Consider the following 121,179-nt stretch of genomic DNA (forward strand, 5'->3'; position numbering starts at 1 on the left):
ATTTGCTGGCCAGGAGGTAGGGACCAGAGGTCTGTTCCCTCCTGATCTAGGAAGTGGCCATAAGCCACACCTGAGTGGGGACTTGTAACTTATATCACCCACAGGGTTAAGAGGGTGAGTCCTGCTCACCGAGCAGGCTGATGGAAGGCTGAAGGAGGCAGCCCCAGGGACCATCAGTGACCTGCCACGCCCTACTTGTCACTGTTCCACCCCAGAAGCATCTCCCACTGGGGCAGTGACGTCACTCTGGACTGGCCTATCTCTGGATTGAACATGTGGCTCCTGGAAATTCCTGATTGCAGGGCTTCCCCTCCTAATCCATCGTGGTGACTTGTATTCCTGGAGGCCTTAGTCCATTTCTGCGGTCTGGGTTCCCGATGCATCCACAGTTGAACCTTCGCACTCCGTGCTTTGTCTCACTTTCAGAGTTTGGGGTTGGCTGATGGGTTTGGTTTTTGTTTTCCTTCTCTCCTGTCTTGTTTTGGATTGACTGGTGGGTTGTGGTGTTGTGGTTGTAGTGATTTTTCATACTCAGTCCACTTCTCCCAAAGAACTAGAAGAGGAAACATCTGAATTCACAATTCTATTTGGAAGATTCCAGTATTTTCTCAAATTGATAAAACAAATTAGGGTAGAAGCAAAAATTGTGAACAAGCTGAACCAAATTCAGTTCCTGAATGTAAACACACTGCCATGGGACTGCTGTTTGCACACACTCAGAACAGTATGGAAATTAGCCTAGTTGACTAAGCCTTAGCGCAAGTTTAAACAAATTGAAATTATGTGAAATTTGTATTTTGAGCACACTTTACCTTCTGAGCTAGAGTTAAATAGCAAATCCCAGACATTTTTATATACTCCAAAAATAATGATTATACTATCAAAACTAACTCAAGGGACTGTGTTAAATACCAATGCAAAAAGAAAACACAAGTAACCAGTCTCAGGAATGAAAAAGGACATTACCGTAGATGCAATAGGCTGTAAAAGATAACAAGATAATACAAAGAACTTTTTGCTAAGACCTTGAAAATTAAATCATAAACACAGTTCAAACATTGAAAAAGATAGAAAATCTGAGTAATTTTATACCACTAAAAAAGTTGTTAAACATCTTCCTACTGAAGAAATCAAGTGCCTCCTGGGTTAACCAAGGAGTAGGAATAAGCAAAATATTCCAGAGAAGTAGCACTTTGGGCTCCAGCTCAGTATGAGACTACCTCACCTTGCTCACAATCCAAGGGAAGGGCATCACTACCAGCCTCAGAGTCCATGGAAACTGAAATCCATATCAGAGCACCAGCAACCAGTCACACATTAGAAGGACAAGGTCACAATTACATTGGATCTGACTGAGAGATCCCAAACTGATCTTAACATCTGAAAATCACCAGTGGCAACGCACCACCATCACAGACTAAAGGAAGAAAACATGATTAGTAGCTACAGAAAGGATGCGTGGGGCAAGTCACCGTGCCACAGAACTGGTAAGGCTGAGCAGACCCGAGTCCCAGGGAATCTCAGAACTGAGAACAGAACAGCAGGCATGGGGCCAGCTCCTCACCAACCTGCCTGATCTGGAGCATGCCCCTCCGCACTCAGAGCCAAACTGGATTCCAGCCCTGGCCCCAGACTCTGCCTTTCCCTTCCTGCCTGGCACAGAACTGCCCTGAGGGGAGGCATGGATCTTCAGATCCTATTCCCAACTCCCAGTCACCCCTGCGGCTTCTGAGTACACAGGAGACAGAACTGCAGGAACCACAGCATCTGTCCCAGCCTGCGTTCTTTCTCGCCCTGGGAAACATGAGATGGGACCCCTATTATGGACAGTGTTCTGCCTCCTCCACTGCTCTGGCAGTGCTCGGGCATGCCAGCAGCTAGTCACACAACTGCACAAAGATGGTCACTTCAAGCTGGCGTGCTAATGCGTACCTCAAGACTCAGCACTTGGAAGTCATGAATTCTAAGCCAACCTGGTCTAGAACACAGTGAGTTCTACACTGGCCAGGGTTACACAGTGAAACCCTGTCTCAAAACCTAAAAGGAAAGGCGGGGAAACACCCCTTTAGAAACTGTTGCCTTTATTCATTTGTTCCACGGAAACTTTCCCTAAATGTAAATGTCCCCTCAGTTATGACCTTCCTGGCCACTCTATTAAGAACTGTAATGTGAGTGAATCATGAGCTCAACTGCTCTTCCGAAGGTTGTGAGCTCAAATCTCAGCAACCACATGGTGGCTCACACCATTGGTAATGAGGTCTGATGCCCTCTTCTGGATTGTGTGAAGACAGCAACATATAATATAATTAATGCACATATAAATAAATAAATAAATAAATAAATAAATAAATATAATGCACATATAATAAATAACTGTAATGTGGCCACCAGCCCTCCTTACCCCTCCTCAGCTGTATTTTCCTTGGAAGCATCAGCTGACAAGCTGCTATTGTATTTACTCCTGTTATTCTCTGTGTTCCCTGTGTGCAACTTTGTCTACTACCACTCTGTCAGCTGCCGCTTCCACAGTGTGGCTCACAACTGGGGCACGGTAAATATTTGACTTATTTTTACGTATATGTGCCTGTGTGAGTGTATGTGCACCAGGTGCATGCAGGGGTCCTCAGAGTCTAGAGGGTCTTGGATCCCTTGGAAGCTGAGTTACTGCATTAGCTGCTTAATGTGAGTAGACATCAAATTCAGTCTTCTGCAAGAGCAATAAGTGTTTTTAATTGCTGAGTCATCTGTTGCACCCCAACAATAAACACTTAAAATAAACCCAATGCATCTAAATAAGAAAGAGTAAACCCATTAAGCAAATCCCTTTTTCTACTAAAAAGAGAGAGAGAAATAAAAAGAGAGAGGGGGGAAGGAAGGAAGGAAGGAAGGAAGGAAGGAAGGAAGGAAGGAAGGAAGGAAGGAAGGAAGGAAGAAAAGAAACAAAAATGGAAACATCTCAGTGGTTAAGAATATTTATTGTTATTATAGAGAACTTAGGTTTGATTCCCAGCACACACATAGCAGATTACAACCATCTATAACTCCGGTTCCAGAGGATTCAACACCCTTTTCTAGCCCCATAAGACTTGCATGTGGTGCACAGACATACATACAGGCACACACTCAAACACATAAAAAGTTAAAAATGATAAAAAAGAAAAGAGACGCTGGGCATAATGACACATTGCTGTAAACCCTGTACTTCTGAGGTGAAACGAGAGGTCAGGAGTTCAAGACCAACCTCAGTTACACAGAAAGTTCAAGGCTAACCTAGGCTATATGAGACCTCATGTCAGGAAGGAAGGAAGGAAGGAAGGAAGGAAGGAAGGAAGGAAGGAAGGAAGGAAGGAAGGAAGGAAGGAAGGAAGGAAAGAAGGATGGAGAAAAAAAAGGTGCAGCACCACCAATTCTTTGAAGAATTGAAGATCTTAAGGATCTGGCCACAGAAGCCAGTAGGGAAATCAGAATGTATTAATTAGGAATGGAATATTCTGAGCATGGAAGGGGAAACGTAAATCAGCTGGAACTCATGACTTCTTGATGAAGACACTTTTATTGAATCTGTGAAGGATGCAAACTGAAACCAAGGATGTCCAGCCTTTCCAAGAGACCTTTGTTCTTCTGCAGCTATGGTGACCCAAGGACATTGCAGGGTGTCCGGAGGGAACTCACAGGAGGCCTCTAAGTGAATTCATACAAGCTAAGTGTCCCAGCTATCAGGTGCTATCATCCAGAAGACTGCTATACTCATTTCCATACCTACCCCACCCCACACCTCCACCCTACCCTACCCCAACACCCAGAAAATGAGAAAAAATTTGGACAAAAGTCCCTCTTCCATGAAAAGTGAGATTTAAATTTCTATCTTCAGACAGGGTTTTCACTATATAGCTTCAATTGGCCTCAAACTTGTTAATCTCCTGCCTCAGCTTCCTGGGAGCCAGGATTACAGACATGCAGTGTTGTAACTTAACACATTTAATGTTCTGCAGCATCTTGGGAATACCCCATTGTGGGACCCAGCTCAGCTCAGCTCAGTACCATGTGCTTGCTATACCAGTGCCCAAGATAGCCTTCGCGATGCTGCGCTAGGTCCTGTGAGTCTAGAGGCACCCAAGGTCCTCATGTGTGCTGGCTGCTCTCCAGTAAGTCTGCTTGCCGCTCTGGTCAAAGCCTCTCCCTGAGAGCTTTGCCAGCTTGATTACATCTGACATAGTTAAAGGTGGGACTCCTCGGGGACTCAGACTCCATGCTCGTGCTGCTTCCTGGGAACAGAGACGGGCCTAATCAAACTTCTATTCCCAATGCCTAAGCTGCTCCAAGACATGAGAACTGCCCATCAGGCTGCTCTCCACTAGCTCCTCTCAAAAGTGATGTCACCGAAACATGGGCATGCCTCTGACAGCACTTTTCCTCCTGCCTCTTGATTCTCTTCGCACAGGACTTCCCTCATTGGGCCTAGCCATCTTTGCTGTGGCTTTTCTTTCTTTCTTTCTTTCTTTCTTTCTTTCTTTCTTTCTTTCTTTCTTTCTTTCTTTCTTTCTTTCTTTCTTCTTTTATTTGTAGTTGTTGTTTGGTTTGGTTTTTTTTGGGTTTTGTTTGTTTGTTTGTTTGTTTTGGGTAGGATAGGATATTATTCTGTAGACCTGCCCTAGAACCAGAACTCCCCATGAAAACTAGATGGCCTCAAACCACAGAGATGACTTGCCAAATGCTGGAATTAGAAGCCTGGCCCACCATGCCCATCTGCAGTGACTATTTTATACTCAGAAGTTTCAATAGGTACAAGAGAATAGTCATAGGGAAGGCATTTCCTCTGTTCTGCTCTGCTCCACAACATTGAAGGAGATGCCTGTGAGCTTGTATTTAAGACAAACAGGTACACTGATGCTAAAGTTCGCACACATGACAAGTTAATTCTGTATCCATCTGATCTTTGGTTAGTCATGTGGACATGTCCTTCACACACACACACACACACACACACTCACATACATACACATTCTGTTACACTCATTAATCTTCCTATGTGCATTAGTTATTTTTCTGTTGCTTTGGTAAAACACCATCAAAACCAGTATCAGTAAATCTGACTGCCCCCTGCCCCCAGCTAAGCAAATGATGTACCCATCTCATCTTCAGTTTACACCATGACCAAGGTAACCTGTAGAACACAGAGTTTATTTGAGCTTACGGTTCCAAAACAGTAAGAATTCATCATTATGGGGAGGCCTGGCACCAAGGAACAGGCATGAAAACAGGAAGCTGAAAGCTCACATCCTCAATGGCAAGCAGGCTGTTGAAGCAGAGGGAGGGCTAACTGGAAGTGGAAGGAGGATTTGAACTCTCAAAGTCAGCATCCAGTGACTTCTTCCAACAAAACCACACCTCCAAAACCTCCCCAAACAGCGCCACCAGCTGGAGACCAAGTGTTCAAACATCAAACCACCGAGGAACATTCTCGTTCAAACCACTACACCATGCATACACTAAAGTGCACACTCTTAGAGTTTCGTAGGTATCAGCTAGTGTTGTTTTAAGAATGGATAGTGGACCACTGAGTCAGGTAAGTGACCAGTCACTGCAAAGCAGAAGTGCAAACGATACTTCAAAAGTCATGTGAGAGTCAAAGGGCTGCTACTGAAAGATGCACTAAGTTTGCTACAAGAGTTTTAGAATATAGTGTTGTCTGAAAGTCATTCTTTTTGAGTTGTGACAGGAAGAGGAAAGGACATCGAATAAGCAGCAGGTAGCAGCATAGCTTTCTGGACTTGCTGAGACATATGTTAAATGTATTTGTGATTATGCTTGGCCATCCCAGACTCACATAGCATTATTTCAAATCATAACATCTCTTGTAGGACTGGAGAGCTGGCTCAGTGGTTAAGAGCACTGACTGCTCTTCCAAAGATCCCGAGTTCAAATCCTAGCAACCATATGGTGGCTACAACCATCTGTAATGAGATCTGATGCCCTCTTTGGGTACGTCTGAAGACAGCTACAGTGTATTTACATATAATAAATGAATAAATCTTTAAAAAAAAAAAACATCTCTTGTAGTACATTGACCAAGTTCTGCCTGAAAGGATGCCTCAAACTCAAAGATGAGGCTTTGTGACCTATGGCACGTGAATCCCAACAAGCCCCTGAGCACTTAAAGCCTCGGTCACTTTGCCAAGATAGGTAGGCTCGCAGAAGTGCACCGTACAGAGAGACCACACAACAAATACGTGACCGTGAGAGGAATGCTAAGGCGTTTTCATTTTCTTCTTTATCCTTTCCTTTCCCACATGTTTCCCAAAGAATGTGTGCATGTGCATCTGTGTGTCTGCCTGTCTGTCTGTCTATCTGCCTGCCTGCCTGCCTGCCTGTTCCCTTGCAGGTTCCCTTGGAGGACAGAAGAGGACATCAGGTCTCCTGAAGCTAGAGTTACAGATATTTAATGCAAAATGGTGATAATGCAGCCAAGACCATAAAACATTCTAGGTGTATGTCAGCAGATTTCATTCCCTTTGGGCTGCAGGACCGAGGGGAAAGGGCCCAGCTTTTGAATAGCTCCGCTAAAAAGCCATTCTCGGGCCTAGCTAGGAGAGCACCCAGGTTCTCTGCCACAGGCTCGTAAGCACAGCACTCGCTTATCAGGCCTGCAGAGAGAAGCTTTGCCTGGCACAGTAGCCCTGCATCACATGGCGTGTGGTGACCTTCATCGGCACTGTCAGAACTATTGCTTAGAGGCCAAGTCGCAGACATGCTCACACCCAAGAGGGGTGTGTATGTGTGTGCAAGGGTGCACTTACCTGTATATGCACATGTGGAAGGCCAGAGGCCAACAATAAGATGCCTGTTTTTACTGTTTTCTACTTTAATTTTTGAGGCATAGTCTCTCACTAACTCTGGAGCTCACCACTTTGGATAGTCTGACTGGCCCGCCAGCTCCTAGGATCCGTGCACTTCTGGCTCACCCCAGCACCGGGGTCACAAATGACACTGCCACAACCTGGCTTTTACATGAGTGCTGCGAATCTGAACTCTGGTTTGCATGCTTCCAGAGCAAGCACACTGCTCACTGAGCCATCTCACCCATCCTACTGATCAAGGCCTACTATGTGCTAGCCTCAATAGGGGTGTTTGATAAGGACTTGCATTGAAGATGTGAGATGTGGGACTAGCTCTTTATTTGGTGAAATAACATTTAGTGGTTTTATTGTCTGATTTTTTATATTAAATTTAGCTAACAAATACATCCATAATGTTCTGTGCCCTCTGTTATATTATCTCATCATTTTGCATTATTTTATTTCATTATAGTGCCAACTCAATAATGTGTTTTTATCTTTATTATTTGGAGAAGAAATTGAAACTGCTTAGCCTGGGGACAGTCAGATTTACTAACATGAAACCATAGGTTGTTACTTCAGAGGTTGCTTCAATAGGAGAGTCAGAGCAGGGGTTCGACTGTAAGTGGTTTAGTGGCAAATGGGAATAAGGAAGTGGAGACAAGATGTGTTGACTAGATATGCATTTTTATTTCTCTTTTTGAGATAAGGTATCGCTGTGTGTCCCTGGCTGACCTGGAGCTCACTATATAGACCAGGGGTCTCAAACTCATGAAGACTTACCTGCCTCTACCTCTGAAGTGCTGGGATTCGAGGCATGAACCACCATTCCCGTACTAGATATGGAATATTTACTTGCCCAGTGGCGCTCTTCTTCCTCAGGAAAAAGAAGCTCTTTATTCTTGCTGCTTCGTCAGCCTGGCCAATAGCGCTCATGTTCCTGTGTGGCTCTGCCCCTGGCATCTGCTGAGTGGTCCAAAAGGGAGTACCCGGGCCATGTGTTGGTGGCACACACCTTTAATCGAAGCACTCAGGAGGCAGAAGTAGGTGGATCTTTGTGAATTTGAGGCCAGCCTGGTCTACAGAGTGAGTTCCAAGACTGCCAGGGCTACAAATAGACAAAGAGACCCTATCTCAAAGAGAGAGAGAGAGAGAGAGACAGAGAGAGAGAGAGAGAGAGAGAGAGAGAGAGACAGAGACAGAGACAGAGACAGAGAGACAGAGAGACAGAGAGAGACAGAGACAGAGACAGAGAAACAGAGACAGCGAGCAGCTAAAATACCTTCTTCAAGGTCAGGAAGTTTAAATCACGGAGTATGTGCATTACTCTCTTAGTTAAGCAAAAGCCATAAACAACAAACCCTGACAGCTGCTGTTACTGGCCCTATTTTTTTATCACGTGGAGAAGCTGGTCTTCAGTGAGAACTGACCCAAGACTAAAGTGGGAAGAGAAATGGAGGGAATCTTGGAATTAAATGAAGCAACCACAGATTCTTGGTATTCCCAAGGCTAAGTCAGAGTTCTACATTCCTGTGGGAATTGGAGATGTCACCCTTGAATTTCTCGTCTAAACCCAGTGCTGCTCTGTTCAAGAAAGCAGTGACTGATTGTCTGCAGTCACTGGTCTTCATTCAGTGAAGACCTCAGCTTATCAGCCAGGCCATGCTCTTCCTAGGAAGCACCAGTCCTATCTGAGCATGACAGAGTACTAGGCTTAGTGCTCCATGACAGAGTACTAGGCTTGGTGCTCCCGCGGTGGATTCATCTGACAAGACATCTTTCCCTCAGAACTCCCTGCTGAGACTTTATGCATAGAGGTGTGAGGCCCCACCTATGTGACTCTGCTCTTCTGACCCCTCTTACTTCTCAGGGGGTCACTGTGTGGCTCAGATGCTTTTCCTTTCCTTTCCTTTCCTTTCCTTTCCTTTCCTTTCCTTTCCTTTCCTTTCCTTTCCTTTCCTTTCCTTTCCTTTCCTTTCCTTTCCTGCTTGCTTGCTTGTTCTCCCATGGGAACTACCTCATAAACCTCTCATTCTGCCCTGCTTTGCCAAATAAGCCTTCCCATGGATTTATTGAATCAACATTTGCATTTTTGTCTTTGCTAGTTAAGTTGAGTTGCTGTGACAATCAACATTTTATATAAATTTAACTGGGCTAAGGGATGTTCAGTCTACAGAACCATGAGCCAAATACATTTGCATTTATTATAAATTGCTCAGACCCAGGTATACTTTTATAGCAATTCAAAATGAGGAAGTCAATCATTTGTGGTATCTCAGCTAGACAGAAAGTGAAGAGCAGGCATCAGAAGACATGTTTCCTCATCAGAGAACAGTAGAACTTCATGTGTTTTCGTGCCAGGAAAGAGTCAGAACTCATCAGAGCCTCTTAGAACATATAAGGTAAGTATTCCAACAGCATCCAGATACACCAAGGTCCCTTGCCAGGTGAAAAAATAAGTCAGTCAAATGAGATATTTCTTTCTCCTTTCATAACCCCTGTCCTTTAATAGGGAGACCATGTGTCCTGGTGGAGAAGAAGCAGAAAGGAAGAGGAGACCATGGGAACCTGGCCCTCTTCTGTCACTGAGCAGCCTCAGGGGTATCAGGCTAAGCTGGTGAGAAGGAATCTTTAGCTAAGACTGAACTTGGCGATAGCTGAAAGAGGAACTACTCAAGCACACACACTTTATTAGGACCCATCTAACATATGTTCCAGTAGTGGATACAGGAGTGTCAACCAAGATGGCTGGCAACTTGATATGGGCAAGAGAATATGGCAGAAGTGACATTGCATGAGGTCTGGGGTAAAGGCTGCAGCTACTGCTCTCTTTGTTTCAGAGCTATCATGTTGGGAAACACAGACAAACTTCCTGACCATGGGGACATCTTGGATCACCCAGGTCTGGAGTTCTAAGAGCCTGAAGGTGATTACAGTTATATGTGGCCTTCCAAGATCAGACACATTCAGGGTGGTGTGGCCATAGACAAGGGTGGCTATGAGGTCTTCCAAATAAGACCAGTCAAAGCCACTCAGTAGAGCCCCCTCACCAACTGCTGCCCAGGTGTGGTATTACTATTCATTGACTGGATTTAGAATAACATTGGAGCCACATCTTTGGGTACCACTGTGTATTTGGAGTGATGTTTAACTGAGGAGGGAAAGTCCACCTTGAATATGGGCATTCCATGAATTGGAGTCCTGGACTGAATAAGGGGAAAGGAAAAATGTTTGAACATCAGCATTTAACTCTCTGCTCCCCGACTGATGTCACTAGCTGCTCAGACTCCCACTACCATGATTTACCTGCCACAGCCGACTGTGTCTACCTTAAATCATGCACCAAAACTATCATAAGAACATGTTTTTGTTTTAATCCCAGGCATGAGATATGGGGCTGCTTCAGATTATCCTCAGCAGCTGACTATGATTTGCCTCGTGCTCTAGAAGAGGCAAGTTTTTGCCAGTTGTAGATAGTTTCTGCAATTATATGATGTTTGGAATTCTGGGAACTTTTCAGAGAGTATATAAATGCTAGGGCCCCGAGAAATGTAGTAGGCTGTTAGTGGGTTGTTGCTTGTTGTTCTTTGTTGTTGATTGTGGTTTGTTAAGTAGTTCCGAGTACAAAGAAGAAATTAAATATCCTGACCATGAAGATCAAAATTGCCCCAAGGAACTTGACACTCCTAATCAACAGGAAGTAGTCTGCCAATAATGTTGCCTCCTTTCTCACCCCTGACTTTATTAAGGGATCTTCTTCCCTTCCTCTCTATCCCTTTTTCTTTCTTATCTAAGGTTGGGGATTTAAAGGGCAGAAGAAAAGGGGTGGAGAAGCATGGAAGAAAGAAGAACCCACAAAGTAGCAAGTGACTGGATACAGGTTTGCTGTTTCCCACTTAATTTGGGATTGATGTGTTTTCCAGCTATAGAAAACTGATAAGGTTGAAAAGAGAGATACAACAGAATAAGTTTGAAATTAGTAATGATAGAAATGTTTATTTCCTGCTTGCCACCTGCTAAGTACAATTTATCTAGTTACATGATCAAAGAGATGCTATACAGAGTCTAGATTCACTCCCTCCCAGTATTCTCTGCTGCTTAAATACCTACCTGATTGTTCTAGTGACTGTTCTCCACCCAGTCAGCACTGCTTCCCTTGGGGCATCACCCACAAAACCTGTACAGCTTCCAGCTGTGACCTGGGCTAGAAATAGAAGTGGAGATGAGGATGAGGTTTAAAAGGCTCAGGAACAAAACAAATCTCACAAGCTCCTGAAACTTACAACATTTACAAGCCTTCCTTCTCAAGGTCATATAGGCAGCCACAATTGCTAGACAGAGGAGAATGACTTACCTGCTGATAGTTTAAAGGTGCATGGGATGTGCCTTTCCTCAGTTGGCACTCGGTCTGGGTAGGCTTTTCAGTGATACAACTGCCTTTGAGTCACACGTGCTCCTTATACGTAGCCCCTCACACGTTCTCACGCCATGGTATCAGTGTGGGGACCCATGGAGCACTCATGGGAGACACTTCTCCTTCCAGCATCTAACATCCAGGGACCTAACTCTGGTCATCAGGCTTGGCAGCAAACACCTTTACCCACCCAGCCACCTCACTAGCTTGTGCACACTTCTCGCTGTGAGCTCAGTTCAGCCCAGCCCTGCCAGCTTGTGTTTCATTCCCTGCCTTCCCCTGCCTCCTAAAGAGGAAGGGAGATACAGAGACAGGGGTGCTCCTTGTGCACACCCACCTGTTCCGGAATTCCTTTTAGGCTCTGTTGTGGTAGGCACGGGCCACACTGGGAGCCAGAAACCTGTAGGCAGGGCCTGCCCTACAACACTATGGGTTCATCCTTCCCTTCCTCCCACCTGCAGCCCTGTGGAACCATCTCGCCTTCTCTTAGCTCAAATTGTCTTGTGTATAGGATGAGAACAGAGATTCTTTCAACAGCCCTCAGAACCCACGGATACGATTAAGAGTGGGTCATGGGTTCTGAATTTATGTGCAAACTTATTTCCACACACGTTATTTTGAGAGAAGCGTTCATGTTTATCATGGCACCATATTAAAAAAAAAAAAAAGCCTGGGTGCCCACTGACTGAATCATGGATAAGGAACATGTAGTCTGTGTACTCAGGGAATATTGTTCAGCCCTAAGGAGAAGCAACTGGAAGTCGCTGAGTGAAAGGAACAGAGACAAGAGGGCAACGCCACACGTTTTCTCTCAGGTGAGGAAGCTGAGCTCCACAGGACTGGATGCAGAGCAGTGGCCCACAGAGCCGGAAGGAGCGTGGGCGTGCGTAGACAAAGGTGTACACTGCACTCCTGTGTGAACGTCTCACACATACACCAACAGTAGGTACAATTATTATGCATTCATTGTAATTAATGAATAATAATAAACATTTAAAAATATTTAGCGGTACACAAAAATTTAGAGACCCATGTTCTAGAACATTCCCAGGCCTCTATAACACAAGTCTGACTGAGGTGACAGCATTGGGAGTACAAGTGTGAGGGTTCGGAGGCAACTGAGTGGGCCTGTGGGATGTTCTGCAGAGGAAAGAATCCTCAGAATGGAGTTGGCCTCATCTGTCTAAAATCCACATCCTGTGGGACGACCCTGAAGACCACAGGAAGTGAGTCCTGGACAGAAGTCCTGGTAGAGAAAGAGGGCTCAGCCCCCAGGGCCTGTCTGCAGGGTTGGAAGGGATCCCTGGTTTGACTTCCGCAGAGCATCGGGTAGAATGCAGTGTGTGGTGCCTCTAATGACATTACAGACTGGTGTTACATAAACCTGTTACATAAACCAGTGTCCTGTGGTTGACCAGGAAGGTCCCCTGCCCCGAGGCTGACCTAATCCCAAACCTAAACGCTCTATCTTCAGTTGGGTGGTTGGTTTAATCTGCTCCCCTGTCTCCTGTCAGCCTGTACAGACCTAGCAGCTCGAATCTTCAGCATCCTGGGACCTCCCCCTGCTACATCTACCCTCTAGCTCTCCCCAGGGGGTCTCCCACAGCTCTTCCAGCCCCTCCCACAATGGCTGCTCCAGAAAAGCACAAGATACTGTTGATCCACAGAAGAGGGTAACCATCTCCAGTCCTGCTTTGTCTCCAGCTAAGTCCCAAGGGTCAATAAGTAAGTAAAAATAAATGAATTCCCATGAAGAACAGAGGAAGAGTCTGCCTGAGGCCCCTGGGGTTCATAAATGTGTCAGCAAAGGCTAGATATGGTGGCACACGCCTTTGGTTCCACTCAGAAATTGGTGGAATTGATTAGTTTTATTACCTTTGCAAAGACACAATTTCCAGATACATGGCCTCAGAGCTGTAGGAGAGCCTGAAATGAAGTCTCTCCCAGATGAAGGCAGAGGCAGGTGGATCTTTCTGAGATTGAAGACAGCCTGGTCTACATAGTGAGTTCTGGGCAAACCAGGGCTACATAGTGAGACCCTGTCTCGAAAACAAAGTAAGCAAAATAACTTGTGCAGACAAAAATGTTGTTCTGTCCTGCTTCAGCAATTCCCAGTGACGTGAGCCCCAGAGCCAGCCCCCAGCCTCCAGGCACCTGGAGCCTTCATTTCAGGCTCTCCTACAGCTCTGAGGCCATGGATCTGGAAACTGTGCCTTTGCAAAGGTAATCAAATTAAGATGAAGTCATTAGATTGGGTCTAATCCAATAGGATCTGTGTCCTTAAGATAAGACACAGAAGCCCACAGAATGATGGCCTGGGAAGTCAGATGAGGTCAGAAGGGGAGATGGAGAAGCGTCCACCAGAGAAGGGGCAGCTGGGACAGAGGCAGAGACCAACATCTCCATCCTTCACTCCAAGCAGAGTTAAGGTTCTGCCAGCACCCGGGCCTCAGCCTTACAACCTCCAATCCAACAAGAAGACAGGAGCCGCTTTGTCATTTAGAGCCTCCCAGACCCTGGTACTCTAGTAAGAAGACTCCAGGAAAGGAATATGGCGCCTTTGGTGAAGGGTTCTAGGCACAGACTATCCTCCGATTTGTGTGAAGGGTGGACAGTAGGGGCAGAAGAAGACAACATTAAAAGACTGGAAAATTCCCAAGCTGCTATCAGATACCAGGCTAGGTGTGAGGCAGGGCCTGGATGGTGTCACCTGTCTGTGATGCCAAGCATGCTGGGGGTCTTCCCCAACCCTCACATACTCTCTAAGTCCTGCCTGTCACACAGCTGGCCTGCCCTTGGGTCATCTGCTGGGACACTTGTTTCCCATCCAAAGTGCCTTTATTCAGCATGTTCCTCAATACTCTTTCCATGAAAACTTGGCTTTACCCAGCTTGTTCATTTCCAGATGACTTAAATTGCGTCTTCCACACTTCGTCACAGACTGCATGTCTCTGAAACTGAAAGTGGCTCCGGGAACGTTTGTAACTGAGACCCAGATGCAGTATGCATTCCTCGCTGTGACAGTTGTCATAGTCTTGGGCAGAGGGGAGGATGCCCTCGTCTTCTTTCCCTGGAGACAGACAGTGAATGCCCTGGGTGTGTGGAGCCATGCTGCCTGGATGGCCAGAGGCCCAGACCGCAACTCTGATAATCCTGTCAACTTGATTCATCTTCTCAGAGATGCCTGCTGACCATCCAGGCAGAATCCTCCTTTTTATTCTTTTCCCCAGACGCCTCACACATAGTTGTCTTACGTAGTCAGCTGCTGGGTCCATCTATGATTCCACATTTACAGAGCCCAGGAATATGAGGATGCTCTCTGCAACGGGCTACAGCATCATTCACAAGAGCCACTGGGTAGAAACAACCTGTATCACTGAGATGAATAGAGAAACAAAAACTGTAGACACACAAGTGGGATATTATTTAGCCTTTAAAAGGAAGAAAAGTGTGTTCAAAGTCATATTAAAAGACTAAAATAAAAATAAAGGAATGTTGTGCCTATAAGATGGTCTAATGGGTTCAGGTACTTACTACATGATACCCAAGACCCACATGGTGGAAGGAGAGAACAGATTCCCTCAAGTTGTCCTCTGATCTCCACATGCATACTGTGGTAAGTGTGTCTGTCTCACCGCTGGGATGCCAGAGCGCCACCAGCATGTTCCTCAGGTAAGACAGAATGCAGTCCAAGATAGGGGCTTCCAATCCGCGTCTCTCCAGGTGAGAAACAGCAGGGGCTGGGACGGATGCTGTGGTCTCAGTCTCCTGTGTACCCAGACGCCTGGAGACCACCAGTAGAGAAGGGTGGTTCCCAGCCTCTATGTGCCCAGACAGCTCTGGGGGCTGAGAGGAGCTAGGAACAGGTCTGAGGATCTGCCCTTTCCCTGTGCACCTGACAGGGAATCCAGTCTGGCTTCAAGTGAACGCTGAAAGTACGAAGGGGCTTAAGAGAGGCCTTCTCCAGGGGATTAGGCGTGGCTCTTTAGGACTCGGACCCTCCTCCTTCCCTTGGGGATCCTTGATGAAGAAGAGGGTCCTTGCTTGTCCAAACTGCTTTCTTGCCATGGAGGATGTGGATGCATACTTCTTATTCAGGGTGAACCAGGGATTAAGTGCCTTTTGCAGGAGTGTACTGGCTGGTTTTGTGTGTCAACTTGACACAGGCTGGAGTTATCACAGAGAAAGGAGCTTCAGTTGGGGAAGTGCCTCCATGAGATCCAGCTATGGAACATTTTCTCAATTAGTGATCAAGTGGGGAGGGCCCCTTGTGGGTGGTTCCACCTTTGGGCTGGTATCCTTGGGTTCTATAAGAGAGCAGGCTGAGCAAGGCAGGGGAAGCAAGCCAGTAAGAAACATCCCCTCCACAGCCTTCGCATCAGCTCCTGCATCCTGACCTGCTTGAGTTCCAGTCCTGACTTCCTTTAGTGATGAACTGCAACGTGGAAGTGTAAGCAGAATAAACCCTTTCCTCCTCAACTTACTTCTTGGTCATGATGTTTGTGCAGGAATAGAAACCCTGAGTAAGACAAGGAGGATGCCCAGGAAGGGAAGCTCATTGGCTAAACACTTGAAGCCACCTCGTTAGCATGGAGAACTCTAGGTTTTTATGCTGCATGACCTCAACTGCTGTCATGGCTCTCTCAATGGTGTGTTCTAGGATAGATAGACCCTGGCCAGGAGCTGGTTCTCATGCCTGCCATTTTCAATTATAAGACTTTCCAGGGTTTTGAACTTGCTTCAACCTTACCAGGTCTTCTGTCTGATGAAGCATGGTTCACTTGCCCCACAGTGGTATGTATACAATGCATTTAACTTTATAAGAAAATAAATTTATAAAGAAAATTCTGGTATGTGCTACCCATATGTATGAACCTTGAATTTTTTTCTTTTTACTAAGTGAAATAAGCCAAACAAATATTATACAATCCAACTTATGGAAGAGTCCTAATGGCCAAATTCATGGAGAACATAGAACATTGGTTATGGAAGCTGCTAGATGGGGGGACTACGGAGTCATTGCGCCATAGCAAAGTTTCAGTTTTCTCAATTGACACCAGTGACCGCATGTATGTGGGGTATGGTATGACGTTTATATAATGACGAATGGTTAGTGATTTAGTGATCAGTGGGGGAAGGCCCAGCCCAATGTGGGTGCCATGCCTGCACAGGTGGCCTTGGGTTCTGTAAGAAAGCAGGCTGAGCAGGCCATGGAGAGCAAGCCAGCAAGCAGCTCCTGCCATGGCCTCTGCATCAGCCCCTGCCTCCAGGTTCCTGCCCTGTTTGAGTTCCTGTCCTGGCTTCTTTTAATGATAAACAGTAAACCAAATAAAAAGCCAAATAAACCCTTTTCTCTCGGAACTCGCTGTGGTCATGGTGTTTCATCACATCAATAGAGACCTAACTAAGGCGATATCCATCAGCTAAAACATCAGTCGATTCAGCAGAGGTGGGATTTCTCTGAACTTACCCCGAGAGGGATAGGTTCTCAGCACTGCCTTAGAGTTACATAAAACTGGTTTCCGGTGGCCTCCCCTCCCCCCCCCCAGCCCCCTACAATGAATGGCCTTTGTTTTGATCCTAAGTCCTCTGCCTCCTGCTTGCAGTCCTAGGCCTCTTCTTGGGCCAGGGCACACTGCTCTCCTGAAGCACCTGACTTCTTCAGCCTGCACCCTGCCCTTCCTCTGCCCTTTGGTCATGACTAGGTTGCAATACAGGTGCCTGCCCAGTGATGGGCATGTTGTGACGCTCCCACTTCTCTCTCGGCTCAGGTTCTAGTTTGTGAGTCTGGGACAGTGACTCGTATTTCTTTCCCATCTCCCAGAACACTCAGCATTAAGGGCCATCCACAGGACAAACTTTGCCTTACTTGTGAAGAATCGAATTCAGGAGATCAAGGGCTTGTGCCCTGCCTCCTGCAATGTTTGCACAGGGCTGGGTGGATTTGCAAGCTCAAAGGATTAAAATGCCAGAGTCTCTACCTGCTTGTCTGAGCTGGTCAGACACACCTAGAGACTCTCTGACTTGAGATGTGCAGCATGTTTGGCAGGTCCCTCTGACCAGCAGCTCTCAGTGTCTACCCCTGCAGACAGAGGGAGAAGACACCACAGGCTCCGCAACCAGCAAGATTCCTGTGTCATGGGTCACATGATTGGCAGATTTCACTAGAGCCTGGCTTAACTGCTGCTAAAGTCCACTCACTCTGCTCTGCCCTTGCCAAATAGTCTCTTGATCAGTGATTGTTCCCAAGCAAGGCAACATGTAGAAGAAAATGAGAAAAGAACGGGTTAAGAGCAGCATTCTGGGCATCTGAACAGCCGTCATGGGTAAGCAAGGCAAGGGCTGGGAGTTTTGTTGAAAACACACCAGATCCTCCCTCCCCTGACTCCTCCTCCTCCAGACGAAGCAGCAACAGCAAGAGCACACACAGCCGTACTCCTCTGTCTGTGGGCATTCATGTTTCATCTCCAACCAGACTCCAGTTCTTCACAGGCAGGCAGCGTGAGCTATACATGTCTGTATTAGGTCCTGGGACTACAGACTGCCTGCTTCATACCTGTTTACTACAGACAATCCTTCTGTGGAACAAAATTTGGAGGAAAACTAAATACATTTTGGCTAATTAATGAAATATCTCATCATCAACGAAACATTCATACCTAAATCAATACATATAATCTGCATTTTACTTCTTTTTTTTACATACCACTACTGGGGATGACTCACAACTCGGGTCCCATCTGGAGAAACACAGGAGTGTGTATTGATTTATTATTATTATTATTGGTTTTTTGGATTTGGGTTTTTGGAGACAGGGTTTCTTTGTATAGCCCTGGCTGTCCTGGAACTCACTCTGTAGACCAGGCTGGCCTCGAACTCAGAAATCTGCCTGCCTCTGCCTCCAGAGTGCTGGGATTACAGGCATGCGCCACCTCTGCCCAGCTGTGTATTGATTTTAATAAGAACACCTCTGACTGAATCTAAGCTCCTCCTTGTAGCAGTCTTCAGAAGCCCCTGCCTTTCATTCAGAGGAGGGACAAGAATTGAACACAAAGCCTTGCATAGACAGACAAGTAAGTGCCTATCACCCAAAACTTTCCCTTTCAAAACTCTTTTTATTTATTCAGTATGTGCACACACATGCACATACCACAACAAATGTGTGGCGGTCAGGGGACAACCTGTAGGAGTCAATTCACTCCTTCCACCACGTGGCTCAGAGCAGGCGCTGAGTCATCTTGCTGGTACCCTCTCACCCCCATCCTGCCTCAGTGTCTCACTGGGTTCTCCAGGGTAGCCTTGAACTCACTCTGTAGCCCACGTGAGCTTTGCCCTTTCCTTCTCTCGCCTCAGCCTCCAGAGCGGCTGGGATGACAGCTGGTCAGTCTTGCTCACTTGGTTTTGAACATTTGTCATTTGTTTTGACCGCCAGGCTTGACACTAAATGGCTTTCAACTATTTTGCAAACAAGCTCAGAGGACAAAGATTTGCCACGTGGTGAATCTTCAAGAGAATGCGAATTCCCAGAAATGTCTGGTATGTGGCAGTGCCCATCAAACCCGCTGACGGATCAAAAAACTGTTGTACACAAGAATTCCAGAATGTTCGGAGAAGGGAAGTAGTGGGCTAATGTCATGTGTGTGAGCCAAACAGTCCTGGCCACAGCTTCACCGGGTCCTTAAGCTCAGTGTCCCCAAGGCCTGGTGGGCAGCTTCAGAGACGCTGAGCTGCAATTTGGAGCAGCAGAGTGGGGTCCCAATGGCTAGGCAGCAGGAGGAGTGCATCTCACAGCCCCACCCACAGTAGTCAACAGTCACCCACTCATAGCCCTGAAACAAACCGTGCACACATTCACGCCCTTGCCTTACAGTGAAAGAGGCTTCCCACCGGCCCTCCCCTCACCGGCCCTCCCCTCACCCGCGTCGTCTCACTCTGGCTCATTCCTGCTCCCAGCTTTGCTTTTTGTGATTCACCTTTGCAACTGGAACTCACCCAACCACTCAGATGCTGCATACCATGGCCTTGGCAGGAGACACGATCCTGGGTTCATGTACTCCCCCCCTCCTTCAGCTGCTTCTTTCTTCCTGAAAGTGTTACCCAGGCGTCCCTGTCACCTCCTCTCAGGGTCTTCCTTCTATTCGCTGGTATCCCCAGTCTTTGCAGCTTTCTCTCAGAGTCCTTCCCTCATTGCTGGTGCTCCACACCAGCGTTTGGTCCAAGGCCTCCCTCCCTCACTCCGTGCTCACTTCTTTGGAGGGTGGGCACCTAATACCTAATAGCTTCTGGAACGCAGATAGTTTTCGGACCACCCGTCTCCAGTTTCCCTGCTCCTGAAGTCTGTACCAAGATGGGCTACTTTCTATAAGTCAGCCTCAGCCGGTACAAAAGACTGCTCTCCCAGCATAACTATTCTCCCGACCCTGTGGACACTTCTCAGGGGAAGGCCGCTGTCGGCAAGCCAGCTAAGCAGAAGTCAGGCCCCAGTGGTTCCACCATGCTCCTTAGCAAGTCCTGCACCATCAAACGTGTTTTTTGACTTCAACACTTCTCCATCTCCTCTGACACGTCCATAGTCCAAAGTCCTCGCCACGTGACTGATGGCGACTGATGCACAGGGCTCCAGCCAGCCTTTCTAAAGGGCTAAAGTATAAAGAGGGCCGTGCTTCCACCGTCATCCGCGCTGTCCCCACTCTCCGGATGCAACGGGAAACACTGCACAGTGCGGCTCCCACGGCCTTTCTGGCTCCCATGCCGGTCCCAGCCTCGCTCCACCCTTGGGCCGAGGACGCAGCTCTCTGGATCTTGGATGGGACCCAGTCTGGGTCTCCTACTTCCATTGAGCCTCCCACCCATGCTTCCCATGCCGTTTCTTCAGGCGTGGCTTCAGAAGTGCCAGCCTGTCAGCCTCCCTTGGCTATTCTTGTTCTTGTGGGTCCCTACTCTGCCCTCAAGGAATCCACTGTGTGGGCTAGGTTTTGGTTTTATTTGTTTTGTTGCCAACTTGACAAAGCTAGAGTCATCTGGGAAGAAGGACCCTCAGTTGCCACAGTCCATCAGCCTGGCCTGTGGGGCATTTTCTCATTAGTGGTTGATGTGGGAGGGGCTCCTCTGTGGGCAGTGCCACCCCTAGGCAGGTGGTCCCTGGTTGTTAAGGAAGCAAACTGAACAGCTCATGAGAACAAGCCAATAGGAGCGTTCCTCCTGACTTGAAAGAATAAAACAGCAGCCCTCCCCTGCTCCCGGTCAGCGGTTTATCCCAGCAACAGTGTGTGACCCTTCCCAGTGCTTAGCACCCAGGAGACAGCTGCCTTGGGTATTCTTGTTGTTAGTAATCTGGTAACGGGATAGAGCGGACTCTCGGCTCTCACCAGCACCAGCTCGCGTCTGAATGAGAAACTGAAGTTCCAGGAGAGTAAAGGATTTCCTCCAAGTCTCCAATGAGGTCCGATCCAAAATAGTTCTCTCTAAACCCACCCTCTTCCCCCACTGCTCCCCACTATCAGGCAGCCCCTCTGCTCCTGTCAAGCACTCCTCACAAGAAGGTGATGTTGAAACCCTTATGGCCTGTTCAAGGCTGCCTCCTCAGTACCTCCGAGGCAGGTGCTGGTAAGGGTGCCTCTGGGAAGCTCTTGAAGGGCTGCAAACAGGAGGTCTGTAGCACCAAGAGTAACAATGCTGGTCCCCTGGGGGCCGCCTAAGAGCTCCCGTCCGGTCCTCACCTACTCCCTCCAAGCCAAATTTCTCTCTCTCTCTCTCTCTCTCACACACACACATGCACACACACACACACACACACACACACACACATACACACACACACGCACGGGACCATGGTAGTTGTTCGGCATATGTGCACATTGGTTGGGAAGACCCAGCTAGCTAAGTTTACTTCCCTGGTCTTTTTCCTGTGGATGGGAAGTGGCAGTGAGAAGAGTCAGACTCGCTCAGATATTGGCCCCAGAACCTCAGACCTGAACTTTAATGAACTTCAAGTACATAAATAACTATTCTTTCCCTCTATTTAGAGGTCTCTTGTTCAGTCAGTTTCCCCTTGACCTGGTTGAGCCCCAGATATATCTGGTTCTCAGTATGGTATCAGCAAGGATAGTCTCTGTGTGTTGTCATAACTGTCAAGAACTAAGTATGTTTTTCGGACTTCTCAACTAACATTAAAGAAAGGGCAATGACTCAAGTGACCTGGTGCTTTGGCAGCAACCTTGGTGTGAATGTTGAAAACCCACTAAGTCTCCAGGCATGAGTCTCCCACATCTGTCGGGAAAGGCAGGATGTGGGTCAGAACTCCCGCTTAGAAAAAGATTGGAGGTGGTACCACCTCGGAGGGATTGGACCAGGCTGGCGCAGAGAGGTTCGAGGCTGGGGCTGGGAGGGCCGCTTCCCCGTGGATGCGTTGGTGTCGCACCAGATGGGTCTTGCGGCTGAAGCTCTTGCTGCACTGAGGGCAGGAAAAGGGTCGGGAACCTGTATGGATCGCCTGGTGGCGGACCAGGTTGGTTTTGGAGCTGAAGCAGCGGGCGCAGACCGAGCAAGCGTGAGGGCGGCTGCCAGTGTGCACTGCCTGGTGGCGGCCCAGGTGAGATTTGCGACTAAAGCGGCGGCCACACTGCGCACAAGCAAAAGGTCTGGCGCCGCTGTGGGCCCGGGAGTGGGCGACTAGATTGGGTCGTGAGCCGAAGCGTCGGCCACACTGTGCACAGGCAAATGGCCGTTCGCCTGTGTGCACCCGCCGGTGCCGGGCCAGGTGCTGCCCGTGGGCAAAGCCGCGCCCGCAGTCGGGGCAGAAGAAGGAGCGCTCGCTGGAGGTGGTGCGCTGGGGTGCCGCGGGCCCCGAACCCGGACCACAGTCAGGCGCGTGGGGAGTGCAGACCGGGGGCTCTGCAGCGGCGGCGGGATCCACATTGGTGCCGAGTGCACACTCATCGCACCCAAAAGGACGGCCCTCGGTAAGATGGAGACTCTGGTGCGTAGCGAGGTTCTTTTTCCAGCCAAAGCTCTGCCCGCAGTGGGAACAAGCGAAAGGCTTGGGCCCGGGAGGGGCCAGGGTAAGAGACGCGGTGGCAGAGTGGAGGGTAGCAGGAATGTCGGGAGAGGACCGGGTGCGGTTAGCAGCATCGTGCACCCTCTGGTGCCGCACCAGGTGTTGCTTGTGTGTGAAGCTGCGCGTGCACTGGGTGCACTGGTAAGGCCTCTCGCCCGTGTGGATCCGCTGGTGGCGGATCAGGTGTGTCTTCTTGCGGAAACGCTTCTCGCATTCGGTGCAGGGGAAGGGCCGCTCTCCGGTGTGGGTCTTCTGGTGCGAGCCTAGGTGAATCTTCTGGCTGAAGCGTTTGCCGCACTCAGCGCACGGGTAGGGTCGCTCTCCAGTGTGCGTGCGCAGGTGGCGGGTCAGGTGGGCCTTCTTGCTGAAGCGCTTATCGCACTCGGAGCACGGGAAGGGACGCTCTCCGCGGTGGCTGCGTTGGTGCAGGAGCATATGAGCGCGCTGCGTGAAGCTGCGGCCACAGTCCGGGCAGGCACAAGGACCCTCACCCCGGTGCAACCTCTGGTGCAGCCGCAGAGTTAGCTGATCCCGGAAACGCCGCTCGCATTCCTCGCAGCCGTAAGGCTTTTCAGGGATGGGGGCCCACCCCGACAGCGCGATTCCGCCTAGTGCCCCCGGGGTCCCTGGCTCCAGTTTGTATGCAACAGCCAACTGACCCAAGTCAGGAGTGGGAAAAGGACTGGGAAGGAAGGAGAGATGCTGGGGCCATTCCACCTCCTCCTCTGCCTCCTGCTCCTCATCCTCTACCTTCACCTTCCGAATCATCCATTCCTCCCCTGAGCAGTCAAAAAAAAAAAAAAAAAAAAAAAAAAAAAAGGGAGTTGTGTGAAAGCCCATCTCCGGGTACATCCATTGTCACCAGGCTCCTCACGCTCCTTTTGTGTCCCACTCAAAGCTTCCTGGGAATCAGTAAACCCCAAAGTCCTGTCATCCTCTTTCTGTTCCCTCTGCAGCCAAAGCACTGGCAAGCATGGCCCCTCCTGGGTCTTTTCTTCCCCGCTGGCCAGCTCCTCCACCCCATCCCTCCCTTGAATCCTTAGAAGAAACCCTTCCCCCTTCCCCCTGCCCCCTCCAAGAACAGAACTGCTGCTTACTTCTGAGCTTCCATCCTTGGGGAAGAGGCCCGCTATCACCCTGGCCCTTCTCTCGTGTCCTTCAACCTGGCTATAGTGTCAACAAACGCCTGGCCTCCCCTGCCCCCATTCCCAGCCGACTTTAACCATTGGAGGCAGGATGGCCTGGGAACCTTGGTGCCTCTCCCTCTGCTTCCCCCAAGCACCAGAGCACCCCGGTGCTCCATCCTGCCTTCTCAGATGCTCCCTCTGCTGCCCCACCCCCCTTGGAACCACTTTTGAGCTCCCTTTCTTCTGCTCTACAGGACCCGGAAGGGCCATTAAGAAAGAAGTTGCACTTGGGAGGCAGAGGCAGATGAGTTCCAGGCCAGCCTTCTCTACAGAATAAGTTCTAGGACAGCCAAGGCTATACAGAGACACCCCACCACCACCACCATCCCCACAAAGAGGGAAGCTGGAGTTGGCAGGATCAAAGGAAGAGTTAAGGGAGAGAAGACAAGACTGGAGTTTGCAGGCTGGGGTGGGGGTGATGTGGGGCAGGGAGATGGATGAATGTTCAGCCAGTGGGAGAAGCAGGGTGAGGTCTCAAGGGGGGCCTCAGCCCAAGGGCAGATTCAAGCCCCTAGGGAATCCTCGCAAAATGCATCCCTGCATGCAGAGGAATCTGTTCTCTTCCTTTAAAGCCCCCTCCCCCACCCCCAGTGAATCCCTCTGAGAACATTTGAGCCACATGATCTGAGTGCCGCCTGGCCCTGAAAGGCTGTCATTGCCTGAGCCTTGATCATGTTACACAGACTACATTCACTCCCCGTTTCTAACTCACTGGTTCCATAGCACTGTCTGCTCAGCCTCTGATGTCACTTCCCTGTTCTGCATGCCACTCCTCGTCGAGAACCCGTAACAGCTTCTGGTTTCACACAGCCCCTCACACCCCCCACCCCCACATTCCTAGCCCGGCTTCCTTTTCATGCAGGTGTGAAGCTTTGTCCCTCACTGTGCCTGTGCCGCTCTTCAACCTGTCACAGATCACCTTTCCTGCTTCCTGCCTGAAGTCCTTTCTCAGCCAAGAATGTCTTACCCTCCCCCACCCCACTTACCACTGCTGAAATCCAGGCTTCTCTCACCAAGCAACATTAACATGTCTAGCACATAAAGATCCTTCACCATAAACACCATAGCAATTGGCGTTAATATTAGCTTCTGTGAACCTGTGGCTATGTATTGTTGGTTTAATTATTTGTCTTGCCTCATAGTCACAGCAGCTCAGCGATGGATGGCAGACATCTTGAATCCTAAAGTCAGCTCTATGACCATTTACTTGAGGCCAACTAGGGACTAGTGTGCACGTGCCATCACAGAGCTTCACACGAGCCATGATGTTTCGCTCACCCTGATGACAGGTGAACAAACCACCCCTGGAGGGAACACAGCATCCCGCCCCAAGAACATTCAGCAGGACTGTGCGAACAAGGGTTCAACTCAAGCCTGTGCAGCTAGACGCCCTGTCGTTCCTTACCATACTCAACACCTGTGTGCACCAAATAAACCTTTGTTGAGTCAGTGTTGTCATGTAAGCAAGTGCTAATGAAATGGAAGAAGTGTATCTCTGTGAGTGTGTGCGCACGCACACATGTGCAGGAACGTGTCTGCGTGTGTGCTACAGACAGGGGGCCCTTGGTATCATGAAGATCAGCAGAGATTTGCGAAAAGGAGCATGTGGGGTAGAGGCAGTGAACATACTAATGAACACTCTGTATCTTCACGGCAATTATAATCTGAGAGAACAGCAGCACGTGTGAGTGGGGGAGGGGATGATGAGGGAAGTTGGGACTTCCAGAAGTGAGACGCACTTCTCTGGTACCTTCCTCTCCCAGTCCACTGTCCACAGATGTAAACTCCTTTGGAGCTCTGAAGTACTACAGAGGGAAAGAGAGAGGGCCTGAAGCACAGCTATCTCCTCAGAGAGAAGCCGTGGTCCCTGTTCCCTTGGCCTGACCCTCCTAGGAAGACTCACCTGGGACAGAGCCTGCAGGCTCGGCCTTCTGTGGGGTGCAGGCCTGGCTACCCATACAAGGAGCTTCAGCTTCTTCTGTGTGGATGCCTTCTCTCTGGCCAGGGGTCTCGTGCCCTAAAAGAGAAGAGGATGCCCCAAGGACTCCAAAAACATCACAGATGGAAGGCAAACCCCACTGGTACTAGGAAGCAAGCTGGGACTTCCCAGAGATCTGTGTCCCACATCCTGCTAAGCCAAGTTCCCAGTAGGCAAAGCAGGTGCTAAGGGTGGCCAGGAGCCACAACTGTGAGGAATTTCTGGACGGTGTTATAAGTTCTAAGGCAAAACATGTGAGGAAGACAATGGGAAGGAGCCAGGCTAGATCTTGCCTTAAGGATCCCTGCCCACCTGCGGCCACTGGGTCCCTCTCACTGCACGTCATCACCCCTATAGCACGTCATCACCCCTATGGCACGTCATCACCCCTACAGCACGTCATCACCCCTACAGCACGTCATCACCCCTACAGCACTTACTGTCTTCTAAGGTGACTCACAACTTTTACCATGCTTACGTTTCTTGTTGGCGGACTGCGGCCCATTCTAAGATTAAGTTCCACAAAGGGAGGGCCCTAGGTCTGTTCAGTGCCTAAGGTATTGCAAATGTCCAGAATAGCTTCCTGCAGAGTGGGTGCTTAACAGATGGCTCGTGGAAGAAGGGATATGCTCTCCAGAGCCACCCTCCATGGGACCCACTCACCTGAGTGCAGTGTGCTCTCTTCTCTAGAAGATGACAGCTTCTCCTGGGCATTACTGAACCCATCCCTGGGCTCACTTTGGGGAGCCATCTCGGGCTGTCCCACTGAGAATCCTGTTATAGGCAGAGGGATGAGTTCAAATGAAGCTTCTAGTATTGAACTGGTATCAGAGATGGGGCATTTTCCCAGCTGGTTAGAGAAGAAAGGTATCTCTTGTCTGCATGGATAAAGGACTGCCCAAGTTCCCCCAGCAGTCTGGCCAGGTATTAAGCTCAGCTCTTTTAATTGAGGCAAGAAAAAAGAAAGAAAAGAAATTGAATAGTTTGAAATAGAAAAAAAAATGAATTCCACTGCTGGGCAGGGGAAATGGCTCAGTGGGTAATGATGGTTCAGTGCCTAATGATCTGCATTTGGTTCAAAACCCACATAGTAGGAGATAACTCAGAAAATTTTCCTCTCACCTCCACACACCAGGTACACTTAATAAACCCAATAAACAAATATGTAAGTGCAGTAAGTTTTTTGTCTCTTTGTTTTTAGCTTCCAGTTCTCTGGGGATCCCATGCACACATACAATCTAGCACCCTGGTTGGTCACTGAGACGCATAATGGTGACCTAAAAAGATATCTGCCTCTCCAGGCTGCTTCTCCATGGGTTGGGGTTCAGGGTTGTAAGCTCCTGTGGATGACACTGCTACACTTCAGATGCCTGGGGACTCCCACCCTCCTGGTTCCTTTGTCCCCACTCACCCAAGGAGTTCAGGGCCTCCAGGGTCTCTCTCATGGCCACCAGGAGTGGCTCTCCTAGGTGATCAGGCCACAGACCCTAAAAAGACAGGCCTGTTCAGATTGCTCCTGTCAGCCTCCACCTAGATCTCCCAAGAACACTAAAGTGATGTCCCAGGCACAGGTGAGGGAACTTGGGAAACTGGATTTGGAACAGAGGCCTCTGAAGATGGGGACCCAGTCACATGGAACCTTCTGCTTGGCTGTGGATATCAGCCTCTATCTCCACCTGTCAAGTCTTTAAAACCATCCCCAAGCCACCAGCAGTCACTACGGAGTCTTTGCCAGGGGAAGTACAGGGACCACCTAATTCTCTGGACCAAGATGGGGAATGGGGAACTACGCGTGGGCCCTTCAGCCCCCAGGGCAGGAGCTAAGAAGTAAGAGGCAGCCCTGGGGGACCAGTAACACTTTAGGGATCCTGGGGTGGGGGAGGTGAACAGGGCTCTGGCAGAGGTAGTAAACGACTCTGACTTCCTCTCCCTAACCCCCCACCTCAAAGACTCACAACCCCCACAGGACTAACCGGCGAGGACAACCCCCACACCAGGCCGGTACACTCCCCGACTTTTGCACTTCCCTGCTCCTCTTCCAACCGGTTCTCTGCCCCTCCTTCAGCAGACTCCCCTCCCCCTCCCTGGCAGCCTTCCCTCTGCCCCTCCCCTCTCTCGCAGCCTTCCGCCCTCTCTCCCCACCAAATCTGGCAGCCTTTTGGGGCTCCTCCTCCTCCTGCCCCGCCCCCTTGGCTCCTCCCTTGCGCGCACCCGTCGGGTCAACCCCCAGGGGCCCCCTTCGAGTCGGCCCTCCGCAGCTACGGCCTCCCCGACCCTCCCCTTCCAGCAGTCTTGGGCAGCGCTCCCCTCCCCCTTCCTCCTGTGCCCGCCCGCCTAGTTCTCCGCACGCCACCCCCTCCCCGGGCTGCACACTCCCTCCCTTCCTTCCCCCTCCTCTTTTCCTTCCTCCCCTACAACTCCCGCCCTCCCCTTCTCAGCTGCTCTCCCCCATCCGCTTGCCCCTCCCCTCTCCTCCCCCACTCGGGTTTCTTTTCCTTCTTTCCTCTCCTCGGTTCCCTCCCCCTCCCCCACACCATCCTCCCCACTGCTTCCCTCCCTCCCGCTGCTCTCCTTCCCCCTCAGCGGCCCCTGCCTCCCTTCCCCCTCTGCCTACCCTGCAAGCTCGGGCTCCGCTTCTCTCCCCCTCCCGGTCCCCAGCCTTGTTCTTCCCCTCCCCCTCCTAGTCCGCTCCCGGGCTTCCAGGTCTCACGCCCCCCACCTGGGGGAATCCGAGCTAACCCCGCAGCCTCTGGACCAAGTCCCCAGCTCTGCCCCTCCCCACCCCTCTTTCTTCCCAACACGCCTCCCTCTCAGCAGCCCCCTTGCCCATCTCTGCTCCCCACTGACTTCACGCCCTCTCCGGAGTTTTCCTTCTGACTAGACTACCCCCAATCCCCGCCCCTGTTAGAGCTCCGGAGTCAGTCCGGGTCCCGGCCCCCTGCCCTGCTCTAGGCTCACCTGTCAGCGTCCTTCGCCCCCGACCAGCCCCATCCCAGAACCCGTTTACCGCCCTTGGGCGCTGGACCCTTCCTGTGTCCCGAGGAGCCCACTCCTGCCCCTCGGGATCCTCCGCAGGCCCCTCCCGCCCTCTTCCCACCTGCTCCCACCCGGCCTCTCCTAGTCCTCGCCCTCCCTCCAGTCCCCTAGTCTCCCTCTGCGCCAGGACCCTCCCTCCGGACTCCCTTCCCTCCCTCTTCTGGCCCCCACCCCTCCCCCACACTCGCGTCTGCGCGCCCCTTCCCTCGGGGTTGTCACCTGCCGCGGGCCGGCCGAGCTCGTAAAGCTCCGTTTGGGTGGCGGGCGGGGACGCCTGCCCCGGAGCCTCGGGTGTCCTTACCTGGCGGGCTCCTGCGGCTACGCGCCGCGGCCCGCTTCGGGGACCCAGGCGCTCGGGCCTCCGGTCCCGGGCGGCCGTTTGCACAATGGCGCCGGCTGCCTGCTGCTTGGGTGCGGGCTGCCCGAAAGACTCCGGGACTGACAGCCCTGAAACTTCGCGGGGAGGGGAAGGAAAGACGCGGAGGGAGAGGGTGCGGGGCAGCGTTGCGGGTGATGGGGGAGGAACCCGGGAAGCGGGAACACTGCTCCCGGGTACAGGCTAAGGCGGAGGGTCTTCCAGAGACCCGTCGCGGGAGGGTGCACTAATGGGCTTCGGTGCAGGTGACGGGCTGAAGGCAAGATGCCCGGAGTGTGGAGATGGAAAGTGGGAGCTTAGGACCGAGGAAGGGCAGAGGGGAGAGGAAGGAGAAGAGGCTAGGGAGGAAGGGCACTCGGGCTAGAAGGGAGGGTGCTCACAGCCTAGGAGGGAGGAGCTGGGGAAAGGTGGAGCGCGGAACCGGGTGGTGGTGGTAGTAGTGAAGAGTTGGGGGGAGCAGGGAGAGGAGGGGGCGTGTTTGGGGAGGAGAGCAGTGTGTGCATGGCTGTCTTTAAAATCGCCAGTGGCAGCCGAGTATGTGGTAGCGCCGCGGTCCCACGGGAGACTGTCTGGCCAGCAGAGATTGGGAGAATCGGTCAAAATAAAAAATAAACAAACAAAAAACTCTCCACCAGGATTCACCGAGACCGGAGAACGCGATCCAAGTCCCACTGCGGGGGTTGAGGATTAAGAACCAAGCTGAGAGGGCTCTCAAAGTAGAAAATGGGGAGAAATAGAACCAAGTCCCCGACTGAGACGGCTGGATAAGCTTGGAGGCTGCTGGGGGTGAGGCGGGGCGGGGCTGGGCCGGGGCGGGGGAGTGTTGTCCTCGGGTAAGAAAACCTCCTGGCGTTAGGTGTGGATCTCCACCGTTTCTGCTCATTAGTGCAGGTACTCCTAGACCTTACCCATCCACCTCTGTTCCTCAGACACCCTCTCCCAGTCCTGGAACTAAAATCTAGGCTGGATATTCCATGTCCTGTGATTTTTCTTAAACTCCCTTGGGCTCCCATTTCCGCTGGTCTGCCCCTGTAGGGTAAAGGGCAGCTCCAATTTACATTTCTCCCCCAATCCTTGCTTCCCTTGTCAGCCAAGTTGCAAAACAGAGCTGGGAGAGAGTCTGGGAAGAGGAGGCCAGTAAATGGCCCTCCTGAGTAGGACAAGGTCCCTGGCAATGGCTCCCAGACACAAGGGTAGGGACCCAAGGCTAACCTTATAAGATGGAGCAGGACTGCCTCAACATGTACAGATAGTTAGAGCGAGGCCTGGAGCAAGGGAGACCTGAAGGATCAGGAGGTCTGAGACTCAAGATGCAAAAGGCTCTTCTAATACCTGGGTGCTTCACTGACTGAAGGTGGGCTAGGAGCAGAGTGTGTGTCCCTCTCTGTGTGTGAAAACTGCAATCCGCGTGTGTAGGATATGCAGGAACAGTGACCGGGTGAGAGTACGAGAGAAATTAGAAGGACATGTGCCCACAACAGATGCTGGCCCTTTCCAGGACTCTGCTCAACTCCGAGACACCAGCCCTAGCTATCTGGACGCTAACTGGGGAGCCTCATACTAGCCCTATTTTGGTCCCAGACCCAATAGTAGGCCAGCTGTGGTGTGCCAGGTGGGGTGACCATGCAGGATGCCCAGTGGGACCTCATTTCATTATGAAATAAAAGGGTTCAGAGTTTCAGGGACAGCTGCATCCCAGCCCAGTAGCCCTGAAGGTCTACTGGTGACCAGGATGGAACCAGGATTTATCTGCCTGTGGTGCCTGCAGCTGCCTCCTCTGAGCCGGACGCTGGGATTATTCCATCCGGTTTAGGTCTGCTCCATCCAGGGCCAGGGGAACACGCTCCCTCCCGGGCTCCTTCCACCCCTCCCTCCTTCCTGAATCTTCCTGGATCCTTTCAGTGTTTGGATGCTTTGGGACATTCAGAGACACCACAGGTGACCAAATGGCCCCAACCACCTCATACAAATACCCTCAAAAGACTGACCTCACCGAGGAAAGGATTTACATTTCCATGTTGTCTCCACGTGTTTGGGTGCTCTCTCTTCTTGTGCACCTGGGCTGAGGGAGAGGAGAGAGCAGAGAGAACACCATAGTAAAGGCAATGGTTTATTTCATGTATGTTTGCTACATGTGTGCCTGATGCTGCTAAAGTCAGAAGGCTTTGGATCCCCCGGAACTGGAGTTACGGGTGGTTGTGAGCTAGAGTGGGTGCTGAGAACCAAATCTGGGTGTGCTGAGAGTTCTAAACCACGGAGCTGCCTCCTCTCTAGCACTGCAGTTTTGGGAGAGTGGGGAGACCCCCCCTCCCATATCTGAAGTTTCAAAAAGCTTATTGAGTCCCATCTGTGTAGCCTTGGGAAATCCCTAAAGTTTTTACTGCTAAGGAAACAGACGCCCAGAAAGGGAGGGTGCCTTGACCACACTCATACATTAGTTTGTGGTAGTGCCTGACGGTGTAGAAAAGCCAGGGGCTCAAAGTGTCCAGCCATAGTCCCATCACACACACACACACACACACACACACACACACACACACGCTCCTGGAGGGATGGGGTGGAGCCTGTTTCCAGGGAGAATTGGCCTCTGAAGGGACGCTGGATGTAGGTCCAATCTGGTTTTGAACAGCTGGTACCCAGTGTCTAGGATAAAATCTACGCTTGTGAGGAGCCTTGGACAGTCTGACCTCCAGATTAATTCAGACCTCAGTGTGGGACAGTGCTCCCAGCAGCATTGCCCAAGTCAAGCCTCAGGTCCTCCCAAAGGCGACTGTGGTGGAGCACTATGCTGCTTCTTGCCCTTCTCTTTGGGACGCTATGGGCTCTGACTGATGGGTAAGCAGCTATTGACCCTTAACCTCTCCCTTCTTTCAGATACTTCTCCCAGCAGTCCTTGGGGGCTTGGATTCACAGTACAGAGCTTCTTGGTGACAGAGGGGACAATACTGGTATCTGTGCTCTCCTATCCCTGGACAGGCACTGGTGTGAGCAGATAGAGACTGTCCATGTGGAAGAGGAAGTCAGTCCTCGTCAGGAGGACCTGGTACCCTGCACCAGCTTGTACCATTATGGCCGCCTAGGCTGGCAGCTGGACCTGTCCTGGGGTGGCCGTGTGGGGCTCCCCAGGCCCCCAGCACCCGGGCTCTGTGCAATCTACAAGTGAGTGAGGGTCAGAACCTGGGCTGTGTGCAGGACAGGAAAGGAAAGAGTGACCGCAGGATATCCTGAGAGTGGGGGAGGACCCAGGGGAAACTAGTGCAGCAGGCATTTGGGAAACAGGTTCTAGCTGGATTCAAGGAAGGGTGGAGAGAGGTGATGAGGGTGGATGAGAGGGCGCTCTGTGGGCGGTATGGCTGGGGAAGAGAGGTGTGACACTTCCCCCTGCTGCCCCAGGCTCTTTTCCTGCCTTCATTCTTGCTTTGCATTTGAAAGTAAGGCGTGGAGGAGGGGGATTACTTGAGAGGACCCCCTCAGAGTTGTTGACCAGAACTAACTCACCAAGTACTTGACTAGACTAAGACCTGCCTTGCCTCACGGTGGGTCTTGGCTGAATATTAACCTCTCCCTGCTTCTCTCGGTGCGATGGGGGCAGACCCCCGGAAACCCGGCCTGCTGCTCGGAACCGGACAGTGAGGGCTTGTTGTCCAGGATGGGGGGGTACTCACTGTACCGACGGTAAGTACCCTAGAGGGATGGTTAGGCAGTACCTTTTGGGGTGGCGGCTGTGGAAGGGACCCCATCTGTGTGGTAGCAGAGGTGACAGACTGCCCGAGGACACGACTGTCTGGCTGGTGATCCAAGCCATCCACATAATGACAGACTGGGTGTGCCCCATTCTTTTCCTCCACAGCCCTTGCTGAAGCCAGCCCTAAAGGTCATTGCTTTGTCACATGGCATTGCCAGCCTCTAGCAGGCTCAGCTAACTCTTCAGCAGGAAGCCTGGAGGAATGCTGTGCCCAGCCCTGGGGACACAGCTGGTGGAACATCAGCTCCCAGATGTGCCTCAGCTGTCCTGGTCAGCACCGCCCAGGTGCGTCTGTAGTCTCCATTCTGGAGACAGGCTTATCCAGACCCTCATCCTCACCTCATCATCAAGAGTGCTAGGCCTTTCCACCAGGTCCTGCCTTCTCCTCTGGTCTCTCCGAGGGACCATGCCCTGATCTCACCCTCCTCCTGTGCCAGGAACTGTGTCCTCACCTCTGTTCCCGCAGTTCGAGGCTCACAGGTGATGTATCTTACTCAGGCAATGCTGCCTCTGAAGGCCTCCTGCAGCCTCTGGCAGGGGCTGTAGGCCAGCTCTGGAGCCAGCGCCAGCGTCTCTCAGCCACCTGTGCCACCTGGTCTGGCTTCCACTACCAAACCTTTGACGGACGTCACTACCACTTCCTGGGCCAGTGTACCTACTTGCTAGCTGGTGCTGTGGATTCCACCTGGGCTGTCCACCTCAGGCCCAGTGTCCCCTGTCCCCAGCCTAGGCACTGCTGGCTGGTAAGGGAGAGAGATGACCCCAGGGAAGGTCTGCACATGGTGGGGGTAGGAGAGGAGAGTTGCGCACCTGGTCCACTGCTCTCTCTCAGGTTCAAGTGATGATGGGCCCCGAGGAGGTATTGATCCAAGATGGAGAGGTCTCCGTGAAGGGCCAGCCAGTGCCTGCTGGGGAGCCTCGGCTGCTCCATGGTGAGGGCCTCTTCACTCCTCTGGGGTGGTCTGCCTGCTCCTGAGGGCAGGGTGGCGGGCAGAGGCAGAGCTGCTGACCCCTCTGAGTGCTGTTAGGAAGCTCTTGAAAATTAGGGGACAGGAAGACGTAAGCCTGCCTTACCCGCTCCCTACTGCCCTCAACTGTGGCTTGGGCAGGCCACTCTGCTTACCTGCTTTGAGCCTCATGAGAGAGAGTATCATCATGGCTGGGACAGGAGGTTGGGGCTAAGTGCATATGTGTCTATTTGGTATGGGTGGGCGGATGGAGTGTATGTAGTGTGTCTGTATATTGCCTGTGTGTGTATAGTGTATATGTGGTATGTGTATAGTATATGTGTGGTGTGTGTGTATAGTGTATTGTATGTGTGGTGTGTGTATAATGTATATGTGGTATGTGTATAGTATATGTGTGGTGTGTGTGTATAGTGTATTGTATGTGTGGTATGTGTATGTGTGGTGTGTGTATAGCGTATGTGTGGTGTGTATATAGCGCATGTGTATGTGTGGTGTGTGTATGGCGTATGTGTGGTGTGTGTATAGCGTATGTGTGGTGTGTGTAGAGTGTATGTGTGGTATGTGTATAGTATATGTGTGGTGTGTGTATAGCGTATGTGTGGTGTGTGTAGAGTGCATGTGTATGTGTGGTGAGTGTATAGTGCATGTGTATGTGTGGTGTGTGTATAGCGTACGTGTGGTGTGTGTATAGTATATATGTAGTGTGTGTATAGCGTACGTGTGGTGTGTGTATAGTGCATGTGTATGTGTGGTGTGTGTATAGTGCATGTGTATGTGTGGTGTGTGTATAGTGTATGTGTGGTATGTATATAGTGCATGTGTTTGTGTGGTGTGTGTATAGTGTATGTGTGGTATGTGTATAGTATATGTGTGGTGTGTGTATGGCGTGTGTGTGGTATGTGTATAGTGCATGTGTATGTGTGGTGTGTGTGTATATAGCGTATGTGTGGTGTGTGTATAGTGTATGTGTGGTGTGTGTATAGTGTATGTGTGGTGTGTGTATAGCGTATGTGTGGTATGTGTATAGTGTATGTGTGGTGTGTGTATAGTGCATGTGTGGTGTGTGTATAGTGTATGTATGGTGTGTGTATAGTACATGTGTATGTGTGGTGTGTGTATAGTGTATGTGTGGTATGTGTATAGTGTATGTGTGGTATGTGTATAGTGTATGTGTGGTGTGTGTATAGTACATGTGTATGTGTGGTGTGTGTATAGTGTATGTGTGGTATGTGTATAGCATATGTGTGGTGTGTGTATAGCGTATGTGTGGTGTGTGTATAGTGTATGTGTGGTGTGTGTATAGTGCATGTGTGGTGTGTGTATAGTGTATGTGTGGTGTGTGTATAGCGTATGTGTGGTATGTGTATAGTGTATGTGTGGTGTGTGTATAGTGCATGTGTGGTGTGTGTATAGTGTATGTGTGGTGTGTGTATAGTACATGTGTATGTGTGGTGTGTGTATAGTGTATGTGTGGTATGTGTATAGTGTATGTGTGGTGTGTGTATAGTACATGTGTATGTGTGGTGTGTGTATAGTGTATGTGTGGTATGTGTATAGTGTATGTGTGGTATGTGTATAGTACATGTGTATGTGTGGTGTGTGTATAGTACATGTGTATGTGTGGTGTGTGTATAGTACATGTGTATGTGTGGTGTGTGTATAGTACATGTGTATGTGTGGTGTGTGTATAGCGTATGTGTGGTGTGTGTATAGTACATGTGTATGTGTGGTGTGTGTATAGTGTATGTGTGGTGTGTGTATAGTACATGTGTATGTGTGGTGTGTGTATAGTGTATGTGTGGTGTGTGTATAGCATATGTGTGGTGTGTGTATAGTGTATGTGTGGTGTGTGTATAGTGTATGTGTGGTATGTGTATAGCGTATGTGTGGTGTGTGTATAGTATATGTGTGGTGTGTGTATAGTGTATGTGTGGTGTGTGTATAGTGTATGTGTAGTGTGTGTATAGTGTATGTGTGGTGTGTGTATAGCACATGTGCTGTAGTTTGCTCTCTCAAGATAGCAGCCACAGCAGGAAAATCACAGTGTAGAGCTTGGAAACTTGTGTGAGTTCTTTCCCGACGCAGTCTAGACCCTCCTGCTGGTGAGATGGGTGGGACTGTGGCCCTTGAGACTGAATGAGCCCATCTTCTTTACAGGGATGAGCCTGCAGTGGCAGGGAGATTGGCTCATGCTCTCTGGGGGCCTGGGAGTGGTTGTGAGACTGGACAGGTCCAGTTCCATCTCCGTCTCCGTGGACCATGAGTTCTGGGGACGGACACGGGGCCTTTGTGGGCTTTACAATGGCAGACCAGAGGGTATGTGAGGTGTAGTTTGGTGTGCCTGGACGAGGAAGGGAGGGAGGGAGGGATGGAAGGAGAGAGGGAGAAGAGACTCAGGACTCCAGGTCTAGCATTGGCTTCAACTTTCCTCAGATGATTTTGTGGAGCCGGGAGGGGCATTGGCTGCGCTAGCTGCTACCTTTGGGAATTCATGGAAGCTCCCTGGCTCTGAGGTGAGACTGTCTCCGGCCTGCCTACTGTTTTCCTGGGGTCTTCATGGAGTACACACAGGTTCCAGGCCCCACAGGGAGCCTGGCAACTACTGTGTAATGACAATCCTGGGTCCTCCCCCGTTGTGACCGCTGAGCTGTGTGTGGGCTCCCTGTGGCCCTGGCTCCTCTTCTCTGGGCTTATCACTCTGCTGCCCTCAGCCCTGGCCTAGAGGGCATGAGGGCTGGCTCTGGAGGCGACTATGAGGATGGCAATCACTTTCCTGTTTCCCTGGCCGATGCCCCTCATCTCTGCTTCCTGGCCTGTCTCTGCCCTCAGCCTGGGTGTGTGGATGCAGTGGAAGTGGCCCGGGGCTGTGAGGGCCTCCTAGAAGGTACATTAACTGCCTTGGAAGCCGGCAAGCTTCGAGCTCAAGCCCAGGACGTGTGCCACCAAATGCTGGAGGATCCATTCTGGCAGTGCCATGGACGGGTATGGGTGCTGTAGAGGTGGTGAGCAGCTCTAGAGGGGAGAGGCTTCGCAGAGACTAGAGGATGCTTAACAGATGCCAGTTGGGTGATCTGGTCCTGTCATTGAGTGCCCTTTCCCTGTCTTTGGTTTTACCTTTGAGAACACCATGGCTGCTCTTGTGACTCTTGAGGTCCCTCCTAGCACTTACCATGTTTAGTTTCAAGTTGAGATGCAAAGGAGGAGAGACAGGAGATGGTGGGGAAAGGCATTTGCTGGCTGAAGACGTCCCTTCCCCACAGGTTCCCCCGCATGAGTACCATGAGACCTGCCTCTTTGCCTACTGTGTTGGAGCCACGGCAGGCGGTGTCCCAGAGGGGCAACCGGAGGCCGTGTGTGCCACCTTTGCCAACTATGCCCAGGCCTGTGCCAGGCAGCACATCTATGTGCACTGGAGGAAGCCTGGCTTCTGTGGTATGCTGGGTCTGCCTGTCCCAGACGGACCAAGATCCTTGAGTGACCCTAAGGGCTTCCTGGCTGTCCCCCATGGCCCCATGGATTTGAAGGCAACCCCTCATGGGCCAATCTTTTGTTCCCACAGAACGTTTGTGTCCAGGGGGGCAGCTCTACTCTGACTGTGTCTCATCCTGTCCACCCAGCTGTTCAGCAGTAGCCCAGGGCGAGGAGGGCTCTTGTGGGACAGAGTGTGTGAGTGGCTGTGAGTGTCCGGCTGGCCTCTTCTGGGACGGTGCTCGCTGTGTGCCTGCTGCCCATTGCCCCTGCTACCACCGGCGCCAGCGCTTCGCCCCTGGTGACACTGTGAACCAGCAGTGCAACCCTTGGTGGGTCTTCGGGCCATGTTCTGATACTTTTCTTTGTGCTGTCTCTGAGATCTGCCCCTCCTAATAAGCAGCCCATTCTGGGGTCTCCCACCCAGTGACCTGTGGCCTTCTCTGGCATGCCTGATGACTTAGCCACTGCTGGTGCTGGTGGGTGTGCCAGGGGAGAGAAAGAATCAATACCCTGTGATGGAGCTGATGCCACAGTGCACTGTCCTACCCCCTCTATGCCTTTAGTGTGTGCCAGGATGGCCGCTGGCACTGTGCCCAGGCCCTGTGCCCTGCTGAGTGTGCAGTGGGTGGTGACGGGCATTACTTCACCTTTGATGGGCGGAGCTTCTCCTTCAGGGGCAATCCCGGCTGCCACTACAGCCTGGTGCAGGTGAGCAGACAGCCTATTTCAGGAGGGGATTTTGTTAGAGTGGGGGCCTCACAAGGGAGTCCTGAGGGGAGATGACTGAACATGTAAGTCACTGAAGTGATAGGTGAACATATAGCTCCTTGCAGGAAATGCTGGCGGGAGAATGGCTGCCAGCACCCCGCCCCATCCCACCCCCCACCACCATCCTTTCTAGTCCCCACCTCTAACTGGACATCCTACTCTAGAGCCGCAGAACTAAGCCTATCTTCATAGACCCTTGTACAGATATAACACACTGGACTTGTCACAGGCAGGAGAAAGACGGGACCCTCCTCAGTAATGCTGAGGCTTCCCAGGTTCAGCACACATCATTTTTTTCCATCCTTCTGCGGACTGATCAATGATTTCTCAATTTTAGTGTTGGACCACTGTAGTCTCTTAACTTGCCCCTCCTTGCCTGGTGACAGCGGGGTGAGGAAATCAGGAGAGAGCAGGGCCAGCAGGCTGGTGTGTTATCCAGGGCAGCTCTCTCCCAAAGAGACATGAGATATGCACACACAGAGGGAGGCTACATGCCAGCACACAGACCACGCACACACACACACACACACACACACACACACACACACAGAGTCATGTTGTGTATGCAGATTCAATAAAAGTGTACGCATATATCAATATGTATACATATAGGAACACTCATGGGTTGGAAGAGGAGTATGGGTGTGTATGAGCACACACACTGTCACATACACACACGTCACACAAATCTCACCATATACACTCATGTCCACTCACTTGAGTCAGTCCTTGGTGAGGTAAGCATATCTTGTGTCACAGAATCTGTCTGGCTAGCACCTGTGTGGTGTAGGAGCTGAAGTTACCTGAGGCCTCCCCATGGATCCTTCACAGCCCTACCATCCTGTCTACCGCAGGACTCTGTGAAAGGCCAGCTGCTGGTTGTGTTGGAGCATGGGGCCTGTGACACTGGGAGCTGCCTCCACGCCCTCTCTGTCTTCCTGGGGAGCACCCACATTCAGCTCAGAGACTCAGGTAGCCCCAGCTCTGCCTCCCTGTCTACTTTTATTCTCTGGAGAGTAGACAACTCTGCAGTCTGCTTCTTTGGGGTACCACTGGGCCTGTTGTCCGTTGTCCTTACTCTGCACTCAGGCCTCCCCCATGCCTGCCCTCCACACACCCCTCTTTGCATCCAATCACTTCCCTTCTAGATTCCTGCACCTGCACTTACTACCCGGATCGCCTCATGGCCCCATCCCTGAGGCAGACAGTGATAAGAGTTGGCAAGGCCTTGGGCATGAGCAGAAGGCTAAGCCCCGTCACCAACTCTCACTCCAACTCTGCCAAGCCCAGGCCTGCGGCCGGCTCTCTTTACCCAACTCCTCCCACATACTGACCACACAAGCGGATATACAAAAATGCAGGTGATGTGGTTCTTAAGTTACCGAAGGGTGGGCTCTGGTAGGACAGGTGTCCTCCAGGGATCACGCCAGCTGCCCCCTCATCCCACACTGACACACATCCTCCCATTTTCTTGCCAGGTCCCTCTTGCAGCCCCTCCCTCCACAGACTCCTCGTTACATGGTCAGGCCTCTCTTCCAGGAGCCGTGTTGGTTGACGGGGAAGATGTAGACCTGCCCTGGATTGGTGCTGAGGGCGTCAACGTTTCCCGTGCCTCGTCTACGTTCTTGCTATTGCGCTGGCCTGGGGCCTGGGTTCTCTGGGGAGTGGCTGACCCTGCAGCATACATCACTCTGGACCCCCGTCATGCCTACCAGGTATGCCAGGAGGCCAGTGAATGTCTGGGCTAGGCTAGGCAAGATGGTATTTCACTTTTCTGTGGCTTCTGTGGCTCAGGTGCAAGGTCTGTGTGGCACCTTTACCTGGAAGCAGCAGGATGACTTTCTGACACCGGCTGGAGACATGGAGACTAGTGTCCCTGCCTTTGCTAGCAAGTTCCAAGTGTCAGAGGGTGGAAGGTGCCCCTCGGTGGGCCACAGCCCACTCATCTCCTGCAGTACTTACTCTCAACGCCTCACGTTTGCAGAGGCAGCCTGTGCCATCCTGCATGGACACGCCTTTCAGGTACTAAGGCGTCCTCTGCCCATAAGATCGAGGACCCAAAATTCTAGAAAGAGTTTAAGGGCACTGGGAGGCAGCAGTGGGATCCCAAGGGAATGAGATCCACCAAGAAAGAACTAACTGCCCCTTTTCTCTTTGCCGCAAGGAGTGTCATGGGCTGATAGACAGGGAGCCATTTCGATTGCGGTGCTTGGAGGCCGTGTGTGGCTGTGCCCCTGGCAGGGACTGCCTGTGCCCTGTGCTCTCTGCATATGCCCGCCGCTGTGCCCAGGATGGCGTCCTGCTGCAATGGAGGAATGAGACCCTGTGTCGTGAGTTTCTCTGCCCAGTCAACCCTAACCTAGGCCCCTCACCTTTCCCTTCCCAGAGCCACCATCAGGAGGAGCTGGAGGGGGCAGGAATTCCTTCCTTACCGCACTATTGCTAGGCTCTTTCTCTTGTAGCGGGGCGGGGACTGGAGGTCCAGACACTGTGGCTAGGCTTCTGATTTGCATGTATTCCTGCGTCCAGCTGTCCTGTGTCCTGGTGGCCAGGTGTACCAGGAGTGTGCCCCAGTGTGTGGTCACCATTGTGGGGAGCCAGAGGAGTGTAAAGAGCTTGACAGCTGTGTGGCTGGTTGTAATTGTCCCCCGGGACTACTGTGGGACCTTGAGGGCCAGTGTGTGCCTCCCGGCATGTGCCACTGTCAACTCGGAGGCCAAAGTTACGCCTTTAACACCACCGTTACTGTGAAAGACTGCAGCTACTGGTAAGACCTGCCACCCTTGGGCAAAGAGAAAAGGGAGAGAGAGAGAGACAGAGACAGAGAGACAGAGACTGGGAGACAGACAGACAGAGAGAATGAACAGCTGGGCGTGCTGCCGCATGGTCCCGGCAGTTGCCTTGCCGGGGTGGAGGGCAGGGTGCTAATGCGGACTCAGTGCTGTGGCCCTGTAAGCTTCAGGAAGCTTTCGTGCTCACTACATGTTGTGTTGGTTTTACCTCCTAACTATAGCCTAATAAAGCATGGGAGGTGAAAAACCATTCCTACTCGGTAGATGAGGAAAGAGAGGCTCAGCTGGGCAGACCACTTGTTACTGAGAAGGCAAGATGACGTCTGGACCTAAGGAGGTGGGGGCAGGCTCTAGGGCCCCTCTCCTGCTTTGGACAGTGGCAAATGTCTTAGTCACTTTTCTTGCTTCTGATACTTTGATTTTTTGAAACCTGATAAGAAGCAGCTCATGAGAGAAAGTGCTTGTTTTAGCTCCTGGTGTAAGGAAATACAGCCCATGAGGGAGGGGAAGGTGCAGAGGCAGGGGGTAACTGGTCATACGGCATCCTTAGCAAGCAGGGAGAGACAACGAAGACTGGAATTTGGCTCACTTACTTTATTACCTCAGACCTCAGCCCAACAGTCAGGGTGGGTCTTCACACCTTAGCTAATTCAATTATGAAAATCCTTCATGGGCAGGCCCAGAGATTAGTCTCCTAGGTGATTCTAGATCTCATCAAATTGGCAGTCAGGATTAGTCATCACATTAGGGGAGCTGTAGAGTTCTAAGAGTAACCCTACTAGGGCCAGACAGAAGAGGGACTGTGGATCCCAGCCAGGCATGTGGGCTTCCCAAACAGTATGCTGGGGCTGGGGAGTTGGAAGTAGAACTGTTTCAGTCTCTAGCGTTGGGGCTAGGTTCCTAGTATTAGTAGGACCAGATGCCTGCAGAGGTCCTCAGCACCTTGTTGTGTCTGACTAGGGGATAGGAGAGCCAGATGAGCCAGATGGGCCTGGCGCTCCCTCCTTCCCTTCCTCTACAGCATCTGCCAGGAGAGGGGCCTCTGGAGCTGCACAGCCCACCACTGCCCCCAACAGCGGGCACTCTGCCCCTGGGAGCTCATCTATGTCCCTGGTGCCTGCCTTCTCACCTGTGACAGCCCCAGTGCCAACCATTCCTGTCTGGCTGGGAGCACTGATGGCTGTGTCTGTCCGCCTGGCACTGTCTTACTGGTGAGGCTGGAAAGGGGACCCATGGGGCAGCAAAGTGCCTCTCCCTACACAAGGATACTGCCCTGCTCCCTAGATGTCCAAAACAAAGTTTTTACCCTTTACGCAGGACAAGCACTGCGTGTCTCCTGATCTTTGTCCCTGTCGTCACAATGGGCAATGGTACCCACCCAATGCCACCATCCAGGAAGACTGCAACATTTGGTATGCCCAATCCCCGTCACCCGGTACCATGTGACCTTGTGACCCCTGACTCCCCAGGCATCATGCCTCTTTTCACTGAGAGGGGTTAACATGGTAGACGGGGCAGCACATCTGGACTACTGCTGATGGCTCTGTCCTGTCTCTTGCCCACAGTGTGTGCCAGGGCCAGCGCTGGCACTGCACAGGTCAGCGGTGCAGTGGATGGTGCCAGGCATCTGGTGCCCCCCACTATGTGACATTCGACGGGCTGGTCTTTACCTTTCTTGGGGCCTGCGAGTACCTGCTGGTGAGAGAGGCTGGTGGCCGCTTCAGTGTCTCCATCCAGAACTTGCCATGTGGGGCTAGTGGCCTCACGTGTACCAAGGCATTGGCTGTGCGTCTGGACAGCACCGTTGTGCACATGCTCCGAGGTGGCCGTGACCTATCAGTAATGGCTAGATACTGGCAGAGGGTGTGGGGCAAAGCGGTGTAGCATCATGGCTCCTCAGTTTGGCCAGGGCCCAGGGTCCTACCCAGCTCCCTTCTGGGTTTGGTTGTCCTATGGTGGGGTTGGAGCCAGAACTCTAGAAGGCTGTGAAGTCAAGGCCCAGAGCAGACTCATGACCCACTCAAGGTCACCTAGGAAATTAAACAAAAGAACATTTGGCAGAGTGGCTGGGTGGATCTCTTGGGGACCAAACTAAGTTCAACACTCTCCCTTCTTCTTCAGGCCAGGCAGTAACAGTGAATGGTGTGAGCATAAACCTCCCCAAGGTCTACACAGGCCCTGGCCTCAGCCTGCACCGTGCTGGCCTCTTCCTGCTGCTGATGACACGCTTGGGTCTCACCCTGCTCTGGGATGGAGGTCAGACTCTGCCCTTAGTCCCCTAGCTCACACTAGGCCTTCACACTGGCAGTTGGATCCCCCAAATCCTTCTTCCCAGTGCCTGCCAAGCTCTGAGGTAGAGGCGAACCCCTGATAGCCCTCTCAGGACCGATTTCCAGTGTGACAGCCAGGCCAAGACATCTGCTGTCTCCTACCTTCCCGCCCTCTGCCCAGTGCCCCTCACCCAGTGGTCACCCATGTCTTACCTTTGAAAATGGTTGGAGCTTCCATATTATATTTTCATAACTGCGTTTTTCTTCATCTTACAAGCATGACCGCCCCACCAAAGAAACATTTAGAAAACACCAAGTTTGAGGAAGAAGTGAAAATAGACCTGCTGATATCGCACTACCCAAACATAAGCAGTTGGCGTTTTAGAAATATAACTGTTAGTGGAGAACTGAGGGAAACCAAAATAACCCTGCGTGGATTTGATCCTCTCGGCTTGGCCAGCCTGGAGTTGCTTGCCACAGAAGAGTCTCTCGGCCCACGCAGAAGCCAGTTCCCGCCTGAATCTGGCCTGGAGGGGAGATTTTGCTGTCTTTCAACCTAGAGTTAGTTAGGAAACTGGCTTCCTAGTTGGCTCCTAGACGTTGCTCTTCAGTTGTGAGTAGGGGAGCCAGTGCAGGAGCCTCTGGACCCACGTGTCTTTCTGCCCCAGGCTGCTGAGGGCCCTGGAAGTCACTTTTTTAATGCCACCAGGCACCCGGGTCCTGGTGCAACTGTCCCCCCACTTCCATGGTCGTGTGGCTGGGCTGTGTGGAAACTTTGATGGTGATGCCAGTAATGACCTGCGGAGTCGCCAAGGAGTCCGGGAGCCCACAGCAGAGCTGACTGCCCATTCCTGGCGCCTCAATCCCTTGTGCCCTGAGCCAGGAGACCTGCCACATCCTTGTACAGTGAGCAGGGAAGGGTAGCCAGAAGGGAGGACGGGTATACTAGCTGAGAGGGGGCGGAGGGAGGGAGAGGGGAGAAGGGACACGAGAGGAGGGGAGGTCAGTCCCCAAAAGTACCCTGTATTGCAGGTGAATGCCCATCGGGCAAACTGGGCCCGGGCACGCTGTGAGGTGATACTGCAGCCAATCTTTGCCCCATGCCACACAGAGGTGCCCCCGCAGCAGCACTATGAGTGGTGTGTGTACGATGCTTGTGGGTAAGAAGGCTGTGCGGTGGGTGCAATGGGCATGCTCAGGTGTGGGGGTGGCGTGGGCGGGGGTATGACAGGCTGACGGCTCCACCCCACAGCTGTGACACAGGGGGCGACTGTGAGTGTCTCTGCTCAGCCATTGCCACATATGCTGATGAGTGTGCCCGGCACAGACACCATGTGCGTTGGCGCAGCCAGGAACTCTGCCGTGAGTGTGTCCTACACAATCCCGCCTACAGTCAGTCCCTTGAAAGGTGCTTCTCCTGTCCCAGCAGCTGCCTGGTTAGTCACTCGGGTTCAAATGTGACCTGGGTGCTCACTCTGTTGCTGGACACTTTTCTTAATGGAAGCAAACATGAGAGTGGCTGGCTCACAGGGCTGGCATCTTTCATTCTCCTTTGGGAGGGGTCTCTAGCATGCATCCCGTGATTCCCTTGGGTGTCAACTGAAGCTGAATTACCTGTGACATTACCTGTGGTGCTCTTGGGCTTCAGCGAAGAGAGCCTCTCTTCTACCCATTCAGCCCTACAGTGTGAAGGAGGCCAGGTGTACGAACCCTGTGGCTCTACATGTCCGCCCACTTGCCATGACCATCATCCTGAGCTCAGGTGGCCCTGCCAGGCCATCACTTGTGTGGAGGGCTGCTTCTGCCCTGAGGGGACACTGCTGCATGGTATGTCGTCGGGGAGAGAACACTGAGACTGGGTAAAGGCCACAAGTGTTAGCTGGGTCTCCTTGGTTCTGAATCCTGTGCTCTGCTCTCAGGGGGAGCCTGTGTGGAGCTGGCTGCCTGTCCCTGTGAGTGGCAGGGCAGTTTCTTCCCACCAGGGACGGTGCTACAAAAGGACTGTGGAAACTGGTGAGCCTCCGGGGAGGCCCAGGAGATGCCTGTGCTCTTGGGCTGAACAGGCTGACCTGTGGCTAATGCTGGACCTCCGTGTGTTTAGCACGTGTCAGGAAAGCCAGTGGCATTGTGACCGTGGTGGCGCCCCATGTGAGGAGGTGGAACCTGGCTGTGCAGAAGGAGAGGTGCTGTGCAGAGAGAATGGGCACTGCGTGCCACTCGAATGGCTTTGTGACAACCAGGATGACTGTGGTGATGGCTCAGATGAGGAGGGTGAGTTTATACCCTGTGTGTGGCGGTTACAGGGACAGATCGCTGAGTTTATTGAAGCTGCAGCATCTGGCCCCAGAGTGGCATCCTAAATCACTGCATCCCCTGCCAGGAGCTGTGACTCGAGCGATGGGCAGGAACGGAGGGACAGAGAGGGTATTCTGGTCCTTCTGGGGCCAGGGTCTTTGGCAGCACAACATCCTGAGCCTGCTTGCTTGTCTCACGCCAGGGTGTGCCACTTCAGTCTGTGGGGAGGGACAGCTGTCTTGCCGGTCTGGCCACTGCCTGCCCCTGTCCCTGGTCTGTGATGGGCAGGATGACTGTGGAGATGGCACAGATGAGCAAGGGTGCCTGTGTCCCCATGGCTCTTTGGCCTGTGCTGATGGCCGCTGCCTGCCACCCGCCCTGCTGTGCGATGGTCATCCTGACTGTCTAGATGCTGCTGATGAAGAGTCCTGTCTGGGTGAGGAGTCTCTGCCCCGCCTCCAGCCTTGCAGGAAGTCCCTCTCAGGGTCCACTCCTGAAGTCCCCTGAGCACCCACTCCGTTCTCTATCAGGTCTCCACTTGTGAAGGTGCTACCTGGGAATGACTAAGTAGAGATCCCAAAAGAGATAGAATGAGGGAAAATCCCAGGAGCTGGATTGCTCAGTGGTTGAGAATACTTGTTGCTCTTCAAGAAAACCTGAAATTAGCTCCCGGCACCCACACTGAACGTCACAACCACCTATCACTCCAGATGTAGGGGTTCTCACATGCTCTTCACAGGCCCCCTGCACACATGTAGCATACATGCACGCACAGACACATACTTTTTTTTTTTTAAGTCTTAAAAGGGGCAGATCTCAGGATCGCCTCCTCTCCTCTGACTGCAGGACCGGTGAGCTGCATCTCTGGAGAGGTGACTTGTGTTGATGGCACTTGCGTTAGGACCATCCAGCTGTGTGATGGAGTATGGGACTGCCCAGATGGAGCTGATGAGGGGTCTAGCCACTGCCCGCTGCCTTCTCTGCCAACACCCCCTGCAGGCATTGGGCAGAACCCTTCCACCAGCTCCCTGGATGCAACACCGAGTCCTATGGGTAGTCCCAGCCCTGGTGAGTCTCTGGGGAGAAATAGGGTGAGAAAGTCGGAAGCCGGATGAGCTACCCAGGAAGGGGTTGAGTGAGTGCCTCAGGAGGAAACATTTGGGCCAAACTCTGGGGCTGGGAGCTCTGGAATGGAGTGGTCAGTGTTTGGAAAAGATGGAAGGTCCAGAATTATTTCCTGGTGTTCGGGGCCTCCCTCTGAGCAAGTGAAGGAGAAGCTAATGGAGTTCAGGGATCAGGGGAAAGCTTGTGAAAAGCCAAACAGCAGCCGAATGCAAGAGATGGTGGGATGAGGTTAGGGTGGGGTGTGCTCAGGTAAGAGGCGGGGCGCTGAGCCTAGAGGGCGGCCCCAGAGGAAGTGTGGGGCTGAGCTGGGCCTGGGGGTGTCAGGCGTCCACTCTCACCCGGCTAAGCAACATGTCCTTCTCAGCATCCCCCTGCAGCCCCTTTGAGTTCCAGTGTAACAGTGGAGAATGCACCCCTCGGGGCTGGCGCTGTGACCAGGAGGAAGACTGCACAGACGGCAGTGACGAGCTTGATTGTGGTAGGTCCTGCATGCTGTACCAGGTGCCCTGTGCCCACAGCCCACACTGCGTGTCCCCAGGACAGCTATGTGATGGAGTGACACAGTGCCCCGATGGCTCAGATGAGGACCCCGATGTTTGTGGTAAAAGTCACATACCTTGCTGTCCCTTCTGCTGGTGGCCTAGCAGCCTGGGGCTTGGCTCCTCCCAAGCCATTGCCACCATTGGCTGCACTGTGGCAGTCTGGTTGGTGCACAGCTAGACTGTGGCTGGGGATATGAGAGGCTGAGTGGTTTTGTTTTGTTTCTTTGATCTTTTCCATGAAATCTGCCCTGGATGTTTTGTTTTCTGTAGGCTAATGGGAGAATAGAGAGGAATCTCTTGTATGTTCACAATTTGGGCTAGAAGAAACAAGACAGTGGGTGGTGGTGGCAGAGACGTGAGGGCGGGTCTGTTGGGAGACTCCCCCATCTACAGCTGCTCCCCACCTCACCTGAATGGAATTCTTTGTGCTCTTACACATCAGCCCCTCACGCCCTGGACTATGAAGCTGTTACAGGCCCTTACTTTCCTCCAGGACCATTCTCAACCCCTCATTCTAAAGGTCCCTTTGATCCAGGACAGGACAGTGCCTCCCACCCATGTCCTCTAAGGCCCTGGCTTTCTCTGTTTGTCCTTCTGTAAGGATAGGATGGGGGAGGGGCAGGAGCAGGCTAGGGTACTTCTTTCTTGTTTGTTTGCTTGTTTGGTTTGTTTTGTTTTTGAGACAGGCTTTCTCTGTGTAGCCTTGGCTGTTTTAGAACTCACTCTGTAGACCAGGCTGGCCTTAGACTTAGATATCCTCCTGCCTCTGCCTCCCAAGTGCTGGGATTACAGGCGTGCGCCACTACCGCTCCTCTGAGAGGACACTTCTTATCCATAGGTTCCACCCAGTTGCCCTCGTGCCAAGGCCTCTTCTCCTGTGGTTTGGCTCCCTGGCTGTGCCTGCGTCCCAAGCAGCTCTGTGATGGGATCCTTGACTGTCCCCAGGGCGAGGATGAGCTGGACTGTGGTATGGATACTGTTTTCTTGCTTTCTAGGACATGGCTTTCATTCCTAGCTAACTGTTCTTTCTTTCTTCCCCAGAGGAGCAATCAGCCTCAGGCGGCCCCAGCAGGACAGGGGTTCCCTGTCCAGAATTCTCCTGCCCAGATGGCACTTGCGTTGATTTCCTGCTGGTGAGGGCTGTCTCGAGCAGGGATGGGTAGGCCCAGATTTTATAACCCTAACCAGAAGCCTGAGCCTGCTGCTTTCCCAGGTTTGTGACGGGAACCCAGACTGTGAATTGGCAGATGAAGCAGAGCCCTCCTTGGACGAGCAGGGTTGTGGGACCTGGGGCTCCTGGGGTTCATGGGAGCCCTGCAGTCAGACCTGTGGGCCTGGCGTACAGAGTCGGAACCGAAACTGCTCCGTGTCCAGTCTCCAGGTGCTGCAGAACTGCCCGGGCCTGCAGCACCAGTCGCAGGCCTGCTTCACAGAAGCCTGCCCAGGTGAGGGAAGGGACATCTGACGGGGGAGTGGGGCAATAAATCCTAGAGACAGGTGACAATAGAGGCTCTTATGCCCCAGCCCTGCCTCAAAGCCTGCACTGCCCCCCCCCCCCCCCCCCCCCCCCGCACACACACACTGTTCTGACTCTCCCTTGCAGTGGATGGTGAATGGGGCCCCTGGTCTCCCTGGTCTCCATGTTCTGAACCCTGTGGGGGCACCAAGACACGGCATCGGCAATGCCGGCCACCCCAGAATGGGGGCCAGGACTGTGCCCTGCTGCCTGGAAGCACTCGTAGCACCCACCAGACCAGTGAGTAAACGGGGAGAGAGCACAGTGAGGGTGCGAGGCAGCTGATGATTGGATGCTGAGTGGGTGGGTGGGCACTGGGGGAGGGGACCTCAGGGTGGATACTGGGAATTGGGGGAGAAGATAGCAGGACAGAGGGCTACTGGAGGGTATTGTGGGCATGGGAGTTACCACGTGAGACACTGAAAATACCACGGGGCTTGTGGTGGATGTGGAATGTGATGGACACCAGGTCTTTGCTGCAGATGCCTCTCTCTAAGTTCTGACTTTGGCCTTGCCCGCTTTCAGACCCCTGCCCTCAGGAGGGCTGCCTCAATGCCACTTGCTTTGGGGAGCTGGTATTCTGGCCTTGTGCCCCCTGCCCTCTGACTTGTGATGACATTTCTGGTCAGGCCGTGTGCTCTCCTGACAGGCCCTGCAGCAGCCCAGGTGAGCGGGAACTGGACTGGGTCTGTTGAGGCCTTGCTTTGCATGACCCCTAATGCTGGGCTTTATCTAGGTTGCTGGTGCCCAGAAGGGAAGGTTCTGGGCACTGAGGGGCAGTGCGTGAGGCCCGGGCAGTGTCCCTGCTTGGTGGATGGTGCCCGTTACTGGCCTGGACAACGCATCAAGATGGGTTGCCAGCTCTGCTTCTGCCAGGGCGGGCAGCCACGTCGCTGCCGGCCCAATCCGGAATGTGCCGGTAAGCCTGTGTTCAGGCTCTTCCCTGGAGGATGGCAGTGGGGGTCCGCTTGCTCTCCAGACCACCAAGCCCTGACTTCTGTTATCTCTCAGTGGATTGTGGCTGGTCTTCCTGGTCCCCTTGGGCAGAGTGCCTGGGCCCCTGCAGCAGCCAGAGCCTCCAGTGGTCTTTCCGGAGCCCTAACAACCCACGCCTCTCTGGGCACGGTCGCCAGTGCCGTGGCATCCATCGTAAAGCCCGCAGGTACAGGGAAGGGACACGATCTATCCTCTATCCCTGCTTAGGAGGTAGGACTCCGATTCCCTCTTTGAACTAAGTATTTCATATGTGCCAGAGACACCAGACTAGCAACCTATTCTCTGACCTCCAACTGACACCTCAGCTGGCTTTTCCTACTTCACTTTTGTACCCGCTAGAGCCAGGCGCCAGCAGACAGAACCTACAAATAGAGCTTGAGCAATCCAGTGGCAAGAGTGGGTCAGTGTCTCTAGTGGGTGGAGAGGGCATCTGGTGAGGCTTGTAGGGGATACAGCTCTTCTGGAACAGGCTGTGTTTGCCTGCAGTGTTGGCCCAAAGTGCTTCACTCTCCTACAGAACCCCCAGGGAGAGAGCGGGAATATAGCATGACCAAACATTTACCCAGATCTTTCTTAGTTTTATTACTGACAGTCATAAGCCTAGAAATGCCCTTTGTCCAGTAAGTAGGGTGGGGGGTAGCTTTGAGCGAGCTCCCTTCTCCGGGAGCTATAACCACATCTCCTTTCCCAGGTGCCAGACAGAGCCTTGTGCGGGCTGTGAACAGTGGGGTCTCATGTACCATGTTGGGGAACGCTGGCGTGGGGGCCCCTGCACGGTGTGTGAGTGTCTGCACAGGAGTATCACACACTGTTCCCACTATTGCCCAATAAGCAGCTGTCCCCAGGTGAGGGGCCTGGGGATATGGAGAGGGCGGGGCCTGGGGATATAGAGAGGGCGGAGCCTGGGACTATGGAGAGGGCGGAGCCTGGGGATATGGAGAGGGCGGAGTCTGGGACTATGGAGAGGGCGGAGCCTGGAGAGGTGATTTGGACCAGCCAGGCTTGGGGAAACTGGATCAGTAGTGATGGACAAGTGGCTTGGCTTCTGTGTTCCCACAGGGCCGGGTCCTGGTGGAGGGACTGGGAGAATCGTGCTGCCACTGTGCACTGCCTGGTGAGTGGGACTGAAGGGCAGCAGAGCCTCAAGAAGAGAAGAATCCACCGAAGGCTACGGCAGGGAGCCGTGGTGGGGTTTCCTTATCCTAAAGCCATAGTTACAAATCGAGGAGGCTAGCACCCACCTAGCATGTACAGTTACCCAGGTTGTTCACTGCATAGTGAGTCTCTCCTTAACGCCTACATAGGTTAGACACGGCCCCCGCTCCACACCCATCATCTGACAGTTGTTTTGGCCTGGGGGTTTTATTCTGTTCTCTAAATAGTGAGAGGAGGTGAAAGGCCCGGTTCGCACACAGGAAAGGAGGGACCCTCCCCAGCTGGCCATGAGAAGCCATGAGAGGGACCCTTGGGGGGAGGGTGCTGAGTGCTGGGTTGGTGGCTGGTGGCAGCCTCTTCCACTCTTTCTCCTGACCACTGGGTCTCTCTACACAGAAAAGAACCAGACAGCGATCCCCATGACCACCCCTGCCCCTGCCCCTGCCCCTGTCCCTGCCCCCAGCCCTCAGATTGGAGCCTCTCTGGTCACCTATGTTCTGCCTCCCATGGCCGGTAAGTCATGTGCGGTTTTGGATGCTGAGAGGGACTGCCCTAACGATTGCCACACCGCTAGAGAAACAGGATCTCTGGCCTTCCCCTGCCTTACACACGCTTCAGGTGGTGAAGTCACCCATCCCAAGTTGCATTCCCCAGATCTGCCCCTCCCCCTGCCTGGTTCCATCTTTCTGTCCTCCATACCGCAGCTCCCCTGTGGCTCCCTAATTGTCCCTTCCGCCCTCTGCTTTGCCTGACTAGAGCCTACGCCTCTTTCTCTCTCTCCTGTACCCAGATGCCTGCTATTCTCCCCTGGGCCTGGCCAGGCTGCCCTTGTGGGCACCATCCCAGCACCTGGAACATACCATCGGGGCTGCTCCCACAGAAGCCCCCACGGCAGGGCCTGGCCTCAGAGAGGATGCTTATGCTGAGTGGCACACCCAGCCACCCTATCTGCAGCTGGACCTGCTTTGGCCTCGGAACCTAACCGGTCAGTGAGGGGGAGGGGACAGGATAGGGAATAGGGGAGGGGTGGCTGACTCAGTGCTGACCTTTGCCCTGCCCTGTCCCCCCTCAGGCCTCATCGTGCAGAGGGCTGGCTCCTCTGCTGCTTATGTCTCCAGCTTGTCACTCCAGTTCAGCAGTGACGGTCTACAGTGGCACAACTATCTCAACTCAACCCTGCCTCCACCCAAGGTACTGAGCCCTCCAGTGCCCTGGGGCAGGAGGTGCAACAAACCTCTTTGTGGAGACCACAGCCATTGTCCCCAAGGCACTTTCATTCCCCTGGGGGACAGTCTGTGCTTTAGACTATCCCCTAGTAACTAGTAGAGACTATGAGTTGAGAGTCCAGGGACATCTGAAAACGTCAAGATGGCTTAGAATCTACACACATGACCCTCTACCAGCTTGTGAAGGGGCCGGATGGGAACACGGCCAGGTCACAGAGGCCCTCGGAAGCACAGGTCTGTCTCTGCAGCAGCCTCTGCACAGCGCCATTCCTTTAGGAGCGGGCCTTGTCCCCAGGAAGACAGTCCCCTGCAGCCACAGGACGTAGTCCACTCATATCTGTTCTTCTTAAGGAGCACCTGCTTTATGTGGGAGTAACATCCATGTCACGAGGGTTGGGGGACTCACGGGGGACATCAAAGCAGAGTTACAATGGCTGCTTGAGCAAGAGGTGGGACTTGGGCACAATTAATATTTTCAGCAGCCTTCCCCGGAGAGCTCGAACCACATGGCCCCCGAGGTATGGACATTCGACCAGATGGTACAGGCAAGGTACATCAGGGTGTGGCCACATGGTGGCCACCTCAGAGACAACAACCAGCGCGATATCTTCCTGTGGGTGGAGCTGCTGGGCTGTAAGCCAGGAACAGGTCAGTGTGGGAGCTGGAAGGACAAGGGTGGGCCGTGTGATGTCAGGAGTCCTTAACAGTCTATTTTCCACAGTGTCCCCACTGGCACCCCTATGTCCAGGGACCGGGCACCGCTGTGCCAGTGGTGAATGTACCCCAAAGGGTGGGCCATGTGACGGTGCTGTGGACTGTGAGGATGGCTCTGATGAAGAGGGCTGTGGGCCCGTTCATGCAAGCACTACCAGCAGGTATGGCCTGGCTTTGGGCTGGACAAAGATGGAAAGGTGAATGGGAGGAGCCCTGACTTGCCTTCCCAAACCACGACTGCTGAGGAGTCGCCCTTACCGCCATAAGAGTCTTGGTTTCTGTACATTCTCCTGATACCTGGAGTTTAGCAACTCTGGGGTTTCTTTTTTTCTTTTTTAAAGATTTATTTATTTTATGTATATGAGTACACTGTAACTGTCTTCAGACACACCAGAAGAGAGCATCAGATCTCATTACAGATGGTTGTGAGCGTGGCTGGGAATTGAACTCAGGACCTCTGGAAGAGCAGTCAGTGCTCTTAACCGCTGAGCCATCTCTCCAGCCCAAGTTTAGCAACTCTCAAAGGATAGCCCCTGAGCTAAGACCATCACCATCACCCAGCAGGATAGATGGGAGTCGCTTGGGTTCTACCTGGTCCTGCCGGTGGCGGTGGGAGTGCTTTACCCGTCCTCTGGTGATCCTGGTGATCAAGCCGAGACTACTGTTAGAGCTCACCTTTGTCAGCCTTAGTGGGTGGTGCCCCTCCTGAATGCCCTACCCTGGTCCAAAACCCCCTGATCCCTTTAGGATGGTTGGGCTCCAGGGCTGGGAGATTCCCTGGACCCTTCTTGGTGGTTTTTCTGCCTAGAGTCCATCCCACGGCCAGGACCCCAGCCCTCTCCTCCGTTCAGCCTGGAAAGTTTCCGTTCCGTCCCAGGGAGGTGAGTGGGAATTCGAGTTCCACTCCTTCAGCAGAGTACTTCCTGTATCTACATCGTCCTCCCTCTGTATTCATTCAGTGGCTTTTCCTCCAACCTGTGTTTCCCGATGCTGTTCTGTCAGGCCCTCAGTTCTGAACTGTCGGAGCCAGCTTGGCTCGAGGTCGGGTGCTGAGTGCTGGAGGGACAGAGTGGTGTGGAGATGGACAGGGCAGGGCATCGAGGTGGTGCAGTCTGGGTGGCAAGGGCTCTGTCATGGGTGAGGAGACACCAGGCCATCTGCTTTTGGACTCTATGCCTGGGGTCTCCAGAGGCATCTGGGACAAAGCTTGAAGGATGGGGATATCTATGGCACAAAGGGGAACAGGGCACTTTCCACTGACAAAGAACCTGCTCAGGGCATTGGGAAAGCCCCGGACTTTGAGGGAAGGACATGAAGTGGTTGCACAGGTGGGCCAGTGAGGGTATCATAGGCCAGAGTCTGAGGATGCCCGGGCTCATCTACCTGGCAGGGAGGTTAGCTCAGTCATGAGTTCTGTGGGCCAGGACCTTGGGATATTCAGCCTATTTGTCTTGTAGGAGGATCGCCTCTGTTCTCAGCTCTGGGCTTCTGGAAACAGGGGTAGGAAGGAGGAAGCTATGGCCTGGCTAAGCTCTCTCCCTCTGCAGGGTCTGCCGGATGTGGAGCACCAGCAGCCCAAGCAGGAGTCATCCTTGCCTAGTGCAGGTGTGTGCAGACTCCACACCCCTCCCCATGTCTCCGTCCTTGTCATCACTTGCCCTTGTAGAGCAAAAGCAGTGGCGTTCCAGAGGCTGAGACCCCATCCTCCTAATCCTCCCAAGACCAGAGATCTGTAGGGTCAAGAGACACCACTCATCAGGAACATGGCCAGGTCCTTCCCTGCTCAGCCTACCAGACCCAGGACGTGAGATCTGAGGGGACAAAGACGGTTTGTAGGGCCATGCAATTGTCTCTAGGGCTGCAGCTCCCAGCCCCCATCCTGGACCAGTCTCCATGAGAAAGTTGAAATACCACGTGGCCCCATCTCTGTCTTTCTGCTCACCTAACCATGATGTCAGGTGTTTTCCTAAAGTGTTTGATGGGAACAAATGCCCTAAGTGGGCATGAGAGTAGGGAGGGTGCACATTTTAGGATACTTCTCAGCAGTAAATGGGACTCCCTGCCCAGCACATACTAGCTCCCTCGTGTGTCTGATCAGCCACCTGCACCATGGTCCCCAAGCGAGCTGCCTCAATGCGGGTGGATGGGCGTGGATCACCAACGGAGCAAGCTGTACGGACTACCCTGGGAAATACTGGACAAACCATCCCAACCCTGTGCCTATGAGAATAGGAGGCTCCTCTCTGTGGATTCTCATAGAAGTTGTTTAACAGTCTGGCTGCACTATGTCTTTGTGTCTTTGGTTTTAAAAAAAATCACATCTACAACATGTGGGCCTATGGGATGAATCCTAGTCTCATTCTAAGTCTGGTTCCAAAAAAGGCTGTTTTTGAAGATGAAAATTTTGGCAGAAAATGCGTGTCTGGCTCTCCTTTTCACTACAGCTGTCAGGCAGCTCAAATCAAGTTCCTGTCTTCACATCAGTAGCAATGCCCTCACCCCCCCCCCCATCCCGAGTCTCAGTCACGTTTGCTCCTTCTGCTGTTGCGTTTACATGGCCCTGGTTCATTCTCACTTCTTAATGCCTTATTTTACAGTGAGCTCATACTGGGAAGTTGCTGTGTCTTCATGCAGCTAGAGTACAGCATTAGATCATGTCTGTCGTCTTCTTCTTCTTCTTCTTCTTCTTCTTCTTCTTCTTCTTCTTCTTCTTCTTCTTCTTCTTCTTCTTCTTCTTCTTCTTCTCCTTCTCCTTCTCCTTCTCCTTCTCCTTCTCCTCCTCCTCCTCCTCTTCCTCCTCCTCCTCCTCTTCCTCCTTCTCCTCCTCCTTCTCCTCCTCCTCCTCTTCCTCCTTCTCCTCCTCCTTCTCCTCCTCTTCCTCCTTCTCCTCCTCCTTCTCCTCCTCCTCCTCTTCCTCCTTCTCCTCCTCCTTCTCCTCCTCTTCCTCCTTCTCCTCCTTCTCCTCCTCCTCCTCTTCCTCCTTCTCCTCCTCCTCCTCCTCCTCTTCCTCCTTCTCCTCCTCCTTCTCCTCCTCCTCCTCTTCCTCCTTCTCCTCCTCCTTCTCCTCCTCTTCCTCCTTCTCCTCCTCCTCTTCCTCCTCCTCCTTTTTCTTCTTCTCCCCCCTTAACCCTTTTCACATGCTTCTTAGGTGATTGAAACCCTTTCTTTTTTTTATCTGTGATAGCTGTGATTATCCTGCACTACGTGGGAATTAGGGGTGCCTTCTTCAGGGTCTGTCTCACCACCTCTCATAGGCCCCGGAGCCGAGGCAGTGACATCTCACTCTTCCTCCATCCTCAGGGGAGACAGCAGGTCTCATCCGTGCTTCTGAGGGTCCTCTGCCTGTTTCAGGGCAGTCCATGCAGACACTGCCCACCACCTCCACTTTCCCTCCCGGTGCCAAGAGCCTACAGCCAGGAATGGCGGCTGTGATGGTGCAGCCCCCACACTCAGCCACACCAGGAACTCCTGTTGGTAAGACTCTGCCTGAGAAACCTGTGTGAACCCAGCTTTTCTGTAAGGAGCAGAAGCCATAGAAGTTCATCACTTAGATCAAGGTCACATCAAGGTCCACGTCACTTTTTACTAGAGTGGGTCTTTCAACTCACTCCTTTTTCATTACCCTAAGAAAGGCAGAAAGTAATGTTTCCTAGACTCTAAGAGGAGAGAAGTTGAGGACTTCTAGGAACTGACCAAGGAAGAAGGGTAAGACTCCCAAGTCAACTGGCAATCTGTGGTGGTGTCCTGTCTGCAGGCCAAAGCATCAGCCCCAGGCCCTTCCCACGTGTGCAATGTGGCCCTGGGCAGGTGCCCTGTGCTGTGTTGGGCTGTGTGGAGCAGGAGCAGCTGTGTGACGGGAGGGAGGACTGTCTTGATGGCTCCGATGAGCAGCACTGTGGTGAGCTGGAGGGACTACATCACACACGGGATGGCAGAGGGTTTCAGGCCTGGGTAGCCATATGGGAAGGAAGTGGGAGGGGCCGGAGCAGCAGGGAATGGAGAGAAATTGTAAAAACAACTAGGAGCATCAGAGTCTTTGAAGATGATGAAGAGAACAGGCTAGGCATTGGGTCCCAGCCTGTTTTGTTAAACCTATTTGGCTGCCGAGGATGCTCCACTGTCCATCAGTCTTCCCACTTATCCATTGCTCCATCCATCCCTTTATGTGTCTGCCATCCACTGTCTCTTTTTAAAAATATTTTTATTGTTTTAATTTGTGTGTGTGTATGTGCGTGTGTGCGTGCGTGCGTGCATGAGAGTATACTACATATGTGTGCTCATGGAGACCAGATAAGGACATTGGATCCCTTGGAACTGGAATTAAAATGGTTGTAAGCCATCATGTGGGTGCTGGGAGTCAAACCTGGGTCCTCTGGAAGAGCAAGCAGTGCTCTAACCACTGAGCCATCTCTAGCCCCACCCTTATACTATTAAATCTACCCATCCATACACACACCCAACTTTTCATCCACACATCCATATATCTGATCATCTATTCAATCTGCACATCCCTCTCTCCAAATGCATATTCATTAATCTATCTACCCATTTCCCCACATACCCGTTTGCTACCTATCTTATTATCTATTGTTTGTCTGTCTATATATCATTTATTTACTCTTGCACCTGCCTACCCACCTATTTACTTAAAATCTACTTAGCTATCCCATTTATACACTCAGTTCTCTGTGCATCCATCTATCCATGTACCCACATATTCATCCATCTATGCACATCCATCTCTATTCATCCATCCATCCGTCCGTCCGTCCGTCCGTCCGTCCGTCCATCCATCCATCCATCCATCCATCCAAGGTAGATCATTTTCATCAAAGCTTGCTTTTCCAATCCAAAGAAAAAGTGTTAACCAATTATAGTAACCGGCACCCCGGGGAGAACCCATTTGGAGAGAGGATAACCAGGGGGAAATTCTGCATGCACTGACTTCTGTCTGGATACTTACAAGTAGAGAGACTGTGGACCTCTGTAGAACAAAGACCTTATGTGGGCTCATTCTGGGTGGACGATGCCAGAAGCACTGGGAGGAGTAGAAAGGCCAGAGCCTCTGCTCAGCAAGCTGTCCTGATCTTGGCCTCAAGTTCAAGGGACTCAGTTTCTCATCCAGTCAGAAATCACTGATGTGGCTCCCTTCTCTTTTCTCAAATTACTAATTGGCAGCAAGTACTGAGCCCTTCACTGTGCCTACTACTGCCCTCCCTGGGTTGCCAGCCTCGAGGGCCCTCTGCTCCCCAGGTCAGCTGAGATGTGGCAGTGGGGAGTGTCTACCCCTCGAGCAGCGCTGTGACCTTCAGGTGAACTGCCAGGATGGCTCTGATGAAGACAGCTGTGGTACGCGCTGGCCTGAGGCACAGTCCCGAGGGTCCTGACCCTGCTGGAGCCCCCTGCTAAGCCCTGGTGTGCTGTCCCCTGCAGTAGACTGTGTGCTGGCACCTTGGTCTGGCTGGAGTGATTGCAGTCGCAGCTGTGGCCTGGGCCTCGTCTTCCAGCACCGAGAGCTGCTGAGACCTCCCCTGCCTGGAGGCAGCTGTCTGCTGGGCCAGTTCCGTAGCCAGTCCTGCTTTGTGCAAGCCTGCCCAGGTAACCCAGCACTCCAGAAGGAAATAGGGGTCAGCTGCTTGCTGTGGGAGACTGGTTGGTTCATATCAGAGACTTGTTGAGACAAGTGCCCTGCTCTCCTGTGTCCAGGATTTTAGGACTCTAGCACAAAGATATCCATGTGATCCCAGCTTTCAAAGGGTTGTCAGGATACTCACTCCTCTGGCCCACCCACCCTTCCTTGCCTGCCTAGGCAGCCGAGGGAATCTCTTCACTCAGGGTTCTCAAGCTGCAAACTGGTATTCCTACACAGTCTTTCCTACCTCCATCCATTCATGTTTCCATGTGTGAAGAGGAAGGAGGGCATTTTAAGTGACAGCTACCACTCCCTGTCCCTGGCTCCATAGCTGAAGGCCTTGTAGACCTTTTTGTTCAGTCACTTGACCACAGTGGCTCCCAGCTTGCTCTTTGTGCTGCTGAGAGGGTACACATTTGTGCCACGTGCATGTGCACGCACACACACACACACACACACACACCAGGCTCTCCATAGCTCTCTCTCTCTCTCTCTCTCACACACACACACACACACACACATCAGGCTCTCCATAGCTCTCTCTCTCTCTCTCTCTCTCTCTCTCTCTCTCTCTCTCTCTCACACACACACACACACCAGGCTCTCCATAGCTCCTATATTAGGTTCCCCGCCCCTGGCTTTGGTGGCTTCTCTGTGTCACTGCTGCCTGATGTGCGACACCTCAGGGTTTGGCCACTGTAACCTTCCCGGGGCTGGAACACTATCCTTGGAGTTAGCATGTGGCTTTCACTGGTTTTCTCACCCACGCGCAGTTTTCCACAATACAAGGACTTTAGAATTACTAGGGTACTGCCCTTGGCTGCCAGGCCAGCGGCCTCCAAGGGGCTGGGAGAGGCCCCCTGGCTTGGCCCTCCCCTCTCCACACAGTCTGTCTCCTTGGAGTCTTTCTCGTGGACTCTCTTCTTCCTCTACAGTGACTGGGGCATGGGCAGTGTGGGGTCCCTGGGAGCCCTGCAGTGTCTCCTGCGGAGGTGGCCACCAGAGTCGTCAGAGGAGCTGCGTGGACCCTCCACCCAAGAATGGTGGTGCCCCGTGCCCTGGGCCTTCCCATGAGATGGCACCCTGCAACTTGCAGCTGTGCCCAGGTGACACAGGTAAAGGGAAGTTAGCTGAGAGGGGCCTCTGATAGCAGAGTCCCGGACTTTGTCTCAGGATCTTCGGGTGCCCACCCTACGTGATCTCCCCTCAGACTGTGAGCCAGGCCACGTGCATGTGAATGCTGAGCTGTGCCAGAAGGGACTCGTGCCCCCATGTCCACCCTCCTGCCTGGACCCTGAGGCCAACAGAAGCTGCAGTGGGCACTGTATGGAAGGTGAGGCGGAGCCTGGAAGAGGAAGTCAGAGGTGCCCTCCCAAGCTCAGCCCTGCCCCCCAAGCTCAGCCCTGCCCCCCAAGCTCAGCCCTGCCCCCCAAGCTCAGCCCTGCCCTCCCAAGCTCAGCCCTGCCCTCCCAAGCTCAGCCCTGCCCTCCCAAGCTCAGCCCTGCCCCTAAGTGGCCTTCGCTTGCATCCAGGATGCCGCTGCCCTCCTGGGCTCTTCCTCCAGGACGGTCACTGCCTACCTCTCTCTGAATGCCCCTGCCTGGTGGGCCAGAAGCTGATGCAGCCCAGGCTGCCCTTCCTGCTGGACAACTGCAGCCAATGGTGAGTGTGCTACACTTAGGGGTGGTGCTGGTGCACGAGTACTGGGGTGGGGGAGGGACTGGGCCAGGGGAGGGCTCTGGATCAAGAGATGGTGCTGTGTGGAGAGAGGCTCCTGGTGCTGCCAATCCCCTCTCCTCTGTTCTCTGCAGCATATGTGAGAACGGGATACTGCTGTGTGAGCCAGGGGTCTGCTCCCAGGCCTGCGGCTGGTCTGCCTGGTCCTCCTGGACTGCTTGTGATCGCTCCTGCGGCTTCGGAGTGAGGGCCAGGTTCAGGTGTGACTCTGGGGCAAGAGTGGAAGCGATGGGGAGAGGATCAGAGCGGGCTGCCCCAGCAGCGGGCAGTAAGATGGGAAGAGGATAAGGAGGGCAGGAGTGCTGGGTGGGGACGGAGGAGACGGATGCCCAGGCAAGCCTCTCTTCAGGTCGCCCACCAACCCTCCCGCGGCATTTGGAGGTTCCCCGTGTGAAGGGGACAGGCAGGAACTGCAGGCCTGCTACACAGACTGTGGCACAGGTACTGTAAAACAGGGGCACTGTCTTCCTCTTCCCAAGTCCTTGACCTGGCTGGTGCCTTGGACGGCTAGCTAGTGAGCAAAGCTGTGCTGCAGGAGGCTGGTGTCTCCATATCTCCTTTCCTGCCTGACCTCCCTTGCCAACGGAACTGCAGTGGGTCCTGTGGAAGGTGAGGCAGAGCCAGAAAGAGGAAGTAAGAGTCGTGCCCACCCATCCGAGCTGTGATCCTGGAACCGTGATAGGTTAGCGGGCTTTGGGGTGGGACAGACAGGCTCTTGTGCAGACTTCCTGGATACCTGGGCAGGCAGGATGCGGGGACAGGTGTCTGCAGAGGCTGGAAGAATAAGGCTGCTGTGTGCTTCAGGTGCCCAGGGCAGATAGGACTCTCAGAGGCAAGACAAAGGTGCCAGTTTGCCCCCTCTGCCTCAGGCTATGTGGGGACCAAGGAAGATCCCTGCAGTTCAGACTACTTGCTGCTGGTCTGTGAGGCACAATGAGTGGTGGGTGACAAGGAATGAGGGCAGGAGGCTCAGTAGTGGGGTCCTGGAATCAGTGGAGAGTGACTGGTGATCCCAGACGGGTGGTCACACGTCACAGGAAACTTTGACATTTCTCATATAGAGAAATCTAGAAGAGTCAGGCTGAGCAACCGAGGATGGGGAATGCATTGTGGGCTGTTGGCTGATGGGGAAACACGGGCACGAGCTCGGGCAGGATCCCCGGAAAGCTGTGCCCCGGGGAAGGGTGAAACGTGGAGCTACAGAATAGGTTCTAATAGCAGAGCCATAGGAGTGATCCCAGCCCTTCATAGCCTCTTGGTTTTCGGACCTGACCCAGACCCCCGACCCTCTGGCCAGCCTTCCCTACACAACAGGCCTATAACTGCCTTTCCGTTCAGAGATGCCGGGTTGGACACCCTGGACATCCTGGTCCTCCTGCTCCCAGAGCTGCCTTGTCCCTGGGGGAGACCCTGGCTGGCGGCAGCGTTCCCGGCTGTGCCCCAGCTCCAGGGATACATTCTGTCCTGGAGAGGCCACCCAAGAAGAACCCTGCAGCCCTGCTGTGTGCCCAGGTACAGCCCTGCCTTCCTGGTGTGGCTGGGAAAAGAAAAAAAAGAATGGACCCCTTGACCTAGTCCAGCCTCCAGGGAGGAGGGCAAACAGCCAACCTGGTGGCGTCCTTTGCGGTTATTTGAAATCCCTGCTCCCAGCCCATGCGGCCTCCATTCTTCCTGACAGTGCCGAGCACCTGGGCTTTGTGGGCTTCCTGGTCTACCTGCTCAGCCTCCTGCAATGGCGGCATCCAGACTCGTGGGCGCAGCTGTGCCAGTTCTGCTCCTGGGAACTCCGTGTGCCTCGGACCCCACACTCAGACCAGAGACTGCAACATGCATCGGTGCACAGGTGCCACATTTCTTCCGCGCTCTCCAGGTGGCCATGCCCACCTGGGTCTTGACCTTTCGCTTCTCTGACCTCTGACTTCAGAACATGCCACAGAGAGGCTAGGGAGCCTTTGGGGATACCAGTGTCTCTGAGTTCTCTCCTCCTCCCACTTGCTGGGGACCAGACACTCCGCCAGACACTTCACTTGTCCCTGACAAGGGTATGTGACCTCGGAGGCAGAGGCCACTCACAGGCAAAACTCGGGGTCGGGGGAGCAGCATCAGCCCACGAAGTCTGTGTTCTTTGCTCCCTGATCCTTTGTGCATTCCTCCTGGCCCAGACACTGGTGTCCTCCTGTTCTCAAGAGCATTCATATCCAGTGGAGTCAAGCTCTGGGACAAGGGGAGGGAATTTCCAGGACTGGTGGGGAGGGACTTCCTCACCTGTGCCCTGTCAATCACTGCCTCCAGGCTTTCCCTCTGCCAGCATCTCTCCTGGCTCAGACACTCTCTGTCTTCTAGCCCAGTGCCCAGGGAACATGGTCTTCCGTTCAGCAGAGCAGTGTCACGAGGAAGGGGGTCCGTGCCCTCAGCTGTGCCTGGCGCAGGACCCTGGGGTGGAGTGCACTGGCTCCTGTGCTCCTAGCTGCAGCTGTCCCCCTGGCCTCTTCCTGCATAATGCTAGCTGTCTGCCCCTCAGCCAGTGCCCCTGCCAGCTGCACGGGCAGCTCTATGCACCAGGAGCAGTGGCTCACCTAGACTGCAACAACTGGTAGGTTACCAGTGGAGGATGGGCTGGGGACAGGGCAGGAGAGGTGGTGCGGAGGGAGGGCTGCGCTCCTCAGTCAGGCTGAAATGGACTCTTTACATACTCTCTCAGTTGGTGCGTGTTGGGGGTGGAGGGCAGAGGGCTGACTATCCTGACCACACACCAGACATGGTTCCTGAGAAGACCACAGTGACTGAGACACTGCCTGGCTACAACACAGGTGTCTACAGGAAGTTTTCCTCCAATCTGACTGAGGGAAGACCGGGTTTCCAACAGGCGATAGGCTGGAGGGCTGTGTGGGATGGAACTACAAACTAAAGAGGGGCTTCCTTTCTAAAATACAATGTCATACCTTGACAAACTCTCAGTGCATATAATTACTTTGATCCTATTCATCCTCATTTCCCTTAATGTGGGAAATCCTCACTTCCAACCCACCTTCTGAGTTAAGGGTGTTTTCTAGCTACTCGGTAAGGAACCATCTGCTGGAGAATGGTCCTCCCACTGGGGACCATGTCCTTAAAGACAATGGACTGTCCTTCCACCAGAATCCATCAATTGTCAGTAGCTACCCAACTGGGGGGCTCATGAGCCCCTTTGGAAGGGGTTTTCTCTTTCTTGAATGTAATTCTCTACATAGATCCCTTGGATCTCTGCTCTTTGAAGTACTCAAAACTGACACCATGTTTTGCCAGCAGAGGGCGCTTTAACACACACACACACACACACACACACACACACACACACACACACACGCACGCACGCACACACACACATGCACACACACACACACACACCCCGCATCACAGAGCCCACAGGATTTGGGGAGGGAGGTCTGAGAGTCCAAGTCACAGCATTTACTTAATGTTATATATTCGGTGGCCCAGCTTCCTGGTCCTTGGGGCAGGCACCCAGTGCTTCAAGGACAAGGGCTGGGTGGACTGCGTTAGAGCTCACTCAGCCGTCTCTTGGCAGCACCTGCATCTCTGGAGAAATGGTGTGCACCTCAGAGCGCTGTCCAGGTACTCCCTTCATGTGGTGGTCAGCGCTGAGACTATGGGAGATGTTAGACCCTTCAGAGATGTACTGTCCCAGGAAAGTCAGGGTCCAGGACAGCTTGCCCTGGTCTCAGACATCTGCCCCTTCACCCTGGCAGTGGCCTGTGGCTGGAGCCCCTGGACTCCATGGAGCCCTTGCAGCCAAAGCTGTAACGTGGGCATCCGACGGCGCTTCAGAGCAGGCACTGCACCGCCAGCTGCCTTTGGGGGTGCCGAGTGCCAAGGTCCCAACCTAGACGCTGAATTCTGCAGTTTGAGGCCATGCCAAGGTGAGAGTGGGAACCAGGGCCCGAGACTTGCTCGAAGAATCTATCTAGGGTTCCTTCCAGAGAGAAACCAAGAATGCCCCGCAGGACCCCATGAGTTATATAAGGGACTTCCCCAAGGGTCCTAAGAGGTGGGTCCCCAGAGGCCTTGCTAGCCCATTCCCTAAGAAAGACCCTCCCTAGAGGCCAGCCCACTTCCTCTCTGAAGTCACCAGGTCTCCTAGGGTGGAGGTGATCCTGCAGGAGAAGTTATGCAAGATGAGAAGGAAGGTGTGTCTTTGGATATCTGGGTTTGGGAAGGAGGTGTGCTGGGTATAGAAGGTGGGACCTTTAGTGACCTGAGTGTTACCCGTAGGTCCTGGTGCAGCATGGGGTTCCTGGAGTCCATGCTCAGTGCCCTGTGGTGGTGGCTATCGAAACCGCACTCAAGGCAGTGGCCTGCACAGCCCTATCGAGTTCTCTACCTGCAGCCTGCAGCCCTGTGTAGGTGAGGGATGCCTTGGGGAGACTCTAGTTCTCATTCCCACCGAGCTAGGACACTTCAACACCCTGCCCACTGCAGCCCTGTTTCTTAAAACAGTATGACCTATGGCAACCTCAGCAATGCCCACAACTGGTGCCTCTCCCAGGCCAGGATCCTAGAAGGGAACTGAGGGAACAGGCTCTGTGCTGCCCTTTTGTCACATGTGTTTACAGGTCCAGTGCCAGGTGTGTGTCCCGAGGACCAGCAATGGCTGGACTGTGCCCAGGGTCCAGCCTCCTGTGCCCATCTCAGCATCCCTAGAGAAGCTAACCAGACCTGCCACCCTGGCTGCTACTGCCTCTCTGGAATGCTCCTGCTAGTAAGTATCCCACTGCCTGGCCACAACTGGGACTGCCTCATAGCTTCGGACCCTGGTTTAGCAGGGAAGAGATAGCAGGGGCCTGGGCAAGGGTACTAAAGGTGTGGGACTGGAGACAAAGAGCCTGCTGAGTTAAAAACACCCCGGATAGCTAGTCTCTTGTTTATGAAAGTGGTGGTGGATCAAGGAAGTATTTTGTATATTTTGCTCCTCAAATGTGTGCTGTCTTATCTATGTGCTAAGCACCTACTGAGTGCTCAGTTTTAGACGGGATAATCAGGATAAGTCAGGCCTGCTCAGGGTTGCCTACTGGCGCTGGCCCGAGACCCAGCTACATTCCCTAAAAAAAAATGGTTGCCCGGGTTGTTGGAGGGTGTTTTGCTGTTGTTTCAGTCACATGGTTCATATGAGAAGCACATATCTCACGCAGTGGATTTCGTATAACAGTTCAGCCTCATGCCTTGCAACGGAAGGGGGTCCTTTTCTTCCTGAGGGAGAGGCCCGAGTGCCTATGTGACCCTCAGCTGAGGATCTGCCTTTGCCCACTGACAGAGGGACCTGTGTAGAACTCTATGGAAGGCATCTGGGTGGCACTTGAGATGGACTAGGAAAATGAGTTCTGGCTTTGACTGGAGCAGGCTGGAGTCACGATGACAAAGGGCTTTCTATTCCAGAACAGTGTGTGTGTGCCTGCCCAGGACTGCCCCTGCGCCCACAGGGGGCGCCTTTATTCCCCAGGCAGTGCTGTGACTCTTCCGTGTGAGAATTGGTAAGACGCTCCCACCCCCAGGTCTGCAGTAGTCCTGGTATACCCATCTGCCTCTCCCCGGAAGCAGGGGATACTGGCTCCAGTTGGCATAAGAGATGCCCATCCTTCCCCTAGCCACACCCCGCCGGCCCTGCCCTCTGAACCTACCTGCAGCCCTCCAGCCGCCATTCTTGTCTGTCCTCTCTCAGGGGCTGGAAACACACTCTGGGAGAGGGCTTGCCTGGCGCGTGTAGGACCGTCAATTAAATCTCCAGTCATGAAAGAAAAATCACCTGTCTTCCTTCTCCCTACTTGTGTTAGTTTCTGTGACTGTTGTAACAAAAGATACAATACCTATATACATGCCCATATAGACACACATGCACATAAATGCATGCATACACACATGCACACCATGCACATGCGCATACATGCGCACAAGCACATACACATGCACACATGAGAGCTGAGGAGCATTTGTTCTTACTCTCCTTTTTGGAACCAATCTGGCATCTTCCGGCCTGCAGATAGCTGTCTTCCCCTCTCCCCATCATCTTTCCCCTGTGGAGGTCATCAGTGTCCAGATACCCTCTCCTTACAAGAACGCGGGGCACACTGGATTGGCCACACCCCCTCCAACAACCTTACTAACTTGCTTACCTCTGGAAGGACCTTATCTCCAAATAAAGGTCACATTTGCAAGTTCCAGGCGCCAGAGTCTGAGCATCGACTCTGTGGGCACCAAGTAGCCCTGGGGTGCACCCAAGCCTCTGTGTTTCCTCCTAGCTCCTGTGTCTCCGGGCTCATCACCAACTGCAGCTCCTGGCCTTGTGAGGAAGGTGAGGAAAGCTTCTCACTCTGCCCTCGCCTCCCACCCCTGGCAGCCAGGGCTCTGGGGTGGGGTGGGAGACAAGCCTCAGGAGAGCCGAGGCAGAGGTGTCATGGTGCCTCCCCGCATGGAGTCATCCTCTTCTCTCCTCTCTGTCCTCTGTCTACCCCAAGGCCAGCCTGCATGGTCAGCCTGGACTCCATGGAGTGTGTGTTCAGCCTCTTGTAGCCCTGCCCGACGCCACCGGCACCGCTTCTGTGCCAGGCCCCCCACGAGGGCACCCTTCACCCTCACCACAGTGGCTGCCCCTGCAACCGTCTGCCCGGGCCCTGAGGCTGAGGAAGAGTCGTGCCTCCTGCCAGGATGTGATCGTAAGCCTCCCTTTAAGCTGATGCTTGCCCTGAGGCCCTGGGTGGGGCCATCTCTGGGGCGCCTTATCCTTGTACAGCAACCTCTAGCAACCTCAGACCTTCTCACGGTCCTTCCTCTGCTGCTCCCTCAGAAGCAGGGGCCTGGAGTCCTTGGAGCCCCTGGTCTGGCTGTAGTCGGAGCTGTGGAGGAGGCCTGCGGAGCCGGACCCGAGCCTGTGACCAGCCACCACCCCAGGGCTTGGGGGATTTCTGTGAGGGTCCTCAGGCTCAGGGGGAGGCCTGCCAGGCTCAACCCTGCCCAGGTACCTGCTGAAGGTGGGGTGGTCCCAGGAGCAAGGAGTGAGAAACTGGGAAGCAGTCTTGGGAGGCAAACCAAAGTCTCTAACCAACTCTCAGTCCATTCTGTCTCCCTAGTGACCAACTGCAGTGCCATTGAAGGGGCAGAGTACAGCCCCTGTGGCCCTCCTTGTCCCCGCTCCTGCGATGACCTGGTGGTGAGTCTGGTTCCCCCACCTGATCCAGAGAAATATCTTGTAGGAAACAAGAATATGGCCTTGGGCTCATGGTCTCTTGCAGAGAGAAATGGGGCAGGAACCCTGGTGAGGATGGTTGAGGCTCTGGATTTTAGTTTACAACAGTGTAGGGTTGGTTGCTCAGTCCTGCTGACGAGGGAGCCCGCCTAATCCAGCAGCCCTTGGCTTCAGTGCAGTCAATGTTTCTAAGTTAAAATAAAAATGCCATCGCAGACACAGCGTAAACATGTGGGAGGGGAAATCATCTCACTCTATCATCTGAAGTGCCATAAACATGCTGGTGTACAAAGTGTGTGTGTGTGTGTGTGTGTGTGTGTGTTTGTGTGCCTCTGCACACCCACGCAGACACTGTAGACACAGATGGAGGCAAACACAGACAAGGTCTGTGAATCTGTGATCCCACATTCTGGGAGGAGGACGACAGACATGGATTAAAGATTGGACAGAAGAGCTCAGAGGGTGAAGATGGAGCTTTGGGGCCTGATACACACACACACACACACACACACACACACACACTGGTGGTCAGGAAGAAGGGGTGCAAGAGAGGTCACCTAGAATGGCACAGTCACTGCGGTCACTGCGTCACTGCAGGTCTTTGTGAACAGTCGTGTTCCCAGCCATCCTGCTCCCTGAGTGCCTGGGAGGTCTGGGTAGGCCTCAGTTCCCAGGCAGTTGGTGCAGGCCTCACACTGAGTCTGCAAGCCTGGGAACTGGGGTTTCATATTTGCAGGGCCCCAGCTTTCAGATACTTTCCTTGGGAGCTGAGGGGTTAATCTGTTGACCTGCCCCCCACTCTCCCCTTCACAGTGGCAGGGGACTCAGAGGCTTGCTGGTTCACTTCAGTCAGTTTTTTTTTTTTTTTGGATTTTTTATTTATTTATTTATTTTATTTTTTTATTTTTTTGAGACAGGGTTTCTCTGTATAGCCCTGGCTGTCCTGGAACTCACTCTGTAGACCAGGCCTGGCCTCGAACTCAGAAATCCACCTGCCTCTGCCTCCCAGAGTGCTGGGATTACAGGCGTGTGCCACCACTGCCCGGTCCCTTTGTCAGTTCTTAAAAGAGAAAGTAGTGGTGAAATCATGCTTTTCTCCCTGTCTGGGCACCCTTCATTCTCACAGTGCTCCTTACACAGGGACAAGATATTTGACAAAAGTAAGTTTGGAAAGGAAGGGCTTTTTCAGGTACATTGTTAGACGGGGGAGCCCATTGGGAGGTGTAGAGGCACTGAGGGGCATTGGTCACCTCACATCCATAATCAGGAAGCAGAGGAATGAGGCTGCACCTCTCTGACTCAGTCCAGGACCCCCCCCCCCCCTCACAGGAATGCTACTACTCACATTTAGGGTGTGGTTTTGTTTCCATGGTGATTCTAAATCAAGCTAGCAATCAAGATTAGCCATCACACCTACCCATCATCCTTCCAACTTGGTCTGGGATTCTTCCTAACCCCCCACCACAGGCTGTTTCCTGCCGACTAAACCCCTGCTTGCTCTCTGCCCACCCCTCCAGCACTGTGTGTGGCACTGCCAGCCAGGCTGCTACTGTCCCCTGGGCCAGGTACTGAGTGCCGATGGGGCCATCTGCGTGCAGCCCAGTCACTGTAGCTGCCTGGACCTGCTGACCGGGAAGCGCCACCGTCCGGGCACTCAGCTGATGAGGCCCGATGGCTGTAACCACTGGTGAGAGGCCATGCTGTATTCCCGGGACAGGAGGCAGCATGCTGACAGTAGCTTGCCTAGTGTCTGGGTATCTAAGCCCTGGGGACTTAGACAGTGGCACACTAGATACCCCCTCCCCTGGAGAAGATGTAGAGGCCCCATGACACACATCTAATAGGAGGGGAAACTGAGGCAGCCAGCTCCATGTGTCTGCTGAGGGCTGAGTATTTGCTCCCGAGGAGAGAACAAGCAACAGACAGGGTGTTTATTTCTGCTGCCTGCCTTCACTTACCGGCAAGTTACCTACGGCCATTACCAAATACAGCACATCTATTGTCCTATCCCGAAAGGCCAGCTGATGGGACAGGAAGGCAGGCTTCTGAAGCGTGAGAGACGACGAGGAAGAGAGTAGACTACACCTTGAAGGTGCAAAGATGGGAAGGAAGGAAGGAAGGAAGGAAGGAAGGAAGGAAGGAAGCAAGCAGAAGCCAGATGAGTTTGTGGTGGCCTGGGCCATTCTAAACTGTCATCTTTCCCTCTGGCTCTGCCCTTGCCCAGCACCTGCATGGAGGGGAGGCTTAACTGCACGGACCTGCCCTGCCAAGGTACGTGCTAGCTTGCAGGGTGGGGAGGGGCGTAGGAGTGTATGGAGAGCAATCTTTCGCTTCGATGGACTATATCCAACGCCTACCCCACCATTCACAGTGTCTGGAGACTGGTGTCCGTGGTCGGAGTGGACAGCGTGCTCCCAGCCCTGCAGGGGCCAAACGAGGACCCGCTCCAGGGCCTGTGTCTGCCCTGCTCCCCAGCATGGGGGTGCCCCATGCCCTGAGGATGCAGGGGAGACAGGAGTGCAGCATCAAACGGAGGCCTGCCCTAACCCCACTGCATGCCCAGGTGTGACGTTCCCACGAGGCCTGTGACCCTGTCCCAGAAGGCCCCAAATGTATGTTCTCACCCTGGTGACCGAAGGCCCCCTGGCTCTTCCAAGACAGATGATTCTTTCTCCTTGGTACAGTGGATGGAGGCTGGAGCCCTTGGGGGCCATGGTCTCCCTGTGACGCATGCCTGGGGCAGTCCTATCGGAGCCGGGTGTGCAGCCGTCCCCCCACCTCTGACGGAGGCGTGCCTTGTCTTGGGGGCCATCAGCAGAGTCGCCCTTGTCAGAACAGCTCCACCCTGTGTACAGGTGAAGGCTTTGGGGTGGGGTAAGGGAGGGTCCTTTGTAGGTCTGGGGACACGCCGCCTCTGCCTCTGCCTATGTTCCTCTGTAGAACATAGACCTGCTCAAAGGGCAACCTCAAGGTACTTGCCCGCGGTTCTGGGTGAGGTGTCAGGGCAGGCCCGAGTAGGCATACCAGGCTTTCACCTCTTGGGATAGCTCCTTAACACTAACTCTTTCACCTTCTTCCTAGACTGTGGAGGGGGCCAGGATCGCTTACCCTGTGGGCAGCCATGTCCCCGTTCCTGCCAGGATCTGTCCCTTGGCAGCACATGCCAGCCGGGCTCTGCGGGCTGCCAGCCTGGCTGTGGGTGTCCCCCAGGCCAGCTCTCCCAGGATGGGCTCTGTGTGTTCCCAGTTGACTGCCACTGCCACTTCCAGCCTAGAGCCATGGGTCAGTGATGCCCCCTTCCATCACCCCTGGCACCCCTCACCCCTGGCACCCCTCAGCCCTGGCACCCCTCAGCCCTGGCACCCCTCACCCCTGGCACCCCTCACCCTTGGCACCCCTTACCCCTGGCACACCTCTGCCAGCAGCCCATTGGGCTCAGTATCTCTCTGCCTGGTTCTACATCTCTACCCATGCAGCCCAGGCTCAGGCTATGGGCTGGGAACTGGAAGCCCTGCATCTCCCATACCCCGGGCTGGTCCAAGTTAGAGAGTTTGCATCTTCTTCCTTCAGGACATGGGCAGTGTTGGAAGGGGTTCTAGAATGCAGGAGTGTTGGGTGAGGGGCAAGGCAAGGCTGTGGTGACATCAAGTGTTCGCCCTTCCTCCTGTGGCCTTCAGGGGTCCCTGAGAACCGGAGCCGGTCAGTAGGGTCCACACTCAGCTCCTGGGAGAGTCTAGAACCTGGAGAGGTAGTGACCGGGCCCTGTGACAACTGGTAAGTGGGCCGTGGTCCTGGACGACGGTGCCTTCGGGGACGGGGACCAGGCCCTGCTGCTGAAACCCCTTTCCTTGTGCCCAGCACCTGTGTGGCAGGTGTCCTGCAATGCCATGAGGTGCCCAGCTGCCCTGGTCCTGGGATGTGGAGCTCCTGGGGGCCCTGGGAGAAATGCAGTGTTTCCTGTGGGGGAGGGGAGCAGCTACGGTCCAGGCAGTGTGCCCGACCCCCCTGCCCTGGACTGGCTCAGCAGAGCCGAACCTGTCACGTCCATGTCTGCAGAGGTGAGCCCAGCCATCCCCTGCCCAGTGACCCTTTACCCTTGAGTCCCATCAGGTCCCTTGAGCCTGACTCTGAGTGCCTGTAGAATCCTTTCTGCCCACCATTATTCTTTTCCCTTGTTAGCTATGAGCAAGTAAAGGAGGAGACAGCCAGATTGTGGGGGGGCCTTTGGGGAAGGGACACAGCCAAGAGGGTGGAGACTATGACTTCCAGGCTATAGCACCGGTGGGCACAGAGGTAGGTAGTGAGACCGGAGTCAGACCGGGCACTGACTCCAGTGTTGTCTCAGAGATAGGCTGCCCAGTGGGCCGACTGTACCGGGAATGCCAGCCCGGCGAGGGGTGCCCCTTCTCCTGTGCTCATGTCACCGGACAGGTGGCCTGCTTCTCTGAGAGCTGTGAGGAGGGGTGTCGCTGCCCAGAGGGCACCTTTCAGCATCACTTGGCCTGTGTCCAGGTGAGAACTCAGCTGGCCAGGAGCCTGAGGCTGTGCCCACTGTCCCCGGCATCTGGTGGCTCCCTACCCCCAAGGTGTCTGTGGCCTCTTAGACAGTCCCCTTTGTCATGGGGCTGTGAGTAGCACTCAAACCTGAGAGGCCTTTCCTGCTGGACTCCCATAACTGTGCAAGGCACGTGGACCAGCAGCCCCGTCCTCTGTGTCGTGGGTGTGGGTCTCCATTACCCTCTCTTCCCTGCCCTGCCATTGTGGGGTGTGGGGGGGACCCACACCTTCACCCTTCCTGGCCCCGGATCTCTGTCTCCAGCTGTGGGGACAGAAGGCAGGCAGGCGCTCCCTCTGCTCTGTTGAATCCAACAGCTCTGGGATTCCACACAAATCCTGGTGGCCTCTGCCAGCCGTGTCCTGATGTTTTCTGGCCCCATTTCCTTGACTGAGAGATTATGACTTTGAGCCTGATGGAGGGCTGCTCTAAGGTCAGGAGGACATCGAACACCAGTGTTGGTCTCACACTGAGACCTCCAGAGCCCTCTGATTACTGGCAGGAATCTTAGAGCCTTGGAGCCTCTGCCAGTGCCTGCCTGTGCCCTGTTCTATAGGCGGACTCTTAGGCTGTCTCCAGCTTCCTGGCCTGCAGCTCTATGTGTACTGGGAGATGTCTCCTGAGCCGAGGTCCTCCCTCTTGCTTCCGTTCCCTCTTTTCCCCAAGTCTCATCAGAAGCTGCGCACAGACACCCAGGAGGAAGCCTCCTGGGAGATGTTACTGTCTCCTTCTGTCCCCCCACCCAGGAGTGCCCCTGTGTGTTGACAGTCTCGCTGCAGCAGGAGCTGGGGTTGGCTAGCACTGCCCTCAGATCCTATCCAACCCTTCTGGGAGATGAGGGTCAGCCCCTTGGGCCTGGAGATGAGCTGCTCCCAGGCCAGATGCTTCAGACAGTCTGTGGAAACTGGTAAGGGAGCCAGCAAGGTGGGGACTGGACCAGAAAGTGGGGGAGGGGCTAAAGGAGGGATCAGAGGGGGAGGATAGGGAACCCTGAGCTCTGTCCTCTAGCCTGACTGGGCCTCCTTGGACACTTTGTCCTGTCCCCCAGCTCCTGTGTTCATGGGAAGCTGTCTTGCTCTATGGAGGAATGCTCCAGAGTCCATGGCAACTTTGGTCCCTGGGGCATGTGGAGCCCTTGTTCCCACTCCTGTGGTAGGCTGGGTACCCGCACCCGGGCCCGCCAATGTGTGCTTCCCACACTTGTGCCTGGTGGACTGGGCTGCGATGGGCCCCTTCAGGACCTGGAATACTGCCTCAGCCCGGAATGCCCTGGTAAGGGAGACAGGAAGGAGCTAGGCAAACACCTGCCTGGCCAGGTACGGCTCGGCCTGTCTTTATCCTGCTGGTATCTCTGGAGATTCCTTCCTTTTACCCAAGAGCTCTAGACTTTTGTTTGGGTCTCCAACCAGCACTTCCGGAGATCTTAGCAGATGCTCCACAGTGGATGTGTGCTGCTGGGAGGGTACATTGCAGGCCCTGAAACACTTCTGAGCAACGTTTCCTTTTCCACAGGGACTGCAGGGTCCACAGTGGAGCCGGTGACAGGCCTTGCAGGTAGCCTGAGTCTCCCTGCACTTCTCCAGGACGGTCTGTCTTTGGGCCTCCTCCCTCCCCATCCTGTTTGCTGAAGGGTTGGAGAGCCTTGGCTGACTACTTGGAAGGATATTCACCCTTTCCTCTACCCTCCTTCCCACAGGTGGCTGGGGCCTGTGGTCTCCGTGGTCTCCCTGCTCCCACAGTTGCACAGACCCTGCTCACCCAGCACGGCGCAGCCGCACACGCCTCTGTTTGGCTAACTGTACCGTTGGGGACTCCTCCCAGGAGCGTCCCTGCAATCTTCCCTCGTGTACAGGTAAGACTGAGGTCTAACCACAGCCTTCAGACAGCTGCTCTAAAGTCACCCCTGAGCTCAACATCCCCTAGAACAATCTAACAGTCTAATCTAATCTCAGATCAGTGACTCTCTAGGCTTCTTGTTACTAGCCATAGCAGCTGCTCTGAGCTCTGCCAAGTCTAGCAGGCTCCTTCATCTGTCTGTCTGTCCGTCCACCCGTCCGCCCGTCCATGTGTGTGTGTGTGTGTGTGTGTGTGTGTGTGTGTATGTGTGTGTGCATATGTGTGTGTGATGTGTGTAGTGTAGTGTCTGTGGGGTTGTTCCCAATCCCTCAGCAGCCCCGTGAGTCAGGAATTTCTGTCCCCTATGAGAACAAGGCTCACAGACCCAGTTGCAAAACCCATCAGTATCAGATACAGAATGGGAGCCCTGGGTGGGGACGAGATCACGGCTGGCCCAGGTGAGGCAGCTGAGCTGAGGTGAGAACCTGAGCTGGGGCAGGGAGAGCCTGCAGCAGGTTCTGCTGACTCCAGATCTTTCTCATCATGCAGTGCTGCCCCCGTGCCCTGGCCCTGGCTGTGGGTCAGGGAACTGTTTCTGGACTCCCTGGGCCCCATGGGAGCCTTGCTCCCGCAGCTGTGGGGTGGGCCAGCAGCGTCGCCTACGAGCATATCACCCGCCTGGGCCTGGTGGACACTGGTGCCCTGACATCCTGACTGCGTACCAGGAGCGTCGCTTCTGTAACCTTCGTGCTTGTCCAGGTGAGGGGAGCTAAGGACAAAGAGTAGCCTGCTTCAGGCTCCTCCCTGCCCCTGCCCCTGCCCCCGCCCCTGCCCCTGCCCCTGCCCCTCCCGCCTGAGAAGCTCTGATGCCTGGCATTAGCCCTCGTGATCATGCCACCGTCACCTCCTGGCTCGTGGGTTATGTGGGGTCCTCTGCCGGAGCCAAGCCCTGATGGAACCTCTCTCTTCTCACCAGTGCCTGGGGGCTGGTCCCACTGGAGCCCCTGGTCCTTGTGTGACCGCAGCTGTGGAGGAGGTCGATCTTTAAGGAGCAGAAGCTGCTCGAGCCCACCACCCAAGAATGGGGGAGCATCCTGTGTTGGGGAGAGGCACCATGTCCGGTCCTGCAATCCCATGCCCTGTGGTACTGCCATGGTGACAGCTACTTCCTGCCTGCTGAGCTTAATTCGGCAAAGCTCTCTCCACCCCCACCTCTAATTTCATTTCCACTATTCCCATGGGATGGAGAAGGAAGCAGGCTGTTATTTTGTGGGCTACTAAGGAAAACAGAGATGTTCAGGGGAGGGATAGCTGGATCTGGGTACTGGGCTGGGACATCCTATGTATATCTGGGTCCTTTGTGGCTGAGGGTGGGGTGCAAAGATCTACCACCTACCTGCCTCATCCCTAGGACATCTTCCCAACCTTGTCTGCCCTCTGAACTGCTGGAGAACTCAGAACAGCTAACCAGCTGTTCTGAGAGCTTGCAGTGTGATCTCAAGGGTATTAGTGCTCCTCTCAGGCGTAAACTGAGCCAGAGGCTATAACTGAGTCCTCCTCCTTCCTCCTTCCCTGATCCACTCTTATTTTTAGCCCTTCCTTTCAATGCTCCCAGCCCTAAGGGGCTTGGTTACTCCAAGACCCATTTGTCAGGAGATCCCCATTCATACTGCATCCTGCCTCACACTTCAGACCAGGGCCATGAACCATTAGGTGAGAATGTTGGCTTCTGAGACATACAAATGTAGCCTGGTTTCATGAGCACGAACTGGATGACCAGCTAGGTTCTGAGAACTCACTGGAAGTGAGAGGAACTCTCTGTGCACTTAGAATAACTTAACTCCAGGGCACTGCCAAGCTCCTAATGTTTCAGTTCATACCAATATGGGGGAACAGGGGGAATGGGCCTTGGAGCCTTTAAGAATCCTAATAGGAAAGAGAGAGGGGCTATCTTAGTTTGGGTTTTATTGCTGTGAAGAGACACCATGACCACAACAACTCTTATATAAGAAAACATTTAATTGGGGCTAGCTTACAATTTTAGAGGTTTAATCTATTATCATGGTGAGAGACATGGAAGCTACAGGCAGACTTGGTGCCAAAGGAGCTGAGAGTTCTACGTCTTGACCCACGGGCAGCAGCAGGGACTGGATTCAACACTGGACAGAGCTTGAGCATAGGAAGCCTCAAAGCCTACTCCCACAGTGACTCATTTCCTCCAACAAGACCAAACCTATTCCACCAAGGCCACGCCCCCTAATACTGCGGCTGTCCATGGACCGAGCATTCAAACACTCGAGCTTGTGGAAGCCATTCCTATTCAAACCACCACAGGGGTCTTGGGGCACCCATGCACTCTTGACACTGGGTTTATCCCCTACAGAGGAAGACTGCCCAGCGGGCATGGAGATGGTGAGCTGTGCCAACCACTGCCCCTACAGCTGCTCAGACCTGCAGGAGGGAGGCGTGTGTGAGGAGGACCAGGCCTGCCAGTTGGGCTGTCGCTGCTCTGAAGGTATGTGCTAGAGATCTTTCTGGCACCTCAGGGAAGCTCCGTGGGAAGGCAGGTGTGGTCTAGGTACCAACATCAATCTACTGCCTCCCCACAGGGTTTCTGGAGCAGGATGGAGGCTGTGTGCCAGTTGCGCACTGTGAATGCATAGATGCCCAGGGCCGCAGCTGGGCCCCAGGGAGCCAGCATCAGGATGCCTGCAACAACTGTTCCTGTCAGGCTGGGCAACTCTCCTGCACTGCTCAGCCCTGCCCACCTCCTGCCCACTGTGCCTGGAGCCCCTGGTCTGCCTGGAGTTCCTGCAGTCACTCCTGTGGACCTCAAGGGCAACAGAGTCGCTTTAGGTATGGCCTGGGTGACAAGGGTCTCCTGCCTGGCATGTCCTCTCTGACAGAATTCCTGGGTGCTTCCTGGTTTCATCAGTGGCTTGGCTCCATCCTGTGTCCTGGCCCAGTTTGCTGGTCACCTAGGCCTTTTCTTAGCCACCCTCATGCTCACCCCTTGAAGCTAGAAGGATTATGTAGGGCATGCATTGTCTGCCATCCCCCAACCCTGCCTTTGCCCCTGCCCCTGCCCAGGTCCTCCACGTCAGGCTCGTGGGCCCTGGAGTGTCAGAAGGAGCAGTCACAGAGCCAGCTTTGCCCTGAGGCCCCCTGCCCACCTCTGTGCCTACATGAAGCCCACCTTCGTGTTCTGGGGGACAGCTGGCTGCAGGGAGAATGCCAGCAGTGGTAAGCACGGTCCAGGAAGGGTGACCAACTGTCCTGCTGGACAGCAAGACCCTGAATCCAGGTTCTTTTCTAGCTCCTGCACCCCAGAGGGAGTGATCTGCAAAGACATTGACTGTGCAGGTTTGGGTTTCATCCTGTCCCCCAACCCCTCCAGACACCTTTACTCGCCTATGTCTTGTAGCTCATCTCTTCTACATCCTCTCTTACACACACACACACACACACACACACACACGCACGCACGCACGCACGCACGCACGCACGCACGCACACACACACACGCACGCACGCACGCACGCACGCACGCACCCACCCGCACACACACGTACGCGCACACGTGTGTGAACTCACAGTGCCACCCTCTGAGTTACAAGGATCTGAGTCTTCACTACCCCCACACCTCCCCACTCTAACCTCTCCTTGCCCTCTTACAGTGCCCGGAGGCTGGACGTTGTGGTCCTCCTGGTCCTCCTGCTCTGTCTCCTGTGGAGGAGGAAGCCAGGTCCGCACTCGATCCTGCACAGTGTCAGCCCCTCAGCATGGGAACCTATCTTGCCAGGGCCCGGACACCCAGACCCAGCACTGTGGGCAGCAGCTGTGCTTGCAGCTGCTAGAGATCTGTTCCTGGGGACCGTGGGGACCCTGTTCCCGCAGCTGTGGCACAGGTCTGTCCTCCCGCTCTGGATCCTGCCCCTGTCTACTGACCACAGAGGACTCTGAATGTAATGACACATTCTCAGGCCTGGACACACAGGCCTGCTACCCAGGGCCTTGCCAGGGTGAGTTGTTCTGCTTTTCTTCCTTGAAAATTTCAGGGAATAAATGTTTGCCCATGCCAGATCATCTCTCTGAAATGTCCCTATATCTACTCCACAACAACTTCCTTTTTTCCCTTTAGAGCCCTTTGCCATGTGCTCTCTTTGCCTCTTTTGAGAGAATCTGCCTACTAGGGCCTTTCAGACCCCATGGTTTCCTCTTTCCCCTTTCCAGCTAAGGAGGGGAGGGGTGTGGCTGCAGGGGATGGTGTGGGACCCCCCAACCTACATCCCTGCGCATCTCTAGAGGACTGCATGTGGAGTGACTGGAGCAGCTGGACACGCTGCTCCTGTAAGGTCCTGGTGCAGCAGCGCTACCGACACCAGGTGCCAGCACCTGGCCAGGCTGGAGGGGACACCCCTTGCACCCGTCTGGATGGCCACTTCCGACCGTGCGCCATTGGCAACTGCTCAGGTGAGGCGCAGGAAGAATGAGAGGTCAAGAAGCAGAGTGGGAGGAGGGTCAGCACAGATGCCCGGGGTTCACACTGACCCTTGCCCTGAGGACGCACTCACGCTTGCTCTGTCCCGCCCACTAGCCACCTTCCTCACTGTGATTTCCCACTCAACAGCTGTGTTTTATCCGCTTGTAGCTGCCTTAGAGGCGGGTTATCTCCCCTGGCTTCTGTCGAAGTTGTTCCCATCTTGTCCCTTTGTGTCCCATCTGCCAGTCCCTAGATTACCCACCACAATTCTGACTCCCACAGCCACTCCTCCTTGTAGTTTCCTGGATCTTGGGGCCTAACCATCCTAATCCTTCCTGGAGCACATGAGCTAAGTGGGAGCCACTGGAAAGGTTTGGGACAATTGTCTTGACAGGCAGCAGAAGGACAGTCTTGTACTGTCTACCACCAAGTGACCTCTCAAAGGAGTCACTGGGACCATGGAGCATGCGCTCTGTTTTGTGGGAGATGGTGCCCCTAGGCTGTCTCTCCACCAGCATTCCTCCCTCTCCTTCCAGAGGACAGCTGCCCACCTCCCTTTGAGTTCCAGTCTTGCGGCTCCCCCTGTGCTGGGCTCTGTGCCACACATCTGAGCCATCGGCTCTGCCAGGACCTGCCACCTTGCCAGCCGGGCTGCTACTGCCCCAAGGTGAGTTCTAGAATATGGCGAGACACTCAAGACGGGGTGCTCTGCCCAACCTACCCGGCCTCCCTGGGCTCCCCTCTCTAGGATATCCTCCCGTAGGGAGCACATCGCTTCTGTGCTGGGAACATCTCCCCACCTTGTCACCACACATACGTGCACTGCAAGAAGCCAGCGTAGTACAGGGCACATAGGTGACAGTGGTCCCTTCGCAGTCCCAAGCTGTCCTGATTTTGCCTTCTGCACAGGGCCTGCTGGAGCAGGCTGGAGGCTGTATTCTCCCAGAGCAGTGTAACTGCTGGCATACCTCAGAAGAGGGAGCGAGGGTGACCCTGGCCCCTGGGGACCGTCTGCAGCTGGGCTGTAAGGAATGGTGAGTGACAAGGGACAGAGGGACAGAAGCGGGGGGGGGGGGGGCAAGGGGACCCCCCACCCCCAGAAGTCAACCTGAGAGCAGGTGACCCCAGATGTCCAACTTTAAAGCTCTGCCATCTTGCACCAGGGCGCCTAGCTCTCAGGTTGAGGAGCCGCACTGGGCTCAGCAGCCCCCCGTTTCTGAAAGTCGTCCCTGATGTGTTCCTCCCACAGCGTATGCCAGCATGGAGAGCTGCAGTGTTCCAGCCAAGGGTGTGGAGGTGAGCCTGGCCTTCAGAGACCTGTCCCTGCTAGCCCAGGGCTGGGGGACTTCGGGACGCAGCGCTTGCATTGCTAAGGCCAGGACAGTCCTAGACAAATAGTACCCTGTCCTGCCCTGGCACCTTTCTTAGTCTTTCCTATTGGTCATGACCCTGCGCTCTTCCTGTTGGGCTTTCTGGGTTGAAAATTTCCTGAGATCAGCACAGACCCTTTGCCCTTTTAGGTCTTCTGCCTCTGACTGGATGGTCAGAGTGGTCACCCTGTGGGCCCTGCCTGCCCCAAAGTGCCCTAGCCCCTGCCTCCAGGACTGCCTTGGAGGGGTACTGGCCTCTGAACACATCAGGCCTCCCTCCACCCTCAGTCACTCTGCTGGCTTCGGAGCAGTACCGGCACCGCCTCTGCTTGGACCCTGAGACCGGGAGGCCCTGGGCAGGAGATCCTTCCCTTTGCACTATGCCTCTCAGCCAGCAGCGCCTCTGCCCTGACCCTGGAGCCTGCAATGGTAAGTGAAGGATGCTGGCTAGCAGGCAGGATGGGTTTGGCATGCAAACAGCAGGGGGTTGTCCAGATGGGGCTAGTCACTGGTTCAGTTCATTGTTAGAGTGAGGCGGCCTGCTAAGCCTCCTGCTTGCTTGCCTGGGATGGCTGGATTTGAGACTTGGTGGAGTAACAGTAGCAGTTGGGAAAAACAAAAAGGACTGTGAAGGGCCTTGGGGCATTTTTCCAGGGGAGGAGACAAGCCCTGGGGTGAATGCCTGAGGTAGGTATTTTAATCCTGCCATTTTAATTTTTCCTTCCCAGACACATGCAAGTGGGGACCTTGGGGACCTTGGAGCCCCTGCCAAGTGCCCTGTAGTGGAGGATTCAAGCTGCGCTGGAGAGAGGCAAGAGACACCTCTGTGGGAGGATGCCGTGGACCGTGGGCTCAAACAGAAAGCTGCAATATGGGATCTTGCCCAGGTAACCAGTATCCCAGCATCCCAAGGGTATGAAGACTGGAGCACTGGAAATGGCCCCTGAGGGGCATCGGTGCCTCTGCCCTGGTGGTTTGGAGTGGAAGAGAGGGTCTGCTGGGGGTGGGGTGGGCCAGAGTGTCCCCAGTACACACTTGTACTTCTGGACCCCAGGAGAGAGCTGTGAGACCAGGGACACTGTGTTTACCCTCGACTGTGCCAACCGGTGCCCTCGCAGCTGTGCTGACCTCTGGGATGGTGTTCAGTGTCTACAGGGCCCCTGCAGCCCAGGTATGTCGCCTGGGGAATCTGGGTTGCCCAGACTCTCTTCACTATAGGAGTAGGGGTGGGGTAAGGCAAAGGTCAGGCTATTGATCATGACAGGGCAAGAAAGTCAGTTCTCCAGTCACTTCCAGCAACAGTCTGAGCCCCCCCCACCCCCCAACCCCCCACCCCCGCCAGTGGCTCCATCAAAACCTGCTGGATCGCCAGCTGTGGTAATACACATCTGTAAATGTTTGGTATTTGAGATCCTGAGGCATGAGGATTGGTATGAGTTTGAGGCTAGCCTGGGATACATTTTGAGTTTAAGACCAGCCAAGGTTATGTAGCAAGCTTCTGTCTCAAAACAATGTGCTGTATAGGGGAGCACGTAGGTGTCTCCTACGGATGGCCAGAGGGTGAAACCAGCTTTGGATCCAGTCTAACTACTGGATTATGTAAACCTTGTCCAAACCTAGGAGTTTATAACCTTTTTATGAGCATGCATTAATTTTGTATAAGATAATGGGTCACATCTTCATAATGCATACCCTGTGCTTTCCCCCTTTTCTCCCGATTCCTTTTCTTCATCCCCCTCCCCCACAGCTTTCCTCCTGACCCCTTTCTTCCTTAACAGTAAATCGCCTGCCCTTCCATACTTTCACATCTTTTTAAAGCATCGAATGAATCTCGCTTGCCTCTCGCAGGCTGCCGATGTCCCCCTGGTCAGCTGGTGCAGGATGGACACTGTGTGCCCATCTCCTCTTGCCGCTGTGGCCTGCCCAGTGCCAATGCCTCATGGGAGCTGGCCCCCACACAGGTGGTCCAGCTGGATTGCCATAATTGGTAGGCTGCTGTGCTACCAGACCAGGCTATAAGGGCTTTGGGTGGGTGACATGGGGCAGGTCAAGGCCATGGGCAATGCTAGGGACCTGAACCCTTGGGTGTGCACATTGTCCACAGCACATGCATCAATGGGACCCTGATGTGTCCACACCTTGAGTGTCCAGCCCTGGGACCTTGGTCAGCCTGGAGCGAGTGCTCAGCTGTCTGTGGTGGGGGCACCATGGTGCGCCGCAGGAGCTGTGAGGAGCATCCTGAGGGTGTGCCATGCCAGGCCCTGGATCTGCAGCAACAGCAAGAGTGTAACCTGCGAGCCTGCCCTGGTGAGTGCCCTGGGCCCTGTAGGCAGTATGTTTTGTAAGCTGTGTACAGTTTACCCTTGGGTTACTCACATGCTGATTCTCTGTGTTCATATCTTGTTTCAATACGGACACGACGTTCTAACGCTTATTCCAAGAATCTCCTGTCTCAAGGTTGTGTAGACAATTCTTACCAAGTAATTCTCTGCCTTGTCAATAAATGGTGATTACCCAATGGCTGGGCAGAATAGTGAATAGGGCAGGATATCCGCCAGCAGAGGAAAGAGAGAGGGAGATGGGGGCGAGCAAGAGGATGGGGAGAATTGGAACCGTGAAGAAGGAGTCCGAGGGTCAGATCAATAATAATGTGCAAGCATCATGGGGTGGGGCTGGGCGTGGCCAGATTAGCACAGGAGGTAAAGGTTTAACTGTTTGGCTATTGAGACAAATCTTATTTCTTTTGTGTGGTCATTGGGGAATAACATAAGGTAAAGAAATACAGCCTCCTTGTTAATTTACCTTTATATTACGGATAATTTGTTTACACAGTCCTCCATCTTTGCTGGCCCGTGCAGTGGGTAGAAGAGACCCTCTCTAACCTGCAAGGACCCTGCTCACTGCATATGTGTGTTTCTCAGAGTGCCCACCTGGGCAGGTGCCCAGCACCTGTGCCACGCTGTGCCCGAGCTTCTGCTCCCACTTGCAGCCTGGCACCATCTGTGTGCGGGAACCCTGCCAGCTTGGCTGTGGCTGCCCTGGGGGACAGGTGAGGCTGGCCTCTGGGTTCTGGCTTCTGTAGGGGGTGGGGGGCTGGGGGTGGAGGGCGATGCGGTTGGGGAGCCGGAGGTGGAGGGCGATGCAGTTGGGGGCCTGGGGGTGGAGGGTGATGCGGTTGGGGGGCTGGAGGTGGAGGGCGATGAGGTTGGGGGACGGGGTGGAGGGCAATGTGGTTGGGGGGGCGGGGGTGGAGGGCGATGCGGTTGGGGGCTGGGGGTGGAGGGTGATGCGGTTGGGGGGCTGGGGGTGGAGAGCGATGAGGTTGGGGGGCTGAGGGTGGAGGGCGATTCCGTTGGGGACGAGTGGAGAGGGATCCGAAGAGTAACTGAGCCTGTCTGCCTCAGCTGCTACACAATGGCACCTGTGTTCCCTCTGAGGCCTGTCCCTGTACCCAGTTTTCCCTACCCTGGGGCCTCACACTACCCTTGGAAGAGCAGGCTCGGGAGCTGCCCTCAGGAACTGCGCTCACCCGGAACTGCACACACTGGTGAGGTCCTGGAGCCTGGCTGTAGGGCAGGGCTGTTGAGAATGGGTGGGGAGGAGGGACAAGTGTCCTCTGAGCGGTTGCTTCTGTCTTCTTAGCACCTGTCACGGTGGAGCCTTCATCTGCTCCCTTACGGACTGTCAGGGTGAGACATGGCTGTCCTGGCCCCTCCAAAGCCAAGACTCTGCTCAGGGAAAGAGGGCCCTATCTACAACCCAGGCTAAGTGACTTGCTTTGGGAAATGGCCTGCTTCTTGTCCACATGGACAACTCCCTTGCCTGAGGCCCAGTACTCCCCACTCCGCAATCCCAGGGCACCCTGTGTGTCTTCCTACTGATGGTGGTATTTGCCAATACAGTACGAATATACTGAGCAAGGCTATATGAGTGAGGCCGGGAATTGAATGGTGCTTCCTGCTGTGGTCCAGTGGGAAGGGGGTGGGGGTGAGTGGAAAGATGTCTGGCTTGGGAAAGCCCCGACCCTCAGCATTCAAGTTCTGGTGCTGCCACCTTTGCCACGCTGAGATCTGTAGATTCAGACATAGGTTTTGCAAGTTTCAAACCACCAAGCCTGGCTGCAGAATGGAGGTGGGCCAGCCACCAGAACAAGCAAAGGCAGGAGACTGACTCTGAGTTTTTGGCCAGCAGGCAGGATGTGACAGGACACTGGAAGTGCAGAGGTGAGGTGGGCAGAACTGATATAGAGTGAGGGCTGTCTGGGCCCAGAGAGGCACAGCTGATAGACAGGGCGGCATAGGAAGAGGTCAGGTCAAGTTCCCAAGGTGTGTCCAGTGGGGCGGGTGATCAAGGTTGGATCCAGAGCTGACAGAGACAGCCGTGGATGGTCTTCCTGCAGAGTGCCCTCTTGGGGAGATATGGCAGCATGGGGAGCTGAGGCCCTGTGAGAAGACATGCCCAGAAATGAACAAGACACAGGCTAGGAGCAACTGCACTGAGGCCCGGGTCCCAGGCTGTGTGTGTCAGCTGGGGCGCTTCCGCAGCCAGACAGGCCTCTGTGTCCCCGAAGACCACTGCGAATGCTGGCACCACGGCAGTCCCCATTTGGTGAGACAGCAGCCACCTTTCTTGTCCAGGGACTCCCCATCTACCGGCTGGTAGCTGTGCCCCTTTTGACTCCCTGTTCCCAGTCCTGCAGAAGCAGGCAGGCTCTGCCTTCTCAGGACCCAGCTGGGCCTAGGTTGAAACACCCCTCGGCTCCTAGCCAGACTCCAGTCCTGGGCCATTGCTCTGACTGAAACTCCCAGGGTGGATTTAGAACTGAGATGTTACCATGGAAATCCCAGAGTGGGAGTGGTCTGGAGAGACAGCTCAAAGATGTCAAAGAGCATGTGTTGCTCTTGCAGAGGATCTGAGTTTAGTTCCCAGTACCCAGGTCTGGTGGCTCACGCTATTTATAACTTCAGCTCCAGGGGATCTGAGCCCTCTTCTGGTCAAGCACACACACACTCACACACACACACATACACACACACACACACACACACACGAGTTTAAAAATAAGAATAAAATCCGAGAGCGACCACCTAGAGCGCTTCCCCTCCTGCAGCCTGGATCTGAGTGGCGGGAGGCCTGTGAGAGCTGCCGCTGCCTCCAGGGGAAGAGCATCTGTACTCGACGCTGCCCAGAACTCAGCTGCGCTCAGGTACTCCGTGGCTCCGTAGCCCTCTTGGCAGCCCCCTAGTACCTCCCATATGTGTTTGGTCTTGGGGTCTCTGGGCAGGCAGTGTGGGGTGATGGCATATCCTCCTGTGTGAATTGCGGGTGGCTCTCTGTAGGGTGAAGTGATCTTGCAGAAGCCAGGGAGCTGTTGTCCCACTTGTCAGCAGGACACTCTGGATATGGAGGGTAGGAGAACCTGTGTAACACCTTTCCCTGGTCTGCATCTTTCTGCTTCACGATCTCATGCCCAGCCTGCTATGTTCCCGCCTTCTCCAGGCTTGCCCGCATGGGCATCATAGTGACTCCCTCATCCCAGTCTCTGCCCTCCCCACCCCAGTCATAGCCTCTTCCTCTGTCTTGGTGCTGCCCCCTCACCTCCAGAGGAGGAGCCAGTCTCCTGCAGGTACCTCACAGAACTCAGAAACCTCACCAAGGGTCCCTGCCGCCTGGATCAGGTAGAAGTGAGCTACTGCAGTGGGCACTGCAGGTCCAGCACCAATGTCATGACTGAGGTGAGCTGGGGACTATCATAACGTTCCATGGGGCAGGCCAGCCAGTGATTCTGGGGCACTTGACACTATCTGAGGACCTGGGGAAAACCCCAGAGAACATGAGGAACGTCGCCCTTTCTCATAGAGCGGACAGAACTGGGGCTACGGACTGTCAGAGCCCTTCTCCAAGGTGGTGGTTACACACATCCCCAGAGAATGCCTCTCAGTCCTACTGGGTCCCTCTGAGCCAATAAGCTGAGATGCCCACAAAGAAAGGCTTGAGGAGGGAAAGTGGCTAAGACCAGACCTGTCATGCTCGCTGCAGGAGGGGATCCAGAGTTGGCGGTTTATAGACAGGCGCTCCTGGGCTTTCCCTGTAATGTCTACACCCGAGCAAGCCCAGCATCAAGTTCTCTCCGCTTGCTCCCCTTGGACTCAGCTCTGCCCCCACTTCCTTAGCTTCCAACCAGGAGCTTATAACTTGGGCCACTGGCATCCCTTAGAGTGGAGGCCGGACCCTGACCCCCAGCACCTCACATGCATTCTTAAGTCCATTCCCTTCTGCTGCTACCAAACTGGGTCAGCGAGTGCTGGAAGACACCAGAGATGCTGCCCCTCAGTCCTGTGCTGCGGTGCTGCTGGCCCGAGTGCCCTGTCCTCCTGAGGATGCTTCTGCAAAACACATGTGGAATTTTTAAAAGACAGAGTAAAGAGAGAAAAAAGGAACAATTAGGAGATGATAACCTTTGCCATTTTGAACTTGATACTGTATGGATGTCTGAAAGAGTTATTAGCTATACAAAGATTACAGGCAAAATTAAGTCACTATGGAGTTGGGCAGGGGGATTTGCTCTGGAAGGGCAGCCCACTGTGCTTAGGATCCCAACTGTGCACTTAGGGTTTGTGGCAGTTTCGAGCCTGATTAGCCCATTTCCATCTAGAAGACCTCAGGGTGGAAGCCACATCCTTACCCTGGGTGTTTAGACTGCAGGGGCCTGAGGGAAGAAATGGACTTCTTGAGAAAGGGAGGCCAAGCTACCTTGGGAGTCCAGGACTGTTGGAATTTGGCCCTTCCTCTGGAAGGGAAAGGCCAAGGGAAGGGAGGAAAACTCCACACTAAACCAGCCTCTCTTACCCAGGAACCCTACCTGCAGAGCCAGTGCGACTGCTGTAGCTACAGGCTGGATCTGGACAGCCCCGTGCGGATCCTGAGCCTCCTTTGCCCTGATGGCCACACAGAGCCAGTGGTGTTGCCAGTGATTCACAGCTGCCAGTGCACTGCCTGTCAGGGTGCGTCTGGCCTGGGAGGAGAGGGCAGGGCTCCTGGTGGGCAGGGCTCTCCAGGACCAGCTGAGGCCGGATCAGAGTTTTCCTTAAGGAAGCCTTAAAACATGTACAGCACACAGTCCCATCTGTCCTTGGGTTTTGCCGGTCCACTCTGATCCTTTCCCCGATCCACGTTCTGCTTATTTCCTCTCCAATTACACACAAACTTGGTTCAAATCTTGGTCTTCCACTGAGGTCAGTACCCATGATGCCATGCCTTAAATGGGCCTGACATTTGCATGGGCTTGCAGGGAGGGCTGTGGAAGGGCCTGCCTGTGAGGTACTCGGCAGGTGAAGTTACAGATTTGATGTGTACTAACTGAAGTCACACCCTATTGCCAAGTGTGGGGAAGATGCAGAGGAAGGACAACGACACAACCTAGGTGGGGCTAGAGCTGGTGGCACTTCCTTCAGGCTGCTCTAGCTCATTCTCCACTGCCACTCCCCTGCCTCATCTTGTCTACTTGACCGTGCTGCCTCTTACTGCCCCATCTCAAAATTCTGTCTGCAGGTGGTGATTTCTCAAAGCACTGACAGGCTCCGCTGGACGCAGCCACTGCTGTCTCCCTTGGGTCCATAGGGCTCTGTGGCGTTCCCCACTTCCTTCAGGGTCCAGTTAACCACCTCTGGCTTTTGAACCATGCTCGGCATTTGCACATTCCAAATAAAGTAACCCCGGCAACTAGTGCTGACAAACTATCGTGTGGTCTCTATTCCTGGTACCGTCAGGGGATTGGAGGGCGAGTTCAGCCTGGTCCTGAGCAGCAGCTCTGGTGGGCCCACCATACATTCATCACAGTGCTTGCTGTGGCTTGAGTAAGTCACTCTCCATCGCTGCCCCAGTTTCTTCAACTGTAGTAGGACGGGATTGACTCTGAAGTCTGAAGAGCTCCTGTCTTAGATATGCGTGTCCCCGGTCATATCCTTCAGCCCAGTGGGATTCCATCATGACACAGACTTCTGGAGCATTGAAGCTATCCTCCTCTGGACAGCAGTTTTGCTGAACTATAATTTATATAGGAAGAAACTCTACCTGTGCCCTCTGTCTGTGTGTGTGTGTGTGTGTGTGTGTGTAATTTTTAAGACATGGTCTCCCTGTGTCACCCTGGCTGATCTGGAACTCACTACATAGACCAGGATGGCCTTAACCTCCACAGAAATCCACCTCCTCTGTGTACTGAGTACTTGGATTACTGGTGTGGGGCACCACACCCAGTCTGAAATTCTTGCAATTTAACGTTAAACTTTAAAGACTTTAGAAGGAAGTAATTAGAGTTATACAAACATCACCTCCATCCAGGTTTAGAATTTCCATTGTTTTCTGCTCACTGACAATCAACCTCTCCTACTGCTAGCCTCCCCAGCAAGCACTAATCTTGCTTTTCATCTCAATAGAATTTTCCTTTCTGAATATTTCATGTAAAGGCCTGGCCTCTTGCAGTTAACCTGACAGTTCTGAGGTTCACAGACATTATACCATGGGACAGTGGTCCATTCCCTTTACTGCTAATTAGTAACCATTGCAAGGTTTGACTGTAGAATGCCTGTGATCTGCTTGTTGATAGACATTCCTGACAGCTTGCCTGTCTATTTGCTAGTTGATAGACATTCCTGTTGTTGCTGCTTTTTCTGTTTTGCATGAAGTTATTATGAACATCTTTGCACGAGTCTTTTATAACCTCACTTATAACCTCACTTATAACCCCAGAACTGGAAGTACAGAGATAGTATATCTATTGTTGGCCACTCAATCTTGCAGAAAAGCCAGCTCTAGGTTCAGTGAGAGACCCTGTTTAGTTCCCGTTTTACCACTGTGAACACACATCATGACCAAGGCAACACTTATAAGGACAGCATTTAATTGGGGCTGGCTGACAGGTTCAAAGGTTCAGTCCATTATCATCAAGGTGGCAGCTTGGCAGCGGCCAGGCAGGCACGGAGTAGGAGAAGCTGAGAGTTCTGTATCTCCATCCGAAGAACTAGGAGAAGACTGGCTCTCATGTGGTTAGGAGGAAGGTCTCATTGTCCATCTCCACAGTGACGCACTTCCTCCAACAAGGCCACACCTACTAATAGCGCTACCCCTGGGGTAATCATATTCAAACCACCACAGACTCTGTTGTGATCATAAAAAGAGAAAGAGGTTCAGAGAATGTGGTATATGGTGGTGTGGGGAAACGGGTGCCCCAGCAGGCCCATGCCCAGGTACCCCTTCCCCTGAGGAACCAGACACACATAGGCATAGAATAGAGTTTATTCAGGGCATGGGAGGGGAGTTAAGGTGGTAGTAGAGGCAGAGAAAGGCAGAGAGAGGGAGAGTAGAGAAGCAGAGGCTGGCCATGACCATGTGGAGAGGGGGGGAAGGGAGGAGAGCCCAAGAGGGGGCAAGAAAGAAGCTGAGAGTGAGAGAGGGAAGAGAGATAAGAAGTAAGAGAGAGCCGGGCGGTGGTGGCGCACGCCTGTAATCCCAGCACTCTGGGAGGCAGAGGCAGGCGGATTTCTGAGTTCGAGGCCAGCCTGGTCTACAGAGTGAGTTCCAGGACAGCCAGGACTACACAGAGAAACCCTGTCTTGAAAAAAAAAAAAAAAAAAAAAAAGAAGTAAGAGAGAGGAGGAGGGGCTGAGCAACCCTTTTTATAGTGGGCCAGGCCTACCTGGCTATTGCCAGGTAATTGTGGGGTGGAGCTTGGACAGAACCCTAACAGACTCTGTCTCAAAATCTAAGGTATTTGCTGTCTAAAGACAGCCTATAAAGAGATAAACCTGCACCTCTCTCTCTCTCTCTCTCTCTCTCTCTCTCTCTCTCTCTCTCACACACACACACACACACAGTAAACCCCAGCGTGACGGCCGGACTTGTAATCAGCAGCACTTGGGCTCAGTGAGAGACCCTGTCTCAAAATTCAAAGTATAGGGTATGTAGAATTATCATTTATCCTTTAGGGAGCCCTGCAAGGATAAACTTGGAACTTTGGTTTTTTAAAAATCATAGAAATATTGTAAGAATGTGTTTTTGTTTTAATCCCAGTTGTGGGGACAAGAGACTGCTTCAGACTGTCCACAGAGGCTGTGATTTGCCTGGTGCTCTCCCAGAGACACAGTTTTGCCAGCTGCAGATAATGTCTGCAATTGTGTGACTTTTAGAATTCTGGGACCTTTTCAGAGGGTTTCTAGTATAGAAACACTAGAGGCCTGATAGGTTGGCTGGTGGTTTTTGCGGGGGTGGGGTGTGTGTGGTGATTGAGGTTTGTTAGTAGTCCTGCTCAAAGAAGAAACCAGAAGAAAGAAATTAGATTCAAGAATCTGTCTCTCCTCTCTATTCTTTCTCTCCTATCTAATGTTTGGGGGTGAAACTGGAGGGAGGGACAAAAAGGCGGGAAAAAGAAGAACCACAAAGTAGCAAAGAACAACTATAGAGGCACCTGCACAGATGTGTATCTCCACTCCCTGTGCCCCCAGCCAGCATGATGACCCAGCCTGTAATCAGCACTCAAGAGGCTAGGCAGGAGAATAAGGCCAGCCTAGGCTAACAGGTGACATGCTGTGATGTTGATCTGTTTTATTTTGTTTCTAAGAAACAAAGAAAGATATGCATGTTAAAAGTATTGTTCTTCTTGATTAACCTTGTTGACCTGCAGACCTGTGTGCTGGCTGGAGTGGACCCAAGTCCTAGCAGGACTCTCCAGGCTGGACTACATTTCCCGTGAGCCTCTCTGCCTCTGCGAAGCGGCAGCTGTAAAAAGCTGCGCTAGTACGACACTAGTCCAGCTCACCACAACCTGAGCCAACTACTCCGCTACTGCCTCCCGCAGTAGGAGAGGTTAGTTTGCTGCCGTGCGTCTTCTTAGCGAGGCATCTCGGCTCGGAGCGGGCCGCGGTGGATTTGGAACAGGGTCGGAGGGAGAGGATCTGCAAGTCCGCCAGAGCCAGGCCATGGAGCTCGGGGAGTCGGGGAAGGTAGGACGGGAAAGGCACCGGGCAACTCTCCCTTCTGTAGCGCATCCCAGTCAGAGGTGGCGGATGAGCTAGTCTTACAGGGTTAGCACCTGCCTAGTCTAAGAAGCACTTACTCCTCCAGGTCTAAGCATCCCACCGCACTCCCCTCCCTTGGGTCATCCACCCCCTGTTTGTGGAGGCTCTACCGGTGGTCCCTGGGTGGGGGCTCGCCAAACATGGTGATGCCAAAGTGCTTCTGGTTTCCCTTCCTTGGTTTTTGGAGTTTTGAAGATTCCTTGCCTATAAGACGCCAGTGGGTCCTAAAGGGTGGGCAACTGAGAAATGGTGTAATTGCCAGATGCTGCTTGGTTCCTTCTTCCCAGGATGGGACTGAGAGGGGAAAAAAGGCTTCTGGCATTTTCTTGCACACTTCTAATTTCTAGTTTACTTCATGAAGAATGGGGACATGGTTTAGAAACACACTCCACAAACTTGCTTCAAGGCTAGGCAAGAAGAGACTTTGAGATGGGAGATGAGGTAGGGGAGAAAGTGGCCCAGAGCTGAGGAGAGGGCCTTGCTTGACAGAGTTGCTAGCTTATGGGACACTGGCAGAGAGCCAGGCAGCGTCTTTGGATTAAGGTCTTTGGCAGTGTTTTTTGTAGCCAGTTCTTTTGTGTAGAGCCAGGAGTGCCGAGGGTCAGACTCTGGGCCTTAGATGGAATAGACACATGGGAAGGAACCTGATTCCACAGAGAACTCCCCCCCCCCACCCCCGTGGTTCCCGCCTGAGTACCTTGGCGACCTGGGAAGGCTGGCCTACAAGAGAGGGAAGGCAAGGAGGAGGAAGTCTGGTGCGGTGACCTTATCTGGAAAGGTCCACCTAGAGAAGCAGTTGTTTTTGTTTTGTGTAAGCAGTTGTTTTGTTTGTGTTTGTTTTTGTTTTGTGTAAGCGTCTCTCCCACCCTCCCTTCCCCCCCAACACCCCTTCCCTGTCCACTAGCTACAGAGATTTTTCAGATCTAGCAGTCTGCAGAATATCTGGGTAAAGCTCAACTGTCAAGCTCAACTGGACCCGAAGGAATGAGAGCTGTTTGGCAGCCTGTATTAACACACACAGGCACACACCAAAAGGAATGTCGGTTTCTCTAGGGTAATATCTTCAGATTGATTTAGATTGAACCTGAATTCAGATGGGGAATGGGGCAGGGAATATTTGAATTAGTGATTTAAGGTTGACGTTCAAGCTCTTCTGCTCAGTGGTAGTCTTCCTAAACCTGACAAGGAAAGAGAGCAATGCAGATATCTTGGAGGAATCGAAGGAATTCAACATTTTTCTTCAGGTCCAACCACTAACTGAAAAACCTCAAATCTCAGAAATTTCTCTCTTGCTTCTAGTCTGGGCCTGGCTGGAGTATCTCAAACCTCAGAGCCCACCCCAGTCACACACTCCCTCTAACAAGGCTACACCTACCCCAACAAGGCCACACCTTCTAAGAGTGCCACTTCCTTTGAGCCTGTGGGGGCCATTTTCATTCAAACCATGGGAGGAAGGAACGGAGTGAAAGCTACTGGCAGTAAAGATTCATTGCAAACCAGTAAAGAGACAGAGGTCTGGGTAGGATAGGAACTCAGGCTGCTGTGCGGTAGGGAGAGGGATGGGAGGAGGAACGGCTGGGGGGGGGGGGTAAGGTGGAGAGAAGGGGGTTTTGGTGCTGAACAGAGGGACCTGCTACAATAGGATACTCAGACACACTTTGCATCCTACATCAGTAGGGTATTTCTCTTCTTCAAGGCAGATTTGACCTTTTATACTACAGAAGCAGAAGGATTTTGCCATATGTAGCTTAAAAGAGGGTGTCAGGTATTTGTGGATCAGTGCCAGGTATTTGTGGGTCACTCTGCCTGAAAAGACCCTTTGTTCCTCATTCAGTTTCTGCCTGGTTGTGCTGCTCAGGGCATAGGATCTTAGCCTTCATCTTGGCACTTTCGCAACCCGCAGAAGCAACAAGAAAAGACAGCCTTGTGTCCCTGGTCACAAGAGTTGAGATTTTCCTTTGCTGGTTGGTTTGTTTTCGAGCTAGGCTCTCACTGTGTTTGCAGGCTGCCCTTGATCTCGTCCTGCCGCACTCTCCCTACTGCTGGGCAGGTGCGCTCTACTGTATTTTCTGGTCACAGACTTTTTTTTTTTTTTTTTTTTTTTATAAAAACTTGCACCTGTAGGAATCGACTGCGCTTTGGTCCTGGTGTGCAGCATTTATCCCGGGATCTACCTTCCTTCTGATCAGATTCTTTCCCACTTCTCCACACGAATCCCCCAGGCCGTTTTTTGCATGTGCCTCATTTCTGTCTGGTGGCTTCCTTGCTGTAGTAGCCTTTGCAGACGCCTTTGGTAGACTCAATGCTCAAAGACACAGAGGCTTATTTTAAGAGACTGTTTTGCAGTATCATTCCACTCCTCTGTATTATTATGCTGTGAGCGTGTATGTGGGTGAATCAGAGAGTAGCCTGCAAGAGTCAGTACTCTTCTACTGTTTGGCTTCCGGAGCTAACTCAGGGCATCAGGTTTTGATGCAGGTGTCTTTACCTGCTGAGACATTTTGCTGGCACCCATGACTGCTTTTAAAACTGTTCAGGTTTTACATATTTGTAGACAAAACTTTGGTAAGTCATATACCAAATAATAGTAATTCTATTTCAATGATGAGAATGATATAAAACTTTTTTGTTCTGGGGCTTGGAGAAATGGTTCAGCAATTAAGGACGCTGTTGCTCTTGAAGAGGATTCAAGTTCAGACCCCAGCACCTATATGGTGGATCACAACGATCTGTAACTCCAGTTCCAGGGGATCTAAGACCCTCTTCTGACTTCCCGGACACTAGGCATCATTGGTATACATACATGCGTGCAGGTAAAATACTCATATACACAAATATTGTAAACAAATATTTAATTTTTAAAATGAGGAGCAATTAAGAAAGACACCTGACATCGATTTCTGGGCTACAAACTTACACATAAGTGTGTGCACATACACAATGTAAAAATATAGATTTCCTAGGTCAGCCTCATAAAGAAGACGCCGATTGAGTTCAGTGACTGGGACATCCTAGTGTTTTTCCACTGTGATTTGCACTATTTGTGATTTGCAAGAGAGATTGGTTGCAGGTTGTACATGTATATTGATAATGCATCCTACCCTGACTCACATTGGTAAATCCATAGCGTAGGAGCTCTGACTGCTGGTGTAGAAGATAAGTCTCACAGGAACTTGACACTTAGCAGGGTTTTTTCCTCTCAGGTTCCTGTGATCTTTGATGACATCACCCTGTACTTGCTGCAGGAAGAATGGATGCTGCTGGGTAAGCCAGGATTCTGGTGTCTCTACCACCACTGCCAGTCTAGATCAGTGTCCCCTGTCTTATCTGGGCCAGGACATCCTGGAGAATTGTTTTTTTTGCAATTCTTTGGCTTCTCTGGGTCACTTTGCAATCTGCTCAAGCCCAGTCCTTTTCTCTCTTTAAGTTGGGGAATGCCGGGCTGCCGAGTGCTTTGAGCTGTTCTCCCCCCCCCCCCCCCCGCAGGGTGGGAAACAGACTGTGGATGTGGATCCCCCAGGACCCTGCAGGGACACAGTGGTGGCCAGAGCATTGGTTTTGCAAACCTCATCTCTCTCCAGCTCCACACATTGATACTCAAGTGCTTTCGACCTCTGAGGCTGTGATTTTTTTCTTAAGACAGTTTATTAAGATGAAATGAACCCACCCAGAAACTTTGTACAAACGTAGGTATTTTTCATCTCTTCTGCTTTAATTTTTAAATACACTTTCCTCTGCTTTTGTGCCAGGGACAGAAGTGATTATGTTTAAAATGTTTGTGCACACATATGTTCTATTCTAGATTGAGTATCCATAATCCAAAAGTTTACAATCTGAAATACTCCAAACTCTGAAACTTGCACTCACAGGTTTTTGATTTTTGGAGTATTTTACATTAGGGTGCTCTACTAGTAAAGTGCAAATACTTTAAAAGCTGAAAATTTCCAAAATCGAATGGTCTCATATAGCTCAGGCTGGCCTCAGATTCCCTAAATAGCCAAGAATGACCTTGAATTTCAGATCTTCCTGCATCTACCCCCTCAGGTACTGGGGCTGAACTCAGAGCCCTGTCCTTTCTGGGCAAGCACCCGGTCCCCTGAACTACACCCCTGGTCCTCCTGGCCCTGAGCCTTCTTGATTACCTTGTGTTTGTAGACTGCCGCTCAATGACTGTTGCTCATGCCTTGCTCATTCCATGGAGGGCGGATGAGGGAGCTGTGACCTCAGTGTTGTGTGGGAGGTGGGATTGCAGCTAGGCTGGGCCCTGTCTCCATGCCTGCTAAATACAGAGGCAAACCACCGAGTCCCTGAAGCTTCAGATTGTAGGCTCCCAGGCCAGCTTTGGCTCACGGTGGGAGTTCTGTTCCACTTTGTTGTTTCAGCTTGTACTGTTTTAGTTTGGATTCTTTAGTGTGTTTAAGTTGCCAACCTTGAGCCACAGGGAGTTTTCATGGATACATACAGCTCTCCGGCAGCCCTTGGCAGGTGGCACTATGTGCCACATAGCTGCCTTTTATTATATGTGCATGTATGTAATTATAGCATGTGTGCGCCAGGGGCCCACAGAGGGCAGAAGAGGGTGTTAGATCCCCGGGAAACGGAGCTAGAGATGGTTGCAAGCTGCCGTGTCAGTGCTAGGAGCTGGTGATCTTAACCACCGAGCCATCTCTCTGGCCCTGTGAACTGACGGCTTAATATCATTTTAGCTTTGCCTGTGCCCCTTGGTTTTGCCTGCTCCCCATTCTCTTAGGGGTTTTATAGCAGAGTGTCTAAACCACTAAGCCAGACCACTTGGTTGTTTCTTTCTTACATCACCCACAGCTTCACAGCACTGAGGCTGTCCCAGGCAGACCCCTCCCTCTCTGTGTCAGGACTTGGGGCGAAGCCCACATGGTCCTTCTGTATTCCCAGCTCAGGACCAACTGCTGCCAGTCCTGAGCTGGTCCATGACTTTGGGCAAGCGACCAAGTCGTGGCTGGGCAGCATCGGGGGCCAGGGGAGTCTGCTGAGCCATCATCCTGGTGAGTGGTGAGTGGTGAGTGGAGCGTCTGCGGAGAGGCCTCGGTGGTCCCTTCTGACAAGCAGGGCGGGAGCGGGGAAGGCCGAGCTCCTGTCTCCTGTTCTCCACCAAGCCAGGAGGAACGCTACCCTTGCCTGCCCTTGTACGCTGCCCTCTCAACCACTTCCTGTGAGTTTTGCCCTTTAGCATGTGTTTGTTTACACTGGAAATTCTAAGGGGGTGTGACTGTCTTACCTCCTGCTTTATTTTCAGTGCCCAGAACAGTGCCTGGACACAGCAGTAGTAAAATTGTCACCAAGTGAATGAGAAAACAAACGAGCAGCTGTTTGCTAAGTCCTAGGGTTGGCATCTGTGTTTTAGGAGACGACAGAGTTAACGCCGTTCCTCTTGTGGGAATACAGGGAGTCGCCCCATGTTAGTCAGATCCACAGACTTTGCTCTCTCTGGTGGTTTCCTCAGATAGACCACAGGCATCTTTGGACTGCCATGATTGCAAAGAAACACAGAGTCCCATTTGTCTCCCCTTGTGTGGCTCTTCATTTTGGTTGTAACGGCTATAAATAGCTTTGTGTTCAGTCTTGTAGACTGAACAAAAATCCTGAGGCCTGGGCCACTGAGCACTGAAATTTAGGTTGGTGCCTAAGAAGCGGCGTCAGGGGTTAAAATTGTCTAGTTCATTTCCTGTTTAGAAAGAAAGTCCAGTTTGGTTTGAAGGAGGAAAGTCTTGATGAGGGCATGACAGTTTGGACCTTTGAAGGTTAAGGTGTAACAGAGGGAGCTGAGCCCTGAGCGTCACCTGCATCCCCAGACCGGACTGCAGCAGCCCCGCTCACGTGCAGTGCATACCTCCTTATCCACCATGCCTTTCCTTAGTTTCAGATAACTGCCTGTCCACCACAGTTAATATAAACAGGAAGGTATTTTGAAGAAGAGAAACCATATTTCCATAACTTTAATCACAATATTATTGTTCTGTTTTGTTATTTTATTTGTTTACTATGTCTAATTTATAAATGAAGCCTTATCACTTTTACGTATAGATGGGGTCTGGACCTCTGCCAGGGTCTTGGAACACAGCCCTGAAGACAAGGGGGGCTGCTGTACCCGGAGGGGCTTCGCAGTTTACCAAATGCTATCCACCCCAGGGTCATCCTATGTCCAGGGATAGGTGGCTGTCTTGCCTGATGGTACTTGAGCAGAGTGCCGGCCCCTCCGCCAGGCCCGCCCCAGAGGGAAGTTGCTATAGAGTGACAGTGCTGTCCTGTTCTGTGATCTCTCCAAACCCTGTGTTTCCTTGCCCTTGGAGCTTTATCCTGCGTCAGCTGTGAGCCTAGGACAGAGCTGCTATCAGAGGTGGCCTTGATCAAAGTGCAGTGACGGCCATTTGATCCAGTGTATCTACTCTTTAACTTTTTTTTTGAAAGAAAACATTTTGTAAAAGCACAGCTGTTTGATTTCTCTCTGGATTAGGCAAGATGTGTGTGAGGAGGCTGAGACAGGCAAAAAGTCAAGAATTCAATTATAATATAATATTATATTATGTTATAGTATTCTTTAGAGTATGTAGAGAGGAAGTGGTGTTATTTTAGACTGAGTGTGTCCTTCTACCTTCTGTATACCTGATGGCTCTCAGCCATAGGATTTCTAATTTTATTTTTCTCTTTCCTCAAAAAGAAAAACCCATGTGAACTTTATGGAAGAACTAGATATGCAGGGTTCCACCGGAGAGAAAGGACAGTATCTGCCACCCCAAAAGAAAGCCTGCCACGCTCCCTTCAGTGCAGAGAGCAGCACAACGGAGGAAGACTGGGAAGGAGGAAACAAGAAACCCCCAAATCCCCGCTCTATCAGGAAGTCGTGGTTTACAAAGTTTCTGTGGCTGATCATGAACGAGGAACAGACAACTCTGTTTTGTGCTGTCTGCCGAGCATACCCATCTGTCAGGGACAGAAGGTCACAATTAATAGAAGGCTACATGGGACCATTCGAGGTGGAAACTCTCAAATACCATGTCAAGAGCAAGGCCCACATATTCTGTGTCAATGCCCTGGCCGCCAAGGACCCCGTCTGGGCAGCCCACCTTCAGAGTCTCAGGGAGAGTCCTGCAGATGCTGTGGCCAGCCATGAACACCTCCTCACTGCAGACGATCCCACACTCTACCTGCCAGGGCCTCTGGGAGACTTTGATGATCTAGATGAGCTCCCGTCTAGCCCAAGAGCCGAACCCAAGGACGCTTCAGGGAGTGGCGCCATCCCTGCATTGTATTCAGACTGCGAGTCGGATCTGAGGCAAAAAGAAATCGGCAGTGGCACCCTCAGTCTTCCAGGAGCAGCACGTTATTTAAGGACAGTATTGATTTCTGCATCCAGGTAACACGTTTATTGATCGTGGTGCTGTAGAGAGGGAGGGGTGCATACTAAAAGTGACATAAAACACAAGATGATGGTGGAAAAAAATAGTAGCAGTACTCCGCTCTGACATTCTGTGGTCACCAGAGCTCACGCTGTGCTTTTATAATTTTTGATATTGTATTTATTTTTTATGTAAATGAATTTCTGCCTACTTGTGTTTGTGCATCACGTGTGCAGTACCTGTGGAAGCCAGAAGAGGGCATGAGATGCCCTGGAACTGGAGTCATAAACATTAGGAGCTGCCATTGTGAGTGCTGGGGCCGAACCAGCGTCCTGTGGGGGAGCAGCAAGGGCTCCTAACCAGGGAGTGTGTCTCCAGCCCCTGCTCGCAGGGCTTTAATGCACTAGGTGTTGCTTTAAGTGCTGTACAGGTATCAAGTCATTTAATTGGGACAGATGCTGGATTATCTTCTGTTTTACAGACAGAAAAGCCCAATCCTAACTTCTCATAGAAAGAAAGGCAATCTTTATCCAAAAACTCAAGAAATGGTCCACCATCAAAAACTGAGCACAGGGCACGCTGTGATAGTCCATATCTTTAACTTTTCTTTTCAAGACAGGATTTCTCTCTGTAGCATTGGCTATCCAGGCTGGCCGCCAGCTCACAGAGATCTGCCTGCCTCTACCTCCCGAGTGCCAGGATTAAAGGTATGTGTCACCCACCTGGTTTATATTTAAGTTTTGAATGTCGAAGGTTTTTCATGAGTGATGAGCTGGGCCTAAGGTTTGGTAAAGTCACCATGGTTGGAGAAACCTAGCTCAGGAAGAAGCAACTTCCTGGAGTCCAAAATCCGTAAACCGTTATGGCCGGCGCTGGCCTCCAGCCCTGTACCTTCTCCATTGGCACAGGTCTGCTGGACCCCAGTGGATGAGAATGCTCTCCCTCCACGTCTGCCTCATTACCCGGAGAGTTGGTAGCTAAGGACCCGTTCACTGGAGTCTTTGAGTGACTCGGATCTTCTCGAGCTCTCAGCCATCGCCAGCACGTAGGATTTAACAGTGAACCGTTGGTGATCGGGGTCGGTCAGTGGGTAGCTCAGCTGTCCCGCAGACAGTGCTGTAGGGAGCCTTCTACCCTGGTCCAGGTTTCCCAGAATCCAGAGGAAGAGCAAGGCTTCTCTTCATGTTCTTCTTGCTTTTCAGTGTTAGGTAATAATAAGAGGTCTGATCTTCAGAGCCTCAGGACTCTGGGAGTGTGGTGTGGGTAAAGCCCTCCCTAGTTATAAGCATCTCTAGCTCTTTTTTAACGGCTGCTTCCTTCACATCTAATTGGGGGTATCATGGTGACAGGCAGTCCCCTCTGCAGCCACAGTGGGTATAAGGTGACCTTGGGACTCCAGGTGGCCATGTGCAGTCAGAGATGCTGTTCTCCTGTGAGTTTTTCTGTTTCTTGAAGATCCTTAGATTTGACTGAGTCAGTTTGGTTTAAGCACTATCTGGAGCTTGTGGATTCGATGACTTTCAGCAAGGGATTCATTCCTGAGCCTCTAGGGGGGCTTTCCAGGAGAAAGGTGTCTTCAGAAGGCTGAGAAGGCCTCGTGTCTCACTCCTACAGTGGGCTGAGCAGTGCTGATCTGTGTTTCAGGAGCCTCCTGACAAGGAGTGGCGCCCGGGGAGCTCCCTGCCACATTCGAGGACTTGGCCGCTGTGCATTTCCCCCGGGTGGGTGGAACCTGCTAGACCACCAGCAGGAACTCTACGGAGCAGACGAACTATTGGTTTCCTGGGGTAAGGCTCTCCTCGGGCTTTTGTACTCTGCGGTCATCGGTCAGGGCCTCAGGGCAGCCGTGGCCGGCTCCCATTTTTGCCCTTTCCTTATGGGTAGAGAATGAGCCTGTCTTCTGCCCCGCAGAACACTGCCTGCTTGGGTCACTGTACTCCATCACCTCTTCACTCTTCCTCCTGTCCGTGTGTCCCTAAGTCTTCTACTCCCATTCTCTGCCTATCAGCCGTATGCTGGGGTCCAGTGCCTTTGAGGGAAACTGAAAGAGCTGAGTTCCATAAGAGGTCTGGACGAGCGCCCTGGGGCTCCTGGCTACTGGTGCAGGACAGGTCTGGGTGTGGGAGAGAGGAGTCCAGAAGCCTTCAGAGAAGGGTTACAAGGCACATACATCCAGGTGCTGGATGGAGGAAGGCACATGGACAGGACAGAGCATGTGAATGGCATGAGCAGAGCCTGAAGACACATGGACCACGTGACATGGGATGTTCCTACTTCACCTCAGTGGCCGCAGGTCTTCCATCTCTTCCAGCCAGCCTGGGTGTTAATGTCAGAAGGCCTGGCCCTCAGAGTTCTGAGGGTTATCAGAGCTGTACGGACGTCTCCTGCATCTGTTTCTACTTCTTCACTTTGCATCACTGTGGCAGACATGCCAGCTGATGGGGAGAGAGCTGTTGTGTTCTAGAGCTGGTGCTTCCTGATTTCACTAGTGTGCAGTGCGGCAGGAGCTGGCAGGGCAGGCCGCTGTGTGCACACAGGAACTGCAACAGCGCCTCTCATAACCTGTGCTGTGGATGGCTTCCTGATCGGCATGTTCCTTTCATTATACTGCAGCTGTCATCTGGATTGCTTTCTAACACTTTTTCCTCTTTTTTTTTTTTTTTTTAGTGTCTGAGTGTTTTGTCTGCATATGTATCTGTATATCATGTGTTTGCAGTGCTGGTAGAGACCAGAAGAGGGCGCCACACATACACACACACACACACACACACACACACACACACACACCTGGAACTGGAGTTTCAGATGGTTGTGAGCTGCCACAAGTTGTGAGTGCTGGGAATTGAACCTGGGCCCTCTAGAAGAATAGGCAGTGCTCTTAACCACTGAGCCATCTCTCTAGCTCCACTTTCTAGCATTCTTCTAGATACTTGTTTTTATCATTATTCACAGTTCCATAATTATTCTTACATTCTTGTGTGTGTGTGTGTGTGTGTGTGTGTGTGTGTGTGTGTGTGGTGCTGAAGTTTGACTCCAGGGCTTGCGTGTGCTCGGTTAACGCTCTGCCGCTGCGGTACACCCCTCCAGTTGTTTGCAGCGCTTGGATGGCTCCCTAGACATTTCAGAAGTTACTGAGCACTCATTCTCTCATGGTGACAGAGGACTTGTATTTTCCCCAGGTCTGGGTGCCTGTCAGTGTGGCACGCTTTCATAACATCAGCACCACAGCTGTACAGCTAGGCAGCAAGACAGTTTTGTTTCTTGTATCTTATCTCAGAGTAGTATGATCTACGTATGTAGGAGTGTTTCACAGTTCTCTTTTGGTAATTTTTCCCCCTCAGTTCTGGAAATAGAGGCAGTGGCTTTTCTGTGGCCTGAATGTGTACCAGGGACTGGTCCGATGCTGAAAGCTTTATGTATGTTTGATGTGATACTTAAACCAATTTTGCAAGTAGGCAGTAATATTTTCCATATGGGAACAGCCTCCAGACTGTAGTCATTTACATGGTAAATACCCAAAGCGAATCCTGCTGCTTTGAGCTGCGTGTACTAGACTCAGATAAGATCCTTACTTTGTTACAAGTTGGGCTCCTTCTCAGTGAATGGACACATTTGTGTTTATCATGTTGGTATTAAAATGATGGCACTGTGTGATGGAGTGGCACTGTTAGGAGGTGTGGCTTGGTTGCAGTCGGTGTGGCCTTGTTGGAGGAAGTGTGTCAGATGCTCAAGCCAGGCCATTGTCCCTCTCTTCCTGCGGCCTGTCCATTTGGATATAGAACTCTCAGGCACCTCTCTAGCACCATGTCTGTCTGTGTGCCGCCATGCTTCCTACCATGACACTATCAGAGCCGTAAGCCAGCCCTAATTAAATGTTCTATAAGAGTTGTAGTGATCGTGATTTCTCTTCACAGCAATAGAAACCCTAACTAAGACAATCACCGTGCTCGTTAGGGTTACTATTGCTCTGAGTTGTCTCAGGATTTCTCGTGCTAGAACAAAACACCATGACCAAAGCACCTTGGGCGGGAAGAGGGTTACTTGGCTTACATTCCCGTATTACACTTCAACAAAGGAAGTCAGGCAGGAACTCACACAGGGCAGGAACCTGGAGGCAGGAGCTGGTGCAGAGGCCATGGAGGATGTTACTGGCTTGCTTCCCCGGCTTTCTTCTAGAATCCAGTCCCAGCAGCCCAGGACGGCACCACCTGCTATAGGCTGGGCCCTCTCCCATCAAACATTAATTAAGAAAAATACCTTGCAGGCTAGCCCGTAGCCCAGGCTCATGGAGGTGGCTTCTCAACTGAGGCTCCCTCTTCTCTGGTGACTCTAGCTCTGTCACGTTAACCTAAGACCAGCCAGCACAGCTACGAGCTACATCTCCAGCCCTGGACCTGTTTGCAGACAGACATTTCAGTTTGGTGCAATCACTTTAACATTAATTTCCATCATCTTCCCCATCGAATGGCTCCGAGATTTTCAGCAGACGTAGACGTAAGTGGTAGCCACCCACTTGTCAGTCATGGGCACCTGGCCGTTCCAACAGCGCCGAGCCTACGGGGGACGGTCATCTTCTCATGGCATTTGGGATGGCACCCAGGGCCTGGCACACGCAGGGCAAGCGCTCTCCCTCTGAGTGCCAGTCACTGCCCGACTAACTCTCAGTGTGAACTGCGTCTGCTCTGCTCGCAGTGTTTCCTGCCAGTCTTTCATTTTTGGATTCATTCACTTAGAAGTGTCTTGTTTGTAACTCTGCAGAATATCTGACTGCTCCTTTATTTCCATGTTTTATGCTCTGTTTTCACACTTTGATCGTGTTTGATGAGGTCTCTCACTTCCTGCCAGAACACATCTAGAAACCTAATTTACATTTAACTGATAAGAAACTAAAATTTATCATTGGAGATGGTGGTGCATGCCTGTAATCCTAATTCCAGGACTCAGGAAGCCAAGGCAGAAGGATCAAGGGTTTGAGAGGCCAGCCTGAGACTGTGTGGAAAAAAAGAAAAGAAAAGGAGAGAGAGGGAAAGGGAGAGGAAAAGGGAGAGGGAGGAGCAGGATGGATTTTTTTCAGTAACAGTAACATCCAGGCCAACCTAAGTTGTTTTTTTGGGTTGTTTGTTTGTTTGTTTGTTTGTTTGTTTTGGGGGGAGTCTGGTTTGGTTGTTTGAGATAGTCTCATGTATATTAGGCTGGCCTCAAAATCACTGTGTAGTTGAAGATGAAGATGTGTAGTTCCAATCCTCCTGCCTCACCTCCTAGGAGCTAAGACTCTATAGGCATGCACCACCACAGCAGGCTCTTGCTGGGCTAGGGTGTGTGATGGTGTGTATAAGTAGCACTGTTTGGAGGTATAGCTGTGTTGGAGTATGTGTGTTACTGTGGGTGTGGGCTTTAAGATCCTCAACCTAGCTGCCCGGAAGCCCGTCTTCTGCTAGCAGCCTTCAGAACAAGATGCGGGACTCTCAGCTCCTCCAGCCCCACATCTTCCACACTGCCATGCTCCTGCCCTGATGATAATGGACTGAACCTCTGAACCTGTCAGCCAGCCCCAATTAAATATCAGTCTTATAAGAGTTGCCTTGGTCATGGTCCTGACTAAGGCAGGAGTGAACTCCCTGAGACTTGGGTGTGTGTGTGGGATATAGCTGTGCGGAGCTGAGTGCTCCAGTCTTTACAGCCTGCATATTGACCACTTGTGGGTCTCTATTGATTGCCATCTACTGAATGAAGAAAGAGACTCTTCTGCCGAGGGTTGAGAGATGCACGACTCTATAGGTACTTTGATAAGCCATTAGTGGGTTGTTAATATTATGTTCATGTAGTAGAATGATAGTCATCATTCTGCCACAGGGCCTGTGACCTGTTGAGCCACAGGTTCTTGGCCTCAGTAAAGGTGTCAGGTGTAGAGTCTATCTTAAGGAACTACTATTAAAAGTAATCAGAAAATAACTACTCTCGTGACATTTACCATACTATTGCACCAGTCGGCATGTCTTGCCAGGCCGTTATTGTAGTTTGCGGGGTTCATAAGTGGGTAATGTTGGTGGGGTTACCTTCCCCCCAGGAGTGTGCATAGCACTTTCTCGAAGTATGAATGTTAACCGATAGGGACAAAGCTTCTAGGTCAGTACTAGCGTGATTTCTCCATGGTCTATGACTCAGGTACGTGGCGTCTATAGCAATAGGGTCTCACTGTCAAGTTCCGGAGGATGATCAGTGTCCTTGACATGTCCTGTGGTGGTTGGGGGTTTGTGGTCTCTCACTGGCCAACTGCAAAAGAAGAAACCCTTTTGGCACTGGGTTTTTTATTTGTTAGCCTGAAGTGTCTAGTAGGAGCCTTGTTGCCCTGTTAAGAGACCCCAAATCCATTTCAACTGTTTTAGAATTATATTTTATTTATTCAGAATTTATTGTATGTGGGTGCATGTATGTGGGTGCATGCCTGCCAGTCAGAGGACAAGTTGTGGGAATCTTGTTCTCTCATTCCAGCATATAGGTCCCAGAGATTGAACTCAGGTTTTCAGGCTTGGTGGCAAGTACCTTTACGTGCTGAGCCGTCTCCTGGCGCCTCGTATTTGATGTCTTCCGCCCACATCGGCAGGCAGGGTCATTTGTAAGCAAGTGTCACAAGTGCTCACTGCTCTTCCTGGTTTAATTTTAGATGTACCTAGTGCTTCCTGCTGTGGAGGATGAAGACACTCCCCCCCATCCTCTCAGAACAGGAACAGCAAACTTTTATGGTTACATCAATGTAAGTTATTTGCCTAATTGTCTTTGTGTGTTATTTACTGCCAAGTGCTAAGTTGTGATTTGTCCTTCATTGAAGAACTTTTTTCTTATTTTTGGGGGGTAAATTTTTTTCTTTTTTGTACTTGGTCCGATTCTTCCCCAAACTCTCTCCAGTGGGGTTAAGCCCCTCCTCAGCTGTCTTTCCCTGTGGCCACACATCCTGAGGACTGTTGGATTCACTGGTTATCTGGGCGCTTTCCTCTTGGACCTTCTAAATGAGTTACCAAACTAGTTCCTTAGCCTTCCACATAGCTGTGGCCTAGCAACTCCCCTGTCACATTGTCACTCTCCTGCTTTCTGGATCTGTCCCTCCTGTGGACATTTCAGTGACACATCTTCAGGTGCCTTCCTAATAAAGGTAGATACACACTGCAGACTTGCCTCCACGGTACCCACAGGACCGAGGGATGGGTTGATGCGCGTGAGAGTCCAGATGGAAACCGTTTCCTTCACATGATTTGCGAGCCCTGCTCTGCTGTGTTTTAACTGATCCTGCTGAGAGGTCCAGTGGTCTTCTTACTCCCACATCTTTGAACGCATTTCTTCTCCTCTGAGAGCCTTTAGCATCTGTCCAGCGTCTCAGCAGTCGGAGGGCTGAGGGCTGTTCATGTCTCAGCCATGGATGACTCCCTGGCACCCTACCCAGATGCGCCCACAGCTGCCGCCCTCAGCTGCCTAGAACTCCAGCCCAGGGCACCATACACCTCTGGTCACTCGAGTACACATAGCACCACAGACGTGTGCAGAGTTAAAGCAATAATCACTGTTGAGAATCCAGTCCGTGGTACTAAGGTATCCATGATATGTCTGCAGCTGGCATCGTTACAGGTTCGTCCGTCTCTCTCTATAGCATCATAGCTGGGAAAAGCGTCCTCATGAGATTTCCGCAGATTTCTTTCATATTGTTTTCTTTTTTTCTCAAAACTCTTCTGTTAGTCAGAGACTTTCCAGACAAGACTATGTTTTATTTCTTTTTCTGTATTTTCTGCCTTTTTCCTCTAACAATTTGGTTTTGTTTTTCTTTTTCCTTTTGGAGTTTTCAGTTTTTCTTTTTTAAATATGCTAACAGCTCTTCTGTAGATCTTTGATTTTTTTTTATAAAAATGTTCTTTTTTATTAAGTTATTTATTTACTTTATATCCCAATCAGAGCTGCTCCTCCCTCCTCTCTTCCCAGCCCTCCCCCCTCTCCTCTTTGCACCCCTCCTTCCCTTTCTCCTCATGGAACAGGAGGCCTCCCCTGGATACCCACCAGCCTTGGCATAGAACGTTGCAGTAAGACTAGGGCATCTTCTTCTATTGGGGCTAGACAAGGCTGTTTGGTTTCTTTTTCTTCATTCTCTGCTTTTTTATTTCCCAATAATTCTGTGTTCTGGAATGTTCTGTGTCTGCTGTTGTTTCTGAGCCCCCTTCTTCTTTCCTGAAGCACCATCATGGCTTTGTTACCATCAGGATTAATTCTTTTCCTTTTCTTTTTTTTTTTTAAAGATTTATTTATTTATGTATATGAGTGCTCTATCTGCAGGTATGCCTTCATGACAGAAGAGGGCATCAGATCCCATTATAGCTGGTTGTGAGCCACCATGTGGTTGTTGGGAATTGACCTCAGGACCTTTGGAAGAGCAGACAGTGCTCTTAACCATTGAGCCATCTTTCCATCCCTAATTCCTTTACTTGAAGTCCTTTATTTTTAAAAATATTAATTTGGGGGCTGAAGAGAGGGCTCAGGTTTAAGAACATTTACTGCTCTTCCCGAGGACTTGGGTTTGATTCCTGGCACCCACATGGTGACCACACTGGTATAGCTCTAAAGTGCACAAGTGGCACACAGACACACATGCAGACAGGATACCCATACACATGGGTAAATGCTTTTCAGAAAGATTTATGTTTGCTTAGGTGTATGTTTGTGCATGTCTGCCATGTGTGTGTGGTACCCACAGAGATTAGAAGACGGTCGTATCTCCTGGAGCTGGACTCAGGAGCAGTTGTGGTTCCAGTGTGGGTGCTGGAAAGTGAACTTGGTCCTCTGGAGGAGCAGGAATTGCTGAGCCCTATTACAGCCCTCAGGATTAATCCTTAGCTCCTGTTGTAAGGTTCCATGTTCCCTGTTGGATCTCTAGATCTTCTAGTACTTTCCCCTGCTTGTTTTCATATAGGAGGGTTTTCTTAAGCTATTATTTTTTATGTTCATTTCTATTTAAAACAGGACCTTGTTGGGTGTGGTAGTATACTCCTTTAATCTGAGCACTCTGAGAGGCAGAGGCAGGCTGATCTTTGTAAGTTCCAGGACAGCCTAGTCTGCATATTGAATTCTAGGACATCCAGCACTATATAGAAACCCTGTTTCAAAAATGATAATGATGATGATGAGAACTAATTTTAAAAAAGCATTAGAAGCATCCAACAGGAAGCTGTGTACATGGCTGGAATCATTTAAGGGTAGGCGACACTGTAAGGTTCAGTTTTAACTTGAGTATGTCATAGAAGAAACTAAAAAAAGTCAGATACATTGGTGTTTGGAAGGAAGGGAAACATACAGACACACACAGACACACGTACGCACACAAACACACACACACACGCAGACACACACATGCAGACACACACATGCAGACACACAGACACACACAGACACACACACACACACACATGCAGTCACACACACAGACACACACACAGACATACGTACCCATACACGCAGACACACAGACACATACACACACACCATTAGGGAGCCAGGTTGGCCTTCACTGGTAATGCTGGGGAGGGCTCGTGGAGGTTAGCAACCATCTCTAGAGAGAGGCATGGTGTTCAGCTTCTCCGTTTTATATAAGGAGCACTTATTTAATGCAGTCTTGGTTCGCAGGGCTCTGAACAATGAATCCAAAGGTAATTTAATTTCTTCAAAGGGAGAAAGAAGATGGTGGCAGCGAGAGAAGCTGACAGCCAGGCCCAGGCCTCAGCTGTAGAGGCCGCCTCACACCCAGCCTCTGTGGAGACATCCACTGCACACTGCCCTCCTCCCGGCGTGTGTGAAGGAGAAGTGGACAGCCCAGGCGTGTCAGGAGCACATGCAGACCCTGTTCCATTCAGAGGCCTTGGCTTGGGCAGTTTCCCTGGTTAGTAATGGACTCCAAAGAGGTGAAGCTGCTTTGCTCGGTCCGCACAGAAAGACCAGCTCTCCACGACAAGTCGTCCCGCTTGGTCCAAGGTTACACGGGCCTTTTAAAGTGGAAACTTTAAAATACCATGAGGTCAGTAAGGCGTCCAGATTGTGCGTCAATACCATGGAGGTCAGAGATGACAGCCCTCAGCCTGCTCTCAGCCCAGAGATCTCCAGCGACCTCGCGGCTAGTATGGAGTCCTTCTTCAGGGCTGCCTCCTCCATAGCCTACCACTCCAGCTCCATGAATGACTTCAAGAAAGTCTTGCAGCAGCTCTAGAACACTGGCACCACACTCTTAGGCAAGTACTGGAACCACACCACATGTACCCAGTTCATCAAGTATATCTCTGATTCTCTGAAGAAGGAAATCCTGAGAGACATCCGGGCTCCTTGTGTGTGAGCCTGCTATTGGACAGCTGCACAAACCCCTCCAGCCAGGCCTGCGTGGGGATATACGCACGCTCCTTGAAGCAGATGGAAGTGAAGGAGTCCTACATCACCCCAGCCCCCTCCCCAGTGAGACAGTAGACGGTACTTCGAGGCCATCATTGCTGCCCTGGATGAGCTGGGCATCCCTTCTGGAAGCCTGGCTGGGTGGTGGCTCTGGGGACGGATGGGTGGGCCATGCTGAGCTGCAAGGGAGGCCTCGTGGAGAAGTCCCGGGAGGCCGTCCCTCAGCTGCTGCCGGTGCACAGTGTGGCCCACCAGCTGCACGTGGCTGTGGTGGATGCTTGTGGTGACATTGATCTGGTGAGGACGTGTGACCGGCACATCTGGACTGTCTGCAGGTTTTACCAGTCCTCGAACAAGAGGGTCAGGGAGCTGCAAGCTATCACAGCCCCGCTGGAGCAGGAGATGGCTCCTCTGAAGGACTTGAGTGCTGTCAGGTGGGTGGCCAGCAAGAGGCGTACTCTGACCCCATTGGTCGCGAGCTGGTCTGCCCCGGCTAGGCACCTCCGGAGTGTGGCCGAGTGTCGTGACCACCCTCACTGGCAAGGAATAACGCAACACAGGAAGATCTTCTTCAAGCAGTTTACTCAGGATCCCTGTACTTCTTCTTCTGACCCCGGAGAGAATCAGCCCAGCCCTTAAATACTAATAGCCAGCCAATCAGGCTTAGCCACGTGGGCATTGCTGATAGGCTGTATCCACGTGGAAGGCACAAGACTCAACAGGCTCCACCCAAATAAGGACTTGTTAATGACAGGGAGCCCGCCAGTGGGAAGGAGGAAAGTGGAAACCCGCGCCATTTTAAGGGCGCGGGAGCAAGCAGCTCCCTACAGCGGAGGCCCCGGCTAGGCACCTCCAGAGTGTGGCAGAGGCCCTGGCTAGGCATCTCCAGAGTGTGGCAGAGGCCAGGGCCCAGGTTGGGCAGAGGACCAAAGACATGCTGAAGCTGGTGAAGGGCTTCCATTTCCTCAAGCTCTGCCACCTCATTTTGGATTTTTTGAGCATCTATAAGCCCGTGTCTGAGGTCTGCTGGGAGGATCTTGTGCTGGTCACAGCTGATTTCCACCCTGGGGCATGCCTACATGGCACTGGAGAGTCTCCGGCTACGGGCAGGGCCCAGAGAAGAAGAGTTCACTGCTGGCCTCCGGGACAGGCAGCTCCACGGCATCTTCCTGAACTGAGCAGAGACTGTGGAGCAGCGGTTCCGGGCTGATGGAGAGAATGATCCAGACTGGGGCCCAGTACCTCCAGCAGAGGTTTGGTGTAGACTGGCCCGCACAGCTTAGGAACATGGAGGTGTTAGACACCGTGGCCTGGCCTAGCAGGACCCAACTGGCCTGCTTTGGGAACGGACATTCTCAGCCTTGCCAGGTACTTTGCACTTTCCCAGAGGGATACAGCGAGGAAGCGCTGCTGAGGGAGTGGGGGAGCTTGAAAGTAACTACCCAGAGCTTCCCCTTCTCTGTGCTGTGTAAGAGCGCCCTGACTCAGCACTGCCGATTCCCTCTGCTGAGCAGACTCATGACTGTGGTGGTCTGTGTGCCCATCTCCACTTCCTGCTGTGAACGGGGTTCAGGGTCACAAGCAGGATCAGGATGGATGAGAGGTCCAAACTCTCCAACGAGGTGCTCAACACACTCATGGTGACAGCAGTGAATGATGTGGAAGTTAGAGAGTATGACCCTCAGCCAGCCAGCCAGCACTGGTACCTGACCTCTTCAGGACACTGCTTCAGCCACACCTACGCCTGTGCCCAGGCACCTACCTGCTCCATGCCAGTAAGTACGCAAAATCATTAGTATGGGAATCAGAGGAGCCCCACCCCCACCCCGCCCGTGTGCCCAGTCCCACACTGAGCCAGAGTGAGCAAGTCAGCCCACAAAGAAGGGCCTGGCTACTGCGGGCTCCTCCTCCCTGTCCTCGGTCACCCCGAGACTCAAGCCCCTGCCGGTGGCCACAGGCTCAGAGGTAAGACAACAGTGGGAACAGTAGGAAGGTGAGCGGCTAGAAAAGGGCCAGGGGACAGACGCTCTGTGTCCCCTCTGCAGTGTGGAGAGGGGAAGGAGGTCTGTCATCTCCACTCTCCCCCGCAGAGCCACTTGCAGGAAGGAGCTGGAGACGAGAACTCTCCTGGAGGAGCATACAGCCCAGCTAGGGAGACCTGCCTGGTGTACAGCCTCTGGACAGTGTAAAGGACAGGCAGTTTGGGGGTATCTGCCCCAGTTCTACGTCTAGCTTCCCCTGCAGGCCAGGGTCCTGGCACTGTGATTTTCATCTAGGAATGAGTTAACAACACAGCAGTGTAACCAGCAGACATATGCTGCTAAGATAACGCCCCACTGCTGGAAATTAAGTTCAAGCGCTGGAGATGCCACACTGGGATGGTATCCTGTTCCGGGCTGGGCTGGGTTGACTTTGAGCCAGGCTGCGGGGTTTAGAGAGAAGAGAGTAGTGTGGGTCAGGGTGGCTATGAAGGAAGCGGTATAGAGAGAGAGCTGTACCATCTGGGGCTGTGGGAACCTGGGAAGCCTGAACCGGCCAGGGAGCCTGCAGTTAGCCATCAGCCTGCGGACAGGGCTCTGTCCATTCAGGGCTGAGTACTAACAGCAGAATGGGAAACATCCCTTTCCTCCAGTCCTCATGAAGACCAAGCCCACACTCCTGTGAGGGCTCTCCACACTGCAGAGGGGACACAGAGCATCTGTCCCCTGGCCCTTTTCTAGCCAGTCACCTTCCTATTGTTCTCACTATTATCTTATCTCTGAGCCTGCGGCCACTGACAGTGGGCTTGAGTCTCGGGGTGACTGAGGCTCTGCGGGAAGATTGATGGCCCAGGAACCACACACAAATGGACAAGACGTCCGTCATTGTGTCTCCTTCCCTGTGATAGCAAAGAGAGGTCTCTTTGAGTCTGCCTCCTGCACGGGGTGAGGGAGGAAAAGCTCTCCCTGGGGCTAATGAGACTGGGACCTACGAGGAAGCAAGGGAGACAGCGTATATGCTGCCGCCACCACCACCCTGCCAGGCCTCGTGGACGTTTGGGGCTCAATAGCTCTTTGCAGTGGGCCCTGCGCAGCGGGTGTTTGCAGGCCTGGCCTCTAACTCATTAATTCCTCTCTGGAATACACTGAGATGGAATGCATCTCAGTTATCACAACCAAGAGAATGTCCAGACATTTCCAGATGCCCTCCCCCAGGACAAAGCCCCCCAACTTGATCCTTTGCCCTCAGGGAAGGACCAAGCAGAGCAGGCGGGCTAGAGATGCGGGATGAGGGCTGGCCTGTCAGCTTGGTTTCGATGTTGCCTTTACCACACTTAGGTGTGGGCTGGGGAAGGCACTCCTCCATGCTCAGTGTACTTACCATTGTCTGCTCCATGGATACAGGGCTCGGGAAGCAGGGCGTGGCAGCACTTTGTAAGGAGGACTCCATGGCCCAGAAGGCATCCATCACACCATCTGGGGAGCCATGAGGTTTAGAAAAATCACATGGTGAAGGTTCCTGTGCCCTATACCATCTCAAAGACCCCATGGACCTGAAGAGGAGTGGCCTAGACAAGGCTTTGAGGCCCCCTTGAATATGGAGAGAGGCTTTCTGAAGATTTTAGGCTGTCCTGGTGTGATAACTTAGGGCCCAGAATGTGGGCAGTGACAAAGGATTGAAGCAGACATCCCGAGGGGCAAGGCCTTCAAGGTGCAGCCACGCCTTCCAGTGCAAAAGCATGCCAGAGCAGCCCTTACCTCAAGTCCATTTTGCCCGAAGAATCCTGCCATGAAGAGTTCTTCCCACATACTCTGAAGTGGCAGAGCAGGGGCGGCTGGCGGCAGGGGCACCCTAGTTCTCCACATCCCTTGCACAAGTGAGGAAAGTCATTTGACGGTGGAAATCACTGTGCTCCCAGGACCATGTCCTGCTGCAGAAGCTCCCAGGATTGGCCATTCTGAACCACTCATGCTGTAGAATCAAGGCGACCCTACTCCTCAACGCCTGCCTTTAGCGTGAAACAGTCCAACATCCTTTGTTATCAGCACAGGCTCCCAGTCTATGCCCTAAGCACACAGCCTCTGACCAAACTGCCTGCCCACCCCAGAGATTCTGCACGCAGGGAGGCGCCTCAGCATTCTGCAGACCCTACAGCTCTCCACCCCAGCACTTGGCCTTGGCATGCAGGGTACAGTTATCCTGCTCAAGAAGATCCCCATCCAGCCTAGATGCTTGTAGGAAAGGGGCAGACAGGTCTTTGGCTCCAAATCTAGGAGGTGAACCAGGCAAAAATCTCAGTCCAGGGATCTTCCAGGTCAGGGTCGAGCCATCTGCATGGCTTCAGCAAGCTTCTCTCCTCTAAAAATACCCTCAGCAAGACAGCAGCCCTGTGCAATGTAGCCATGGTTTCTGGAATGAGGTTTGGGGAGCTGAGGGGCTACCAGGTGGAGAAGCAGCCTGAGGTCACCTCCTGGTGTGGAGCAGGATATTTCCAGGCTAAGAAACACAGGGTGGTTGCCATGCATTGAGCAGGTTCCTTAGCCAAGGTGTCTTACTCAGGTTTTCCTGACCCTATGCTAGCTCGAGGCAGAGAGAAGCAATGATCGTATTTGGGCCCCGAAGGGGGAGGAGCACATGATGAGCACCCTCACCTTGCACTTGTGCTCAGGCTGGTCCTGTTTTGCTCTTAAGTGGCTGCATTTCACTGGGTGCATCTGGCTTCGCCTTAGGGGAAAACAAGGCACAGGGCATTGGGAGGAGGAGGAGGAGGAGGCACTACCCCCTTTGGCCTCAGCCCTGGGCCTCCCCTTCTTTCCTGCCTTTTAACATGCTTGACCCCCCTGCCCCTCTCCACCTGCCTGTCTCTGTGTAACCCCTGCTGCCCTGAAGTTTGCTATGCATATGGGCTGGCCTTGAACTCACAGAGATCCACCTGCCTTTGCCTCCCGGGTGCTGGGATTAAAGGCTTGCAGCACCCTGGCTCCTGTTCTCATCTTCTGTATTTCCTGGCTTGTATCCCTCCCCTCGCCTGCTGCTCCAAGGGGCCAACACTGGGCTCAGCACTTTGATTTCAGTAGCCATAGAGACTTGGGCAGCGGGGAAGCTCAGCCCTGAGCAGCTGAACACAGTAGAGCGTAGCCACCTCCAGACCTGGTACCGCCACGGGCAAGTCCTAGGGTGCTAAGTGTGGTCAGGACTGGCGTCTGTGTAGCCAGGCACAAAGATGATTGGACCAGGATGCTCTGGGCTCCTGCTTTCAAGGATGTACAAATTAGGTTTAAAAAACCCTGTCTTAACGTTTGCTATCTGAATAAAGCAGAATTTGACTTTATTGTTGTCTTTATCCTTCCTTCCTCTCTGAATCCCGAGCAAGCGGAAAGATTTTACCTGTGAGTGTGAGATGGAGACGAGAGAGAAGGATTCTAACCCTGAGAGTCAGAATCAAGTGTTCCATGCTCACCGCTGTCCAGCACACATAGCTGCCGGGGGACTTCGTCCAAAAGCCAGGCTTTCATGGGAAAGCCGCACATTTCTCCCGGCAGGGCCAAAGCCGTGACACCCTCAAAAGTCTTCCCAATGGAGCACTTCAGGATGTTCTCTGCAGCTCTGCTCGGGTCAGGGGTCCTCCACTAGCCACCCTGGCAGGATGGACCAGACTGGCACAGAGGCTGGAAGACCACCAGACCTCTGGCCAGGACACCCAGCCATATCGTATCAGCATGTGCGTGCTAAAGCGCCACTGAGGCAACAGTATGTGTGGATGTTTCTGGGCTACAGCGGTACAGCTGCTAACTTAGAGGTGGCCCACAATGGGGCTGGAGAATCCTCCCTGGCCTTCCATGGAGGTTGGTGGGTGTAGCCTAGAAACAGGTCACCATAGGCAGTCTCCACAGGGTGGGCCCTGCATTTTCTTAGGGAAGCTCCCAGGGAAGGCAGCACCTGCCATGAAGCAAGGTAGCCTCTTCCAGGAACATGCTGGAAGGTGAGTGTGGTGAGCCGAGACCTGGGAGCCTGCTGAGCCTCTGCCTTCTCCAAGTGTGAGAGGAACCCAGGGTGTAGCTTCCTGATGGATCCATCGTGCCTTCCTGGTGTCAGTGTCTGTTGTCGGGGACTCTGAAGCAGAGCCTCCTCACTGTGAGTCTAACCATGGGTAAACACATTCCTCACACCCGAGAAGGCTTTCCCGTGCCAGGCTCACCACTGGGCTTCTCACCTGGCTCTGAGAGTGCTGCCTCTGTGCGTAACCTGCCACCCTCAGCACCCAAGGGTACCTTCACCTCAGCACCCAGGCATGGATGCCATAGACAAGACAACTGGCAGGGCCCCTGTGCTGCCTGGAGTCCATCATCTGCCCTTTACAGCAGACAGATCCAGGCATGATGATACAAACCTGAAATCACAGACATGGAACGCTGCTGGGGCAGGAGGCTCATATTGGCACAGGCTGGCCAGTTTTTCCAGTGACCTAAAGAACCCAGGATCAAGTTTGGCCTTGGAGTTTTCAGCCCACAGAATCATTAGATGTCACTTGCCTCTATGTTTACCTAGACTCTTCTACAGGGTATCCAGCTCTGTGAGAAGGCAGTGTAGCTGTAATGTAGCCAAGCATTAACTTTCCTTCAGCTTCATCCCCTGTCAGGGACCTCTGGGCAGTGGCAGCAGGGTGACACAGCTGGAGTTATGTGTGAGTCACAGAAGTGATCCCACGTGGGGCTAAGAACACTGAAGTCCTGCAGCTCCGGTAAGGGCAGTGGGCTGACGATTCCTGCAGAGGGTGATACCACACTGTTAGCCTGATCCAGGCTCACGCAGGAAGCAAGCCTCTGGGCATGTCCTTACTGGGCTAACTGAGGTGGAAGACAGCCTCCGTGTGGGTAGCTGATTCTGTGGGTTAGGATCCCAAACCGAATAAAACAGAGCCAGCGGAACACCAGGGTTCATCTCTCTCTGCTTCCTGCCTATGGATGAATGTGACCAACTGCCCCAGTGTCTTCCCCACCACTGCGAAATTCGGGCCAAAATAAACCCTTCCTTAAGTTTAGTTTGTCAGAACAATGGGAAAATTAATCCGTACAGGAGATCCCAGGGACTGTGTTCCTGCTGCCACTTTAATCTCTCCCTGCAGCAGCGACTACTGGGCCACAGCTTGGGCACTTGCTACAGAAGATCCAGGGAGCACACCTGTGGGGGAAAACGTCAGAGTCCATTATGAAGATGGATGGACAGTACCAGTGCTGGCTGTTGCCTGTCAGGTTCTGCGAGCAAGGCTAACTACCTGCCTGGGTCACCCTGTTGTGGAATTTTCCTGAGAGGCCTTCCACGATGTCTTTCCAATCTGGACTTAGTGTAAGATAGGCCTTTTATCTTTCTTCTTCATACACATAACCGGAAACGCAGCGTGGAAGTTTGCACAGGTAGGCTGGGTGTACAGGGACTTGGAGATGGTTCCCAGTGAAACGTAAGATCTGTCCCCAGCTGCTGCACGCCTCCTTTCAAGAACGCCTCCTTTCAAGAACCACTGCTGTGCTGACTTGGTTTCCCACCCCCCCAGCTCCCACCCAGACTGTAACCCTTCAGGAGCGGCTGGCCTCAAGTGTCCCCAGTCTTGCTGTGCTCCACACAGATCGCCTGGACCCCTACCATAGAGGAAGAATAGTCAATCAGTGGCCTGACCCAGAGGCTGGGCATCCCCAGGGTTCCGTGAGCTCTGCGAGGGGTGCAAGGTTCACTTGACTGAGGGGAGCTTTTAGCTCAGGCCAAGTTTGCGGCCTCTCAGCTCCACGAAGTCCCCTGATCGAAACCCTTGTGGTCCCCACGTAGAGCTCCGCTCTGGCTAGGTTCTCCCCCCCAACCCTGTCCCCAGCCACCTTGGGCGGCCCGAGCACTGCAAGCGACCCGACACTTCCTACTGGGAATAAGAAAGGAAAGTGCAAACCCAAGCTTGGAATCACCTGCAACGGAGCGAACCCGACGCAGCCAATCAAGGGAAAGGTTCCTCGGAAGTCCCGCCCTTGGTTCTGAGTGACAGCTGGTGAGCAGGCTGCGTTCCCAGCAGAAGGGGTTCAGGGATGCGCGAGCGCAGATTCACCAGGTCCAAGGCCTCCCCGACTGGGATCCCGTCGCGCATGCGCACCGCCCTCAGCCGGGACTTGCACCTGCTTAGAGAGTCCGCCGTTCGATCCGGTACCCCACCTGAGCATCGCACACCCAGCCATGACAGCCCATTCCTTTGCCCTCCCTGTCATCATCTTCACCACATTCTGGGGCCTCATCGGCATCGCTGGGCCCTGGTTCGTGCCCAAAGGACCCAACCGCGGGTAAGAAAGGCGAGCAGGCCTCGATTCCCTGCAGACGCTTCCCTACCCCCTAGCTGGGCTCACCCATTCACCCATGCATGGTCCCCCAGCTTGCTACCCTGCAATTCATGCCCTCACAGAAATGTCCCTACATGACTTCTTCCAGATCCCTGTGCCTGGGCTGGGGCAGCCAGGAAACAGGCTGGAGGGCTGGGAAACGGATAGATTCCGAAGTCAGGGCAAGCAGGTGGTTAAAGGTCACCCACACCCGTGCAGTCGGTAAAGGCTGCTTATGGGCACTAATGTGCTATTCTTGCCATTCTTGTGTGACATTGGGCAAATGCCAGGCCTCACCTGCTTTTTAAGACTGGTGTGAGGATTGCCCTCAGCAATGTCCTGAGTGCTGTGTATACTGGATGATTTTAGCTGCCTTCATTTTTGGAAGGTTCCTAGCAGATTTCGGCACCATTTACCAGTCCCTTCTGTTAGCCTCTCAAGTCATGAAGCCCTCACACTTTGCCCTTTGTCGGTTGTCTCAGCAGTGACTGCACGGCCAGGAGTGGGCCAAGCCGCCCTGTGATGTTAAGGGAGGGCTTGGGCATTAGTCCGTTCAGCACCACCTTGAAGTGCTCAGGCTCTGCCGTGGATTAGATTTAGCATAAACTGGAGGCATAGTCGGCTGGGCATTGCCTTGATTTCTACAAATCTGAAGGTGGCTGAGAGATTGCTGGACAGAGCACGTTCTCTTTCTAGAGGACCAGAATCTGGCACCCACATTGAGAGACTCACAACTGTTTTAACTATGGCTCCAGGAGGTCTGAGGCCCTTTCTGGCCTTTGGGAGCCAGCACACACACACACACACACACACACACACACACACACACACAGGATTTAACTGGATTCCACTACTTTACTTTGTCATCATCCCGTATCATTTCCCCTGAAAGTCTTGGTGAGCTCCTTCTTGTCTCTTCAGCTGTGTTGTAAGCCTCCCTTTTTGGCCTCCTGAGTGGGTCCAAAGCCCCTGCTTTTTCTATAACAGCCCAGCCTCTGTCAACAGTGGCAGTGTCCTTGATTCTTGCCCCATACTGTGGTCTGTTGTTTTCTTTGATGTTGCGGGGTGAATTTTGAGGCCATCCTCTGGTGGGCTGCCACAGATGGAGCGTGGACAAAGCCTTCTCCAGCATACAGATGGAGAGGTGTTTGCTGGTGGAGAAGGGAGAGATCTACAACATAGTTTGGATGTAGACAACCTTACATCGTATCCGGGTAGCAGCACCAGGAGGGCTGACACAAAGAACTGTTTCTCTGGCTCTGTATTCCAAAGCTGCTTTTCCTCTTTTGCTGTTTCAGGGTGATCATCACCATGCTGGTAGCTACTGCTGTCTGCTGTTACCTCTTGTGAGTATTGCCTTCCCCAGGAGCTGGGGGGCTGTGGTGACCACTAGCTGGGGCTGATTCTACCTCTCAGTTGACAGTCGCAGTTTTGTGGTGTCCCCAGCTGAGCTGTGAGATACATGCGTTGTGGACCAGTTCCGTAGTCTCTGCTCCTAACTGGGCCTCAGAATCCTCCAGACTGGTTTTCAAGCACGGTTTTCATGCTCCACTCTAGACTCAGTCACACAGAAATCAGCGCATCTTACTGCTAATGAATGCTGGGTGTTTGTAATAGAGCTAGTGCAACCACTAGAGGGCAGCAGAGTGTGTGACAGAGCTGGGGTGGCTTCTTAAGGCCCAAGGACACCCTCACCCACAGCCACAGCTCAGGGACATTATACACTTACAGAAAGTCAAATAAACTCACATCAAAATCCACAAATCCTGAGCGTGTTCCCTGTGCCAACCAGGACACAGACCCTGTCATGCTCTCAGAAAGTCCTCCCTTGGAATGTTGGGTATGAAGGGTCCCTCTGTGTCCAGTGCCCCTCACTCTGCTATCCCTGGCAGCTGGCTCATCGCCATCTTGGCCCAGCTGAACCCCCTGTTTGGGCCACAACTGAAGAATGAGACCATCTGGTACGTGCGTTTCCTGTGGGAGTGACGCTGGGACGGACTGGCTGGCTGGCTTCTGGCCCCAGGTACTGAAGGGAAGGACTGACTTGAGGGCAAACGGAGGGGCCTGTGGTGGGGGGAAGGGATCAGGGCCAGCGCAGGGGCCTCCTTTGGACTCAGGAATTAGTTTAAATAAAGGGAATGAAAGGCAATGCTAGCTCCTAAGAGGCACGGAGACTGCGGCCTCTAGTTCCTGTCCTCAGGAAGCTTCCTGAGTCCCAGACACACAGCTCAGTTGTAGGCCTGCTAGGCCACAGGTGGGGATAAGGTGTGAGAGACCCATCTGTAATATGAGGCCGGCTATGTAAGTAAGAGGCCAGACTGGACAGAAGGAGGTGACAGGCAGGGACAGGAGAAGGCTGAGGGAGCTTTCCGAGGACCAGGGGTGGGGGGTGGGGGTATAAATGCTGGGGAGCAGGGGGTGAGGGTGAGGGCAGGGGGGAGGGGGAAGGCGAAGGGATGTCTCCATGGTAACTTTTAATGCCTTGTGTTTTTCAGATGTCCTGTTGTGAATGGCCCAGCCTTGATGTCCCTGGAGACCCTGCATCCCCATGGCCCCACCCATCAGTATGACCATTCTGTGCTCTCCCTGCCAGCACTGTGGGATCCATACCCCCAGAGCCAACCCAGTTTCAGTTTCTGGTTTCAGTTTCCCCCGTGTTCCCAGTCAGTCATTAGGGGGCCTCCATTTTGGGAAAGCCCTTGTGCTCAGTCCGGCCACAGTGGGAGCTCTAAATCCCCATACTTGGCACTTCTCTCTCTTCCAAGCAGATCCTGGCTGCGGAGCTGGACCTGCTGGCATCTGTTTTCATCCAGGGAGCAGGAGGCAGGACTCGGCCCAGTCCCAGAAAGGACCGAGTCTTTGTGGAGAAGGGACATGTGGCCCCAAATCTCCAGGCTTTTCCACTCTGTCTCCACTGTGTTGAAATATTGGGTCAGGGTCACAGGCCTCTTCCAGTTCTGAAGTGGATTATCCATTTAGTTTCTGACACTTGTAGATGTGACATTCCTGGAGATGCTGATGACCTAAAGAAGCAGACACACCAAAACCCCAGCCCAGTCAGACTCAAAGCCTCCGTGTTTAGCCTTTAGTAGCAGGGAAGTCACTCAGCATCGGAGAGAGGTGGTGTTCTAGTCACTTTCCTCTCCCTCTGTAGATAAGCTCCCTCCCTCCCTAGTATCTGTCAGTTGGGGTACACCCCTTTTTGCCACTCTTCATTGGGTCATGGTGGGGCAGGTCCCAGATCTGGTCCCAAAAAAAGATTTGGGAGTGAGTTTGGGGGACAGGCCAAGGTGATGTTTCGGGGTACTTCTAGCACTGTGCATCCCTGGCTTCTGAGGTCCTCTGTCCCCCAAGCTCATATGGCTCTGTGCCAGGCACAGCGAGAAGGAAAATGTAAACCACAGGGGGTCAGCCCAGGGGACTCCCCCAGCCCAGGCCCTCACTCTCTGAGAGGGTGAGTAGGGCATTTTGCCTGAGTTGCCAGGGCTAGGACAGAGCTCCACAACCCATGGTTCCTAGCCAGCGGCTGGCCGAGTCCCCAGGGGAAGAAAAGCCCAGCCTTGATTATCTATTGACAGTTTATTTGGTCTTCCTCCCCTTGTAGGAGTCATTTTGGGAGCGGCAGCAGAATACACTATAGCTCAGATTGCTGGGCGTTAGGTGTGCCGGCTGCGTGGGTCTTCGGTTGGGGCCTCCGTGGGCAGCCCGTCCCGTCCTCCCCTGACTCCTGAAGCCTTCCCGTGGGGTGGGGCATGGTGAGCATGACTTGTGTTGCAAAGCTGATTCCTGTCTAATAAATCATGGTGATGCAAGACGGACATGGTAGCCACACGCAGGCCTCTCCTCGCTTGCCAGCTGCCACATGGTTGTGGTTTTTCTGTTTGTCCCCTCTGCTCAGATGTTTTCAGTTTACTGGTGGCTCTGGGGACAGGAAAAGGGGCTGTTCTTCTGGAACTTGGCACAGAGGACCCTCACAGTTTCTTCAGATCTCGAGGAGAGTCTGGCTCTACTGACTGTCCCGCGCATGGCCCAGTACCTGCCCAGTAGGAGGAAGACCATGGCTTAATCGGCAGCATCTCAGCCACTGACCTTTGCTTCCTGACCTGCCCTGATCCCGGGAGTAGGGGACCATTTCTTTAGCTTTTCCTACTGGAACCTGCCATGCCCAGCCTGCTGCATGCCTGCTGTCAGGGCTTCCGGTCTGGGGTGCCTGAGATCCTCTTTGGCCAGGGCTGGGCTAGAGGTGGCTTCTAGGCAAATAGCTGCTTTCTCCATCCAGTTGTTCTGGACTTGGAACTTCTTGGTGCTGGTTTGACAGTGGTCCTTTGGGTGCTACCAGATGTGTGTGTCTGTGATGGAAAGTCACTGAGCTCCCTGGCAGCAGTGTCTGTGCTTGGAGGGCGGAGACTGAAGACATGCTCAGGCCTGGCAGCAGCTCGCTGTCTGTGGCTTTCGCCTGTCTAGCTTCCTTTCTTCCGTGCATCCATTGGTTCCATTTAGAGCTGCGGTGACGGAGCCCACCCCGCCATGGTTAGGAGACGGCTATGGAAACAGATACTGCTACTATTGGTTCCCACAGTGTACGGCACACTCAAGCCGTTCACAGTGAGGTCGGCGAGCCCAGCGAGGTGGGTGAGCCGTGGAGATAGATGAAGGCTGTGAGCCAGGCACGTGC

The 121,179-nt window shown here is 52.8% G+C and overlaps 3 protein-coding genes and 2 long non-coding RNA genes across 11 annotated transcripts; 4 read left to right on the plus strand and 1 right to left on the minus strand.

Moving 5' to 3' along the window:
• Positions 1–9,116: 9,116 nt before the first annotated feature.
• LOC127678578 (uncharacterized) lies at positions 9,117–14,757 on the plus strand. 2 transcript variants are annotated; one of them, XR_007976598.1, is made up of 4 exons: positions 9,117–9,238; positions 9,349–9,453; positions 10,632–10,716; positions 12,066–14,757. It is a non-coding gene; the product is annotated as an uncharacterized LOC127678578 (long non-coding RNA). The 2 variants fall into 2 exon arrangements; XR_007976597.1 differs by having other exon boundaries at positions 10,632–14,757.
• A 6,458-nt stretch (positions 14,758–21,215) lies between these two features.
• On the minus strand, positions 21,216–28,900 carry Znf467 (zinc finger protein 467). 6 transcript variants are annotated; one of them, XM_052173653.1, is made up of 5 exons: positions 28,809–28,900; positions 26,883–26,958; positions 26,135–26,245; positions 25,397–25,510; positions 21,216–23,085 (listed from the first exon to the last, which is right to left on the minus strand). In XM_052173653.1, exons 2-5 carry the CDS (start codon positions 26,914–26,916, stop codon positions 21,557–21,559), a joined length of 1,788 nt encoding a protein of 595 aa, XP_052029613.1. In that variant the 5' UTR covers positions 26,917–26,958; positions 28,809–28,900; the 3' UTR covers positions 21,216–21,556. The 6 variants fall into 6 exon arrangements, with proteins under 6 accessions (XP_052029613.1, XP_052029617.1, XP_052029616.1 ...); XM_052173657.1 differs by lacking the exon at positions 26,883–26,958 and adding an exon at positions 25,244–25,298 and having other exon boundaries at positions 28,809–28,876; XM_052173656.1 differs by lacking the exon at positions 28,809–28,900 and adding an exon at positions 28,727–28,783.
• Positions 28,901–29,112: 212 nt separating this feature from the next.
• Positions 29,113–87,040, plus strand: LOC127677917 (SCO-spondin). Its single transcript, XM_052172855.1, has 105 exons — positions 29,113–29,171; positions 29,604–29,669; positions 31,758–32,042; positions 32,476–32,558; positions 32,734–32,913; positions 33,127–33,371; positions 33,461–33,560; positions 35,754–35,912; positions 36,030–36,109; positions 36,426–36,578; positions 36,857–37,028; positions 37,156–37,396; positions 37,631–37,775; positions 38,690–38,807; positions 39,375–39,550; positions 39,630–39,857; positions 40,000–40,165; positions 40,365–40,602; positions 41,649–41,838; positions 41,945–42,039; positions 42,193–42,449; positions 42,749–42,883; positions 43,607–43,803; positions 43,930–44,057; positions 44,150–44,259; positions 44,575–44,724; positions 44,817–44,910; positions 44,999–45,168; positions 45,395–45,628; positions 46,039–46,260; positions 46,682–46,795; positions 47,698–47,826; positions 47,901–47,992; positions 48,073–48,304; positions 48,463–48,615; positions 48,901–49,041; positions 49,112–49,294; positions 49,387–49,537; positions 50,063–50,216; positions 50,431–50,485; positions 50,923–51,039; positions 51,317–51,511; positions 51,599–51,717; positions 52,235–52,400; positions 52,474–52,627; positions 53,275–53,347; positions 54,014–54,071; positions 55,767–55,940; positions 56,221–56,364; positions 57,645–57,815; positions 57,900–58,064; positions 59,034–59,213; positions 59,309–59,431; positions 59,631–59,760; positions 59,910–60,035; positions 60,185–60,276; positions 61,174–61,347; positions 61,514–61,678; positions 62,179–62,428; positions 63,401–63,447; positions 63,582–63,752; positions 64,105–64,236; positions 64,446–64,591; positions 65,266–65,360; positions 66,126–66,178; positions 66,342–66,539; positions 66,671–66,841; positions 66,954–67,033; positions 68,587–68,756; positions 69,294–69,340; positions 69,441–69,632; positions 69,754–69,924; positions 70,151–70,351; positions 70,747–70,843; positions 70,928–71,127; positions 71,415–71,581; positions 72,371–72,531; positions 72,673–72,896; positions 73,137–73,178; positions 73,321–73,476; positions 74,010–74,219; positions 74,437–74,604; positions 75,844–75,975; positions 76,070–76,316; positions 76,551–76,703; positions 76,777–76,823; positions 77,138–77,482; positions 77,766–77,933; positions 78,480–78,610; positions 78,853–78,977; positions 79,193–79,239; positions 79,464–79,742; positions 80,042–80,200; positions 80,368–80,484; positions 81,162–81,300; positions 81,418–81,620; positions 82,235–82,362; positions 82,718–82,860; positions 82,956–83,002; positions 83,713–83,921; positions 84,424–84,519; positions 84,653–84,722; positions 84,918–85,048; positions 86,167–86,317; positions 86,865–87,040. The coding sequence occupies exons 1-105, from the start codon at positions 29,113–29,115 to the stop codon at positions 86,885–86,887; spliced, it is 15,645 nt and encodes a 5,214-aa protein (XP_052028815.1). The 3' UTR covers positions 86,888–87,040.
• Positions 87,041–90,180: 3,140 nt separating this feature from the next.
• Positions 90,181–113,482, plus strand: LOC127678581 (uncharacterized). Its single transcript, XR_007976600.1, has 7 exons — positions 90,181–90,310; positions 93,589–93,649; positions 97,080–97,775; positions 99,403–99,545; positions 104,423–104,512; positions 107,419–109,946; positions 111,555–113,482. It is a non-coding gene; the product is annotated as an uncharacterized LOC127678581 (long non-coding RNA).
• Positions 113,483–116,230: 2,748 nt separating this feature from the next.
• Atp6v0e2 (ATPase H+ transporting V0 subunit e2) lies at positions 116,231–119,140 on the plus strand. The gene is made up of 4 exons (XM_052172516.1): positions 116,231–116,468; positions 117,803–117,850; positions 118,397–118,527; positions 119,000–119,140. The coding sequence occupies exons 1-3, from the start codon at positions 116,365–116,367 to the stop codon at positions 118,488–118,490; spliced, it is 246 nt and encodes an 81-aa protein (XP_052028476.1). The 5' UTR covers positions 116,231–116,364; the 3' UTR covers positions 118,491–118,527; positions 119,000–119,140.
• Positions 119,141–121,179: the final 2,039 nt, after the last annotated feature.

Source organism: Apodemus sylvaticus, chromosome 2 (assembly GCF_947179515.1).
Source record: "Apodemus sylvaticus chromosome 2, mApoSyl1.1, whole genome shotgun sequence".
Classification (NCBI taxonomy): Eukaryota; Metazoa; Chordata; class Mammalia; order Rodentia; family Muridae; genus Apodemus; species Apodemus sylvaticus.

Coding starts and splice junctions, on each gene's coding strand:
- Znf467 (XM_052173653.1), bottom strand. CDS start 26,916: ATGAGAGAGACCCTGGAGGCCCTGAACTCCTTGG. Junction 26,246..26,882: donor GGAGGCCCTGAACTCCTTGG/GTGAGTGGGGAC, acceptor TGCCTATAACAG/GATTCTCAGTGGGACAGCCC. Junction 25,511..26,134: donor AGAGAGCACACTGCACTCAG/GTGAGTGGGTCC, acceptor CTTCTCTTTTAG/GGCACGAGACCCCTGGCCAG.
- LOC127677917 (XM_052172855.1), top strand. CDS start 29,113: ATGGGCTTCGGTGCAGGTGACGGGCTGAAGGCAAGATGCCCGGAGTGT. Junction 32,559..32,733: donor GGGTACTCACTGTACCGACG/GTAAGTACCCTA, acceptor TTTCCTCCACAG/CCCTTGCTGAAGCCAGCCCT. Junction 43,804..43,929: donor ACCTGCCACATCCTTGTACA/GTGAGCAGGGAA, acceptor CCTGTATTGCAG/GTGAATGCCCATCGGGCAAA.
- Atp6v0e2 (XM_052172516.1), top strand. CDS start 116,365: ATGACAGCCCATTCCTTTGCCCTCCCTGTCATCATCTTCACCACATTC. Junction 116,469..117,802: donor CCCAAAGGACCCAACCGCGG/GTAAGAAAGGCG, acceptor TTGCTGTTTCAG/GGTGATCATCACCATGCTGG. Junction 117,851..118,396: donor GCTGTCTGCTGTTACCTCTT/GTGAGTATTGCC, acceptor TATCCCTGGCAG/CTGGCTCATCGCCATCTTGG.